This window comes from Cuculus canorus, chromosome 2, assembly GCF_017976375.1.
Source record: "Cuculus canorus isolate bCucCan1 chromosome 2, bCucCan1.pri, whole genome shotgun sequence".
Classification (NCBI taxonomy): Eukaryota; Metazoa; Chordata; class Aves; order Cuculiformes; family Cuculidae; genus Cuculus; species Cuculus canorus.
In genome coordinates this window covers 111806878-111951056 of record NC_071402.1, presented here as the reverse complement: position 1 = coordinate 111951056, position 144179 = coordinate 111806878, and positions in this window count along the sequence as shown.

Sequence of the window (144179 nt, the reverse complement as noted above, 5' to 3'; positions counted from 1 at the left end):
ATTACTGTCTTCATATTTGCTGTCTGAACAAACTTCAAAAGATAAATTCATGCTCATATGAATTCTTGTTTACAAAGGAAGTATAGGCGCACTTGTCCATTTGGGGAGACTTTTAACTGGTCACCAAGAACTGGCATATCTGAAGAAGTAAATGCATGTAGACTACTCTTTCCAATCTCGTCATGGATTTATTTATTTAATGATTACAGTGGTCACACCATACTTAATACTTTGAATAAGGAATAGGCTTTTAGAAATAGCCATCTGCTCTTAGACATTCTGGAAGTTGGAACAGGCTATGTTATTATTTGTCCAATAAGGTATTTTTTGCAAAATATTTCTTAACTTGCAAGTTAAACGCTACCAAGAAGTCAGTTCCAAATTGTTTATTAGTGCATTCAACAATCTGTACTAGGGAATTCATACAGTACATTCTTCTCAGGAAGGGAAGGATTGGATTGAATAAGGTAAATTTTAAAATTATTTCTTGGAAGTCAGTTTGAAAGAAGTTAATTTCTATTTACCATGAACTTATGCACTGAGAAATAGCAATTTTTGCATTTGTAGTCATGCTTTAATTCTGTTTTCAGGCTTCCCAAAAAACCTTTTAGAAATTCCTGCTATTCTTGCATGTTAAAAAGAACATTTGAAATGATAGCTACATCTGTACTTTTCTTCTTATTGAGGGAGTTATTGTATTCAATGGACTCCCAGTTTCCTTTGATTTTTCAAAACATTATTGTTTTTGTGATAAAGATATTTTCTCCCAGAGAAGAGGAGAAAGGTTTTCATGGATTTCTTGAAATTAATTTTCATGAACCCTCTCATTAAGTAATTTTTAATGATCTGCTCCTTAGTCTGCCATTGTGCAAGGAGAACTATATAAGGTGGGTAGACCAATTCCATCCTTGGGCAATTCTGATAGGCTTCAGTCTTGTCAGTGCATGATTTTCCACTTTTGTTTCTTTGTCCAGATGTTATGCATAGAACAGCATACAGTATAAGTGCCCTGCATAATAGGAAGGTGTGATATGAAACTGATTCACCTTTTAATGATTGGTGTCTCACTGTTAGGCTTAAGTGTTGCAACTTAAATTTGTGTTTATACAAATTTAAGATAACTTATAAACACAAATTTAAGTAAGACAGAGCAGAATAATACTGTGAATCTTGTCATTTGCTAATTGTGTTTTACTGCATAGGTACATGTTAAAGATATCTTTTACAACTTTATTTGGTGCCATCTTCATAAGTACATAGTTATGCTAGTAGCAAAATCTCTCTAAATGTTGGATATAGCAATCCTCCAACCAGAAGTAGATGTCTCGCTAAGTCTTTCTGTAAATTATGATGGGACTGGTAGATGTGACCCTTAAGGACGTGACTTAGTGATGGATTTGGCACTGTTAGGTTTACTGCTGAGCTCAATCTCAAAGGTCTCTTCCAACCTAAATGATTCTATGATTATATCTCTTGAAAAATGAAGTACCTTCACATTTTTTTTCCTTTTGTTTTCCCTTAAGAGTTAATACCAATCATAAAGTATAATTCGAGGATTTGTGTAATTTAGGCTTGTTTCTGGTTTATTCCACTCAGCTTTGAAGTTTATAACAGTAGAGACTTGGTGTAGAACCTGAATGAAGAGGAAACAAATGAGGAAATAAAAAGAAAGGAATCAGTATCTTTATTGTGATGGAGTATGCATCTAGGACCTCTTGAATTTTATCTCATTTGTGAATTGCTGGCATAATTCAGTTTTGTATGTTTCCTGTTCTTCAAAAACATGGCTGATCTGATTAAATAAGATTAAACCTTATTAATATTTGAACAGAATGTTAATAAAGAATTAAATTCTGCTCTCATTTCTATCAACATCAGCCCAAAATAACCCTCCTGATTTTTTACTATATTTGTCCAATAAAGCAGTAGTACAAATAATCAAAGGTAATTTATGGTGCACTGCTTTTGAGCTCTTCAGATGTATTTTCTTGTAAGATTAGATTACGTTGTTTCTATGTCACTATCCAGTTGTTAACTGCACTTCAGTTTACACAAAAGTGTTTTATGAACCACGATTAGATTGAGCTTTCAACCAGAATGGATCTTCCTAGTTTCATGTTTAGCAACTGTGGCTGAATTTAGAAATTAGCCCAAGTCTGCAGAATGGCAATTTAGTATCTACTGAGATATTCTTCCTGCTTCTCTGCAAAAAGAGGATAATTTTTCATTTGCACGCTATGTGTAAACCTGCCCTGGTAACAGATAAGCTTGGATCTTTTATGTTACTTTCCTGTTGGCATTAAGCTGCTCTTATACTTTTATAAGAGCAGTAAAAATCTCCCAGTAAAAACAAAGCAACCCCCCCCCCCCCCCCCAAACCAAGCAAAACCCATGGAGAGACATCTTTCCTAGGTTTTTTGCTTTTCATTTTTCTTGTATTTGTTATCAGAAGCAAGGCATTCTACCTCATTAGTCAACTGCACCGGTTGCTTCCAAGTGCATACGTTACGCATGAAATTCCACTAATTTCACTCTGTTTCAGTTTAGTAGGTCTCAGGGCTTTTTCCCTAAGGTTACTCATTCTGCAAGGCTCACTTATACGTTAGAGCTGAAAAATTACTTACAACAAATGACTTTTTAGAGTTGGACTTATTTTCCAAGTAAGAAAGTTAACATGTGCTGTAGCCTGATGCTGAAAGCTCTGAGAAACACTGGCTTTTTGCACAACTGTTGGTTGGCGTCTGTTGCGACTGAGCTTAATAACATTAACAACAGACTACGGAGTCAGCATTGTATGATTCAGGGAATCTCTGTCTTAGTATACAAGTTGCGAGCAGTATGCCCTCATAAAGGTAAATGTGCGTTCACAGGTTATTTTACAGCATCTGCAGAATTGCCCACTTGTCTTCACTGAGGATCAAAGGTGTTTTTAGAATATAAATACTAAATACGTAGTTAACAATAAAACATTAGCTTAAGCAAACTAAAAGACATGAACTGAATTTTTGGTATCATGAGTGATTGACATCACTTAAAGTTGGACAGGGCCACCATGACAAACCAGACTACTCTGTTTAGTGATTAGAGGCAGAATTATTGTCTTCAGTAAAAGATAATGGTATTAAGTATCATTAGTGTAGAGCCGATTTTCAGTAAGAAATCCTAGTGTAGGGAGTTTGTGATATTTGCATATGACCTTCACCAAAATTTGCTGACAAAGTCACCTGCTACTTCTAGCTATTAAATTTAAAATAATGATAAATATGAATTGTAACATGTTTCTGACATATTCGAGCTATCTGTCATTGTTATACATTGGATTGAAATGCATTGATCTCTGATCTGGTCTCTATGCTGCTACCTGAGCCTGATTTTGAAACTAGGTGATGACTTAGTAAAGTTTCTCTTGATTAGCAGAAGTAAATTTCGTCCCCAAAATAGTCAGTAAAATGGTTTTTGCTGCTTATTCTAGCTTGTCCTAGTAGTTAACTTCTTGGGGCTTTGCCTGAGGCTGAAGTGGTCTCTAACAATCCATCATTAACTTCTATGACAACCACAGGTAGGCTGTGATTGCCAGAATTAGTCATGACATACTGCAGACCTCCTACTATCATTCTAGGAAAGGTGATTACACTAAACTTTGCATTCGTAAGTGACTGGGAACAAGACTGAATGTGGAACTAATTTATTTTACATACTCCTGAAGACAAATTTACACTGTATTTATTCAAGCCCCTCTTAATATCTTAAATGTCTACCCATGGAAGCATCCATTTCTCAATGTGAATGTTGCATTGTCTTGCACGTATCATAAATGTTCCCATTTTTGCTTGCAGCCATGTGAAAATCACTAGAGGGGAGTCAGAACCTGCAAACAAACCTGATGAACTAGAAACAATCATAAGTATAGGAAAAATTGTTGAACTCCTATTGAGAAGACAATATAGATATGCAGACTTAGCTTCTCAAACTTAAAATAAATTTTTAAGCATATGCTGCTAATATGATGTTTCATCGAAGTTGCTCCTGCTGCTAGCAACTCATGTATTGACTGCTCTATACATAGATAGAGGTTTAGCATTGTATACCTGAAAACTCCCTAGATCTGGAACGAATTCATTCGAAAACTCCAGTGCCCTTCTTTCCATACCTTCCTCCAAACACAATATGTTTGGTAATCCAGATGTTTATATTACCAGTAGGAAACTATGTCTCCAGTGCAGTAAATTACATCATGTCACATCAAAAATACAGATCTGGTGTCAATCATTTGAATGGGAATCTTGCCTGAGAAAGTGTTTTCATAATTTTATTTATACTGTGACTTACGATGTTTTTCTACTTTGTTGCACAGAAGGGAAACCTATACTTTTGAAGACTGACTTCATTATGAAGTAAGCAGAAAGTTCACAAACAATTTTGAAAAAAAAAATTCTGTGAATAAATGTTGATATTTCAACATTTCATTTGAAATTAAGAATTCCCTACTGGTGGAAAACTTATAACTTTTCTTTCTGTATTTAGTCCTGATTGATAGGAAGGTGATAATTTTCTATTCTGCTAGGATATGAAAATTTGTAGTTATTAATTTTTTTTGGCCAGTAATGTATGCTGAATGGAAAATACCTGAATGATAAAGATGTTCTCATATTATAAACTGAAGGACAAAGCAGGGTTTTGAGGAAAATAGAAGTAACACTTCAAGGGCAAACTCAAATAAAACTTCAAGTGAGGTGCAGCTGTTGTCAATTATCTAGAAATTATAAAAGAGTAAACAGATTTTGATGGTATATAGCAGTATAAATCAGAATGACTCTTTCTGGGAAGATCTGATGAGCTAATGCTTCTCTAAAGAGACGACTTGAAAGCAGCCAACAGTTCAACAGGCACAATTTTCCTGTCTGTGTACAAAACAAGTGTTGAAAAATCAACTGTTTATCGGCTAGAATTTTTAGCCATACTTGTAATTGTAGTACATGAAATTGTCTGTTGTGAATCACCTTAGATTTCGAAAAGAAACACAACAATAATGTGAGGAACCAAAGGACTGAAAGACCCTTGAGATGTCATCTAATTCATCTTTTTTCCCCCAAAGAAGATCAAGATAACTTAAAATCATTCCTGAATGATGTTCAATCTTTTTTAAGACCAATCCCTCTCCACTTAGAGATCCTATAAATTCTTAGACAATCTCTACAATATGTAACCATCCTTACTGCTACAAAGAGTTTTGCTCCCCCCACCTACTCCACTGTAATTTAAGTTCTTCACTTACCCTATCTGTAATTGGGACAAGGAGACAACTTATTCTCATTCCTTTCAGCTGTGCTTATTGCAATATGCCTATCTTCAGCCTTCTCTTGTCTAGGTTAAGTAGCTTCTACTCCTTCCCCTTTTTCATATAGATCATGTTTTCCAGACCTCTTGCTTTCTCATAAATGGCTTCTGGACTTTGTCCAACTGTAATATGTAATACTCAGCTGAGATTTTACCAGCTTCACAATAAGTGAGATATGACTTGCCAAAGATATTCTTATTTATGCATCTCAATATAGTGTTTGGCTTTTTCTTAAAAGCACAACGTTCTTGCCTTATGCTAGCTTTTATTCCATAATCACTGACATCCTCTCTGTTCCTTCTGCAAAACAGTTACTAAACCACTTTTCCTTTCCTGTATTTGCAGTTTGATTATTTTTATAAACAGTTGTCTTTATTGATTAGTATCTTGCATTTTTATGTAACTTCTCCAGCTCGCCCAGAATTTTGAACAACAGCCATGCTTTAAATATGTTTAGATCTCCTCTAGACTCATGTAATTTGCATGTTTAATGAGGATACTTCTTATTGCATTAGACAAATTTGATTAGTGGTAATCTTCACTAGTTTGGGACCAAGACTAGTCTCTTGTGGAGTTTCATCTTGCTAAGCTTTCCAGTTTAAGGCTGAACTACTGATAAGTATTCAGAGCATGGTTTTCTGTTGTATGTACATCTGGTTTTAAAGGTTTCATTTAACCCAGATTTTTTAGCCACATAATATAAAAATATTGTGTGAGAAAGTGTTAAAAAACCTTGTAAAGGCCAAATGATGTTTGGCAGTTCTCCACATCTTGCCCTATATTCAGACATTTCTATCTACTTGCATGCATATACAATACGATGGTATTATACATTTACACAGAAATAGCATAAAACAGGGAAAGTGGTATTCCAAGCAGAATTTTCTGCTCAAAGAGGATTTCTGGAATTGCTTTGTTGGTGGGAAAACAGTTTTGTAAGCATATCAGAAATGTTTTTTTATTTTTCCAAGAAGTAAGATGAGGTTGTTGAAGTTCATGTAGCACTGCTGTGTGAAGGGGGACAGCAATATGATACATAACAACATTGCACTTCCATGAGAGATCTTGCTCTCTCTTTGGTTTTCTGCTAGCGTCTGGAACTCCTGATCAAAGAAAAGAGTGAAAAATGGAGTGGATCTAGAAACAATATCCTTTCCAACGACTGCAATGAAAGATACATAACTGAAAAAAATTAAAAAGCTCTGTTGTTTTTAAGCTTGGAACAATTCTAACAAATATGCAGTAAAATAGCTGGCTGTGCAGAAAGAAAGAATCTGAGAGATGCGGTATGATAGTTTAGAGATTTTTCACTTTTATACTTTTAGAAATAGTACAGCTTACATCCTGTGCATATTGATCGTGTGGTGTCATAGGCTTCCAGAAGCACTAGATGGATGTGATTGCATGTGTGCAGGTGCTCAGAAGTGGCCCCAGGGAGGGGACGTTTGGCCATGTTTGCTGTCTGCTTATGGCTGCTGATCTACACAGGGATTGCTTCTTGGCTTCTCTGGGAGTACTTGAAGGGAACACACACAGAATCCACCTCACGCCTGCCAGGTGCTTGTAAACTTGCTACAAGTGCATGTATTTCCCTTTGTCTGCATCCTAAAGTCTGATCTTCATCTGGGAGCCGCTACCGATGCCCTCTGTATTTATAATGCTATATCTCCAAAGCTGGGCAGAGGAGGTTTCCTGAGGCATTTTGCAAGGAAAGATGGGGCTTGTAAGTTCACACTACACAGATTATATTAATAAATGTTGGAAAAGTGGAAGTATAACTATAGAAGTATGCCTTCTCTAAGCCTCTTAATATGGATCTAAATGTAGGTACCATCTTTATAGCAATCTATTCTTCACTAGAATTTCTGTTCAAATGTGCTGCAGTTTGTATGGATTTCTATTAAATCAACATACAATGTATGAAAAGAACAACAGTTTGAAAAGTCCATAAAATCTCTGCAATATTTTTGTGAAATATAGAGTGACATTATAGATGACTGTAGTTATGAAATCCATTATTCCTATCCATTTTCATTCAAGAAGCACTTAACCAGGCACCAAATATTTATAAGTTTTTCTAATCTAGTGCTACCATGCCCTTTTGAATTGAATGTCATAGCAGGGTATGTGTCCAATGATCAATATTAAGTTGGGAGAAATATTTCCAAAAGTACAAAATGACTTATAACAACTGTGATCAAGATAAAGAGTGCTTTTGCTTATGTAGGGCTACCTAATTTTAAAAATTAGATACAAGAATTATAAACCTTAAATCTTTCTAGATGCAGAATATTATTTTGCTGCTGTTATAAAGAGCCATAGCAAATACAGTAACACGAGCTGAGTTCCCTGTTAGAAGTAGTACAGTATAAGTAATGTAAATACTTGGCTGTTGTCTGGCTTCATGCAATATGCAGCTGGGTAGATCAGGTTGTTTATAAGATATTTTTTATACGGAGCATTATTTCCCTTCTTCTACAGACAGGAACATAATTTGGTAGAAGTAACTTGGCTCTATCATCTGAGGGGTACAGGCATGAGGGGAGGGTTATTCTTAGGATATATTGAGATGTCATTGGACAAATCTGCTCCTGTTTGTCTTCATTAATGTACTCTTTTTGAAGAGGAGGTTATCAATGGGCAGGGGGATCGTATGCTTAACGGGTGTGTTCATTTTTTTTGTTTTCCTAGTCATATAAAAATGTCTTGTGCATATTCTAGTCAAGTGCACATTACTTGTTTTAGATTTGCTGTGTAAAAAATTTGCAGGGAAACTCAGCCTGGCACTTTGGGCTGATATCATCCATTATCATAGTGAAGTTGTAGCATAGGATCATATTTCTTAAACTGGCAATACAGCTGAAACAGTTAGTGTGGGGTTAAATCTTCATGTTTAAACCCTAATATTGTGAGAAGGAAGTGATTCTGTTGGTCTGTGGCTGTTGAGGACCCCATCTCAAATTATATTATTTCTGACTGGCTGAACCCCTGACTTGACTCTACCTTGTCTTTACTATTATCAGTTATCATTATTTTTGTTTTAAGTATAATTTTTTCCATGCTAAAGCAAAAACAAATTTTGAGACCTCGACACTTCTTCCAAAGTAGAAGTGAGTAGAATTTCCCTCTACACAATTCACTATGAAGTTGCACAGGGATCTATATTTGGCAGGAACTAGCCTTTACATGATGTTTAAAAGAAAGCTTTTTTTGCCTTTGATGCATGTCTGTATTCCCCAGACTCACCCACAAGGGGGACATAATTCTAAACAAATATGTAGTACGTAGCTCATGGTTATTTTTGAATATGTGCTTTCCAACCTCTCTTAATTTAAATTATTCTCTTGGAATGTCATGGGGCCACCTCAAAACTGTTCAGATTGTCACTGAGGAAGCTCTTTGACAGGAAAACAGAAAAAATACACTATTTTCTTTCCTTCTGCTTTTGGGGAACTTTCTTTTTTTTGATTACAGATGAAGATCTAAGCCCTAAGCGAAAATACTTTGCTCACCTGAATATGACCATTGTCTCCAGATTACTAATGTATATACATGTGCTGAAGAGATAATGATGATTTTTTTTTTATTAAAAAATATTACTTCAGACTTCTTGAGAGTGGATTGATTTTTCTCCAAGGGCTTCAGACATAGCTGTGGCTATCTGGTAATTAGTCTAGAGACTGTGGGAATAAACGTTGCCCCCTCCCTGTGTCTGTCTGTCTTCTTTCACAGTAATTAGTACTGTGTGAATCAAGGATCTGAATTCGAGGAAAACAATATATAGGTTTATTTAAGAACTTGGCTGGACTTCTGTACTCTAGAAATAGTTTTCGTTTGTCTTACAACTGTGTTCTAAGGCTCCTAGAAAAATGAGATGAGTAACTGGGGTCAAGTTCACTGTACGTTCCATGATTCTTTCTAAACTTCTGTTATTAAAACTCTATCTTACACTCAAACAGGTCCTCCTGAAAGGGAGGGAAGGCGAGCTGAGTACAGCATTCCATTTTATGGCAAATTTTGACCCTTCACTTCCCATTGTCTAGTTAAGTTTGAATCTGGGGATCTGGTAGCTGATCTGGAGCTACCTACATGATATTTTTTCATGCATGGTATTTAGAGTGTAATTCTGCTTATATAGGTATCCAGTATCAGAAATGAGTTAGCAAGATATCATCTTTCTTTTCACCTAGCTGTAAATATTATATTGATGAACATTATTTTCCAGAATAAATTGCTGCGAGTTTACCTAAAATTACTCCCCAAGCCCACTCAGATGACTCAGACATCATATCATTCACGGGAGACCAAATTAGATTGTTATAAATAATGTGCTTCACATTATGTTTATTTCTCAGCATCTTATTTGAGATTGTGCTTGTGAATGAGTGACATTTTTTCTGTGTCTATTTGAAGCTTGCTTTATTAGTTCATTTTCTACTTAAAAATCCCAAATATCTAGAGACTTTCCTGTCTTCCTCAGCAGGGAAAAGATGATATTTAGAGATTTCTAGCCACACGAGTTTTCATGAGATTATATAGCTCAATGCTCAAGTTCTGGAAGTACCAAGCATGTTTAGAACTGACACCACCTTGGCAAAGATTTTAAACCTATTCCCAAAAATCTGTGTGGGTGAAAATCCATAGAGGCTCAAATATATCTTTTTTAATCCTTTGTAACCCTTGCAATTGAAAAGCTTTTCCCATTAGCTAACCTAAATCTTATCCGCTTGAAATTTATGTAATCTTCTATTGTCCTGTCTATCCAATAGACATGGAAATGAGTGGCTACTTTTCTCTTCAAAACAAGTCTTTGCATTCTTGCACTCTGGCATTGTATCTCTTCTCCCGTGATCCTCTTAAGTTTTTCTTCTTCTTCACAGATCTTATGTTAGTTGTATCTCCCCTCTGTGCTCTCATTTGGCTTCACCCTTCTCAAATCTGAACACAGCATTGCAACTGAAATCTCAGCTGTACTGAACAGAATAAATAATTACTATCCTTATCTTTCATAGGGTGTTTCTGTTAATACATATCAAAGTGATATCTGCCTTTATGTAGCATACTAGAAATGAGTCAATGATCTGTAATTCTCTAATGCTTCAAATCCTTTTCTTTAGAACAGTTGCCTACCCTCGCTTCTCAGTTTTGCACTTGATTTAGCCTTAATAAATGCAGTACTTTACATTTGTCTTCACAGATTTTATTTTTCCTTGCTGACATTAGATTATTTTTTTCTTTTTTTTCCAAGGCAATAGCAAACCATTCCAGCTTGCTGTCATCTGTACATTTTGTGTGTACTCTTTACTCCATGACCTAACTTCTTGATGAAAATAATTAATAGAGCTAGGCTTCTGCAGGGTCTGAGCTGAAATGCTCTCTCAGTTTGACAGAGAATTGCTCTCAAATAATCTGTGTTTTAATTTTGGCATTTTATTACCAACTGTAAGTGCTCTGCACATAAACAATTTCAAGCTGTCAGCAGCAAATCTTCAGTTTATGTCATATGTAACACCTGGTGCAATCTTTCAAGACGGCGTTCTATGTGAAGGTACATTTTATACTCAAACAGAATGACTCGACCAGGATCTCCACTATCAACAGTTTGTTTGTTTTGAAAAAGCAACCCTGGCAATCTGACGACAATAAGCCAACCTAGATGTTCCTCAAGGGATGTTTGCCACATGCCTGTGTAAAGTGGAGATTTGGCTTATTCAAATCCTTGTCTTATCCCATGTTCTAAAGAGACTTTCAACACTTCTGTGTTGTAGCTGGATGATGGAGGCACTTATAACATGAAGAACGTAAGAACTCTGCTGTGTCAGGTGAGGTAATGTGCCCCTTTAGCCCACTGTCTTGTCTCTGAGTGGTCAGTACTAGTGCCTTAGTAAAAGCACAGAATAAGTCAAGCATACAGTATTGGTTGTTCTTTCTCACCTCTTTTCTCCAGGTAATTTCTCAGCTTCCTGTAGTTTATGGTTTCAAGCGCTATTCTAAGTAGAGGCAATATCTTTGTACAAAAAAGTATTCTTGCTTTTGTGCAGCTGATTTGCTTGATTCAAATGCACAGTCTTGCATTTATCTGGATTAATCTTTGCTCATTTTGCTTTGGTCTTTGCTAGACTGATCACAACAAAAGTTAGGGTGTAGAAGTTGGACATTCCCAAAGCAGGCAGAGTCAAAAATCTTTCCTCCTTATGAATCTCTGTACTACATACTGCATTCTCAAACTTTGCCTATTGATCTGGCCTGGCTTGTTTAATCTAATGCATGGACAGCAATATTGATGAGAATGTGAACTATTTCTGCCATATATGGCAGCTGCACTAGTAATTACATTTGCTTTCATCAAAATACATCTGAATGCTGTCACTGTAAATCCTGATTCATTGTCAAATGACTTCCTTGTTACTGTCACTGCTTTCCTCCCACCTTTTAGCAACAGCTATAAAGGGAGTGGTTTTTATTAGACTAATTTTAGATACTCCTTTGAACTTGTTTTTCCTCAATTCCAGACTTATTTGAACAGAATGTGTCATGTATTTTATACTGAACTTAGTATGCAAGCTTGGACTGTCTGTGGAGAGATGTTTAATTCCCTGGGGAATTAGAAACAAAACAGGGTGGCAAAGGGTTGTCTCTCTCTCCCACCATTACAACCACATTGGCAGAATCCTCCTAGCAGAGCTATCACTCAGACTGGGAATCAGACTGTCTTCTAGCATAGCTATATGCCATCTCTGACTGACATAGACTGAACTAAATCCTAACATTTTGCAGGTATTGCTTTGATGGTGCAGATGAGGGGGATTGGTTTTGTTTTGGTTTTCTTTTTTTTCCCCCTCCGGTTTGGGTTTTTTTCCCTGCAGACTTATAGGTCATAAAGCTATACTAGCAAAAGTGTATGACCAGGACCTGGTATAAAACTCCCCATGTTGACTACAAAATTACTCTCGGGTTATTGCATCTAATCACATTTTTTGCTTGTTAGTTTTCTGCTGGATTAGCTAGTTGAACAGGCCCACTGAGGTGTCAGAGAAGTGGTAGAGTCAGAGCAAAAGAAAGAGAAGCAAAACAAAATGTGACATGGGAGAAAAGGAGGGAGCTGCCTGCTCCCATACCTGCTTGTGGTAGCAATAAAACTAAATGGGCTTTGCAATCTTGTCAAACTGCACCCTAAAATATGCTGATTTACATGATGGTTTTCCCAGTCACTGGAAATAACGATCTTCTAGGGAATATTAAGCCACAGTGAACTTTAAGCCAATTTGCTTCTGAATGAGAGCATTCCCATAGGAATGTAATGTGCTTTAGCTTCTGCACGCTAATTTCATGCCTTTAAACTCATAACTTCTCAGTGGTCCCCCATGTAGATCTGTCCCAGCTATGTTATTGCTTTCATTATTTTGAATTTAAAAATAAAGTGGAATCTGCAAAATGTGAATGTAGCTAGCAAAGTGCTTGCAGCACTTAATGCATCTCATATTCCTTGGTGTCTAGGTGCTATATCTAAGCTGAACTCTTAACACAGCAGTGGCAGATCACTGCCACCACACTTTCTCTAGATGAATGTAGATATCTGCTCAGACACAGAAGTGCATTACAGTATCTACATAGGTTATTTTGACTTGATGCCATGCACCCTCTTTTGCAATAGCATTCCAAGGCAAGTTAATCTCAGGATAACATGACAACGGCACTCAAAAGGCAATGCTCACCAGAGATATGGATAGTGCTTCTGCTCTGCTTCTCTGCAGTGTACCCAAGAGGGTGGGGGTAGTGGCAGTGGGTACTGAACCATGGTGACAGATTTGACAGGTGCAGATGCAAGAAGCTTAAGTTTTGAGACAAAGATCCACGTCTCGGCCATCTGGGAGGCAGCTTCTTTTCCCTGGCTTTGCTGGTGGGTGTTGCCACTCAGACTGCTAGGGCATGGTCTGCTGCCTGTGCGAGTGTGCAGGCTCTTCATCTGCTATTAGGTTGTGAGTATCTACTTGCTACCATATGGCTGCATTAAAAAGAGATGGGGAGGAGAATAAGCTGTAAAGCAACTGTAAAAATTCTATTCAGTGCTGCTCCATGGTGAGAGGGCTCCTGGCTCAACCTCCTCTTCCCTCAAGTCCTTACAGTTATGGGTTTAAATAGATACACCTGCATCCATTCAGCCCCTATGATTTCCCCACTGAGATGTTCGAAGCAGAGAGACACTTCTCTGCCTAATGCTCTGAAATACTGTATAATTCAGGGCGCTCAGATAAAGGCCCAGTTTTTTGTTTATTTGTTTTAGTTCCCCCCCCCCCCCTTCCCCCCCGCTATATGGAAAAGGAGGATAAGGTAGAATTCAGTGAGATGGGATTTGCTTTGATGGAGATGTTTTGGAAAAGTTGCCAATCTTGCTGGATTGATCTGGTAAGGAAAAGGGGGCCATTCTTTCCTCTGCAAAAGTTTAATTCCATTATACCACAGTAGGAGAATATCATGTAGTAGCACCACCAACAATGGAAAGGATATTTTGCAATATAATAATTGTCTGTAAGGCCAAAGAAGAACAAATGCTTTCGTGGCTCCCCATGGAACTAATAAAGAAAGGCAGGTTGAGGAGCCTGAAATAATTATTTAGTCATCTCAAATATTTATGAGCTACAGAATGTGCTACATGCAATTTAAGAGGGACTTGACAATTGTAGCATACATCATCTTGTTTCACAGGGGCTAAAAATACTTAATCTTACTCCTTTTAAATAAAAGCATTAATCCTAAGCACATCTTAATTTAATAACGAAGCTGTAAATTGCAAGGAGAAGGAGAAGTTGTTTTTTTTCCAGTTGTAGAGGTGCAGGTTGTGTTAAAGACTGCAGGAATAAAAGTTTTATCGAGAGGATTTTGTGAGCTTTCTGGGAGTGATTAAGGTGTTAGGGGGTGCTGTTCTTGATACTAAACAATTTGCCATTTTCTTCACCAAGAACTGGGGAATTTTGCTAATTTTGGAATCTAAGTAAGTGCTTGAACTGACTCTCTGAATTTGGGATATTGTTAATTTCTGTCTGCATCTGAATCTCCAAATTAGTAGTAGTAGTAATAACAAAACATCAGTTACATGGTCTTATATTAGGTAGAATCACACTGTTCAGTTCATTTTGCTGAGAGCAACACTGTTGTGGAAGAGTTGCATAAGTTCATTGTTTCTAATTTCTTCACAAATTGTACAGCAGATGAGTTCACAAGCATGAATGTATTTGGACTTATGTATTTTTCCCTGTTTGCAACTGCGTAATCAGTGTGCTTGAAAGTGTTTCATTAACACTTTTGTCAGCCTACTTAAATTTTGGCTCTTAATTTTGGCAATCATCTTTATCCATTGTGATAGCTCAAGACTGGCCAGGATTGGAGCTACCAGGCATTTGGGTTTCCTTAGACGTATCTTACTTTTCTGCCAGGAAGTTCTGTCAAGGAGGAATTTGAATGCTTTGGCATTAGGAAAGGATACATTTCTACGTGTCCACCCACAGTAAATCCACTCGCTTTATGATACATGGGATTCAGTGTGCACATGCAGATTAAATGCACAGAGGCATATCCAGGAAGCCAAACACTTTCAGACCATCTTTGCTGAGCAGATGCCTTTGCTACTCAGTGTCACAGGACATGTGCAAGCCACGTGTGCAGCAGGAGTGCTAAAGAGCTGCCTGGAACTAGAATTCCCTCGCTGTCTGCACAGTTAGCACATGCATGGATTTATGCTCAGAAATCCATGGTCATGTTCTGAAGACAGTCTTTGTATCACATCAGATATAGCTTATACATACTGAACAATTTGAGTTGAAAGTGATCAAGGAAAACAAATGTTCTCCTCCCTAGCATCTAAAATACTTGATATCTTTCATGCATAATGTAAAGTGTCAGATGCAATAGCAGAAACTTAAGGGTTTTAATTTATTGGAATGAAAATGTAGACAGCATACTGTAAAGGGAAAGATGTTGATTTTGATCCAGTGTAAATTGTATAAGTGGGTTAAATGTATTGTAGACTGAACATCTTGGAGCAGGGAGCCTGGGAGGTTGCTTATGTTGCAGATCACTTTTCATTGCTGCAAACTGGAAGGTTTCAAATAAGACACGAGCTTAGGATTATGCCTGCTGCATGCCATGGTACATGCTTTTGTCTTTCTGGCTCAGTGGCAGCAGCAGCAGTGAAATCTGGAGCTTGCTGCAAAAAAGAGAGAGAGGAAATAGATGAGGGAAAGGGAAACCTGCTTTCCAATTAGATAATAACAAACACCATACTTTGTAGAAGGTCAGAAAGGTAACACTTGAAGGAGTCAAATAATAGACAAATTCATGACAGTAACTAAGAAAATATTAAAGGGACCCAATCTCTCTCTTACTGATAAAGCTGTCTGAGGTGCGGTAGATCAATTTAGCCATGGCTGTTGTTAGGAAATTGCTCTTGTTTGATGTTCCACAAACAGATCATGCAGTTTCCTAGGAAACATCTTTTTCCACTTAAAATCTAATTTTCTTACATTGCGAGAACTGATGAGTCACTCTGCTTGACTTTTCCTTACTTCCCCTTACCTATTAAAATATACTTGCCAGGTGGAAATCCAGATATTTATTAGTCCTTATCACCTGGCTGTTCTGTTAACTCTTTTGGTTTCTCCCTCTTATCAGACAGTATGCTTAAGATGACAAGACAGAAGTCATAGAATAGAAGTTGGATCAGAATTTGACAGAAATCATGTATCACTTGATGGGACATGCCTCCTAAATTTAGAAGCACTCCCATACAGAATAATTCTTCCATAATGTCCTACTATGAAATGATCTGAATTCCATTGACAATAATATACCACCATGTTATTATCACTGTTTTGAAAATTATTACCTTATTCAGCTGATTTATAGACGAACTTAAATTGATGGTTCTAACCAGTTGCTGCAAGAACATAGGTGGATTTTGTTACAAATTACAAACCATGGCCAAAATCTGAAAGTCACTGTTCTTGGTAGTGATACTGAATTTTAGGTTCATGTAATGAAAGACACTTGTGCTGAATGGAAAGTTGCCAGAGAAAGAGGTAAGTCTTAGTCATGGCTATTGTCAAAGAGACAGAGGTCAAAGAACAAGTCGGCAGCTGGAGTTTTCAGTGACTGGTGGAGTTAACTCCAGCTCCCTGATAAAAAGGAAAATATAATTTACAGCTACTGCTGTTTGAGCTATATATAAAATCCTCATAGTATGCAGATGCCTAATGAGCCCCCATGGCTACATCATTAATAAAACGTTAGTCCAGCAGAATACAGGTTCCATGAAAATTCTCTGTGGGCTAAATTTCTTATTCATTTTTCCATATGCAGTTGTGCCAGAATCAATATTCCTGCTACTTCCCAGTGCTTCTGATGCCTCAGTTGTCAGCATACCACTGATGTGCCAAAAACTAGTTACTAACACTATGAAGCTTTAGCACTGACAAACAACTTCATGTTTAAAGGGCAATATCTCTGCATGATTAAGAACATGGCTAAAAACACAGCTTGGTGTGACTCTGCTATCCAGTAAGAACATAGGTAAATGTCACAGTTTAGCCTCACACGGTTAAATTTCAGCAGCCAAAACCATGTTGCAATCCCAAATCCCTTCTCCCTCTACCCGCAGGAGAAGGGGAGACGGAAATGAGAGGAAAAAGATTTGCAGGCTAGAAGCTAAAACTATGGCAATAATGGAATGACAATAATAATTAAAATAATGGAAAGTAATAAAACATATGAAAATATAAGATAGTGGCCCCACCCCACCTCTTGATGACTGTATGTCACCACAAATACTGTAGAGCAGACGTGAGGGAATGGGTCCATGACTAGGAGGGAGCTGGAGTCAGGAGCTGGATTCAGGACCTGGGATCAGGAATAACCAGGCTGATGAGGTCCTCACTAAACATCAGCAATCGCAGAAGAGAGAGAGAGACCCTTGTGATCTCCCAGTTTTATAGCAAGTATGACATATATGGCATGGAATACTCTGTTGGTCGCCTGCCTTATTCTTCCCTACTCACAAGCACGGCCCTCTTCCACTAGCTTGAGGATGACCTTGGTTAAATATAAGCATTGGCGTTTTTGCATACCAATACCATGTGTCATTGCTTTTAGAGAAGAACACTCTTTCAAAAACATGCAGTTAGCCTTCAGAAAAACGAAATTCCTTACAGTAACTGAGTTAATCACAAAACTGACTCTAATTTAGCTCAAACCACAACAGTAAAATAATTCCCCATCCTCACTTTATTATTTAGCTCACAATACTTTTTGTTTTAAGATATTGGTGTATTTACTTACCATTTGATTATGTACTTGTATCTTATTGTATATCTATTTGCACTCTGCTAGCACATGGTTTATTCAGCTGCAGCTGGTGAGTGGGTGGCCTTATCACATAAAGCTATGCAAAATGCTTAAAAAATGTGGTAGGTTTTTCGCTTACATTCGCTTGCACTGTTTTTTTGTTTATATTTCCTAAATACTAAAAGCTAGAAGGAATGGCCATGAGTTTCCAACAGTGAAGTCTCGAAGCAGTTTCACTGAGGCTTTGAGCAACCTGATTTAGAGGAAGGTGACTGTGCCTGTCGCAGGGGCATTGGAACTTGATGATCGTTAAGGTCCTTTCCAACCCAAACCATTCTATGATTTTATGAATAAAATCTATTGAAATGATACTTACATGTCTGTGATCTTGTAGACCCTTTAGAGCTGTGCGTAAATAATGAGCCTTTTAATGAAGAAGCTATACAGCTCTTCAGTTTCATTTCTTTGTAATTTTCTTCATTTATTATTTAAATTGTTCAATTAAAATAGATCTTTCAAGTTATATTTCAAGTTATTGATAACTTTGAAGATTTCAGGGGAGAGACTGAGAATGAATTTCAGCAGAACATAGGCTACAGAACTTCACCTGGCAAAATTATGTTTCAAGCCATAAGCTTCTGGTTTGACTGCTGTGTTTGAACCTGAAAGACATGCAATATCGACAGAAAGATGCTATGTGACTTAGACTTCACTAAGAGTAAGTTGTTCTGGTATAATAGAGCTGTATGGATTACAGGTTCTCTTTGAAACTTGCAAATATGAAAGCTAACCTTCATTCAGAGTTTAGGTCTTGGAAAGTTTTGTCTGGAAATGTGTTGGTGGTTTTGACTTTTTTAAAATTTGTTACTGCCAAGGAAAGACCAGAGAGGCAGGGGAATAATAGAAAGGACATGCTTTAATATTATCATTGCTAAATGAAATATTTGCCAAACATATGTATTTGTCTAGGCTCAGGGATTCCATCTTGATGAGGTATACACATTTAGCTATATTAAAACCATTAATTGCAGGTAGATGCTGAGGCCTTTTTCCATGGATTAGTGTGGTGGGTTTTGTGGTTTTTTTTTTTGGTTTTTTTTTTTTTGTGTATGTGCTATGCTACAATAAACTTAGCGTAACCCTACTTTTTTGAACAAGAAAACAGGATGGATCAAAACTCTGGCAACAAAGTCCACTGAAACTAATGAGTATTTAGAAAGAACTGGCTGCTGCCCTTCCTTTGAATTCTGCTGGTGATTTGTAAGTACGCTTCTGCCTTTTTCATTCCTGTCTCTAGCCCTCTGTCCTTGTTTAATATATGTCGTGTACCACTGTATGCTGCCTATGTGGCATCTGGCTCAGGTGTGTGCCACTTCAGAGGCTGACTGCATTTGGGCACAACATAAAATGCCAGTCTGATGTCTTTTATCCTGGTCAATGGCTCTTCACAGTCTAAAAGTGAAGTGAGTTAAATTATAGAATTTATTTACTTATTGCTAGAAGTGTGCTGAATGGCTAGGTAGAACATTCCTAGCAGACATCAAAGGCTTTTACTGACCAGTGAGTCACCGGAGTAATTGACAGTCAAAACTACTGCAGAAGCTTGATTCCCCAGATCACAATGTGTTATCAAGGAATAGAGCACTGAAAGGAAGGTAATTTACAAAACTTGTGGAAAACTCAGCACTTCTTGGTTCTCCAGTTCACACAGACTTTTTCCTTGTTTTGGTTCACTTTGTTTATCCTTGTGTGTTTAAAAAAAAAAAATAAACCCCAATACAAAACAGCTGAATTTCTCCTGGTTCATGAGACAACCAGAAGAGAAAAATTTGTTTGCTTCATTTGTTACCAAACCATTTCATGAGCTTCAGATTTGTTGTTGCAAGACATGCAGAAGCCTCTAGCTTCTGCAAGTTTGGGAATATACATACAATTGTTGACTGGTAACACATACCATGATTTTGTGGGTGTAATTTACATGTATAGAACATCTAAATCCTGTTAAGCCCATGCAGTCTATTCATGCAAATTCTCACCATTCATTCCTGTCTTTTTCTCTACTCTTTTGGCAGGAAATCATTTAACCTAACACTGATGCATCTCATGCCATCTGTGTATAATCTTTACCTATCTCACATTTGTGTAGCAAGAAGTAATTTGTGTCCAGGGACACTTTGAGATTCTCAGAGTAAAACCACACTTTGCTCTTATGTATGCAGTATTGCTCTCGGAGAAAAATGGAACTATACTCGGCGTGCTAATGATATAATTATGGGGTCTCTCTTCCAGGAGTAGAAGGAAGACATTAGTTATCATAATGTGCATGGACTTGTACTTCAATGAAAAATTTATAAAGATGAAACAAATGGATAATTTCCACTAAATAGGGTAGGTCTTAGTGACCTAATAGCATGAAAAAATATGTTGAATAAATGCAAACTTTACACTCATGGAAGTGTTCATTTTTGGAGGAAGATTGCAGCCTCTTTAATTTTCTGATTTTGTTTGTTTGTAAAGTCTTTTGCTGTATTGCTGATTTTAAGTATTTGAAAGGTAGTTATAGAAATTTGATCTGTAGTTAGGGCTAGCAACAAATCACTTACTGTTGTTTCTGCTTCCTATCAGGAGAGTCCTTATAATCAGTGAGATACTTTAGGCATCTTACTGGGAGTTTCAATCTGTTCTTCTGGATAACAGAAAGAATAGAGGTTTTGAAAAAAATGTCAACCACTTGGTTCTGAGTGGCCAGGCATCTCCCGAAGCATTACACCTAGAATATTTTGTCTCCTTTCCAATATATTAGTTGTACACAGAGTTTAAATTTTACCTTATCATCATATTTGCAAAAAAATATTACAGTCCTAATTGAGATAGATATTTTCCTACCTTTTAAATTAGCTCTCTAAAGGTCTTTAAAGGAGATTACCAACTTAGATTATGCTTTGTCCCAGTTGCATAAAATCTATTGCTTGCCTTTTATTCATACGGTTGCTTAAGATTACTTGTCCTTGTGTGCATATGAGAATAGGTATTGATTTCTTGACAGACCATGTTAAGCAAACAAAAACCCAAAGGAAATAAGTTTTCAAGCCTTTGTGACAGGTTTTGCAGCATTTTCTGTGTTTAGAGATGAATGAATTGAGATGAAATGGAAGAACCTCAAAGAATTACTGAGATATCATAAATTCGCACCAAGGTGAAAAAGTTCAGTTATGTTTCTAGGTTTGTCCTGGAAGCAAACATTTTGAGTCTGCATAACTGAATGACAGATGTTCCAGTTTAAAATAGGTCCATTCAAGGCTTTCTGCTTTTTGAACAGAGTAACAATATATATATATATCAGCATTATTTTTCAAAATTTTGCTCATCTTTTTTCACATTTCTTCCAGCCCTAGCAAGTGTAATGTAGCATGGGGTATGATTTCATGGGAGCAAACGCGCACAGGCAGCATAAAGAGCTAACACTACCATAAGGGTACATTAAGGTGGATCTATCAAAACAACATTCAGAGTTGGAAATCACCAAAATTAAGGATTTCCTAGCTTACAAGGACTGACTTTTTAACCTCAATAATGCTTAGATAAAGGAATTATATAATGTCCTTCTGACCTAGGAAGTGATTTTAAGCTTCTTACAATAGCAAATAAATTATCTTTCCTTATTTTTGTCATACTGGCAGCCATCAAAACCATGAACAGAGATGGGCTCTTCAGTCTGACTGCTGCAAAACCTGGTACCAAAACAAAGGGGCACAAGTGTCAGATCATCATTCATTATGTGAATAAGTACCCAAAAGCGGAGGTGAAGAGGTCTCAGTGGAGTGGAGATCTGCTGATGGCTGAGGGTGGTGAGCCTTAGGGCTCTTTGTTTCTGATCCAAGCCCAGGAGGAACATGCCACTTGCCCTTCTGCTAATTTTTTCCAGATTATCTCTCTGCTGTCTGTTGTCCTTCCAGGTTGTCTGTGCTTGTTTTTATTCCTATGGCCAGCTCTATGTGAGAAGATCCATTTTCATCTCTTCAGTAGACAGTTTTTGCTGCTTAATAGCTTTCTTTCTAGTCTTGCCTTGTTCCTACAAGTCTTGAGTTTTCTCTTCTGATCACCCATGTGTTGTTCCCCTTTGCCTTCAGCAAGATCGTCCTCCCAGTTCCCTCCACTCTTTCCTCTTTAAAGATGCATCCCTTCCTTGATAATTCCACTTACCACACTTATGTTTCAGATTCCCAGTTCTGTTATCAGACTCCTTCTCTGCTCTCCTTCAATTACCTTATCTAAGGAGACTCCACAGGTATGATCACCAGTTCTGTGTGTGATTAATATTTATTCATTTACTGCCTTAGATGATTTGGTCTGAATTTATTGAATTTGGAGGTGATCAAAATGAGCGACAAAACTTGAACGAATTATTATCCAAACCTGCCTATTTGCTGCTGCTAACAAGCTGCTTGCAATTTCTTTTTTTTTCTTTTTTTTTTGTTTTGTCAGAGATTTCTCCAGCTGTATCATTCTCAGATCTAATTTTATGTGGAGGCTGTTCTCAGTGCCACCTCCTGTCTTGTCAGTAGTTTTATTTCCCAGCCTAGATAGGATGTCTAGCAAATGACCTTTCCCTAAGGGTCTTTACATTTTTGCTGAAGAAGCCAGAGCTGGAATTAGAGTCAACGTAACTGTCAGGACAATGCTGCACCCAATTTAACAGTGACCTATTAGGTAATGTGGCTATATAGCTATTTTTTCTCTATACAGCATTGCAGTGAATGGATATTCCAGGTGGTACAGGATCCTTGCCCTTTGCTATGCTACAGCATGTTGCAAAGTGTGGATCATGAAAATTTCTTATGGGTTCTTCACTATTATCTGACTTTAGAGTGAGTCCGATAGGTACATACTGAGTGTCCGGTATTAACAAATAATTTATAGTCAACAAATGAATTGACAACAAAATGCCCCAGATCTCAGGTGCTAACTGTGCAGCACAGACAAATATAGTCAAAATCTCCAGGGCCTTCTTACTTCCTTCCTGCCAACTTTGTAAAGTGGAGACCTTATCATATATAGCGTGACAATGTATGTCTTTCCCCTGAGCCTCCTTCCAGGCATTGGGACTTCGGACATCCTTTTGCACAGGAGGCTTTGTAAGCTTGACACCTTAGTTGGAGGCAGAGCATATGGAAATGAACTGCAATGCAGCATGTGGTATGAAAATGATTTTAAATTCTGTCATTATCACAGTTTAGCATTGTGGTGGGAGCTTTCCCTTAATTACTCCCTAGAGGGGAAAACCTGCTGATACTGATTAAGCTGAGGCCGTCTGGTAGACCCAGTGCCCTTTTTAAATTCTAAAAATTAAATATTTATTGTTCACAGGAGCATTTTGTTAAAAAAAAAAAAAAAAGAGAGAAAGAAGAAAGTTCGTGTGGATTTAGTACACTGTCTCATGAGTGTCCATAGCAGATATGGATGCGCATTTCTTCAGAAGGCCAGACTTCCTGTTGGCAACAGCAATTGGAGATCTGGCTCCAGGCAGGTTGAGAGGGTTTCAGGTGAAGCCGAGCAGCAGTCATTTGAATATTCATCTCTACTCTTTCACTTTGAAGAGACTGTAACTTTTCAAGCCTCAACTGCTTAAGACATTGCATACTAACTCCATGGACTTCAGAGCGTTAAATTCACTCTGAATGTCTTTGTGAGGACTTAGGCCAGTATCTTCTAGCCTTTATTTTAACCTCTGCTTTAATGTTTCTTCCTATACAATGACGAAAAGTTTTCCTGACTTTTCTGTGCTGCTCCCCTCACGTCTTCCATTGCTCTGTAATGCAACAGACCCCCTTTCTCCCTCTCCTTTAAATAGTAATGCAATGAATAACCATTTTAACAAGGTGCATGTACTTTCCAAGTGAGAGCTGTCCTGCGGTCATTAGCGCTCAGTCTAGACGATGACAGATGAGATTCTAGAAGTGAGGAGATTTTGATATTACTCCAAATTTTTCTTCTGACTAGGTGTACAATTTTGGGCAAATATCTTCTGTTTTCCAGTGAAGGGGAAATTCCAGTTGTAACTGCCCAGTAATGGTAGTTTGTGACTGAGTCCATCTGGCATGGAGGACAAGGCCTAAACACAAGAAAGGATTACACAGGCTGAAAGCATGAATGCCAGAGACAGAACAGATTCCTTGCAAGGCAGGAAAGTTTCCCTAGATGATAAGCTAAGAAACAGCCTCAACGTTGTCTTGTAGCCTTAATGGAATGGGAACCTTTTTCTTTGCTGCCTGGCTTCATCAGGTTATCTCTGGTACAGAGGGGAGACAGCCAAAATGACAGGTTTCTGGGCTGCAGGACTGGCTTCTGCCTTGGTCTGAGAGGAAAGTGTGAGCATGAGGTTTGTCATTGGGAGCCCAGTGGCAGAGGAGGCATCAGGGACATCCAGCAACTACACCCAGTGTGTGGCCACCATGGGCCAGAACAGCCCCCTGGGACTCTTAGGCACAGGGGCTACCTCAGGGCCAGCACCCCGTAGGTCTTCCTTTGACGAAGGAGGCCCAGTGGAAGGATGGAGAGTGGGTGGGGCTGTGCATGGGAAGCCTGACACCCCCATGTCACAAGGCCATCACCCAGCAACACAGCTGTTCCAATGCCCTCTGGCAAGAGAAAGGGGCACCTTCCTGTGTTCTACTGCCAGACCTGGCCAGGCAGGCAGCCTGAAGACATCCAAGAAGAAATCCTAAAACAACTAGTGGAAGTACTTGGAGGAGACTGAGGGAAGATGACCAGAGGCTGGACATAGAGACAAGAAGAACCCCAACCTCCTGGAGGTGTCTGAGGCTATCGGGCTTTTTCAGTTGGATAGCAGCGAAGATCAAGTGAACGTCCTCTTGAGGAGCTTTGCAGAGCTTGCCATCCTGTTCTTCTGTAGTGCCAGGGGCAGCAGCTGTAAGAAACCTGATGCAGAGATGTTGCAAGGTGTCCCAGTGCTTTGGAGCACCCACTGGTATTCTGTCAGGCACAGGAAGGTTTCTTGACCCCAAGGACCACCAGGCCAGGGGCATGTGACCGTTGTCAGAAGGCTCCAGGTTGAGGGAGGATTAGGCTTGTGCATATCCTGGGAGGTGTGACCAGCCTGTGGGACAGGCAAGGCAGGTTTTGCTCACATGTCTAGGGAATAGCTCTGTGGCTTGCCTTTACCAGACCGCAAGGGGTGTTTGTTCAAGCTGAACCAAACTATGCATCAGCCTGCTCCTGGCTACACATGTAGCCAATGACCACCAATGACCTCTAGTACAGCTGCCTGACCACTTCAGGGCTCAACAAAAGCTAAAACATGGTATTGAGGACATCGTCCAAATGCCTCTTAAAACACTGAAAGACAAAAGGCATTGACCACCACTCCAGGAAGCCTATTCCAGGCTTTGACCACCATCTCAGCAAAGAAATGTTTTCCTCAGGTCCTTCCCTGATGGACACAGCTTTCAGCCTGTCCCATAAGTACCAAGGAGAAGATCTCAGCACCTTCCTCTTCGCTTTCCTTCCCCAGGAAGCTGTAGAGAGCAATGAGGTTCATCCTCAGACTCCTTCTCTCCAAACTAGACAAACACCATGTCTCAGCCATTCCTCAGAGGATGTGCCTTCCAGCTCCTTCCTCAGCTTTGGTGCCTTCCTTTGGATGCACTCAAGGACCTTCACATCCTTTTTAAGTTGTGGGGCCAAATTTACAGGATTGCATTCTGACAGGGAGGCCAGGGACAGGACAGAATGCTGACTCCTTGTAAAGAAGTGAATTTTCCCATGGTGATGAGAGAAGAAACAGCCTTAGCATTTTCTTGTAGCCATTCTGGAGTGAGAGTGCTCTGCAGCTGCCTTTGGGCAGCAGAGCTTGAGCTGGGCTGAGGTGACCCATGCAATTGCTCTTGGGATTGGTGCTGGTGCAAGATGATGTAAAGAATGTACTTGTAACCCATCTTTACAGTCCTTATCTAGGAGTGTGTATTGTGGTAGGACATTGCCCAATGCATTCATTGTTCATTATATTTTTCTTCTATGTTTAAGCACAACCATGCTTTTAATTCCCCTTGAGGAGTACCATAAAAATTTCCTGACATCTTTCTGATGTTTATCTCTCTTCCATGTATGGCATGCATTTTTCAGTATGAAGGACTTTTTTACCATATGATTTGGATGTAGTTTTATACAAGGAAAATGCATACTTGTCTGGTGTTTAGTGCTGATCGTAAAGGACAAGTTGAGCAAAACAGATTAAAATGAGCAGGATTCATAGCATGAAGTCAGCTTTTTGCAAGTTAAACTAAACTCTCAGTTCACTTGGCAATTTTTTTCCTGGAATTCAAATGTTTCTGCAGATCTTTTTAAGCAATGTAACGCTTAGCAAGCCCTTGCATGGAGAATAGACTTTTCTCCTGTCCCTGTAGACTTAGCCTATACATCTGCTTATGGTTTTAGCTTTGCTGTCTGAATAACAAGTCCTATGTAGATAAATCAGTTTTGTTCAAGTTTTGCAAGACTACAGTTTGGGGCTTAACCCAAATATAGGAGGACTCAGGCAAAATGAAATTTTCAGAGTCTTTGAAGAACTACTGCAAAAGGGAAGGTGGGCAATGAAAGTAGGGATGTCAGCTTTGCCTCCACAAAAAGAAAGGGCTATAATTTATATAGCTATAGTTACGTATTGCGAGTTGCAATCCGAAGGAAGATGAAGGTATACATAATTTTTATTTTACGTTGTTAGGCTTTTTCTCAAAATCCTTCCTTCAGGGTTTACTTTTAGGTAGGAGATATACAAAGCACCTTGTCCGTTTCAAGGCCTTTCTGCCACAAAGGCGATGTTGTTTTAAATAGCCCTAGACCTACAGATCTTGTCACTTTCAAGAACCAGTGCTTGTGTGCTGAGCTTAATAGGCATTTCTGGAAGTAAAGATAGGAAAGCTAAATGTAATTGCTTCATTTTATTTGCAGAAAGCTTGGTAATTTTCAGTGAGTGTCTTTATGCAAGCTCTCAAGCCAATTTTTAATTATTCAGCAAAATGTTTAAGTGCATACTTTTATCCACTCTATTCAGCAAAGCAGGTAAGCACCTGCTTATGTGCCTCTTAAACAGGTTGAAAGAGATGCTTAAGTGTCTGCTGAATAGGGAAAGATTACTGCATCGGGACCTTTACAGGGACATGTTCGAGTATAGTGATCAGAGATACAGGTATTAGCAGTGTCCAACCCTGACTGCATTGCAAAGACCTGAGAACAAGTGTTGATTACTTGACAGTGTGAATGGTTTCCCTGTCACTTCCCTTTGGGCAGATTTTGCACACAGCTTTCAGCTGGTTTTACCCATGGATTGATTATACCCGTGTATGTATAATTCCAGTGTCACCAGCCTGGCATGCCTGACACTGCAGTCTTTTTGAGAAGCAATAAGCCATGCAGTCTGATGAAGAAACAAGTCTCCATGGAGCTAATCAGCTTTGTTTTTTTTGCTCTGAGTATTTGCTGTTATTTTTTTCTTGAAGCACTGGGTTAACTCTAACAGAACTATTGATTGACCAACCAATGTCACGAATTTATCTTATAAGCTATACTATGGAAGTAATTTAGATCTTACTGTGTCAGAGGGACAAAAGAAAAACAAGCTCAGATAGTGGTTAGAATAATTTTTAGAATAATAGTAGCTTAGTTGTTTCAATGTTTACACACTAAATGATTTTAGGAATTCTGGCCCAGGTATCGAACTGGAAGCATATCTCTGCCTTTGTGCTATGCTTTTAATCAGCAGTTCAAGCCTAATTCTTTTATGCTGTCCTGGAATTCAGTATGTATTTTTATCAAGTCACTGAGCTGGTTGCAGCAAGTCAGTATGAGCCATGCTACGGTGATACTGAACTTGCCTATGCACTTTTCTATGCTTTTTTTCTGTGTGCACCCCCAGTAGCCAAAAGATATCTCCAGAGAGCAGAACAACAAAAAAAAAAAGCCTCTGCTTGTTGCTTTATCTTTAGCATTTTCTTCTTTTTTTTTTTTATAATTTTTTTTATTGTGATGTCTGTTGGAGAATCAGGGTTTTGTCTCTGTGTAATGGAGTTAAAATTCCACAGACATGAAGAAACTTTATCAATCAGGACTGCAATGACAAAATTCACCTCACCAAGAAAGCCAAGAGGTCAGTGAGGCTTTGAGCATGTGTGAACATCATATATGACCAGGCAGGAGTTGTGGGTGATTTAGTGAGAAAAGGTGCATATTTTAAAGCAAACTGGAGCATCTATACAGACTTGAAGAAGAAATAATACTGGAACCTAGTTTCAACAGCTTTTTTCACAATAGGATCAAAATTCCTCAAAATAAAAAGGGAGGAGGGACCAGGAAGGTGGTTTCCAGCATAGCAAAGGAGACGTGGCAGTCCATTAGGTGGAAAACTAAATTAGCTGACAGGCTGAGAGACTGCTTAAAAATCCCCAGCACACCTGCTAACGTGGAGCCACCTGTCATAGGAGTGAAATATATGTCCTGAGTTATAGAACCGCAAACTCAGCAACACTTCTGCAAGTGATCAGAGGAGTGAAATGGCCCTCATTTAAGTTTTTGCTGCCAGAAGGTTTCCCACCAAAGGACAAAAATAATACTCAGAAAATAATTTTGTCATTTTTTTATAGTACGAGAATGCATATTACCATAGTAATAGAAAATGTCCATGCCTAAATGATTACAAATAGTGTATTTATTTAAAGTTGAATTTGGTGAGTTAGGTAGAAATGCTCTCATTTATATACTGCCTTGCATCCACCTCAGGATAATAAAGGGCAAGATGCAGCATAGAAAGAATGCAGAACAAGAGAAGCAAAGCTTGCAAAGAAGCCCATGAAGATTCATTCCATACTCAGTACTTATTGCCTGCAGCAAATGCTTCTGAGCTCTCAAACTAATATCATGAGTGTAATATGCTGCAGAAGAGATCAAGGCCACGATCCAGGGCCTGAATCTGAATGGGAAACCTACTGGATAAAATCCTTAGATGATCTTAGGAAACTGAGGGTACCCCAGTGATTGTGAAAACTATACTTATTGATCCAAGTAATATGACTACAGGGAAATTCTCTTCTAAACTGATTTCTAGCTAATTTCTGAGTTTATGAATGCCACAGTTTGCCTAAAGGAATTTAGTATAACTGGTGCACCAGCGTGTGCAGCCTGATGTTTTCTGTCTAGCTGTGAGAAACGCCAGTGCTGCAGTAAGAAGTGAAATAGAATCAGCAGAAACCATTTGTGAAAGGGGGATTTTCTAGGCAATCGGTAGAAGGTTCAAACATAATTGCCTGTAAAAATCAAAAGATGATTGAATCTCCTCTCAGAGGCATGCAAGCTATCTACACATCAGGTACCAAGATCTCAAATTAGAAGTTTAATTTCTTGTTCCTGGGATTTGTCTAACAGCCGTTTCCATAAATTCAGTAATCCTGCATCTTTAAATCACGTAGATGTTTTTTTCCTGATGACTTTTTTCATTTCATTGCTCTCCTGGTGATTAGAAGTTATCTCATTTACCTCTACTATAGCCTTGTCGCTACCCTTCAGTTTACACTGTGCTGCCATCTTCATACTTACCCCGGTGTATTAATAAGAAATTGCCATATAATATTTCAGCATTTGGTTTAAACTTGAGAGTGGGCTTATGTAATTTCATATCAGACATTCTGTTTGACCGCTATTCCCATGGTGAGGCATTAGGTGTTTTCTTTACCAGTTCCAGTGCAAATGTGCTTTTGTAACCATAGCTGGTCATAACTAATGTCCCCAGAGAAGTCAACATACAATTTCTGTCTTTAAAAATATATTGCCTTATAAAAACCCAGCTGTATTGCTGAAGAAAATGGTGAGTGTTTGCCAGTTACCAGAACCACCAGATCTTAATTTCCTTAAAGCCTCCAGCTGATGAGACCAGTCCCAGATTTATATCTTCAAGCATTTAGGTGCAAAGCACATATAAATCTTTTCATCCTTGAATGGATATATTTGTACTTTGGGCATAGAGCCTTCACATTTTTGGTTGTGTTGTGTGCTGGAAGGGAAAGGATTTGTGATATTGCTCCACTTTGTAGTGATGTTTCACAAAAAGGAAAATAGTGGTACGAGAAAGATACAGGAAAGTGGGCACTTTTCATTTTTAAATGTTTTATTTATTGAAAAGTACCGATCTAGGCCAGCTGAAGCTGTTTATGAACTCACTTTTACTTTGCCCTGCATATCCAGTGTATAACCTGAAAAATAGTTTATAGAGCTGGAATGCTTAATAGTTCAAAAGCGCTTCAATTTCCATTCTGTTTTTAAATACAGCTCTTTTATTTTGAAAAAGAGGGATGCTTCCCAAACTTGGAAACAAAATGGGATGATTTGAGAGTTTTGATGCAACCTCAAATGTTTGTTTAACAATGTTCTCATTTTTACAAGAAAACCACACATTTTTTTCCTTTTGAGTAACCTGAAACTAAACCCAGACAGCAAGTAGAAAACAATGGTATTTTTACAGCTTTACTTGATATTAAACTGCTCCTATTTCTTGTGGTGATTGCTGTGCAGAATGTTCATAGAAATCTCACCCCTTGTGCCATATGTTTCTTTTTGTATCTTGGTCTTTGCTAAGTAGAAATAAATTTCATTCATTCTTTGAAATTTCCTGGTTGGTAATTTTCCATGGAAACCCAAATGTTTGTCAGAAACTGTGGAACCACTAAATATAAAATGTTCCTTTACTCTCCATTTTCAATCAACTTCAGCCTAAGGCTTCTTTCTGCAGGAGTGGCACTTACCTTGTTGTGGTTGCTTAATATTACAGCACATTATACTTAAACAGAAAGTCTTTCTCGGAAAAAACGATATGTAAGCCATGACCAGCTACAAGCTTTATTCTTTCATCTATTGCTTTGCTGTTGAGATGAAAAATGCAGAATATTTTCAGTATTTGTAGATTCAGAACCTAAGTGTCTTGATAGTTATAAAGAATAAAGAACGTGAGTTAAATTTAGGTTTTTTTGAACAGAGGAAATCCACTTTCAGTTCTTGTCTGTAACACTGATATGTAGTGTGACTTTGGCCGACTCAGTAAATGATTCTGACCTTGGTTCCAGTCATCTGTAATGCCAAGTGAATAGTGTTTATTTTCTTGTACCTGTAGTGTAATTTATTACAAACACTTTGAAAACTGATTATTTTTCTATGCTTTTGTATGATGCTTAGTCCAAACTTTGTGGAAATAAATAATTTTTCAATTTGTGGTCATTCCAAGAAGTAAAAAAAAAAAATTAAGTTTGTGGGTTAAATGAACAACTTTCACCTCCAAGATATTTTATTGCATTAAAATGTTGAAAAAAATTCATATGGGTTGAATGAATTGAAAAGCATTTTTTTCCAAATTAAATATTTACGTTCAAATAAATTGCAAGGAAATAGGAATACAAGCAACATTTGAATTAAATATGGACACTATTTTAAGCCTTAAAGTTTGAATTAAAAGAGGAAGAAAATTTTCTGACTGAAGAGAGAGATTTTTCAGTTTTTTTTTTTTTCTGGCATGAATGTCTATATGAAACATTAGCATTTTAGTTGTCATATAATAGCATTTTTCTGGCAGTGATTTTGAGCCCAAAATTTGATCAAGCTGTCTCCACCACGGTCAGATTCTGATTTTTTGAAGGGAACCGGAGGTGTTCTGTATCGGTATGAAATACTGACCACTTCTTAACCTCAGTCCTTCTGCTTACAGATGTAATGGGGACTGAGGGTCTTTCCTGCTGATGAGATAAACGAGTTCAGAAACCATTTCTTCAGCCTTTCTGGAAAATTGCCCTTAATTTGCTAGTGATTTCCTGTGTGTATACATACTCGTGTCCTGGCATGGCTCAGACTCTGAAATAATAAGCGGATATTGACTTCCACCAAGATGTCCGCTTCACTGAGCCAGTGTTTGTCAATGGATCGATGTGGTATTAACAAGCTTCTGATTCTGTTAGGGGTAGGCTGCTTGCTGGTAGTGACTCTTCACTGCCAGCTGCAGGTATTTCATTGCCAAAGGTACATGTTTGGGGTAGAGGAGGGATGCATACATGATTGTTGAATATCAGAAGGATTTCTGTTTAAACATTTAAAAGATATTTTAAAACACACATCAGTTTTAGCATTTTAATTAATTTTGGTGGATTCTGTGTGTCCTTAGTTTAGGATGTATTGCCTTTTAACCTGTTAATGTATCCTTTTAAGTCAGAAACACAATAAGATACTTGCACTATTGATACCAAAACTGAAGTCAAGGGATGCTAAAGCTAATACTGCAGTAGTAACATCATCTCTGCTGCCCTACACAAGTCAGTGTGGTTGAAGTTCAGCCAAAGACACAATTAAACCACTCAACTTAGAGTGAAAGTAAGATCCAATTAAAGTAAAGGGACCATGATTTCAGCTACTTTGAATCTGCGTAATTCCACACAAAAAGTGCTGGCATTGTGTCAGTTTATACATGTTGACAGACTTGGTTCTGTTGAAATCTGCAGTTGAAGTATGGATGTGGACACTTTCAGGGAACAGCCCTGTAGCATGCTCGGCAAGTGAGTAGATAGATAATACCCCGATACAGAAATAATTCATAGGCATATGCTTAAATTGTGTTACTAATGAAAGTAATTAGATGTTTACATCTATGGGAGACAATCTCTGCCTGAGCCCCCACACTCACTTCTGAGCATGGATTGGGGTTTTACTTAGCTTAAATTTTATTACTGCTTTGAGGGAGGTGTGTTTCCAAATGCATATTTTCTCTGTAGTTTCTGAGACTTTTATTTGTGCATGCGTATTCCTTGCTCTGAAATGATGTTTCATGGCCTCGTATGACTCTTCCAGTGCATCTGTTAATGGTTGCTGACATACCACAGTCTCACACGCCCATCTGCTAATGAAATTGTTCATCGTTTATGTGCAGACACAGGTTAGAGAGCAGTGCCTGCCTTCTAATGTGTCAAAAAAACACAAACCAAACCCTTTCAGAAACAGTTCAGTGGCAAAGCCACAATTTAGAATTGTTTATCATTGTCAACAGACTGAATTAATGGCTTTTGTCATGAGAAATGTTAAGATTAAATAAGAAGGTGTAGGGGAGGAATGATTGTTACAGTTGGTATTACTTGTATGTAAAGCAGGCAGGTTAGATAGCATATCTTTTCATATAGTATGAGATCTGGGTATCAGGATTACCTTAAAGACTTGTTAATATCACTAGTCTGGAGTCTGCAGGAATCAGTATGGTTGGAAGGGGAAACAGATATCGCTGAAATGCACCATAATCTAAACTTCTTCAGGTTGTTTTAAAAGCAGGCTCTGATTACATGCAGTCTGTGAAGATTTCAGTCCATCCTGTGTAGAAATTGAGTGTGTTAGACCATTGTTTGGAGAAATCCCAACTAGGTCATTGTATTTCTTAAGTTCGTCTGAGTTCTCTCTACAGTTTCATGGAGGATATCCTGTTTCAGTTACATACGGAATTTTTCAGGCTCAGTTTTGGTCTGTTAGATTATGGTTCTGTGTTTCCTGGTGCCATGGGTAAGGTTGTAGAGCAGTGATATATGATGTATAAATTATTTACTATGTGGGTACGATATGAGATAAAATGTGAACCTGAGAAGAAATAGATCAATTGTAATCCTTTGACTGCTTCATTTATCTTTTGTTATTGACTCTACTTTTTTTGATATATTTCAAAACATTCTGTTCAACTTTCAGGAATAGCCAGTCTTGCAATATATATAATAAAAATTTACTTTTCAGGACTCATGCATATATACCCATACATCCACCCTTTGTTTGAAAAACTCTGGAAATACAGCTGTGCTGTTAGGTATGTGCTCCGTACAGTTTGCTCCGTACAGCTGTGATAAGACTGATTTTATCGTTTGTCAGTGGTGCAGCACACTACAACATGCTCAAGTGAATAAGATGTTCAGGAGATACCAGCCTGAATTATTTTTCTTTATTTTCCTTTCTTCATCTGTGCTAGCATAGCACTCAAGTATGCCCTAGCTGTAGCTTCAGTAGGAGTTTTGCAATGTGCTGTGGGATCCAGTTTGGCTCCTCATTGTGAAGTGGTAGGTCTTCCAGAAGACTTGAAAGTGTTATTGGTGGTTGTCTCATCTTCTGCTGAAATATCCTGTGACTCTGTCATCATGTATGGGTAGACAGAAGGAATTTAATTCCTTTCAGTAGCTTGGAGCAAATCCTACTGAAGCCTTTTTTATTTTTCAAAATGAGCACACAGTTTTTGCTGCTGCTTTGTTGATGGCTGGGTTTTTCCAAACCTATTTAAAGCCTTATTGTTTTTTTTCGGGTCTCCTTAAACCCCTTACAATAAGTAGTTCTGCACAAAAGGCAAGTGTATTTTGGACTCATCTTTTAACCAAAACACTACAGAGGAAAGAAGAGTAGTGGTACTTGAACAATGATTATTCTAGACTCAAGGTCATAAATCTGTGCTGCTAGACTGGTGCTGACACTTCCTTCTAGCAACAGTAGTCAGGCCAAGAAGAACTCTACTAATACTTTGTGTCCTAGTCAGTGAATTCCCTGCTCCTACACAGAAAAAAAGTTGGCAAGGCTTAATCTATGCTGTATTGAGTCCTAAGCAGATGAACTTGTTATGGAAGGCAACAGAACAATTTGCTCTGTGGTGCCTCCTATCTTCTTTCTACTTTAACCCTCATACTAGTATCTTTCAGAAACTTGTATTTCTTCTGACAGTTCCCCTGGTGCAACTTCTGTGGTCAGAGGGGTGTGGATTCACTTGGGAACACATAAGACTGCCTCACTGTCTTTAGACCAGATATGTTGTTACTGGATGCAAGTTCCTACCATCTTCATGAATAAGAGAAAGAACCAAAGATTTAGAAATTTGAGATGCCAAATGAAACTGCCTGAAACCAAGATAAAACCAAAAGCAGCACACATCAAGAAACAGAGGAATTTGGTCCTGTTCTGGAAAAAAAGAAAATCAACACAGCTGTGTCTTGTAGCTGACCCCCTATGGACTGGTTTGCCATTTTGATTTTTTTCCATGAGATGTCACTACAATTACTTTCTCTCTTTTTTTTCTTTTCTTTTTTTTTTTTTTTTTAATTTAAATGTAGTATTCCTTTTTCCTCATACTTCGTGGAAGCCAGAATAATGTTGTATTTGCTGCAAATTGTTTTTATTACAGCCAGCTGAATTCTCGCTTTAACTTTAGTTCATAAAGCAAATATTTTTTCTTGCCATAAGTAGAGAGAAATCCTCCAGGTTTATTTTTTTTTCTTGTGTGAAACTTCTGAAAGAGAAGCTGGGCCCTGCGGTGGGCCCTTGTCACTTACCACAGGCCACATCCATCTGTGCTCAGCACATCCTCTACACAAGTGTACCCAGGTGTTGCAACCGTACACACGTTGGACTGGTTTCCAGTCATAAATATCAGAAATAAACAAATGATCGGAGTGAATTTTAAACATAGTGTGGTCACTGCGTCTTTACAGATATAAAGTCATATCCAGCAAAGTTAACGAGGATAAAGTTGAACTGATTCTGCTGGTTAACTTAAGTGCAAATTGGTTTTACTTGAAGCCTGTATAGAGAATGACTGGGTTTTGTATTTAGCTATGTTTAGGTTCTTTGAAACTTTCATCAGATACTCTTAATTGCGATGCTATAAAGGGACTGAATGTCCAGCAGAGGGAGCAAAGGCTTGTGAACAATAAACCTATTGGCAAGAACCGTGTGACTGACCTTAGAGATCTCTGTGATCAGGAAGAAAGCAAACCTGCTCTGTGCAACTTTTGTGTTCCTCAGGAATACTAAAAGAGGGAAGAGATGGAGGGTTTGCAGACGTAGAAAAGAAAGAGTTGTGTATTTGTATGTTACTTTTAGACTTGATTTTAGAGCAGACAGTGTCAAAATATTGGAAATTAAACCCCATAAATAAAAAGCCAGTCCCCCTGGGAAAAACAAAACAAAAAAAAACCCCAAACAACAAACCAAACCAAAACATAGAAATATATTTTTTTCTTACTGGTTCATGGTATTAATTCCAGTAACAATTTAATCTGGTGGCTGTGGAGTTTTATGAAATGTATCTCGGCTGGTTTGTGATCAGCGTTCCGAAAACAACAGACTAGGTAGTAACATTTAATCTCAGAGAAGTTTATAGTGAATATAGAAGGGAAGGAAACCATGTCAAAGTGTTCACACTCAATGGGGGATTTATAATTGTTGGATGTTAAGATTTCTGTGGGGTGTGAAAATAAGTGAGGAAACATTTGTGGTTTGTTTCTGTCCCCCAGTGAATTCTCCTCTTTGGTTAGCTTTGCTTGCAACAGTTGAAAGCTAAAAACTTATAAAGAACAAAAGTGTTTATATCTGTGTGCACATATAGGCATCTCAGGAGTCATGTAAATACAGGCATTCAGTGATCTCTCTAGTTTCCATATGTATCTAGTTGTTTTCTGTGTGCTATCCTGTGTGTTTGTGGTATTGGCCACTGACACAAAATTCTGCCATAGAAGGCTGTGTAATGACAATTTGCTGTTAATTGCTATCTAAAATTATCCATTATTATAATTTCAGTATGGCCTTATTCATAGGTCACCATGAGTCACCTTAGCAAACACTAAACATTTTAAAAAAAATCAACTCAACAAACAACAAATAAAGAAAAGGAGGAAGAAAATTACTGTTGTTTCATGTGCCTTCTCCCCTAGCTTTTTAATTTTCTCCTTCCAACTGCAGTCCTTTTGGTTTGCATGCAGATGATGGTGGTCTTATAAATAAAACCAACAGTTTCAGATCTGGCTAATCCCTATCCTAAGCCTACCTCATCATTTCTGGAACAGCTGCAGATTTTTGTTGCCGAGTGGTTGAACAGATAGCACCAAAGAGTGCATTTGGGATACTTTCAAAGGGCTACGCACACTCATACCCAACACATTGAGCCAGGAAGGAGGGAAGAGGCAAAAACATTCGAGAAAGGAGAAGGCCTGCTGATGTGTATCAGGATTTAATGAGCTGACCACCTGCTCTTGAAATCCTCATCTGCAAGATATTTGAGCATATGAATTCAGACATGACACACAGAGGCTTTCAGTTAATCTTGCTGTCTGGCAGCACAGTCACAAAGGATGGGACTTTGGAATAGAGAAGATACGTCCTGGATATCTTGACATAGCATGTTAATAAACACTTTTAACATCAGTGGCGCCTGCTCAGCAGGCTGCAGGCTGAGAGGCACATAAGATTAATTTTTATCTCTAATATTTATTAGGAGTAGGAGCACTTAAAATTCATGTTTCGTGTTCACTTGAATTCTCAGTTTTAGTTGGTGATTCGTGATGTAAGGGAAAACAGGGAGCTGTGTACCATGACAAGATCTGCAGGATCATGCATGCAAGTATGGTACAGGCTTTTGCAAAAGAAGAGAAAAAGCCGTCAAGGAGTGTCTCTTACTGCTCTGGTTTGACCTTTCTATATCTGTCTTCCTCTAAATATGTCAGAAGTGAATGTCTCTGCATCCAAAGTAACTGTGTGGCCCAGGGGTCCCCTCTACCCTATTATCAATGCTCCTTGTGGTGCCTTCATTCTAATGCAGCATATTCTCAATTCAAATAACTTAAGAGAAGCTCCAGATTACATCAAGTGTCTGCTATACTTAGGGAGTAATGCACCAGCTAAGCAGTGCTAAAGAAGAGTCCTGGAGTGCCTTGTCCAAAAAGCAGTAGTGTTGCTTCATGCTTGTGGAAGGCTTCACTGTAGTGTGCTGCACACTGTTTTCTTTGTAGTGAAGCCATCAATATGGAAAGCGTGGCTCTATTTGCTCATCTCACCTGCAGAAAATGTTGCTTTCAAAAGAGAATTTTTTCCAGGAGAAATATAAAGTCTTTGTGAGGATGGATGGAATGCACCATTCAGAGCAAGGCCTGAGTTTTTTCCCACAGCATGCATCTGCAGAGAAGGTTATATTATCTTAGGTATAATTTCCATTATTCAGGAATACAAGTCATAATTTTACCCATTACATGATGTTTATAAATTGAGCTGGCAACAATTGCATTTTCTTATTGAATGGTAAAGCTAGCTGTATGATTTCATTCCAGGGTCTGATAGCCTTGATCCATTCTTGAATTCCGAATGTTGCAGTGTCAGCGAGCTTTTTTTGCCTATGATTTCTGACAGTCTTCTGCATTGGCATGATTGTCTGTTCTTGCATTGTCCTCATTGTTCTGTTCAAGAGTACAGAAATACAGATATGCCACTAATATGTAACTTCTGTTTCTTGCAAGTGAAAACAATCTGAAAGTAAAACAAGAAGAAATCTCAAAGGTGAAGGAGGAAAAGAAGCTGGCTTTTCAGCTACCCCAGAGACACCTTCTGTTACCTGAGATATAATGCTTGGAAGAACATCCTCTGTACCATTTAGGTGCCTAAGTTGTGGGTTTCAGAGCCTCACAGGCTGCTCTGTCATCTAATGCTATACAGAAATCTCTAAAACTCCTTTTAAAAACTGGTTAGTTACTTTTCCTTCATTACTATTTAAAAATCTCTTAGCTCCAGTGAGTTGGACGTATTCTTCTAGTCACCAGTCTAAAACTATTTTGGCAAGTTTATACCTAATTAGTTCTTGTATCAATGTGGTTATTCTGATTAATTCTTTTCATTTCCTACTGTCCATTCTCTCACTCGCTGATTTATTCATAGATAGCAATTGTATCCCACTTACCTTTCCCCTGGCTAGGCTGGGCCAGCCAAGTTTTTTTAGTTTCCTCTTGTAAAAAGAGCATGCCTCATTGCTCTGATTGTGCTAGAAACCTTGAACTGCACCTGTACTGATAACAGATTCATCTTTCTGGGCATGGGTGATGCAGGCAGTATGCAATATTTCAGGTAAAGTTTCATTAGTTTTCTGTGCAGTAATGTTCACCATTTCTGTTGGAAAGCTCTCTTACGATCACATTTATTTCCTTAAGACAATTCAAATAGTATAACATTTATATTACTTCTGTATTATCACTGAAACTGTTCCTACTGCGTATGTACTTGTGGTACAGTATGGTTGTTCTAAGTATGTCCAGCTTCAGAATAAAACAAGTTAGGGAACTTGTCACTGACATGTTTTGTTTCGTTAATATCTTTCCTACCATGCACTCTGAATGAAAAGTTCAAAGTAGAGGGAGATCATGTAAAGAAAAGCTATGTCACAGCACATGTATACCAGGGAGCTAAATTAAATCCAGCATTTTTGCATGCTGTGTTTTGCAGGCAAAACATATTCCTTGAACCATCATGTAAGCTACTGCAGGTCATGGTAGTGCCAGGAGAATGTTGGTATACAGTTGTAGCATTTGCTTTACTCATGATTGAAGGGCCTATTTTCAAATTATTCTGCTCACACAAATTATTGCCAATGAGGTCTTTAACACTGACCATCGTGACTTTTAAATATCTCTCTCTGATCTATTTAACTCATTTTGTCTATCCCGTTGAAACACTGTGGTACTAAGGTCTCAGTTTAGCAGTGGTAGTATTGCGGAAGACTGTAGACTCTAAACCTGAGATGGTGGATAAAGGCAGATCTCCTGTGTAGAGCTGAGAAAAGTCTGTTTGGTTTTGCTTATTTATTCATTCATTTTAAATGGAAACTGGTTTGTATTACTCAAAGCCACAAAATGGTAAAAAAAGTACAATCTAATCATTAACCAAATATAGAAAAGAACTTTCAAACACCTTTTAAACTTTGAGACAACTATGGAGAAAATATAAGTCAAGTCCTCCCATTCTCATTTTACATTGCTATTATGTGCCCTAATTGACAGCACTGCAGCCTCCTGGGCTAAGGTCCTCAACTTCTGCATATTGTTTTAGCTCAGCTGATGTCATGAAATAGTGGTGATTTATATGAGCTGAGGACTTGGCTTCTCAAGTTCAGAGGAGCTATTGCAGAATATCGGGCCCAAAGTGTTTTCTACAGTATTTTTAGTTAAGCTAATGACTAAAGCAAGATTCCAGCTAATTAAGAAAAGTTTTCTTTATGTATCTAACTTCTTTTTCTTGAGATGCTCTGTAAGCATGGTATCTTGACTCTAACAGAAATATGAAAAGATGACAGATGAGTGTTTATTGATTTCACTTACTGTATAGCAGAGCAGACATATTGGCAACACCTATGAGTTTGGCTGATGTGATCTTGGGAGCAGAAAAATGTTTTAATAGAAGTAAAGTATAACCTGAACTTTATTACAGATGTCAAGTTTATTGAAGAGTGACACAAAGAAGGTTCTTGGGGTGTCACAGTATATTCACAATGTATAAAACAAAGTAAGGCTGTTTTTCAGTCTCCTTTGTTTGTCAGACTCTTTTCCAAGAAGAAAGGATACTAAAAGCACTACTGGCTTCTTTTATCAAGCATGTTTAAATTCAGGACGTCCATTTGGATGAAATCTATTCAAAAGGGTAACTGGTTATTTCTTTGTTGTTTTGGGTTTTTTTCTTTTTTTTCTTTTACAAAACAAAGCAGACTGGTTTGTGTTTTATCTTTTCTTAACGTATATTTACTTTTATTGGAAGGCAGAAAACCTACTGAATCTTGAAGCAAGGGACTAGACTTTCAGTTTGATCCACAGCTTTAATGGGAGCTAGCCATGAAATTTAAACCTGGATTCAGATCCTACATTTCACACTCATATCCAGTGCTTTTCCTTTAATTATTGTTTATAAAATAACGTGTTCTATAATTTATCAAGCCCAGACAGTAAAATGCAAAGTATGAGCTATGTTTTGGTGCAGTCTTTTATAATAGCATGTTAGGGCGATTGTCCTGCTTGTTATCATTGAAACAATTAAGAAGGATATTCTGGCAATGATTAAACTTACCTGGAACGTAAAATGATCTTTTATACCATTTCGGAGGAATAAAACTAGAGGTTATATTGGTAATCTCAAAATACGCCTGAGCTGCTGATCCCACAGCATGCTGTGATTGTATGAGGTTCTTTAATTGGATATGCTGATCTGAGTTCACTGTTTACATGCACACAGCTGTTTTGGAAAGGGTGCTTGTTAATGAAAGTAGAAGAAAAACTTTAAAGAAAAAGCACATTTGGCACTTAACTAGCAAAAGATTTGCTTTCCTCATTAAAGTCATTATAACTGAGCTCAGGAATTGCACATGCACCAGGGAATTGCTTGAATTAAGTTAATAAAGTTGTACTTTATTAGGTGTGAGAGGCCTGATTATTCCATTAGTAGCACGATACAGCCCGAGTCCAGATCTCTGGATTAGAACAAGCAGATTATGGGCATGGAATTGTGATGCTCCTGTTCTGTGTGCATCTGCATGTGGTTGAAGAGGAAGATTTTTGTTTATTTCTTTTCTTTTTTTTTTTTTTTTTTAATTGAGACAGGATGAAATAAATGGGTGCTGTACAGGCTAAACCATTAATCAGTAGTGTTTGGTCTTAGGGAATCTACAAGAGAGCTGTTCAATTAGTTGATAGAAACACTGCATATTTCTTAATTCTCAACACACCAGGCCTTGGGAAGACAGAGCAGAGTTTAGGAGGGGTACTGCACGTTCTTTTCAGTGCAATTGGCTTTTGTTTGTTACTCGATTTCTTCAAGTTGCAAAATTTAGTTTTATCTGTACAGCTGCAGAACACAGTGGGCACTGGTAATGAGCTGCTTTCAAGAATAAAATGTTATCTGTAAGGTGAACCGTTAAAGGGTACCAGCTACTGACTATGTAAATATTGTGTTTGATAACACTTCCTGAATAATCAGGTTACCTGCACATGCCCTTTTGATCTGGAGAATGCTCTTAAAATGTTACCAGTTTGGGTTTAAACTGATTTGATCAGTGACAGAGATTAATCAGTCTTGGAGCCTGGTAAACATTAATATCACACAACAGTGAAGAAGTTGCCTGAAATATTGAGTCTGAATGATAGAATTAGAAATCTCCAAACCCTCTTCTTGAAAAATTTTGAGAACAGACATTTTAAATCATGCATCTCCATTCAGTTGTGATGGTACTGGAGTCCAAATACACCAAAGCAGATGTATTAAGAATGGAGCAGAAAGCAAATAATTTTTTTGGTTGTGAATCACATGGGAAGGTGATTGGCAATCACGCACTTTGAGCAGTAGGTCCCACTTCTGAGTGTAGCACAGTAAAATCCTTGCCTTAAGCAACTGCTTCCCCTATCATTTGCAACTGAACAGGAAACTTACTGGGAACTGAGTGGATAAGCACAGGCAGAGCACTCTCCTGTCTGCTGAACACTGCACTGTTCTATTAGACATGTCCTACCGGCTTTATAACAGAAAACCTCTGCTTCCTGAATAAGTTTTGAAACATGTAGGTTAGAGAGGGCCTTTCAACTGTCTTCACAAGATTGATAAAATGAAAGAAAATGTTAACATTATTACTATTAATATTTTAATATAGCAAGCTTTTCTCAATGAAGACAAAATCCACTTGCGTTTTCACTACAAATATATCACAGTCCAAAAAGTTTGCCTTCAGTGAAGATGATGGACATTTTGCCACAGATTTGATCCTATATTCCCTACTGAATGGACAAAATTATTTAGCCTGGTGTGTTGTTGGAGTTAGCAAAGAAGTTATCTTATTAGGCAGATTGTCTTTTCTAGAGTGCACCATTCTTTACCAAGTATTCACATCGGTAGGCCAGCAAAGAGTTAATAATCAATTGCTACTTAATGAACCTATAATCACCTTATTAAATCCACTTGAATGTGTAGTTAAGTGTACTCAAAGTATTTTAATTTTAAATGTTACCATAAAAACTGCAAGTGGAATTAGTGTAGTGCTTCTGAGATTACATTAGCAGCAAAACAGGGGGTGGATAGTTATTGTTAATTGAACCGTACAGACAACATCCAGTGGAATCCTAACAGCATGTAAGATGTGTCTATTTATTTAAAATGTTAGAGTTTCAAGAATCTATGCCCTCCAACTGTTTTTTTCCACCCTCTCTTTTAATTACTAGGGGAATTTTTTTGGATTGGTTTTGTTATTCTGCAAGGTAGAATGTAGAACCATAGAAGTGAACCTTTCAGCTGCCTCTGTAGCGGGCTTCACATTAGTATGGTCCATGGAATGATGGAACAATATTATTTCACTGGGAGTTTGTTTATTAAACCATAAATTCATTAGGTGTCCTTAAGTGCCACGTCTATATGTCTGATTTTTTTTTCTCCCACCCAACCCATTTCTGAAGAAAGTTATTGATTTTAATTTCTCTAACAAAATTGTACCCCTTCTTATATTCATGGCCACATGGTCACGAAGTTCCATATTTTTTTTTGCACTTCCCTGGTTAGGTCAAATATCACAGAGCCACCATATTCTCCAATCATTGACCTTTCTTTTCCTCTTTTTAACACATCTGTGTTCGCAGTACATGAGATTAAAAACACCATTTGTGTGGAATATTTTTTGTAAGGGGAATCTGCTTTGTGACAGACTTGCCATTTAATCTGTGCTATAGTTGCCTCTGCCTTTTGAAGTAACAGAACTTCACCTCTATCTGACCACCTTCAGCGTCACACTCCTCTTTCAGACTTGTTTTCAATACCTGCCAAGCACAGACATGTCTGTTGTCTTTAGCTGATTTGTTCCATCGTTTGGGTTAAAGACTGCAGGACTTCCCCAGACCTGCCTGCCTGGTTGTTGCCTCTGCTGCTGCCATGGGATGAGTATTCCTGTGCTATGCACGCTTCTTCTTGTCTAAAAATAAGAGTCTTGCCCTAACAAACCTTTACTAATATAATAAACTCTGGTTGAGGCAAGGTCACAGTGGTTTTACATCTTGTCCCCATGATCCTTTACTGCTGTTACCTGGCCCTTAGTGTGTCTCCTGCTCTCTAGCCCTGACACTTCAGTAGTTCTATGCCCTTACTGGTAGCTTCTGTTTTGACTTTTCTCCTTATGTATGAATGCTTCACCAAAGACCTTATGTGGCTTTGTCCCTCCTCCTAAATATTATGTGCCATAGATTGCCCCTTGTCTCCCAAATCCTTTTTCCACAGCCGGTTCCTTTCATACTCTTTATACAGGTATCACTTGAAGACAGGTGAGGAAAGTGATTATTTTCCTTTACTACTTTTTGAGACACAAAGCTGCTCGAATAAGAGTATTTGCAGAAAGATTTTTTTATGTTAGCCTTCTCATCTGAGATGCCAAAATCATACTTTCTTGTTCTGATCCATCGTTGTTGAGAGTTTAATTTAGACCCTCTCATCGCCCAGTATTGTTTTTACCTTTCTGTAAGGGACCATGCAGCTCCTAGGCAGTGTAAGAATATGATACAGTAATAAAAAACATGAGACTATCCTTTGGCTTTTAAACAGGCCTTTTCACACCCAGTCATACAAATTTATGTGGTTTTTCATTTTGAAAAAAGCAGCTAAGCAACCCTTCTAACCAAAACCAGTATACAGTGTGAAGTGGTTTTTCCCAAACACCTTAAGATGCTATCGATTTTGATTCATTTGTTGCTTTATTTCAATCGCATTGCTCTAATTTTGGCTCTTTTCCCTATGTGAAGAAAGGGCATTGCAGCTCTGCTTGCTGAAGGTCATAACCTGGAAATCTGAAAGTTAAATCAAGCCCCTGGCCCCTGTGTTGTTGTCAGGACCTCATACATTATTTGATAATCCTTTCCATTCACCCTCTGTGTGTAGTAATACATGTGTGTACAGGCCACAAGTAAGGATTTGCAGAATGGAGCCCTTGCTTTGTTTATAATTGAAAACCATTGTTGGAGAAACAATGATTCAATAACCTTTTCAGAGCCTGGCCTAATGTCTCTCTCCAGAGACCCTGATGAGTACAGTGGTAAATTGATTTTAAAGGGAGTACAGCATTTCTAACTCTTTGTGTAAGACTGACTACATTTCATGCTTCTACTTAATAGCTCTGGATAATGCCGGGCTCCAAACATCGGTGTGGAGTGTGTGCATGTGTAGCACGGGCAGACTGCATTATCATCTTTCTTCAGATTCTTCTTACTGCAAAAGAAAAATATCATTATTAGGATGAGTGAACAGACCATTTAAATGAAAAAAAATGGTAGTAATTTGATTACCTGTTGTACACAATGATTATATATATAGTTTGCAGGCAGTTGCCATTTCTACGTCTCTTGAGGGAGTTTCTTTCCATTTTCCCTTTACCACTAGGCTGACCAAAGACGAAGTTGAAGAAGGATGGAAAGAACTAAGAAGCTTTTATATGAGTGGATGTGTGTGTGGGTGAGCTTTCCTTCAACTTTGTGAGCAAAACAAAGAAAATCCATCCTTTCTTGAACTAACAGAACTTACACTCTGATTTAAACAGTTGCGTATCCTTTAGTCTCAAAATAAAAAAGATCCTGATGTATTCTGATGGAATAGGATTAGTTGGAGATGAAACTAGCAAGGATTGTGGAGGGTGATAAGAAATTCTCCAGAACATCAGTGCTGAAAGAAAAGCTAAGGAAAAATGTGAGCCAGATGAAAGGAAAGAAGGTGACTGAAGATGGCTGGAATGGATTTACAAGTCCAAATTATATCTTACTAACCTGGCAGCCTTCTATGATGAGGTGAATGGCTTTGTAGATAAGATGTATGCTCTGTACCTTGATTGTAGGTCTTTCAATATGGTCTGCTAATATCCAAATAGACAAAATGATGGCATGGAGAGTAGATAAGCAGATAATTAGATGGGTAGAAAATTGTCTGGGCTATCAGGTTCGAAGCGTCATGATCAGCAGCACAAAGTCTAAGCTGCAAGCTGATTGTCAGTAGAGTCCCTCAAGGATCACCATTGGGGCCAGTATTACTTAGTGCTTTTATTAATGATCAGAGAGGATGGTATCTCATCAACTTTCTGGACAATACCAGACTTCTGGGAGCAGTCAATATTTTGACAGGGAGAGCTGCTATTCACAGGGAACTGGACAGGTTGGAGAAGTGAGGTGGCAGGATGTTCAACAAAGGAAAATCCTGCACCTGGGACAAAATAATCCCATGGCACAGCAGAGGCTAAGGTCCAGCTGCATAGGAAACAGCTTTGAAGGAAAAAAGGAGTTCTGGTGGGTGAGCTGAGCTAGAAGCAGCAGTACATCCTTCCAGCCAAGAAGGCCAGCCATTTGAAAGAGTGCAGACAGCAGGTCTAGAGGAAGTGATTCTGTTCAGTGCAGATGCGAGTTAGTTACCTTGATGTACGTGGTCTAAATCTTATTCATGAAGACTAGCTAAGTTGATCCTGATGCTGATGTAGATTGGTGCAGTTCAAAATCACAAGTTGTTAAATAGAAACAACATTTTTTGGGGTGTTTAGGGTTTTTTAAGAGATTGATTTTAGCGTCACAATATGTCACATGTTTCAGAGGAACACGAGATTGTTAATCTCAAGGTCATTCTCCTCCTTTCCTTGCCAAAGTTGGATCTGTAGCTTCCAACGTAAATTAGTTAATCTTATAAGAGTATATTCTCTCCTGGTGATCAGGCAATAGATGTGATTGCTAAAAGATGAAAGAGAGGCAAATTTGTAAGAACAAACATTCTTCAGAACTATATCTACTAGTCTAAGAACATATGCTTTCAGATTCAGAAGATGATGGTGTCTGTTTACTTAGAAGCCATTCCTAATTGAGATGCAAGTTATATTTACAGCTGTGTGGGCTGGAATTCACTGAGGACAAACAAACCAGCCAAGACTGTAGCAAGGTTAGGCAACAGTCTAAAGTCTGAAGGAAAGCTGAAGAAGCTTAAAAAAGTTGTTAAATTTATCCATCTCAGTCAGTAGGTCCAGTAAAAGAGCTCACCACTCTTCACAGACTGGGATTCTTTGAATAATTATAGGGAAGATGGGTCACTTGTCAGCTGGCATTAAAAATATTTTTGTTCCATTAAATACGTGAGGCTAAGTCAGCTCGTGCCAGTTGAAGATCTTTTGACCACAACATATATTAAATGTGCCATTCACTGGGCAGTTTGCTCCTCCCATGTTGCAACTTTAGTTTAAGCAGAGAATGAGTGACAAGGCAAGGAGGGTGAGGACATCCATCACATTTAGTGTTTGCTGTTAGAAGTAAGAAAAACACAACCTGCCAAGGAGGTAGGAGGAAGGGATGGGTTAAAAACTGACAGGAGCTTGTGGGCAGTCAACAGCATCTTTTAGCATTATGTGACTAATAAAGGTCATTGTTAATAGCTTGCAAATCAGTCTATGGCAGTTTTCTCTGATATGCTAGGACAACATGCAAGATACTGATATGTGCTTTTATCTCATTTGGAGGTGTTTAGAAAGCAAATTGATATGTTTTTCACCCCTCCACCCCTTCTTTCTTTTCCTTTGAAGAGATACATAGGCTCTTATGCATATTTAAACTTATGTAAATATTTGAAATATACTTAATAGTGCATTTTCAGTGTATTTTCAACTCCAAGACTAAACTACGATTTGGAAGATGTAAATTACAAGAAATCATACTGTATTTTTTTTGATGGCCTGTATTCTGTAACAATTTTATCTGTGTTTTGAAAAAGCATTCTGCAACAGATGTACTCTGATGGTTCAATGAGTCCATTCAGAAGCACTTTCCACTTTGCAAGGGTAATTATCTTTATTAGTTCTGTACCTTGATAGTGTTTCAGCAGAGCATTTAGGAGTGTCAAATTCTATTAAGCATAAACTAGCTCTTGGAGAAAATAATTTGGAACTGTATGCAAATGGTGATACCTTAAGAGGTTTAAGTCAGTGTTGTGCTTATTAAAAAAAAAAAAAGAGAGAGACACAATATAATATTTTTGGGGGGGTGAGGAGGAAGATAGGGGCCTTGTGTCTTTGGAATAACAGCCTTCCCCTCAAATGAATGTGGAAAATCTTAGAGCTTCTACATGCAAACAACTAATTAGCAAGGTAAGAAGTTGCTACTGATTTTTAATCAGCACAGCTCAAAAGTGTCATTTTGATGGTATACTGAAATTGGAGTACTAAAGGAGTGCTACCATGACGCTTTCCTGAAGTGCTGCTCCTTTTCAGGAACTGAAATGCAGAGATTAGGCAGGAAATAAGCACAGTCAGTACTTGCATGGCAATCCAGCAAAAGATGTTTCTAAGTCATACTCTGCCATGTACTGTTAATGAAAGCAGAAGTAGCTGTGGAGTTTCCATAGAGCTACACCCACATGCATTGAGGAGGTCCCTGGGATAAATTTCAAAATGATCTATCTCACCTGGGCTGCAGGAGAAATTATGTGAGAAATCCAAGGGAAAGTGCTGAGACCCAGGGAAAGGATTTTGTTAGTGGTAAACAGGAAAATTAAACTCTAGAGAAAGGCTGCGATGGTGCGAATTGTGTCCTACTTGATTTCCCTAGACAGCTTAATTTCATTGCATGCCATTAGTGCTTACATTCAAGACTGTGCATACATTAATCATGCTGGAACTGCTGTCTTCAGCTCTCAGGAAGTTTGGCTTTCCTCCTTCCACAGACTCTTTAGCAACTCCAACTTGCTCTTTCTCTTGTTTTGTCACTGGTTGATATTTGCCCTGTGGTTAAGGGGGACAGATATGGAATAGATAAGTTCTCTGTACTATCAGAAAGGACATACCAATTATTGTGAGATAGAGAGTGTTTTCTTTTGCTTGAGGTGCTGCCTTTCCCACTGCTTCTCTTCTTCTGGTAAGTAACTGTTCTGGTTTGGGGCATAGAGTAATAAGGAGCAAAGCAAGATGTTTGTGAAAAGAGTCCTGCAGTGGGGGTGGAAAAAGTCCCTGCAGCAGCCCAGGGCAGGGGCCAATCATGTGGCTGAAGAGCAGCTTTGTGGCCAATTACCTGGGGTTCCTGGTGGACCAGACGCAGAGTGTAAGTCAGCAGTACATCTTGACTTCCTACAACACTACCTCAGTAGGGCTGTAGCCAGCATGTTGAAGGTCACCTCTGTTTTGTGCTTGTGAAACTGTACCTGGAGACTTGGATCCAGTTTTGGGCTTCCCTGTTACTAGAAAAGACACTGATGAGATGGCACTTGCTGTCATTCTAAAGCCACCTTACCCTGCTGCAAATTAAGACTCGTGACTACTTCTGCGAAGAGAAATGAGGTTGTAAAATGAAGAAGTACAGAGTGCAGTTGAATATCGTAACAGAGAGGAAGACCAGAGGCAAAGCTCTATAAGGAAGCATTTCTGGCTTTAGAGTGTTTGCCTTGGAGTAGTATTATACTATCTGTCTTGAAATCAGAATGAGTGAAATGATGTGGGGACAAAAAAGCAGATGGTTTTGGCCACCAGAAAAACAGTGGGCAGACACAGCTGGCAGAAGCTCTTAACTTCATTGTGGGAGAGGAAAAGGCAGAAGGAGAGAAGCGGTTGGGAGAAGTACGTCTGTCTAGGTCCACCGAAGTATACATAGATCTGTAATGGGCCTTTGTGAATAGGTATCTGTTGGACACTTGTTTGTTCATAAAAAGGTAGTTTCTGTGGATGTTTCTTGGACAACCCAAAAACACTTGTTCAACTCAATATGTAATTTTTAGTCTATTTCTAGCTTATCCTTGCTTGGCTGGTCTGTGTTCTGGTGTTCTGTTCCAGCTGTCACTGGTCATGTGAAGACATTATTCCCTCCAGCCTCCAGTGATTAACCTCCAGTTACTGTTGAGTTCTTCTGCTGTAATTTAATTCAGTCAGGATAACCTGGACTGGAAAAGGCTGTTACACTATGGACTGGTAGGTCTGACAAAATTTTCGCTTCTCTAACACAGGTCAACGATAACTGAAGGTAGTCTGGTAGCAGAAGGGAGTTGCGCTTTCTTCATCTGAGCACAGGACATGGTTAGAATAATGTTAGCATCATTCTTGTCTCACAAATCTTTGCCCTTTATCATCCACTTCCTCAAAAGCCTTAAGCTATTTTTCATGTCACATATTTGTTTTGTCCTGTCTGGCTGTGTGCTCTGCTGAGTCCCATGGTCCTGGTGGAAGGATTTCTGTCCAAAGGCTCTTGCCTCTTCTTCCTTACAGGAGGTTTGTGGAAATGTGCCCTAATCTGCTTTGGGCAAAATCAGCTGTACTAACTAAACTGTGTGATTTAAAAATATCAAATAACTAGCTTAAAGGCCGAATTTGCCTGAAGCAGGCTAAATACCTTCTAAACAGACAGACAGTAAGTTCTGTCAGATGTCGGGGACTCCCATGCTGCCTGGGAGAAGGTAACCTCCAATTGGAGCAATTACTACTCTGACCATCCAGCTTCGGCTTGAAAGAGGACATCTGCATGTGAACTAATTGATGATGCAAACTGAAGCACCATGGATCAACTTTAGAAGATGAGAGTGCATACATTAAGTTTCACTAGTGTGACTGTTTCGGTTTAATTAATGCAATGTTGTGGAGGCCTATTCATGTGTTAATGGAACTGCTCCATCTTGCTTTAGAGCACTTGCTCTACAAAGCAATATTGATATCTTGTTTTCTTGATGGAAATTCTGTTTTATGCTCCTTTAGAGCACCCATTGTACAAATTCTTTTATTTTCCTCATGCTTTTGCTTTATGTAAACACTTAAACTAGTGTCTAACTTCAGGTATGCAAGCAATAATAATGAACTTTAGCAGAATTACCACCATGGTGCATGCATTTAAAATCAGCTGCTTATATTGTGCTAGTTAGTTGTTGATTCAGTGAAACCTGAGTTTTGAGCTTATCTTCTCTGGGAAATTAATCTAGGCTACTGAACATAAATAAAATTAATTAATCCAGATTAAAGTCATACAAGGTCTTTCTCATTTTGAATAAAAGCTGACTTACTTAAGTTTTTGTTTTATTCACTTTCAAATCAGAGGAAGTATTCTGATTTGAAATAATTTTATTTTTGCACCAGCAATTCAGTATACTCCCTATGTAGACAGGTCATTGTCTTTGTGCACATGTGTGTGTGCATGTATGGAGGAACATCAGCTTGTCTAGAACTGGATGGAGACCAGTCTATTCATTTTTGCAGCTGAACCACTACAGCATTTAACTACCATTTTATACCCGTATGACTGAAGTTTTCTCAGTGGTACCAGCTTTGAAGGTTGAAAGCAAGGAAGACTCTAGTTCAGGGATTTAACGCTGGGTCAGAGTGAAAAACTTTGCATCGCTTGACAGTTGCTAAGTTTGTTCTTTAGTCTGTTTCCATCAAACATGGTAGAGCTCTCGTGTTCTCACAATGATTTCCAGTGCATAATATTACAAATAAATAATCAGCCCTTCCAACCAGGGCTGAACGCAGAAGGTGGCAGCAAATAATGCAAACAGGATTGAAATTGGTAGTTTGCTGGACATCTGATTTGATAGCTAAAGAGCCTGGAATGTCAAAAGCACTCTGTTAGTGAATATATGCAAGATGGTGATTTAGTGCTTAAGAGTCTGTGAAATCTTCATCACTGGAACTTACTGAACGTATTAAAAAGTTTTTCGGGGGAATGGCTTAATTATTGTTGACACTACCTTTTTATAATCCTGGGTTTTTTTCTGTAAATTGTCAACATTATTTTGTTAGAATAAATTTCTTCAGATTCAAAAAGAAAGAATCTTTCACATCTTCCAAATGGTTGAGTTTATTTGTCCACCTCTGTATTTGCAATTGTGACAGGAAGAATTGAGTTAAGCAGAAATAGTGGTTCACTTATGATTTTAAAAAATAAAAAAATGGTAAATATCCAAAGAAACTTTAGGAATTGTGAAAGCCTATCCTAAATTCTTGATCAATTTTCTGTGTCAAGAAAGTTCAAAATAGTTGAAATAGTTTGAGTAGGAGCAAAATAAGTATCCAGAAGTAAAAAATACAGAGGTAAGCACAAAATTTTCTTTGCTGTCAGTTATCTTGATTCAGACAGTATAGGAAAATAAATAGAGTAGGATTTTATATTACTCTTCATATCTCAGAGACTGGTCTAATACATGGTTTGTGGACAATTAAGATAAGTGCTTTCTAACTTAAGGTAGCATCAATGTATGCATTTGAGTTTTCGGTACTCAGAGGAATGAAATTTTGCCAAGTGGAAAGGTCAGTATTTATTTGAGATTTTGTTCTATGCAGAGGTTTGTCTTTTTAGATTTTGTTTACATTCTTAACAGTTTTTTTTTAAAGGCCAAACCAGTACTGAAATAGAAGTTGCACAGAGCATTTAAAAATATTTCATTTAACATGTTAATATTTAACAATTAATTCAGAGTTGAAACTTGTGTGGTGAGTTACCATTCTACCTCCTGGAAATGCCATTTCTCATCTTAAGGATGAAGTTCCACTACTAGGCTGCAGACACCTTATCTGTGCTTTCACTTAAAGACATCGTGCGAAACACTTTACCTTGGTTAGAGCAAAGTGGTCTAACCAGTGGGACTGAACTAAGGTAAGGAAAGACAGTTGAGGGTCTCTGACAGCTCATGTCAGTTTGCTTTAATTTTTGAGTATTTGATTCTTAGAGTCAAAATAATTCAGCCAAAAAAAATATTTCCTGGTGAAAATGGGGGAAACATTGCAGAAACTGGGGTTTTTTTTGATAGGAATTTGCTGGCTGGTTAAGCTTATGCTTAAGGATCTGCCTGTACAGAAATGCCTTTCTGCATCAGGTTGTCAACTGTGTGCAAAAATCTCATGATTCCCAAGAGTGGTACCAACAGCATAATAGATATCCTTAAATGTCTCTGCTGCATTAAAAGTTACACAATTTTCTTGTCATCTTGACAGGTAGAAACTTTAAGCTGTTGTACATTTTCCCCTTTCAGTGCTGCTTCTTGCCCTGTTGCAATGCTGACTATCATCCCTCTTATCCACCCTCTTTTTCTTTGACTGGTGCCTTGATGAGTCTTGCAAACATCACGTGCCTGTTCTAGACCAGTATTACAAATTAGCCCTATTCAACCCCTTGTGTTACACTGGTGGGCTCCCATGACGACAAGAGGAGGTAACACTGCCTAAATAAAAATAAATCCCTATAGATTTTTTTATTTTAACTGGTTTTGAATGCAGTGTTTAGTGATGGGTTTGAGGGACTGATTTTGCTAATTTTGGTTTTTTTCTAATTTTGACAGCTATATGAAAAAAATAATATTAATGTCATCTCACCAAGACCCCTGATAAATTATCTTTAAAAAATAATATAAAGCATATACATTTGAGTGTCAGAGCTGTCTGTAAAACAAGAGACAAGAACCCACAGAATACTATGACAAGTGAGGCAAATGCCCAGCTATCACGTAGGTACATAGTAAGAAACATCCTTTGAGTGCTTTACATCCAAAAAATGTGTAAAAGCAGGAAAAGGAAAAATTATTGTCCCTATTGCACAGATAAGCTGGAAAGCTGGAGTGGACTACTTATAAAACTGTTACAGAAGCTGCAAAGGACGGAACAATTCAGGAAAGACACTAATGAAATAAATTGTCTGTCTCTTTTTTTTTCTTCCTGAATTTTGTATAAATTGTTATTTATGTGATCAATAATGCAAATTGTCAAAAATCAACTAGAAAATGTGACCTCTTGAGGGAGATAAATCTGCTCATGAAAGCTACCAGAGCCCAAAGTAGCAGCTGTTATCCTGGTTTTCTGGAGAATATCCTCCCAGGCTGTACCTGACTTTAGCCAGTGTGAAGATGCTTTTCCCTCGACTCCTCTGCTGCAGTGAAGCATTTAGAACCTCTCACACTGCTTTTGTTTTACTTGCCTTTTTATAGTACCATTCAATCTGCTTTCCCAGTAATATAATTAACTGTCTTTTAATGTTAAAAAAAAATACTGCAATAGGGGTATTTTATAAACTCTAAGAGGAAAAAAGATTGATCCTTTCATAGAATTGAGGAAATTATTGCTTTCAAAAGTGGATTATAAAACTACTTTGATTGAGTGACAGTTGTGCATTGTATGGATGAATCTTTGAGCCTTGTAGTCGAAGAAGCTGTTCAGCAGTTAGAATAATCAGTCTCTATCAGAATTTTAAGCAGTTTTTTTCAGCTCAACATACAGGCAATTTACCTTTTAGATTTTTAGTGTGTTGCAATATATAACGCTGTACATAATACACAAGGAAACAACCTCTTTCTCTGTACTCTGTTTGCGCTTTACCCAAAAGCGCAAACCCGATCTGTCAGGCAATTTCTGATTTTTACTTTGTTTTTCAATGTGTTGCTTGGTTTTAGGGTCAAATTAACCTAGCTTATGAAGGCTGTGTAATGTGCAATGAGTGAAGAACCTGCTTATTGCTATTTTATTCTTTTAAAATGCAGTTTTAGATTAATAGGATGATAACAAATAATGGATAGATACTTCTTACGGTGACACAAAGGTCTTACTTTTCAGAACAGGAAGCTTACAGCTTGTTCCTTTTTAACTTCTACCATCCATCTCAGGTGCTCAGTTTAGGAAGCTGAAATCCCTGGGCTCTCCTCAAATAAAAAAAGGAAGGGTGCCTTCAGACTAGGGGCCAAACTGGAAATAAGTCACTCATGAAGAGGAAAGCATCCCGCTGGTGTTTGTAGCTGTCTGTCTCAGCTGTTCTTAGTGTATATAGGTGCTGCTCTTGGAATTTGTTTTAAAGTTAACAGCACCATTATGCCAAAGAGTATGAAACACAGGCTACAGAAATCCTGATACATGCTACTTCTCTGATGATGCGCCTTGCCCATCCTTTATTGAAAGAAGTTGTTTTATCTTAACAAATGAAGGGTTGACTCAGAGTTGTTCATATTACACAAAACAAATAGCTTAGGGCCTGGGCTTCTGAGAATGCCATAAAATAAACACGTGTCTCCTAATTAATGGTATATATGAACTGTCTGTAGGATTATCAAGTCCTGAAGTAATTATTTCTCCCAGAAGTAGCCCTGCTGGGCTGTTAGTGTTGGTCAACATGGGATGGTTAAAATTTCATGACAGTGTACAAAAAAAAATCATGTTTGATGCTATTTTACCACAAGAACAAACTACAGAGCTCTTAAAAATTGTCTGATCTCCTCTTTGGGCAGGTTTTCATTCATATAGCTACCCAAAGAAAACAAGTGCATGTACTTCCACTGTAAAGACTAATAAAGGAATGTATATGCTTATCCAATGTTTCTTTCCATTGCCTCTTCTGGATTACTCTTGTATCCTACTATGGCAGGCATTATGCAGATATAATAAAAAGCTTAACCTAAACAGACAGAGAAATGAAAAATCAGGATTTCAGGCAGTATCTGTCCCTTTCAAATTCCATTATAATAAAAGCTCATTCCCATAGAATAAATGTATTTAACCTCCGAAGAGTTATCAGTGCATTACCTCCCTACCGCTTATGAGAAAGAGATTCAACTGGCTCATGAGTTATCTGTCTTTTCTGCTCATGACAGAACGATAATCATCCTCAGGGGTGATATGCGCTAAATACTGCATAACTATGCCAAACTGGCAGCAGATGCTCCATCCTTTATAGGGCTGCCATTTGCTCCCACCCACATGGTACAGTCTCTGGGCAACTATTGCTTTTCCTTTTGAAACCTATTTTACTGTATTTAAAACTGTCGTTAAAAGTTCATCTCCCTGAAGATTTCTGCAAATTGGGCCACTGTTTGTAAACATAGTGATTCGGAATTAGTTCTTTAATTTCCCTGTAGTCTGCTAGAATGTGGGACGATTTTATTTTACTTCCCCCCACAAATGGACTGAATGACATTGCACTACAAAAGCAGCAGCTGCAGCAAAGGATCAAGTGAGAGGGGCACCTGATGGGGCCAAATATGCTGCAGAGCCTCTGATTGCTGTCACCAGCATCCCTGAAGGGCGGTTTTGGGTCCATGGATGTAGCTGCAGGGAGCCTTAGGGGTAAGCTAAAATGCTCCCTGAGAGTCTGTTTCCCTTTATTTGTGTTCTTAGGCTAAAAGCACAGTTTCTGGGGAGAAGTGCCTTTTTATTTCTGTTTCGGTGTCTACCTCCTGGTAATGTGGGTTGGTAAATGGTACTCTCAGTCATCTTCTTGATTGTCCAATTAGTAATTATAAGGTTTTGTAGTTGTGTGACATGTTCTAGTAGAATCTAATCAACAGTAATACCACATGCTGAGCAGACAATTTTTTTACCTGCCTATTGTGAACAGACGTGATTGTTTTGGTTTATTTCTGACAGGTGTCATTAAAGAAATGCAAGATTATAAATATTAAAGCAAAACTACATGAATGAGGTATAATGATAGAGCTGATTCTTCTCAGGCCATTCTTTAGGTTAACCTACCAATGTGCTGCCTTCTCACAATATATTCGGCATATTCACCTTCTTCTCGACAAAATCTGACAAGTTTTATGGATGTAGGAAAACTCCTAAACTTCCAGTTTTTTTCTGTTTGTTTTTAAATCTCTTTTAAGTATTAAAAAATGTGTTTCTGATCTCAATACCTTCTTAAATATCCTTACTGGATTTACAAGTACCAGCTGAATGCAAAGGGCAAGGGAGACTGTGGGAGGGAGGGTAGGTTTCTAAATGGAAACCGCATTATGAAACTGCTGCTGAGGCAGTTTTGAACTTAGGTGGACCCTAGTAGAGAATGAAAAATTATTTGTTGCTCCAATAGCATGATCTTCTTCCTCACTTTGTGAGAGGCTGCTTTTTTCTTACAAACCCTGTGCTGGGAACACAAAGGTAATCAAATATTTGACAAACCCTGTGCTGTCTGATAAGAGAGTTTGTATTAATTGTGCCAGTCTTGCAGGCTACCCGTCTGTGCTTATGCCAAATTTATCTAATTTGCATTCTTGTCCTCTTGTTTCCTGTTCTTGCCCCACCATGGTGTAGGATACGTTACACTGAATGAGTCAATATAATTTAATTTTCTTTTTATAAGAGAATTTTTTCAGTCTAATGGTGACCTTCCTAGTCGTTCTTGCTAGACTTCTTAAACATGCTTGCCCACAGCAGTATTTCAGGTGATGTTTCAGCAGAACCATTATAATTTTCTTAACTCCTGTGGAAGTGCCTTGTTTTAGGCATCTTAAGATTGCAATTTCCACAACAGCAATATAGTGGTGGCTTGTAGATCATCCTGAAATAAACAGCTGTGCATGCTTCTTTTTGCATTTTTTTCATCTTCATAAGATGAACACCAAGCCTTAAATGAAATTATTGATATTAGTCCTTAAATGTGTGGGTTTGCACCTAAAAGTATTAACTTTTGACCCATACTTACATCTGTTTCTCAGTCATCCAACTTTTCCAAGACAAAGCTAGGGTCATAGAATCATAAAATTATAGAATAGTTTGGGGTGGAAGAACCCATAAAGATTGTCCAGTTCCTAACACCTTCCACTCAATCAGATTGCTCATAGTCTTATCCAATCTGGCCTTAAACACCTCCAGGGATGGGGCATCCACAACTACTCTGGGCAACCTGTTCCAGTGCCTCATCACCCTCACAGTAAAACATTTCCTCCTAATATCTAATCTAAATCTCTTTCAGCTTAAAACTGTTACCCCATGTCCTATCACTACTCTCTATGATAATAAAGAGCCCATCCTCTGCTTTCCTGTAGGCCTCTCTTAAGAATTAGAAGGCCGCTATAAGGCTTCCCCAGAGCCTTTTCTCTTACTAAACAAGTCTAAGTCCTTACCATTTTGAGATACTTCTCAGCAGCACAGCATTACTGGATTTAATCACTATGCTCTTACTTATTATGGGTAAGTTGTTAATGAAAATGTGAAATAGGGTTGGCCAAAGACTCATCTCTCCTTTGTGATATTCTTGCCTTCCCTATAAACAGTCTTTCATAGGCTTTATAATATTTTTACTACTATTAATCTTCTCTAGTTTAATAATTTCCCATGTGTCCCTGTGAGATGCTTTAATTAAGTCCAAATAAATGAGACCTATAGCATTCCCTTTCTGTGCAAAATTAGGTTCTCGAGCAAAAAAATATTAGTTTGATGCAATATGCACCCATGTACCGCTCCATTTCTTTTTTTATTTAGCACATCTTTTAATTGTTTTTACCTTTAGAATTTGTATCAAAGTCTCTTCTATCTTTGAAGTCAGGCTACAGGACCCAAAAATTTTTTCCTCGTTAACTAAGAGAGACTAAATGTGCTGTTTTCCATCTACTAACACAGACTTTGATGGGTATAAAATATTTGCTGCTGGATTTGTAATTCAGGTTCTTAATTTCTACGATGGCAATTATCTGGTCACTCCAATTTTAACTGTATTTTCTAATATCTTGTTTTTGGCAATTTCCACTCCTATAGAGTTTTCATTTTCCTTAATATTTCTCTTCCTGCCTTCCAATAGTCTTGTATTACTGTAGTTTTGTCTACCTCATTTTTTTTTCCATACACTTAAACTAGCTGCAAAGTTTACAGGTTGAATTTATTTTGTTCTTGTCATCTCTCCTCTAAACTTAACTCTTGTGTTATCAGTCATGCTAAGTTTGATTCCTAAAGGTCAGATACACCTTAGACTCAGGGAATTATCCATCTGTCAGGAAGGGTTCAGTGCCTATGAATACTTTCTAGGGACTGGACATCTGAAATCTTTCTTCTAAGGCCATTTCTTGAGTCTCATGTTGATCTTCAGTAACTTGTCCTGTTTTCATCCTCCTTCTCTAGGGATAAGTTGTACTTTTTCTTGTTGGAAGCTGTTTACCATGAGAGTGGTGCTTATGACAGAAATGTGCTGTTGAGTGGAAAAGATTAGGGCTTCCCATTTTTTATCTCCTCTGAAATAGGTAGCCCATGACTACAGGAGTTCTTTCTTGAAGGGTGGTTCTTCCACACTCAAAAAGAGGATTGCCACTGGATGGATTTCTTTCAGGGGCTTCTCTGAGTATGCCTGCATTTATGAAGTACCAGCAGCTGTATTAGCCAAGAGAGAGCATTTGTTTTGAGTCTGACAGAGGAACATGAGCATTTTTTTTTTTGTATAATTGATAAATATAACCTTGACTCAGTGATGTAGTAGAACACACCAATTTTGCAAGTGCCCCAAAAGTTGTCTGCGTTTATAAGTTATTGGCATTTACAATATATGCATAATTTAATAGGAAGTAGTTGAAAGCAGTGCTTTTCTTGGCTTTTAGCACTGTGTGGTCTGTGATGTATTAAAAAGCTGGAGGGCAGCTTGCATTATAACAACAGGATCTTACAGCATCTAGATAAATCAGAACAACTTAATCTATGAAGTGAGGAAAACTTTGATATTAGTCCTCTTGCATATTAAAGACTCAGTTTTACTTGCTTCCTCTGGACAGAAGAATATAGACAGGGAAAGTGTTTTCAGCCTAGTTATGTTTTTTATTACCCTAAGGAGGAAGGAATGTAAGTGTACATGTTATAAGTGTACATGTTTCCTCCTTAGACAGCAGGAGGACCTTTCCTGACTAACTTCAAGTAGCTCCCTAACTTTAAGAAGTCACGGGAGATGAATTGTAGCCTGTGAATATCAGTGCAACATGCTTTTTTCCCTTTTTTTTTCCAATAGTACAGAAAGAAGTGTGCAGTACAGTAAATTAAAGGATATATCAGTCTGAAAATGCTGTAAAGATATGTAGCATCTATTAAGCCTGTAGAATTAGGTTATATGGTTGTGAGGTGAAAGTCTAGATGGGTCCAAGAGTTAGACACATGAAACAAAAAAGAAAACATCACTTGTGCATACAAATGGTCACTTTAAAAATATCTACTGAAGACTAGCTATTCTATCTTAGTATACAATCTCCCACAGCTAGGGTTTCATGGAGAAAGAAGCTTCCTTAAAATTTGCCAGGAAAATTGTTCTAGGTTTGCTGACTGACTGAACATGTATAGTTGAACTAGGCATCCTAGCAGGTAGAGCCAGATCCCAGATATCTTGGCATTTACTGATCTTATGTCATGCCACTAAATTCCTGAATGTGACGTCTCTCAAAACAACTACATATTTCCTTGTTTTTAATTGGAGTAGGTCAGCCTGTTCTATCCCATAAAAAAAAAATCACCCTGGAACTACTGCTATAGTGAAAAGACCTGCTTCAGTGACATTTAGAAAATAAAAAGTGCTTTAAATAATATCTACTTGAGATTAGTTTTCATGTATTATCACTGAGGCTTCCTAAGTGCAATTGTAGAGTTAGAATTCACTATTGCCTGTCATGTATTATTTCTTTTGTTGTGTGAATTGTCATCAAAGTTATCCAGCTTCCAGTTCTTGAAGTTACATTCTTGAAGTTAAAGATTACAGCTTTAAAACTGATTACAGGAGCCAGTGTTGCCATTTCAGGTAATGGTCCATTAATGCTTCATTTGGAGAAAAAGCATTTTTTGGCTGGTGGAGCCAATGTGCTCTCAGCCAGAGGACCTTGAACTGAACACGTTTCCTTTCCTGGGTGTCACTTACACTACACTTAACAACCCAAAGGAGTAAAATTGCATCCAAAGTTCATGAAACAATGAATATCTAGAAAAATTAGAATTCCCCTGAACAAAAAATATTAACGGAGTTTGGAAAGAGTAAGTGCTAAAACTGTGGCAGGTATGAAAAGACACCGGGATGAAGAGCTTGAAATTAGTTTTAAGGTGGACAGTCTATATACACTGCAGACAAAGATGAGACATTTATTGTGCAGCCAGCAGCTAGCTTTAAAAGGGCTACTAATAGTATTAATGGCAGTGTGGCTACAGCAATGCAGAGCAAGGTATAGATGTAATCATTTATGTATTTACCCAGGTTTTGCTAGGTTTCTATTGACAATGGGGGGCTCAGTGATGTTGCAAAATGGGCAAAACTATTAATAAGCTTTTTGTGTCAACTTGAGGAAAAGCAGCATCACAACCACAACAAAATCTGAGAAATTGTGGCTGTGGATAGTGTTTCTTAGCTTTTGTTATTTAATGGCAGTTTAACATCTGCTATTGTTCATTGGGAGGATGGAACAGTAACTGGGAAGGACTTCTTGAGTTTTTGGGTTTTGGTTCCTTCTCCTCCCCAAGATACAAGCACAGAGTTACTCAGCTGGAGAGCCTTCATAATTCTATCAATTAATATTTTACCTTTTAGGGGATTTGTGCTATCAGGGTCAAATGGGTGCCACCAAATGCAGATGTCCAGCATCTCAGCACTCCTCATGTCTTTCAAATGGCAAAAATACTTTAATGCCATGTGTATCCCTCTGCAATATTGTTCTCATTTTTTTAAAACTTTTGAAAATGCTAATAATATGTTTAATATTTTTAGACCTGTTCATTGTTGAGACTTACAAATCATCCCTTCTGTTTTAGATCTTGTTTGGTTTTCTATTTCCTTTTGCTAGATGTATAGAAAGAATAATGGGAAAGAATATAATACAATTAATAAACAAAAGAAAAACTACAAGCATGCATTAGTCACAGTGAACCTTCCAGACTTGCACAAAAAATGCTTTAGTACATTGCTGTTATACAGAACACATTTTTTTTCCTAAAACAGTAGTACAGATACCATAACCCTCTTTTTTTTTTTCTTTTCACATATGTCACCATTTTTTTAATTTCTTTGTCAACAAAGATAAGTCAATAGCCACACAGATTTTGGTAAGAAAGACAAAAGCATAGAGTTATGGGTTTTCTGAAGCATGAGTTGTTCTTACATCTACATGACCATTGTAATCTGTTGCCTTGGAAAATTTTAGGGATCCCCAAGTTCTCTGGATGCTGAACAGGATGGCTTTGCAGAAAGTGTCAAGAGAACAGCACCCTATATTTTCCATTATGTTAGAAGAGTTGATGCTTCTTTGACAGACTCTAGCAGCAATAGTCTAGAAGGAACTGAAGGAAATACCCCTTCACACCTGAAATATTTATCCTTTACCATGTAGTATAGCTCCTGGAAAACTGTAGATTTGGAGATTTAAAAAAAGTAAACATGCAAGATATACTACTTTTTGTCTTTAACTCACAGCAGTGTACACTTTTTTTTGTACAAAGAAAAGCCTATGCTATGGGAAAACTTGGATGTATGTTGGGTGGTGGGGCTGTTTGGTTTTGGTTTTTTTTTACCTTACACAGGAAGACATTGGATGGAAAGAGGGTAGAAAGCAGGTTGAACTCTATTTTTTATTACTTTCAGTAAATACCCATATGTGTGATGGCACATTAGTTATCAAAATAGCATTTTACCATGTATTTTCTTTGTGCAGTATGAATGTGAGCAAGGTCAGGACCAATGAGGAAATACTGTACTATACAGGACCCTACCACTAACCATTGTATCTCCATCAGCCACACAAGAAACCTCTACCCAAGGAGGGTCCTGTCTCTTGCAGTGCGTTAGCTATGAGGAAATTACCACAGGACAAATGGCTTTCTTCACCGCCCTGGTGGGACCTCAGGCAGTGATGACAGTAGCTGTCTTGCATGAGGTACAGACCTGCTTTGTCAGTGCACCAACCTGTGAAAAGGGTTGAGTCACTCTTAACAGACTAAGGTGGGAGAAGACTTTGTGTTGTCTCCTGCTATACCTCTCCACAGAACTGGAACTACTTCATCGGTTACTGAAACACCACTCTACACTTGAGCTGCTTATTTTAATCCAGTGAGGTTTATGATAAAGCTCCAATTTTCCTAACAAAAATAATGTTAGCTTGGACATGCTATATTATTAAATTATTCCCCCCCTCCTAGTTCCTACCAAATACATCAAATAAACTGTTATGAGCAGTTTGTTGAAGCCAAATAATTCCTAAGTGGTTGGCATCAATCACGAGCAGATTGTTCTCTCAGACACCCGGTGGAATGTGTGCCGATGTCCATCAGAGATGATTCAAGTCCTCCATGACATATTGAAGAGGTGGCAGAGTGGCAGTGTGTAGCACACATGGGTACTACTGTCAGGATTCAGGGAAGCAGAAAGGCAAACAAGCTTTCTTTTTTTTTTTTTTTTTGGAGGGAACATGTGCCTGTCAGTAGTTTGTCCCTGCTTACTGTGCATCATTTGTGAAAACCCACATTCTACATTTCTCAGAATTCAGGGCTGGACACAGCTGAGATTTTGCTCATACTGGTGATTCTCTCCCTGGAGGATTGCAACCAGATGTCAGGGGACCATTTTTAAAGACATTAGAGATATTTCTGACAATCTAGGCTCCCAGTGGAAAATCAGACCATTAAAATGATTTATTTTTTTCCTATAGGAGTGTCCTTAGAGCTGCTTGTAAGGAGTTCCTTTCAGATTGAAGTATGGAGATGGGAAAGTTGTGAATGAAAAGGGTGTATGGGAGAGAAAAAAAGATCATAGGCATATACAGAATATGCACATGTTTTTTTACTTCCTATAAGAAGCCATGCTATTATTGGGACAGGAGACTAGAAACACTTGCCTACATTCCACTGGATATAAATATTCAACATTTTCTACAGAGTGAAAAGAGCTCCGTCAAGAGAGAATAACAGAGATCAATCATAGAATTGTGAACAGCCTGGTGTTTGGTTTTCATGGTGGGTTCTGAAGTTCAGACTTCCGTCTGGACACTGGAAAAAACAAGCTCAGGCATATGTCTACGTTTAACTCTGTTTTCCATGACAAACCATGTAAAGATTTTTCTGAAGCACTATGAGAACGTGTTTTTTTTAAATTTTTTAAAATTTTGGTGGGGTTGAATTCTGTTTTCCTTTTATTTTAATAAATATCATGACCACTTGTCTTGAAGAGGAGTTCAGAGTTAGTCCTGTTGTAAGAGAGGAAAGTCACAGCACAGGAAAAGTGGCAATGTGATGGTCTGTCTCTAGAGAACACTTTTACATTCCAATGCTTCTGAAATGAAAATACATGTGGAAACATTAATTTTCTGCTTGCTTTTATGAGATTAAGAGAACAAACACTTGGGGTCATTTACAACTGTCTGCAGTCGCATCAGAATCTTATTTTTCTTTCCTGTAGAAGAAATGTTTCAGTGGAGTTCAGCCTGTCTTCTTGGCACATCTTAGTAGGGTTTTTTTTTCACATTACTAAGAAGTGAAAACGCCTGTTCTCTAAAAGAGCTTCAGCAACAGGACAAGGTGCAATAGGCACAAACTGGAGCACAGGAAGTTCCACCTCAACATGAGGGAAAACTTCTGTACTGTGAGGGTGACTGAACACTAGAACAGGCTGCCCAGAGAGGTTGGGGAGTCTCCTTCTCTGGAGATAGTCAAAACTTGCCTGGATGCACTCCTGTGCAGCCTATTCTAGGTGAACCTGCTTTAGCACGGGGATTGGACTGGACAGTCTCTAGAGGTCTCTTCCAACCTTGACCACTCCGTGATTTAAATGTAATGACCAGATAATGTCAAATGAGAACAAAGTGGATCAAGAGCTTATCTAGTTCCACTAGACTGGAGGCAGTTCCACTAGACTGGAGGTAGTTCCACTAGACTGGAGGCTGGCTGATGTTGTGCCCATACACAAGAAGGGTTGCAGAGAGGATCTGGGGAACTACAGGCCTGTCAGTCTCACCTCAGTGCCAGGGAAAGTCATGGAACAGGTAATCTTGAGTGCTATCATGAAGCACAGGCAAGAGAACCAGGTGATCAGGCCCAGTCAACATGGGTTTACAAAAGGCAGATCTTGCCAAACTAACCTGATCACCTTCTATGACAAAATCACTCAACTACTGGATGGGGAAAAGGCTGTGGATGTAGTCTTCTTGGACTTCAGTAAAGCCTTTGACACAGTTTCTCACAGCATTCTGCTTCAGAAACTGTCAGCCTCTGGCCTGGACAGGCGCAAACTCTCCTGGGTTGAAAACTGGTTGGATGGCCGGGCCCAGAGAGTGGTGGTCAATGGAGTTAACTCCAGCTGGAAGCCAGTCACAAGTGGAGTTCCTCAGGGCTCAGTACTGGGTCCAGCTCTGTTCAATGTCTTTATCAATAACCTGGATGAAGGCATTGAGTACACCCTTAGCAAGTTTGCAGATGACACTAAGCTGGGAGGAAGTGTCGACCTGCTGGAGGGTAGGGAGGCTCTGCAAAGGGATCTGAACAGGCTGGACTGCTGGGCCGAGACCAATGGGATGAGGTGTAACAAGGCCAAATGCCGGGTCCTGCACTTGGGGCACAACAACCCTATGCAGCGCTACAGACTGGGGGAAGAATGGCTGGAGAGCTGCACGGAAGAGAAGGACCTGGGGGTGCTGGTTGACAGCCGACTGAACATGAGCCAGCAGTGTGCCCAGGTGGCCAAGAAGGCCAACGGCATCTTGGCTTGTATCAGAAATGGGGTCACCAGCAGGTCCAGGGAGGTTATTCTCCCTCTGTACTCAGCACTGGTGAGACCACACCTCGAGTACTGTGTTCAGTTCTGGGCCCCTCACCACAAGAAGGATGTTGAGGCTCTGGAGCGTGTCCAGAGAAGAGCAACAAAGCTGGTGAGGGGGCTGGAGAACAAGTCTTATGAGGAGCGGCTGAGAGAGCTGGGGTTGTTTAGCCTGGAGAAGAGGAGGCTGAGGGGAGACCTTATTACTCTCTACAACTACCTGAAAGGAGGTTGTGGAGAGGAGGGAGCTGGCCTCTTCTCCCAAGTGTCAGGGGACAGGACTAGAGGGAATGGCCTGAAGCTCCGTCAGGGGAGGTTCAGGTTGGATATCAGAAAAAAATTCTTCACAGTAAGAGTCATTGGGTACTGGAACAGGCTGCCCAGGGAGGTGGTCGAGTCGCCTTCCCTGGAGGTGTTTAAGGAACGGGTGGATGAAGTGCTTAGGGACATGGTTTAGGGAGTGTTAGGAATGGTTGGACTCGATGATCCAATGGGTCCTTTCCAACCTTGTGATTCTGTGATTCTGTGAAAAGGTGGTCAGTGAAGAACTTGTAAAGCTAATACTGAACTTTCCTTCTGAAGCCTATTTCTCAGTCTTTTATGCTGTCTTCTCTAGTTCTCTGTAGCCCCCAAATGGCATGGTTACTTTCTGTGCTCATTTCAAATTATTAGTGTCTTCTAGATAGATGCTAATTAACAGCTACCTCAGAGTTTTCTTGGACTCCTCTTTATATAGCCAATGCATTTTACAGACTGTCGGAACTAATCTTCTACTATGCAGTTAGTCTTCACTTCCAAAAGAATTTATTAATGTTATGAACCAAATTCTGCCTCCAGATATGTCCCTGAGTTCGCATCCTTGAGGGCCGTTCTGTCTAGGCTTTCACTTTTCGTGGTCATTCCCACTCTTCCCTCCAATGACTTGCTTGCATCAGTGAGTCAGCAGGATTCACTTACCTCTCCTAGGAAGATCAGCGCTTGCTTAACACAGTGAGTTCACAGGCTAAAACAGCCATTTGTGTCATTATAGATTAACCTCAGAAATAGATTCAATTGTGTTGTGCCATAAGTAGTTTATTTCCAAGGACAGACTTTCTGTGTGAGCAGGAGATTATCAGCTACTGTTCACGCACAGGCTGCTGGGAGCTAGTGGTGATAGTGCTGGCTGTGGGATACTGGACAACCATCTCTTCTATGAAAATATTTAAAGTCCAACTTACTTTCCTTAATACGTTCAAAATTTGAGAGTAGATCAGGACTGAGCAATGATCTGAGGGTTTTCTCTAATGTCCTTGGAAATGCTCAGAGTAAAGCCTAGGTTTTATGATATTTGCGTGACTGCAAATATTGATCCTGCAGTGTTTTGCATTTGATAACTTCAGAGACTATCACGAACTTCTGAATTAAATATTTAAGAAAAAAAAAGTCCTATCTGAGAGTTAAATAAAATTTGTTAAAATGAAACAAAACAATTTTTCTTCTGTTCTTCACTGTTTATATTCTAGTTTATTTGTTAATGTTTAATGTGCAGAATGAAAAGTTAATGACCCCAGCATGTAGCGTTTCACTTTGTCTTGAACTGTTCCTTGTCTTTTTTTTCCTCTTTCACTTCTTGGGCAGAACTTAACAATCAGAAAACATCTTCAATTTGCCAATATCTGAAAACCTTGGGAATGACTGAGCAGTAATCCGTGGCAACAAATAATTTTCTGTCTGTCTTAATGAATGTCACTGCAGAGATAATGACCATTGCTCATATATCACTGGATTTTTTCCCTGAATACTTTGCTGTCTCATGCAATTATTCTGTATTAGTGTACAGAAGTGCAAGGTAATCAATAGGTTTCATGTTTTATGAGAAAAACTGTTCACCTTCTTATGGTGTCATTTGATAATTTGCCCTGCATCTGACTAGCATGCCAAAGTGGTTGGCTGCTTGCATACGTTATAGCTGTAATTTCATAATAATTATATTTTTTTATACAATTTAACACTGACCCTCAGTGAGCAGATGAAAAACTATGGGGAGCTCTGGCTATCTGAGTTTGAGATTTTAGTTTAGGACTATTCCTTGTTTTACCTCTCACAGATAGTGAGAAAAAATAGATAATATTCCAGGTAACAGGAAGAACTAATTGTATCAGCTTTAAAAGAATAGAAGTTATTCATGTATCTCTACTTTTATCCCTGTTCCTTTTTGGTGGTAGACCTTGATTGACTTTATGCAAGTTTGTCCCATGTCTTGTTACTTGAGGAAAAGTGATAAACCCAGTTTGTTTATATTCATGACAAAAGCAATATACTCTGTGCAGCAGAGAAGCAGAACCTGAATGATATCAAAGAAAGGGAAGATGGCTGGTGTTTAGATCTCTTCATACAGAAGAACAAACTATCCCAGTGAGACTGGGAACACTTCTGAAAAATCCAAATATATTGGCTAATTTTTATGTCAGTTACATGTGGAAATCTCACGTATGCCTCAGATATTGTATTGCCATGCCAAATGAAAACACGAGTTCCCAGAAAAGCTTGTAGCACAGCCAGGAGAGGACACGGCAACACAGGTGGGTGAAGTCCTCCAAAAGCAAAGGATATCTGAGGTACGGCTAAGAACTGAACATTGTTGTTCAATCCAAATCTGTTGTCATAAACTAAAGATGCTACAGATTTTCAAAACACTGACTAAAAAGAATAGAAGGTAGTATCACTGAAATAATAGCAGCCTGATCCAAAGAATATTGATATCAAAGCGTTTGTTGTGCAGTTCAGGCCTCACTGATAACCCATATTCCGAAAGATTTATTTCATAGTGAGCCTTTCCAGCCTTTTGGTCTATTCACTGAAGAAACTGAGAACAAAACCAGCTTACTATGTGATACAGCTCAGGGGAGGAACTTTGGAACAGGTATGGTGAAAGACAGATTTCTTGTGTTAATTTTCTGAATGCTTGTCTGAACAGACTCCTTCCCCATGCTCCTGGTCCTTCAGTGGTGACTGTGGAGATGAGTGAAGAAGTATGAAGGAATTTTGTTCAGGTGTGACTATTGCTGACAGGTCACAGTGGAAACAAGTTTTTACTCTCAGGTTCTCAATATTCATAGATAAAAAGTCTCTCTTAACTGGTTTGAATCCATCAGTTCTCTTTGATACGGTGGATCATGCAGTATTCCATTGGGGAACATCTGCTAATGCATTATCCCCTATTCTTCTTTGAAGAAGAGCCAGTCATTGTTCTTTGCCCAGCAAAGCCTTCCTCTTTGGACTTCCACTGGACTCTAGTTGTGTCCTTATTTTGCACAGGATGCTTTTTGAAGAAATCGTACACCTCGTTTAGTGCTTTCAATTTGCAAATGGCATGTTAATTTACACTTACTCTTCTGCAAAAACAAAGGACTTAGTTTTCCTGTTGGAACGGTATATGAATGATAAACTTTTGATAAGGCAGAAGCAAAAACGCCTGCTGGATAGACAGAACCCAATATTATATGTGTTCAAACTCAGCATCTATAATGGTTGTCTCTGACCGCTCATCAAAATTATACATGCAGCATCCTCTCTTCCTTCAGGAGGGACCTGAAATTGTTGCTTTTTACTTTTCAGTGAGGGTATAATTAAAAGGTTAGGTGGCAAAATGGACTTAGGTGTTTCTGGGGTTTTCTACATGATCTTCTCTAGTGGTAAATTCCACTTTTACCATGTAACTTCAGTTTTCTTCTCACCCACATTTCCTTCTCGAGCTTGACATTCACTTCTATCACTTGTCAGTGTATCCGATTCCAAATGCAACTCAGCAACACATTAACAAGTAAAAAGAAGCCATTTTTACCTCATCTTACTTTGGATATTGTTAAAAATAATTTCTCATTCCCTTGTGTCTTTCCAGCATTGGCTCTCAAGAGAATGCAGGATAAGGAAATGATACCGTGTTCTTTGATGCCTACTTGGCTTAAGTGGAAAGGGGAGCTTTAGTGAGGCTTTTAATTTGATTTTTTTTTAAAGATAGGTATGAGGCCCTCCAAAATTGTTCATTGCTGGATACTGCTGATAGCTGTCACATCCTCCTGCTGACTTCTTTGAAACAATAAGATAATTTTTATCATTGTGTAATTTATCTACTAATTTTGTTAGAATGCCATGAAAATGAAGCAGTGTTCTTCTTCACTTTCCCTGCAGACACATACACATGCTTCCCCCCCCCCCCCAGCAACTACTTTGAGCTTGATGAATAAGTATTTTTTGAACTTAATTCCAAGAAAATATTTGGGAAAAGTACTACAAATAATAGTACCTGCAAATGTAGCTTTAACAATGCCTGAACTTTTCTAGGTCAGAGTTTTTGCTGTTGCTTCCACACTAAAGTCTGAAAAACAAAAACGTAAACCGCAGAAAGAAAAGAAGGTACACAGGTGCAATAGTTGCTATTGAACTGAAAATGTGGTATGGTTTTTGTGGTAGTTGCCATAACAACAAGGCAATTTACAGAATATAATACCATTAGAAGAAAACATTTTTAAACTGAGTTAATTGTACATGAGTTTATATTGCCTCACAACTGTTTTTGGAAGATTTCATTTTTAGGATACTAATAAAAGACTGATTAAAATCATTACACATTGTCCTAAATTGCCTACAGGAAGAGAGGAGATAGAAATTATGTAAATTATTGCAGGTATCCTTAGATTGAACCAGTATGATCAAGTAAATTAATTCATGTTCTCATTTCTATATTAAAAATTGGAAGGTAGCAGCTGTAACTATATTATATTATCAGCTTGGTCAAATTCTGTTCTTTACCAAAGTATCCCTCCAATGATCCTTTCCCTTAGAGACCCTGTTCATTCTTTTAGAGTTCCACATGTGTCCATTTTTTAGAAACTTTGATAAGATTTCCTCTGCACTGACTTGGACACTAAGAGGTGTAGAACGTCGATTGATAATAGACTGAAAGCAAGCTAACAGATTGTAAAAAGAGAATGAATAAATCTATGATGAAATGTATCACCTGTGGGAAGGGAAAGTCAAATTTACCAAAAAAAATGGAAAGTACAAAGGAGTGCTGAGATCTGCGGGTGCTATGAGGAACCAGGGATTTCCAGCTAAATATTCTAAGAAGTCATGTTCTGTCCTTTGTATTTGAGTCTTGCTTCAGAGAAATGTTGCCACCACATACTTTTATAATAGAAATAGAGATGCTGTTAATGGTTAAACAGCAGGAATGCAGCTATTGAATTATATCCGATAGGAGTATTCTGCTTAGTAACGCTTCTGGCCATCAGCCACATTTTCATTCAAGAAGTGATCTGTAGAATTCATTGGCACTGCAAGGCAGGGAGGTCAAGAACTCAGGAAGTTTCAAAAGGGATTTGGATATCTGTATTGCAGCTAAAAATACCTGCAGTTACACAACATTGGTGATTTTCCCTCTTTGTCTCCTCTCCCTTTTCCCGTGCCTCTGCTCCGCATGCAGCTATCTTCAATTTAGGTCCTTTTTACACCTGAAGCAAATAGGATCAGCGCTGTGGGGGTCGCAGCATGGTCTACAAGGGCAGAAACTCTCGTGCAGTACAGCAATTGTATATATTCTTGTGGGCAGCAAACCCCACAACTTTGGAGGCCAGGCTGGCTCTGGGTATGTAGGTATACAGCTTTATAGAAGGATGCACTGATTTCTGTGGGAGCTTCTCCAATTTATAGAGATGCTTAAGAAACTGTCTATTAAAGGCACAAGGAAGCTGCAAAATGCATTAACCTTCAGTGTGCAAGGAGGCAGTGAGCTCAGAGACAAATCCATCTCAGTCAGGAATGCATCAGAGGCTGTTGTCTGGAATTGAAGTGTCTGTAAGAAGAGGTTGTAGAACAAATTGTCAAAGTAAGCAGTGATAAGAAGCCAGGACCAGGTGGTGACCTAAAAAGGGCTAATGGAAGTCAGGGATAAAACAACAGAATTGTGATCTTGCAGTATGTAGGCTCTTGTCAAAAACTACCAGAGTCCTGGAAGTTATGCCATTCTTTAAGAGTTTTTAAGGGCTTTGAATGGGTTCCAGAAGAGATCATGGGAACTACGGGATGGTAAGCATGATGTCGTAATGAATACAATTTGGAGATCCATGGTTCACTTGGGAGCTGTGAACTTGGCTTTTCCTTAAAATGTAAATAATTAAAAAGCAGATCTGCCTCAGAAACTTTCACACCAACTGCCATATGGACAGGGAGCTCCAGCTGATGAATTTCACTTGGAATACACAAATTGGATTTTCAAGAGACAGTTATTAAGGTCCATGACAAAAAAAAAATAAAAAAAAAATTTAGAAATTAAGAAGCTGTGAGATAACAAGGATTTTTTCCCCCCCTTTATATAAATTGCCAAGAGATGGGAAACAAATTAGTTGCAATTCACTGCTGCTTGTGGTAGAGAAGTTACCAGTGAGGTTCTGCAGTGTGCTATTAAGCATCTAAGTGACTCAGAAAAGGTATTGAACAGTGTTCTGATTAATTTTGCTTATTATACTAAAGCATACCAGGCAGCAAAAAAAGAAATCTTACTGGGAAGAATTGCAGGAAGGTCTTATGAGACTGTAACTAGATTAAAATGGTAGCTGAAATTCAATCTAATTGTAAAGTGATGTGCAGAGAAAACACAATCCTAGCTTTACATATAAAATGACTTCTTATGAGATGATCTTCAGAAATCAGAGTGAGATTTTTGGGTTATATCTGCAAAGATTAAAAAGCTAAGCAGAAGAAAACAGAAATCATGGTCTTTAAATGAGTCCAAGCCGGGAGAGTATTTCACTTACGTGTATCTGTGCTTTATAGTCTTTCTTGGGCAACTGCTTTTTCTTGGAGACAGGACATGGATCAAGATGCAGCCTTGATCTGTTCCCTTTAGCCGTCATTAGTCTAGTTTCTGACTGGCCTTTTCTTCTTGATTTCAAAGTGTACATATAGATTATATTTTCAACATTTTCTGTAGTCATTAAGTTCTTCAGAATGGAAAAATCCCCTTATGACTGGTTTTTAATTTAGGGAAGTAACTTTATGAAGTTTATTGTTCTTTTCTCCCTCTCACAAAACACACAGTATACTAGTAGGTGGCAGTACTTCCACAAATAGCAAAGAGAGTAATTGCCGTACTGATAAGACTCAAATATTTGGCCTCTCTAAGTGGAAAATATGTCCTCTCTAAGCATGGAAAATATAAAGTCAGAAGATCTTTCTTTTTTTCTCTTCACAGGAATGTTGTGGAAGAGGGAGAGCAGCTAAAAAATTAGTCTAATACAGATGAATTTGCAGAAGACTAATCCAAATAATAAGTGGTAATATATTTTTGCAAGTTCATTAAATAATAGAACATAAAAGACTCTCTATGTCTTGTTTAGAAGTTTTTTATGTAGTCAGTGTGATATCAGCAATTGTGGTAGCACGTCTTATTTTTGTCATGATCTACTAAAAATTTCCTCAAAAATTCTTCAGCTATATTTCTTATATTTAAAAAATAACCTTTTTTTTCAGCTGTAACTCTACAAAAGAGTAACTTTGCTCTAACAAAAATTTCCTTCTTTCTTTTAAAAAAAATAATTTGTTTTTAGGTTGCTGAAGTGTCACCCATGATGTTTTTGAAATTAAAAATGAGGTGACAAGTCTATGGAAAGGAAGAAATAGGAGTCTGTAAAACCTTTTGCCTTTAAATTGTTTTACAATAAAAACTGACAGTTCTAAATGTAAATACATGAAAGTAGCAAAATGGAATGTTTTAATTGATCCAAAACAAAGGCAAAAGACCATTAGATATATTGGATATATTCACTGTCTACCTTCTTTAATCTTGAAAATTATCATACTTTTACCTACTTCTACTAGCTACTGAGTAGTATTTTGGACAAAACTGAATGTTTTCATGTCGTTGTTCACTGCACTTCATTAATCTGGTTCTTTAAGGCAAAAACATAAGTGACTCTCTCTCTCTTCATTCTTTTTGCTTCTCCTTTTCTAAATCAACTAAAACCTCTAAACCCTGAGGGTAGCTATTATGCCTGCAGTAGAAAAAATGCATTGCTCGCAAAACAACTTTGATTCTTGTTTCCATGGGATTTTTTTATTCAGGTTTAACATTTCTGCCAAATCATGTAATGCTGACCTGTATGGTACTTAATTGATTTTACTAGGTCATTAAAAAAAATCTTTAAACAAAATAATTGTGTTTTACAGCCTTTCCAGACCATGATGCTCAGTCTGATTGTTGATTAAAATAACATTTTACACAGAAATGAAACAAGAATTAGGATAACAGAGTGGTATTAACCCATGAACTGCATATTTTTAAGTCTTAAGAGAACATATTAGTGTCAGTTTAATTTTGAAAGCCGGTCTGGGTCTTCTGTGCTACCATTTAAATCTGACAAACAGTAAAATACATACGAGAGTGCTGCCCACTTTCCACAGAAAGTTATGAATTGACTGTGGGAGAGCCTGTATTTTGTTTCCCCGTGTCATCTCAAACACCTAAATTGCTTCAGCTTGCCTAGGGCATTAAGCTGCCCAAGTACCAAAATGTTTCCCAAGAGGCAGCATGGCCTTGTGGGAATTTATTTGAGCCCTTCAGTTTTTACCTTTAGAGCTATTTCACGATGCTGTTGTTTCCTGCCACGCTTAAGCAATTGTTCTAAAGTTTATCACTTCAAAGCACTGATGCTGCGAACATTAAAGTCGATGGATTCATCATGTAAATTCTTATTAAGCATGAGGGATCTTCATCTGTACTTTACAGACTGGCCTATATTCCTAAATGGTGAACCAAAGAGAAGCTCTTTGTTCAAGGTTATGGTAATCTGTGCCATTCACTCAGCACCTGCTCTAACGGGGTCTCATTCAAATGCTAAAATAAGAAAAAAAAATATTTCATTCATCTTAGCTTTTTGTAATCCATGCCCTTCAGTTGAAGATTTTTGCAGGCAGAGAATTACTGCTAATGTTCTCTCTTTCTCTCTCTCTCTCTTTTATTTTCCCAGTCCAACTACAACTGAGTAAATCCTACCGACAGTTTCGGACACAGAGGTCCATTCTCTAAGACAGGAAGTTTGTGAAGTCAGAGGCATGGAACCAATCTTTTTCACTAACTTCAGGGAACGGTTTCTAAACATCCGCTGTGGTTTCCTCACTGACAGGAGCCTCTTTCAACTTTGGTGACTGGAGTCACCTGAGCGGCCCTGTACTATTTCATATGAACCAGCTAACACAAGGTCCAGGAGGCAAAATCACCCCTGAAAAGAAATAAACTGGGCTGATTAGCTTCGTATACTTTTAAAGCAACATTTAGTAAACATAATTGTGTTAGGTTAAGATGGTTGTTGATGTTTTATAACCTTGCAACCCACCTGCAGCACCCATCCCTTGCTAAGTGGATTCTAGCATTTCTTCAATCATTTCCATATCATAGCTGTAGTATTTTCTGTGTTAAAGATCTATGTACTGATTCTTTTAATGCCTGATGCTGACTTTGCAGAACTCCACTGGTTTTGTTATTCATGAGTAGTTTATGAATTTACAAAGCATCTGTGTTTTCCCATCAAGATTTTAGATGGCTCACTAGTATCTCTTTGAAAGAATGTGTTGTAGTTTAGCTGCATGTATCATGCAGCGTTCATCACAGTAGTTTGGGGTTTTTTTTAAGTACAATATGATCTGTTCCTCAATTGTCTCTCTGTAGTCCTAGAGGGGGGGAAATAAAGCTTACTTGTATGACCCTTCCCATCTACAAGAAGGGAGGATCCGTGGAACTACAGGCCTGTCAGTCTGACCTCAGTGCCGGGGAAAGTCATGGAACAGGTGATCTTGAGTGCTATCATGAAGCACAGGCAAGAGAACCGGGTGATCAGGCCCAGTCAACATGGTTTTACGAAAGGCAGATCTTGCCAAACTAACCTGATCCCCTTCTATGACAAAATGACTCGACTATTGGATGGGGAAAAGGCTGTGGATGTAGTCTTCTTGGACTTCAGTAAAGCCTTTGCCACAGTTTCTCACAGCACTCTGCTTCAGAAACTGTCAGCCTCTGGCCTGGACAGGCGCACACTCTCCTGGGTGGAAAACTGGCTAGATGACTGGGCCCAGAGAGTGGTGGTAAATGGAGTTAACTCCAGCTGGAAGCCAGTTACAAGCGGGATTCCACAGGGCTCAGTACTGGGTCCAGCCCCGTTCAATGTCTTTATCAACGACCTGGATGAAGGCATTGAGTGCACCCTTAGCAAGTTTGCGGATGACACTAAGCTGTGTGGAAGTGTGGATCTGCTGGAGGGTAGGGAGGCTCTGCAAAGGGGTCTTAGCAGACTGGACTGCTGGGCTGACGCCAATGGCATGAGGTTCAACAAGGCCAAATGCCGTGTCCTGCACGTGGGGCACAACAACCCTGTGCAGTGCTACAGACTGGGGAAAAAGTGGCTGGAGAGCTGCACAGAGGAGAAGGACCTGGGGGTAATGGTTGACAGCTGACTGAACGTGAGCCAGCAGTGTGCCCAAGTGGCCAAGAAGGCCAATGGCACCTTGGCTTGTATCAGAAATGGCGTGACCAGCAGGTCCAGGGAGGTTATTCTCCCTCTGTACTCGGCACTGGTGAGACCGCACCTTGAGTACTGTGTTCAGTTCTGGGCCTCTCACCACAAGAAGGATGTTGATGCTCTGGAGCATGTCCAGAGAAGAGCAACGAAGCTGGTGAGGGGGCTGGAGAACAAGTCTTAAGTGGAGCGCCTGAAAGAGCTGGGGTTGTGTAGCCTGGAGAAGAGGAGGCTGAGGGGAGACCTTATTACTCTCTACAACTACCTGAAAGGAAGTTGTGGAGAGGAGGGAGCTGGCCTCTTCTCCCAAGTGACTGAGGACAGGACAAGGGGGAATGGCCTGAAGCTCCGCCAGGGGAAATTCAGGCTGGATATCAGAAAAAAATTCTTCACAGAAAGAGACATCAGGCACTGGCAGAGGCTGCCCAGGGAGGTGGTCGAGTCACCTTCCCTGGAGGTGTTTAAGGAACGGGTGGATGAAGTGCTTAGGGACATGGTTTAAGGGAGTGTTAGGAATGGTTGGACTTGATGATCCAGTGAGTCCTTTCCAACCTGGTGATTCTATGATTCTATAACCCCTGAATTTTTTTTTCAGAAAAATGCTTGAATCATACACTTCTCAGGATTGTGAAATGTTCTTTTTACATGTTTTCCTTGTGCATTTCTGTCTCAGCTTTGTTTTTCTTATTTCATTTGAGATTGGCAGTAGAAGCCTCATGAACTGGAAAGCCTCTCTCACAAGATTTCAGGTCTAGTTCTGCATTTTAAGGTAAAAAGAGTAAACCTTAAAACTGAATGATTTTAATTGTCCAAACCAAATCCAGGCCCCAAGACTTATATGGTTCCCCTATCAGTTTATTATAATATTTTAGTTTCTACATTTAGTCAGGCAACTGTAAGCAAGGGTCACTAGGAATTAGAAATAATTTTCATATCTGTGTTTGACATTCCTCTGTGCTGCCATTAAAAATCTGTATTAAGTTCCTTTTTTGTGACTACTTTTCTGTGCTGATTTTTTTCAGCGCTGTGTATCATGCAAAGCACTAGATATGGATTCTGAGAGTAAATTAAATTTCATCCTTTTGCCTTCCATTTTATTGTGCTAGCGGTGAGCAAAGCTATACAGAAAAAGGCACTGCTTATGTGCCCAAAGGTTAAGTATGAAAAGAGTGCTTGGGTAGTTCTCTTCGTTTTGGCTGGGCAGTTTCTTCCTGTGCAATGCAGCAAAGTATCCAAACCTCTCCATTAGGCCACTTCTTTTAGAGGGTGTCTGCAGACAAGGCACTTCTGCAACACTGTAGGACAGGGGATAAGAGATCATAGAATCATAGAATCATAGGATCATAAAATCATAGAATCAGTAATAGAATTGTTTGGGTTGAAAGGGACCTTAAAGATCATATTGTTCTAACCCCCCTACCATGGGCAGGGACATCCCACTAGACCAGGCTGCCCAAGGCCCTATCCAACCTGGCCTTGAACACCTCCAGGGATGGGGCATCCACAACTTCTCTGGGCAACCTGTTCCAGTGCCTCACCACTCTCATAGTGAAGTAATTCTTCCTCATGTCCAGCCTAAATCTGCCCTTCTCCAGTTTATACCTGTTACCCCTCATCCTATCACTATAAGATGACGATGAGATGCTGAGTCTCTGATACACCTGGAAGCACAAAGAAGAGAAGGACACAGTGGGCAGATGAAAAAGTAGATAGAGCAAGAGTGATGTTATGAAGGGCTGGGAATGGAGAAACTCAGTCATCAAATGAGCTGGAGGTGGATGGGAACTCTATGCTTGAAAGTATCTGCCTGAATTTAAATTTGATCCCTGTTCTAGTTCTGAGGGTTTGTATATGGCCTAAACCAAAGACCACAGGGTGGAAACGTACTTAGACTCCAGCAGAGTACTAATACAAAGATGATCTTTCGTTCTTCTTCTCTCATGAGCAGAGACATCTCAATATCTTACTTTCTGTTTTTAAAACTAACCCCTTTTGTTTCACCACTCTTCATTAATTTTCATGCCACAACATTTTCTTTCTGTCAATTCTTATGGATTCTTATCATGGTAGGAACCATGATAAACTGATTTCCAGGGAAAGGGAGACTACTAGGCAGATACTACAATATTACAATAAGTAAAGCCTGTGGGTTTAATTGTGTGATACTTTGCAGAGAGGAAAAAAAAAAGAGTTACATTTTGAGGCTACTACATGCTCCAGTCTTCCAGCAAATGACAGGTGTCCCTTTTTGTGCCAGACACTGAAGTTTCTTATTTATCCAAAAGAAATCTAAGAGACTTCAGATATCCCTGGCTGTTTGTGAAGCAGTAATTTTAAAGATCTGATTACCGAAGTCTAACATGACTTGTATTACTCATCTTGAATGCTATGACACCCCCCCCAACACTAATGAACAGGATCCAACGTGACGTAATTATTCAATCCCTGTATTGTGAATCTGAAGGCTCAGCTTCTTTACCCTTAAATTATTGAAAAGATACAAATGGTGGAAAAAAGTATTTCCTCTTTGCTTGAAGTTTAAAAAGCTCCTATCTGGGTGCCTCAGAGCTCCCATTAATGAGTGTTTTTGAAAATACGCCAGGAAATGAACTTGCACTTTGAAGGAGATAAAAAAGACTAGGAGCTCTAAACTACATTTTATAGAACAAGCATCCTTCTACAGAACAGACTGTGTACAATAATAAGCTGCAATATGGATGTACCTGAAAACATAATAAGCATTTTTTATCAAGGTCAAATCTGTCTGACTTTTTCCTTGTATTTTAAGAAGGTTCTTGTGGGAGGAATTGGTAATGACTTTGCAAATGCTTAAGGAAGTGAATATCACAACTGAGAATATCCATTCTAAAGGTAAATATGTTATACATCCACATTTGTATGTAGTTCAGTAGGTAAACTCTTGTAGTAACATATTAGGAGAAAGGTGTCCAAAGTGAATAGGTCTTTTCCAAAAATCCAGAAAAAACTACTCTCAAGCAGAACCTTTGGACTTGACTGTGTTCAAAGGAAGAATATTTTGGAAAGATTCATCTAAGAAATTTCCTTACTCTTTTGAGTGATAATTATGCATGTGTTTTTATAGTTGCTCTTTAGAGTCTCAGGGACAGATCAGCACACGCTTGTTTATGAACTCTGTTAAATATGGTGCTCTCAACCCCAAGAGAGAAAAAAGGAATAAAAGTAACTTGTGTATATAACTGTGTAACCTAAATACTGAAAATAAGCTTGTGGTAACCCAGGAACCCCAACTTACTTGATTGTGGCAATCTAAACGAGAGGTTATGTGCCAAACTAACACATTGGGACTCTGAGGGTTATCAGACAGGATGATCGATGGTGAACATAGGTATTCTTGGGATAGAATGGACAGTGTTGTTTGAAACAGTGTTGAAATAGTTCTCTCTTGGAATAATGAAAGGGAGCAACACAATGTGGAGAGTCAGTTAATCACATTGTCTATCACTAAATATAAGTCTTAGCTGCCTCAGATCTTTGCAGTGCCTCCTCGGGGCATTTGCACCAAAGCTTCTGTTTTTAATAACTGCTGGGATAGTTATATCTCTATTTTTTTTTGTAAAGGTAATGAAACTTTGCTTCTAATTAAGTAGTCCTACTGATGGCAGCTGACAAAAATCTCTGTATGTATGGAAAGAAAACAGGGTGGAGAAAGAAAGAGCTTTGATATCTTGCCAAGGGCAGAGAGCTTTTGGCATTTTTTAGAGGATGCTTGGCTCTGAATTTTCTAAATCCAGAAAATAGACACAAAAACAAGTAACATAATCAGTTTGTCCACTAATATTGCCCTATTGGTGTATGTTACCCTAAGATCCTGTCTCTAGCAGCTGAGACCAAAGACAAATTATTATTTTGAGATTATGCTGGGGAAATATCACTCCCTAATGGTTTTAGTTTCTGTATTTTCACCTGTTCATGCATTACTAGCAATGTCAGTGCATGGTCAAGACACGTATTTTATCTGACTGAGTATGGCTATTTTTATGTTACAGTTTTTGCTGAAATCAAAACATGCAGTTGAATTTTTATTATTTTTATTTTAACATAGACAACTCTGTCATAACAGAAAAGAAGAAAATAATATAATAATATCCCAGTAACAGAACTTGTAAGGCTAGGCAGTAAAGAATAGACAACTTTATGCCTTTGGCTCCTCAGATTTTTGGCTGCTCTGAGGATCTTTCTCAATTGGTTGGTATTTCTGTGATTTTCTGCTCAACCACTTAGCTTTATAGATACCATTTTGACTTGACATTTTTGGTAGCTGTGACAAAAATGTACAAAATTGCTAAAGAAGAGATTAACTTCATATGTTTGCAAGAGTATAAAATACCATTTCCGTTGTTTCTCTTTCTTATTTAATGGTAAACCATGGGCATAGAATATTTTTATTTAAGACCACATAAGTAGTCCTGTCTGTCTTGCAGTGCCTGCCAGACATTGAAATTAATGTGTTAACTACTCCAGAATATTTCTGGAAAACCACTTAGGACATACTCTTTGAAAGTTCGGTTCCATTCTGAAAAGTGACAATACAGAAGTGCCACCTTTTAACTTATCAGATCTGCTCCTTATGCATTCAGAGTTTTATTTCCTGACCTCAGTGGCAAGAATATCTCTCTGCTGCTTATTTTACTCTTGTTCATCCTCCATAAGTGGCACAGCTCCATAAAGAGATCTTGATTCTACTTCGTTCTGTGTCTCTTCATTATTAGAAGTGTTTATTCAGTTTTAATTAAAAGGATACATCAGATAGTCTCAAGAGACAGTATCCAAATCTCTGATGTTGTGCTAGTTCTATATATACATTGATGATAGCCAAGCTACTAAGATATGATAACAGGCCTAATTAGCTCTGCACAAATGTTATTTACATTGGTCATGTAGCAGAGACCGAGGGTCTAGGCTGGCTTCAGATGCACCGTAATGTTTTTTAGAATGGCTGCTGGGAGAGGAAGTGGGAAGCAAAAAAGCCCATCTCTAAAACTAATAGTTTTAATCTCATATTTCTGTAAGACATCAACTTTTGAACTCCGTGTTGCTGTTTTTACTGGGCTGCTTTTCTTAGAATAATTCTTTGGATCCCCAAACAGTGTAAAGAATACCTAAGGGTAATACCAAAAAGGGCATTCAGATAGTTTTGAGGTTTTTCTTTTGGCTTAATACCTGAGTAAGGGTAAAGTAATCCTGCAGTTCAAATTTCTGTTCAGAATTTTGACAGAATGTTACTTTTAGCTTGCTAGTGAGGCTACATTGTGTGTATGACTCATGTATGCCATGCTACTGAGTACTTTCATTTATTATTTATAGAGCTATGTATATTCCATTAAATGGATATTTCTTTGTCACCTTCATTGATGTCTGAAGTTGTATGGAGAAAAAAGCTCGCTCTAAAAAACAATTCCTTATTGAAGATGGACATGAAGAGTTCAAAATACAAGCTTCTCTTTCCCTAGATCCAAGTTTCATGAAAATCCTCAAATTGTCTTATGGTGTGGAACTAAAATTCTGTCATTTACAATAAGTTAACCTTTGAAGGGTTACTCTCTATCCAAATTTCCTGAATTGAACCCAGTAGCAATTTTTTACTAGGTAAAAAAAAAAAAGAGATGGCTAATCAATAACACATCCTTGTGATGCTCACATACTTAGAAACTATGGTAATTCACCTCTCCCTCAAAGCCATTCAGCCCCACAGAGTAGTACCTTTAGATTTTTAAAGGAATTAAACAAATAGCAATTAAATTGGAAGGTTCATAGGATTATACTTATGACATATTATTGAATTATTATTATTATACTTGAATATAGTTTTAGGAATTAGGCATTGCAAGGTTTTCATGTTTTCTGCTTGCCTTGCTTTTATATACCACTTAATTGCGAAGCGTTATCTAGTCCTTCTTAGTAAAGTTTTCACCTAGCAGAGGTCTACAAGCTTTCATGGATAGCTCTATTCCACTCTCCTAGATGATCACTTATTTTAATGAGGGAAATAAACATAGTAGAAAAGGCTCTTAAGCAGGTTATTTCTATCTTAAAATACTTTTCTACATTCATATCACTCTCATTGCGGCAAAACTGAATAACCTTTCATAGTTGCTCTGATATACTACTTTTAATAGCCTAGTAAAAGAAAGAAAGAATAAAATTTAAATACTAGCTCTTGGGACTGAAAGGATAACAAAACAGCAATGGTGGAGCGAGAGTCGGGTGAAGCCAGATAAGTGATGTCTAAAGCAAACACCATGCTGAAGCTTGACATGAATGCTACACCCACAAAATAACTTTCCATGTAAATTGTACCCATGTTACTTTAAATCCATTTGTCTCTTGGGGGACAGCGTGCAACTCATTTGATGTTTGAAGAAATAAATGAACACTGTGTTATTTTTGGCTTAGTAGGCTGTTATAAGGCTCATTGCTTCAGGCTGTTGACTAGCTTATTGATGACATTTTTGTCCATGCATTAGGGAAAGGTGAATCAATATTGGTTATTAACAGTCCTTTTATTGATGTAAGCCTCCCTTGCATGTGGGATATCATCACAGGATCAGCTACACTGTTCCCAGCTTTGGTATTGATTCTATGCATGAAACAGAAATATCAGCAGCAGCATAAGACATCTTCTGCCTCCCTCAAACTGCTGTCTCCTGCTGTAAAATAACACGGACACTTTCTAAGGGTCTGGTTTTGGTTCATTGGCAAGAATTTCATTCTTCAGATTAAAAATTCCAGCCACGGACATTGCCATTGCTTTCGGAGTACTCAGTCATTAGTTTCTTCCTATGCCTCTGTATTCTGCTTGGATGCTCTCTCAGAAGAAATATTCCTCTCTTTCCTCCCCAGTGTTACACTCTGGCTAATCTGGTCATTTTTTTTCAGGGGCATGGGATTTATTTTACCTAACTTTAGCATTTAAATCTCAGGTGCTTTGTCAAAAAATAGCTTCTAGGCTTACCTTATTCAATACAGAACGACTCTCAATTGGTCCTCAAAGAAGTTAGCAGGCTAAGATATTGAAAATAATTTTTCCTTTTGAGTATCTCTTTCCATTGACAACAGAAGCATTCTAATCATCTAGCTGTACATGCTTACTTTTTAGACTAAAGTTTAAGCCAATCTTACTTAGCATTGTCTTCCGAGATAGCACACTGACCTAGGCAACATGCAAATGGTAACTAATTGTAAAACTAAACAAAAAAGATCACAAATGAACCATATACTCTAACAAACCGTGTGCCAAAATATATGGGTTGCATTCACTTAGACATGTAAACATATATAAATATACTGTCCTGGATTTGACTGGGATAGTTAGTTTTCTTCCTAGTAGCTCGTGTAGTGTGTTTTGGGTTTAGAATAAGAATGGTGTTGATAACACACTGTTGTTTTAGTTGTTGCTAAACAGTCAAGGACTTCTCAGATTCTTATACTAGCCTGCTGACAAGAAGAACAAGAAGATGTGAGGGGAACATAGCAAGGACACCTGAACCAAACTGGCCAAAGGAATATTCCATTCCATGCCATGCTCAGCACATAAACTTGGGGGAATTTAGCCTGGGAAATCATGTCTCAGGAAATAAATCATCATTGATCAATGGGTGGTAAACAATTGTGCTGTGTTTCTCTTCGTTTTTATATTCTATTCTCATTCTCATCATCACCACCATCTTCTTTTTCTGTCCTATTAAACTGTTTTTATCTCAACCCATGAGTTTTACCTCACCCCCCTGATTCTCAACCATTGTGCTGTGAGGGGAGTGAGCAAATGGCTGTGTGATAGTTTTAGTTGCCTGACGGGTTAAACCATAACATACCTGTATGTATGTATGTATGCATCCATCTCTCTCTCTCTCTCTCTCTCTCTCTTTATCTCCTGATTTAACATCTGAAAGGAAATTAATCCAAGGAAAATTTCTATTTTCTATTATTTTTCTGTATTTTAAATGCAATTGTTTCCTCTACTGTAGTATCTGAGAGAACATATATATTTAATATATATATGCTTATGATATAACACTGAAAGCAGTGAAGGAATATGATCCCCTTTTCAGAGCTGATACAGCATGATAGACCAGCTAATGCCTTTCTCTTTCTAATTTCTATATCTTTAGATGGTGACAAATTGAATAAACTTACAGATGGACCTGTAGTAGAGACTTGAGCTAGCTTCTACAACACAGATTCAAATATCAGATACCCTCCCTTTCCTTCCTCCTTTTTTTTTTTTTCCCCCTCTGTTGTCTGAGAAAGTCTACTGGCTCATCATTCTTAGTTTAGATACCGTGGATTTTTTTTCCTTGGAAGGATTGCGCTAGCTTATTGAACACTGCAACAGTATTTACCCACGTCTTGAACGCAACTTGAATAATCATCCAGTTTTGAGAAGAAAACTGAATAAAAATGACTAATTTTTTTGAGATGGGAGGCAGGGATATATTTTTTAAATATATTGTTTCTTTATGTTGTTCTTTTTTTTCTGGGGTATTGTCTCTCTTTTTATTTCTATCACACTTCTTTTCTATTTTCCCTCAAACATTGTTTTTTAAGGGTTTGGACAGTGTATTTTTCCTTTGCTTGTGTGTTCCCCTTTTGCTACCTCCAAATGTGTGCCAACACCTATTATTTTGTTAAATTCAGTAAGAAACTTGCTATGCAAAGTATTCTGCATAGTTTTTTCTGATTTTTCTCCCAGTTGTCTCAGTGGTTTTGAAGGAAACATTTTCAGTTGTAGCATTCTGCTCCAATCAAATAATTTCTCTTTTCTGACCTGACATCGACACAATGGCACACTTAACTAGTTTTTGATGGTATCAGCTAAGGCTTTGGTGAAGAGTACAACTGAGAGCTTAGAGGACATGAATCATGCTGCGGAGGCTCCTCTCATCTTCTTTTGACTATGGGAGGGGATCCAGCTCTTTGCTGACATGGCAAGAGTTAAGTTAGGTTTGTTGAATCTGGGCCAGTTAGTCTCTAGCCAATTAATCAGATGCTAAGAAAGAGTTATCTGCTGTAAAGAATAGTTTAACAAGTCATTCAGGTAACGAACACTCTTTTTTTTAATAACTAGACAAAAAAAAACCCCAACATACTTGCAAACATAGATACTGGAAATGCTTTGGTTTCATTCAGCTCCCAAATCAGGATTGGTTTTCCTAGATCTATCCCACTTTCAAAAAATACGTTTGTCCATTGTGTATGGCATTAATCATGCTCCTAATAACATGATCAGAAGTTACCCATTAATATCAGTGAATTTGGGGTCAAATTCTGAGGTAACAGGGATTTCATTTTTTCTTATGGTTTTTGAGAAGTCAAATGCGTTAAGGATTTCTTCTGCGTTACTTTCTTTTTTTCTGCTACCTCAGGAATGACATGGTAGAAATGAGACTCTTTAGTTTGTACAGCCCAAGGTGTGCATTACACATAGGCAAGTAGAAACAGTTTTGGGACTTCCCAAAATTTTCTACCAGTTTCTGTTTATACTTCAGACATACTAATGCAGTCCTCGCTCATGAGTGACTGGCAAGTTTCATTCTGCTGTGCCAGTTGGTAGAGGGAATAGAATCCCCTTTTTGTTTTAATCTCTTACCATTCAGCTTTTGGTAGGCACTACCAGGGAACTTCTAGAATTCCCTAAAAAGTCTGAAATATGTCAGCTCTAGAAACTCTCAGCAAGACATGCCGTCCTCTAAGACGCTGTTAAAACCCTCTCCTGAATGTCTGTTTCTTTTTTCCTAGTGAGGGTAGCAGGCTGCTGATCTCTTCAGAGCGGATCCTGTGGTCAGCAAGGTGCTTGCCTCCTCTCCAAGGATGAGTGTCTGTCAACAAGGTGGTTCATTGGCATTATGCTGTGAAGACGGAGGAAATGTGCCTGTAGAGACATAGCAATGGCAAGGTCAGTGAAACTGAGGGGAGAAAGAAAAGAGTTTGCAAGGCTTTTGCTCTCAGTGGGGAAAATTAAAGGTGGCTTGTGTTATAAAATATTAAGTAGTGATTTAATCAGCAGTGAGATATGTAAGTGAGCTTAATTAGAAATACATATTATTCTTTGACTTTAAAGCATAAAATGAAAAATTAAAGCAATCTTACAGGATATGTAATCAGCGAGGAATAATATGTTGGAAAATGAGCCTGATGTTGTAATTGGTGTATGCAATTAAAATTAATTAATTTTAGTTAGCATACATGCATGCAAATATGAAATCAATGAGTTTCGGATATTAAACTCATAATTATAGTGATACTATTGCCAGAGCTAGTGACAGAGGAATTGACTTTTCAGTGGTAAATACTTGCTCTTCAGATTTGAGGTCTGTTCTGTCTGCTATCGTGTCAAGATGAACCTTAATGATTAAAACTGTAATATCAGATCAGCCATGATTAAAAAATTTTTAGAATCCCCGTCATTTTGACTTGCACTTCCTAGCTTCTCAGGTATATCATTCATGGTCACCTAGGGGATAACTGCAAGACTTCTCTAACAAGAACAATTTGAGTTTAAGAAGTTCCCACCTACACACTTACTGTTTGATATACTGGTTGATATTCTTCTCCCCCCTCTAGGTTGCTCTCTCTGTTGCTTTGCTATAACAGACTTGCAGAACTGTGGTATAAGCCAGCTCATTAAATGATCCGGCTTTGTGAAAAGAAATCTTCCCTTTTGTTTCTATGCAGATCATATCATTCTTTAATAACTATTCACCAAACAATGTGATTTTCTTTCTTTCACCAACAAATAAAATCCACAGTGCCAGCAACAATATTGCTCCAGTGTAAGGAGATTATACAGAGTAGCAGACCTCTTAGCTCTGGTCAAAATTTTCTTCAGGTCTGTATAATTCTGTGCTTCAGAGCCTGAAATACTGTTACAAAAGGTCCTGCTTTCCTGAAAGTCATGCAAGGTAACACAGGAGCAGTTTTAACACAGAATTATCATATTGCTGCTAAAATGCATAAATAATCTAAACAACGGAAGTGTGATAACTCTAAAACTATAGCTATTATTATACATTAGATAGGGTACATTATGCTCTGACAATTTTTTGTCCAGTTTAACCTAGCAATCAGCACCACATTAATTCCCTTCGTATTATATATGCAATCCAAAACATAAAGAAGACCCCTGTTGGCTTGAAGTGTCACTAGAAAAAAAAGCCTTTAAAAGAGCTTTAAAGCAGGCTTCTCTGTTCTCCCATGGTATAAACATATAAACATACATGGAAGGAGAATTCAAGGACACTCTCTAAGAGAAATAGAAAGGAAAGATTTGCTGATGATTGAAAAGGACAGAGCTTCCTGCTTTCACCCATGCATACCTGCATACCTGGCACTCTGGATTTTACTATGCTTTTGGTTTTCATTTACTCCAATACTCTCTCCTGTTCAGCCAGCAATCTATTCATTGAAAATATGTTTCCTTACTAAAGCCTTCATCTATTTAAAACCAGCCATAACTAATCTGTGAAGGTTCACCCAGGTTACAGGAGTGAGGTGCATGGGGAGGGTGTGGGAGTCACAATTGAAAGACCTTTAGGCGGGTTGATTGCTGGCACACCTTTGTGCTCAGCACCTGTCGACTCAACAAGCAGAACTGAAGCTGCTTTTACTGTGGCATCCTTTGCCTATTTTAGATACCTGTAGTTTTTTATTTCAATGTCCTTTCCTCTGTTTTTGCACTGTTTGCATGCATGCTATATATTAAATGCAAATTAATGAATTGAAATGATGATAATTCAGTGATGTGGGTAGTTTGTGCAGAAAGATGATGTTTGTGTAAAAATGGAGCCTGAGGAGAGTTCTGCAATCACCAGGAAAATGTCTGATTTGTCTAAGCATTTACTACTTTTATCTGCTGCACACAATAGCAACGGGAATCAAAGCAGCTAACTTGCCATCATCTCAGGACAAAGGTGCCTGTTTGATTCAGCTTCAAGGGCTGCATACACAGTCAGACCCCTGGAGATCCTGAAAGGCAGGAACCAGAGAGATGCTTCAACAAAGTTCATAGGGAGGGAGATGGAAAGAAAAAGAATGAGGAGGGAGATGAAAAATGGAATGGGACATGAATATGCTCAGAGGTCACAGAAAGGTCTAAAAGGGGAAGAAGATGTTCAGAAAGACACTTAGAATGGAAATACAGTTGCTACTAAAACTAAATAGAGTCATTACTTAGGTTTAATGAAGCTGAATTTAATCAAGAAGGAACTGAACAAATTGTTTGATGATTGCACATTGTAGCGTAACAACATAATGTGACAGAACTTTTCAAAATGGTGCAAATGCTGTCACTGCCTCCACACACACGGAGGTAGGCAGGCAACATGCACAGCGGCACGGTTCCTTTCTGTCAGGAGGGGTCAGGTCTCCAGAGCTCTCTTTCCCTGGCCACTGCAAATCTCAGGTGCTGGCATGGGAGGAGGAGAGGATTGCTTTTCGGTGCAGTGTAGCAGTCTGCTAGAAGTGAGACAAGTCAAATGGGGATCAGCTGGGAGATTAAATCTCCTTTATTCACTGGGCTGCAGCTTTTCCAAAGGATCTTCTGCATGTTTTCTCTGAGATGTATGCCTCAGCTCTTCCACCCACATGTATAATGTCAAGCATGGTTGTCACACATTCTAGGTAGAGAACTGTGCCTCTGTGCATGTGCTTGTGTGCCCAATCCCTGTTGGTCTCAAGGGTACAGAGGAGCAGACATCTAACAACCTGTGTGGCACCCCAGCCACCCTGCTGTCACCTCTCACACCGGCGAGTTGCCCTAAGCAAGTGCTTGAAAAGTAGGATAGTGCAAAAGTAAATACCCAGCTACAGTCTTATGTAGTCAAAACGAGCATTTTATTTGTTCCACTTCTAACAGTGTGGTTCTTATTGTGCTGATAGAAGGTGTTAAAAATTACATCTACCAGGAGATCCACACATCCTACCTCCTGCAAGGTTATGGGAGGGTTTGCACACACCAGTACAGACAGCGGTTTAAGGAGGGGCAACAGTTCAGCCACATCAACGCTGGAGATCTTCACACTGCCTCTTCAGGGCAGGATGGGCTCAGGGCACATTAGACTTTCTTTGGGTTTCCCTTTTGCCAGAATGATGTCTCTCAGAGGAAAACAGAATATCTGAGGAAGTGCATACTTGCACCATATTTCTGTGGCACTAGCTTTTATTGATGAAAACAGTAACAGAGATTGGTGAGGCTCCATAACGTATGGCTCAGTGGCCATGAAATTTGAATGAAAGGAAGAAGAGATAAAAATTTCATTTACTGTTTTTGTATTTGGGCAACAGGCATAAAGAAGTTAGTGAATTTGTTGCCTGTGAGGCTAAATAGTCATCCTGATTTCCTGAAATTTCACTTTCACGTGGCAGAAGGTAAAAGCACAAGTAGGTTATGGTTGGTTGTGTTTTTTTTTTTTTTTTCTAGAGTAAGAGAAAACAAAGGGACTAGTCTCTGCTACTTTAGTATGCAGATGTACTACTCTCATCAAATTTTACTACCAAACGTCTAAGGGTAGAGTTTATGGCAGGCCATTATTCCACGTTAATGCCCTGGTAACTTTAACATAGTTCTTTAAGAAGGAATGCTTTTAAGTCACCTTATTTTGCCCCCTTTTCTGTCAACAACTGTTGTTGGTAGCTGCAGTAAAAACAAATTCTGATGTGTGAAAATAACATGCTCTGTTTGCTTTTCAACATAGAGAGATTAAAGGAAATAGTGTGATAATTATTAATTTTGCTCTTTTAACTGAACCTGCACATATTTAATCTGTCCCCACTCCTCATTTTGCTGCAAAAGATGTTTTCTTTTTATCTTATGTTCATCTCATAACTACATTTTAAGGTTGGAAATCCTTGTTCTATTACTCCAAACAAAGTGTAAAACAAATGCAAGAGACAGAATCTTAAATCAACATAAAGATCTGAGGAAGGAAGAAATGGGTCATTCTGAAACCTCTACCATCATAGCCTTTTGTGAGAGCACTACTGCAATTTGATCAAGAGAAATAAGCTTTGCCTGCTTTTTCTTGAGTCACCTGATCCCTCGGACAATACTACAAGCTTTTGTTCAGTATTGAAATTAAAGCTATGAACACAGAGTGTTTTATTGTTTGCATTACACTGTGATGTGAGTAGTCACGTAATGTTAGGAAGAAGAATATGTAAAAGCAAGGCATGGTGGTGTTTATTCAATGGTGTTCTAGGAATCTAGCTGCTTTGCATCCTGAACAGGTTTTGTATCTCAGACTTGTGATTAGACCCTACTGCCATAAATGGGTACAAAGCTTTGGAAGCGGTGGAAGATTGCTCCTGGAATAAATATGCATTGCATGCAGGAGCGAGGTATTGGCACAACAATATGACAGAAAGTTACATGGCTGATTGTACTCTTATTATTTGTCTAAATGAGGAAAGCTAGATGAAATATATAAGTAGAAGATGGATTTTGTGTCAGTCTGGGATCAAAACAGGACAGTATTTAATCACACTGTATTGTTGCTTCTCGGAACATGAAATAGATGTAAGGACACTTTCCAAGCACATAGGCTGCAGGAAAAATAGGCTTTATTAAGTACTCTTAAATTTTCATTTTGACCTCCGGTAATAGTGGAGAATAATGGTGATCATGGATGTTGAAAAGCTAGGCTGCTGCCAATCATGAGATATTAAAAAATTGGTTAGGTTAATGTGTTTAAATTAAAACTGAATGTATCATTTAATCAGGTGCCTCCAGGAGCAAGATGAAAATGCCATCTATTGTGTGACTAGTGAAAAAAAACTAAATTCCAACAGTCTCCGGCCTGCATTTACTTACATCCCTGGAGCAGAACTGCCTTTTGGAGAAGATGCTTCCTAAAAGGGATAAGAACTAAATAGAGAGCTGGAGATAGAGGAACACAGGTAGAAAGTAAAAGAGGGAATTAAGGATTAGCAGTGGAATTGCATTCTTATTACTGACTGACTTTTAAGTGAAATGTAGGCTGGCTAAATAGTCTTGAGTCTTATCTGTGCCAGGATCATAAATATTTCAAGCTGTTCTGCTAATAGCACCGTTGAGGAAAGGATGCATGGTTTCTTGATAGGTCTATATGCCTGACTTGGAACATATTTTTCTAGTCCGTGCTACTGGAGCCTAAGCATGCAGCTTCCCTGGGCAAGGACCGATACAGACCAGAATATTTTGCTGGTACTTCGAGGGGTACTCCAGCAGCTAAGGATTTCCAGAGATCAAGAACCTTTTCTGTGGGATGTGCATTCTAACCAAACGGGCATTGGGGTGGAGATGATGCTGGCGCTGTACCTAGGGTGCGGCACCTCTGTATGCTGCTGAGCGTCTTTGCAGGCAGGTAACAGGAGACACTAAAAGAACACCTGAAGTGCACAGTGCATCTTAAATCAAAGCTGCAGGAAGGGTGATTTTAACTGGTTAAAACAGATAGGCACACTAGATCCTCAGCTGGGCATCTATGGGTTGATCTATATGCTAATTTAACTTCTGTGCCATCCTTGGGGCTGCAACACAAAAATGACTATCTCTCACTTCGCATTCAAGGGTCTTAAAAGCTTTGGATTGATTTAATGTGCACAAAACAGTGGTAAATAATCCCTGGAGAACCAACTAAAGTGTACAAAGGACTTCCACATCTGTGACGGTTTATTTAAAATCTGTGACTATCAACCACAAAGGTGGCAACACATCCCTTCTTCCAGGTGCTTTTAATTTTGCCAAACTTACTTGGGCAAAAAAATTTCGTGAAGTGTGTGTGCCTCGGGATGATGTTTTGATAATTTTGCTGGTGCTTTCTTTCTGCTTTACATTATTTTAAAGACTTTAATATCTTTTTTTCCTTCTCCTCTTTTAATATTTCTGTTTCTGCATAAAGCTGAATATTTTCTTTTTTGTTATTTTTATTTTGTGAGGAAGAAAGGAAGGAAAACCTTTCAATGTCACTTGCAGGTTAATTGTGGTGTTCTTTGGGGCATTTGTCTTGGGATACCAATGCCCGGATGACAAAACAAAAATATGCTCCTTCCAAGGCAGTGACCTGGCAAAGCAATGGTCTTTGATTGGGCTGAGAATTTGGTCTGATTTCCTTGAAACAACGGGTGAAACCTCCAGTTGCACTGCAGATTCCTTCTCCTATGTTAGGCACACCTCAAAGATCACATGCAATTCTGCTCATACCCCTCTGCTTGTTTATCACTGCAGATCTGATCACTGCCAGCACTTGGGGTCTTTAATCTGATAAAACTGACAGGAGATGCTTATGCATACCATTAGGAAGGCAATATTCCATATGCTCTCTAATTGGTTTGAATTTATCCTATTACTTCAGCATTACAATGTTGCTGAACGTAATTTAGATGTGTCAGGCTCATAAAGTGTAGGCTCTGGTGGGAGTTTATTATTGAAAAAAGATACATCCACCAAGGCTTGTTCTGGCTCCAGGCCCAAACTCTCAGTATTTTGCTTACCTCACATGTGGCTGTTGTCCGCCAGCTATACTCCTACATCCATGCTGAAGTCACCACTGACATTCATTTTATCGCTTCCCTTTCAGTGTAACATCTTTTTTTTTATTCCATATCACAGCGTGTGTATATAATTTGTTTATTTAAGAGAGTGGTAGTTCATTGTTTAGAACGGGGAGTTGACATAACCAGAGGAAACAAAACACTTGTGTGAGGATGCTGAAAGATATGAACAGTATCTGCTGGTATAATGACTCTCCAGCTGATGCAATGAAACTTGATAATTACCATCTTCTAATCTGGGTGCTGTGACCAGTGCTAGTATCTAGTTATTGAAACCAATGAAAGATGAGATCATTCTCCCCCTCACAGGAATCCGTGGTCTGTGGACACTGCAAACACTGAGTGCTTTTCATTTGCTTTAGTCCCATATAATCTCTAATGCGACAATTTAGAAGGCAGTACAAAGTTTTGGGGCTGCATAATTTTGTGACACGTTTCTGTAAGAGTCGCCCAGAAAAATGTCTTGAGCACCATCGCAGAACAGGTGTGAAAGCATGCTTATGCCTTCGACACATGTATTCCCGTGGCATGGTGAGTAATGAATGACTCAAGCTCCAACAAATTTGCTTGCTTTCATCATTCATCTCTGCAAGACGAATTTTTATATAATTCTCTTACAAATATTAGTAAGCAGAGTTCAATCTATTGTTGCACTTTAAGGGGGACAGAGGATTTGTACCCACACAACGTAATACAGCCTTCTTCTTTTATAAGGTAGAGGCATTCTGTAATGGTTTTTGGTCTTGCTTTCATGGTGGCCTTAATCTCTGAAAGAGAAACCATTTTCCCTATTGATGATTTCCCTGGTTCCAGTAGCTTTGTGCGGCTCCTTTAGGACATCATCACAAAGCAGGCTGGCAAGTAAGGCCAATGATGTTATCTAAGGACAAATAAGTAAGAAAATGTTCGTGGGTAGAGGTATGACTTATTAGACTTGCACCAAAAAAATATAAAAATAGGCAAGTGCATGCCTGACAGCTTGCCTTGCTTATGTTGACCATCTGATTCAACAAGAAGACGCCTACAAGAGATGTGTTGTAGACACCTACAAAACAGTGACCTTGTAGGCATGCATGAATTATGATAAATGGGACTTGCAACCATATTTCATGCATTTGGATGTGGCTTCACACATTTTTCTCACATTTTTCATTGATTCAATCTGTGATGAGGGAAGGAAAGAGCTCTGTCTGGGTATTGAGAGGGAAATGTAACGTACTTTCTGCCTTAACATATACCGTCTTGGTGCCGCATTTACAAAGCAAATCACCAACCTTCCACTCCTTTTAACTCTTCCTGAATATGCACTTCGGCTATAGTCCTGAATATCTTTCGCTCACTCTTGGTGAAGCCCTGGTTTTAAGTACACTAGACTAGACTAGATTTCTTGAGGGTGAGGTAGATGGTGGAGTTCTCCGTTCCTCAAGCTGTCTGCCTGCAACACTTATAGATGCATTTTGAGTCTGAAAATCCTTGCTCTCTGGGCCAGTTGGGATTAGCAGGTAGAGAGAATAGCTGCAAAACAGGCTTCTTTTAAATAGTACAATACATTTTAATTTGTCTAGATTTTGGAAGCATATATATCAAGGAGTTATAGTAATAAAAACCATTCTGTTTGTTTCTTCTTTTCTTGAAAGGTTTGCTACATTACATAGCCTGCTCACCTCCATCTCTGGGAGGAATCAAGCAGTCTTCCTCACTAGACCTTCTTTTTCTCTCTTTTCCTGTCTCTTACAGCATGACTCACTGCTGTCATTGACATTCTTGTTGGCAATGTACTCTATTCTCTGGCTTGAGGCTCTATAATAGTTAAATAACTTCTCATCCTGAGCTTAAGAATAGAAAATCATATTCATATCCAGGTAGACAGCTTTTTCCAAACTCGTGTCGCAACCAAGAGCTTTGAAGATAAACCCCTTGAAACTGTTCCCCTAAGCTATTTTATCTTTGCCTGATTATATCTATTTGTTGTTTGTTTCCAAAGGATTTCAGTTCTTCGGTCCTTTAGTTTAACTCTGGCCACAGAGATGGCATAATATTACTAAGATAAACATGTGATATAGTGTTTCACACCAAGTTACTGTTGTTCCTCCAGCATGGGGAGAAGATTTTGTACCAGTCTCGATAAGAATTCATGGAATCATAGAATCATTAGGTTGGAAAGGAACTTTGAGATTGTCCATTCTGACCTACCTGTCTACTACTAAATCATGTCCCCAAGCACCTCAAATATCTGCCTTTTAAACATCTCCAGGGATGGTGACTCAGACACCTCACTGGGCAGCCTGTTCCAGTGCTTGATAACCTTTTCTGTGAAGCAATTTTTCCTAGTGTCGAATCTAAACTTCCCCTGCCACAGCTTCAGGCCATTCCTTCTCATTCTATCACCTATAATTTGGAAGGAGAGACCAACATCCACCTTTCTACAACCTCTTTTTAGGTAGTTGTAGAGAGCAATAAGGTCTCCCTTCAGCCTCCTCTTCTCCAGACTAAACAATCCTAGTTCCCTCAGTTGCTCCTTGTAAGACCTGATTTCCAGCCACTTCACCAGCTTTGTTGCTCTTCTCTAGACATGCTCCAGGACCTCAAAATCTTTCTTGTAGTGAGGCACCCAAAACTGAACTCAGGATTTGAGGTGCAGCCTCACCAGTGCTGAGTACATGGGCAGAATCTCATCCCTCGTCCTGCTGGCCACGCTGTTTCTGGTAGAAGCCAAGATGCTGTTGGCTTTCTTGGCCACCTGGGCACACTGGTGGTTCACATTCAGTTGGCTGTCAACCAACACCCCCAGATCTTTCTCTGCCAGGCAGCTTTCCAGCCACTCTCCTCCAAGCCTCTAGCTCCACATGTTTTTTTTTTGTGTCCCAAGCGCAGGATTCTGCACTTGACCTTGTTAAACCTCATCCCATTGGTTTCAGTCCATCTGTCCAGCCTGTTCAGATCCATTTGCAGAGCTTCCCTACCCTCCAGCAGTTCAATGCTTCCACCTAGTTTAGTGTCTTCGCAAACTTGCTAAGGGTGCACTCGATTCCCTCATCCAGGTGGTTGATAAAGACATTGAACAGGATGGGATCCACCACCAAGCCCTGGGGACACCACTTGTGACTGATCTCCAGCTGGAGTTAACTCCTTTTACCACAACTCTTTGAGCCAGGCCATCTAGCCATTTTTTTACCCAGCAGAAGGTAAGCCTGTCCAGACCAGTAGAAGCCAGTTTCTCAGGTAGGATCCTATAAGAAACTGTGTCAAAGGCTTTACTAAAGTCCAGGTATGCTACGTCTACAGCCTTTCCCTCATCCATCCCATCGGTCACTTTGTCATAGAAAGCAATCAGGTTAGTTTGGCAGAATCTGCTTTTCATAAACCCATGTTGAGTGGGCCTAATCACCCGGTTGTCCTGTGTGCACTGTGAGATGGCACTCAAGATGATGACCTCTTCCATGATATTCCTCAGCACTGAAGTTAGACTTACAGGTCTGTAGTTTCCTGGATCCTCCCTCTGGCCCTTCTTGTAAATGAGTGTAACTTCTGCTAGTCTCCAGCCCAATGGAACTTCCCCAGTCAACCAGGACTACTGGTAGATGGTGAAAAGAGGTTTGGCAAGCAAGCAGTATGTATGCCTTCCCTTTGTATACAATAACTATTAAGAAGATCATGATACGATCCCCATTTGAGAATAACTTTTGCCTCACATGTCTTTTCTTAGTGACTGTATCATTTCCTTATCTTTGACTGCCTTGTACAAACTCCTTTTCTTTCCTTTCAGTATATCAGAATGAAGTGCATCACATTTGAAATTAACACTATAGAATACCACCCTTTAAACACTGTTTTTATTAATCGTTTTCTTTCTTGTGGTTCACTTGTATTTATAATCAGGTGAGTTTTTTTAATTATTACTACTTCTGAGAGATATATGCATTGGACATTGTGCAGATGGCATCAACATGATAGGTAGTATCAGAAGCACAAGGAGATGCTGGAACAACCCATACTTTCTTCTCCTTTTAATAAAATTTCATCTCTCTAGAAGCCTCTGTATGTGAGTATATGTGAGTGGGACATGAACTTGCAAATAAGTGGACCTAATCTATGGGAAGTGAACGGTGGTAAAGATTGGTTTGTAAATAGTTATGCACAGCAGGATCTTTTAAAATCTGTTTACCTGTCGGATATGCCAACCGCTGAAGGATGAAAGTTCTTCCTTGGCCATGGATCATGTTTCATGCTGCAAACAGTGTAAACCGAATTTGACGCAAGAAAATGGCTGGAGAAACAGGCAGCCTCTTTGAATACCAACAGGTTGATCATAATATTCCAGGCTCAGCAAGGAATTTACAAGTCACTAAGATAATTAATGACTTTAAATGGGAGGAAAGGGCATTTGGATTTAGAAGGAAACACAACTTATTTTTCAGTTTAAATTAATCACTGTTATTGTTTAAATGTCTCAGTGACACCAGGGAAAAAAGTTGAACTTATTTGTCTTTGGAATTTTAATAGCAATTATGATTCTCTGTAATAAATATAACCAAAATACTCTCTCTTGTCATTCAAACTGACTAATGAGATCAGCAAAAGTGTGGATAGCCAGAGAATGACACTCACTGAACTGACAGGTACCCACAAAGTCTTTTGAGTACACAGGCAGCACAAAGATAAATTGAAATATTTTCTAATTCTTTAGGGCAAGGATTGTAAGATTGTTCTTTTTATTAATAGTAGGATGATGCAAGTGAAACTCATCTTAAACAGTGAAAGGTAAGAAAGCTTTTCCTATGGACCTCCAGGCAGTTTGACCGCTCACATATTCCAAGGATGTATTTTTGCACACCTAATCCAAATTCACCACCATAGCAGAAGCGACAGCCTCCTAAAGAACACTTACTTTCCCCATTAACTTTTACCTGTCAGGTTCAATGGCAGTAAGATATGTAGGAACATGAGTACAAAGTTGAAATACAAAGGACCCCCTAATCTTTTTGAGTGTACTGTTATTCTCAAAGTAACTGTGTTTGTGGCAAAATGCTTTTTCTAAATGTCATGAAATGGCTGTCAGAACTCTGTGGTCCCATGAGTGGCTGCACAACTCTTAGGCAGTCCTGTGTATTGCAGTACCTGTGTCTTTTCAGTTATACTGTTAAACATGTTAAACCTCACAATGCACCACAGGAAAAAAATTCCCCCAGACCGATGCATTCCAGCAGTTCTATCTTTCAATAGTTCTAAATAAAAAATGAGATTCCAAGTATTATATTTCGCTTGGCCCTATGTGTTGGGTTTGTTTATAGATACCAGTGTGCAAAGACAAGACCACTAAATCATGTTTAAATCAGATATGCTTTATTGTTCGAACACACTATTATACCATAACCTATAACACCTACATTAAAACTTATAAACTTACCAACCTGCCAGATGGTGCCGACTCACTGAGCAGGCGAAGGAGATGGAGCACGTTGCTCTGACAGTCAGGATCAATATGTACCACAATCTTGGTGTGTCCTCCAGGTCAAAGACATGCGTGTATTCCTTTTCGACCCGACCTGTCCAGCCCAGCTCCTTTTATCCTCCTCTCAGGGACTGCAAAAAGCAGCATTACCTGCCCCTCGCGTGGCCAGGGCATGAGCAGGCTGAGTGCCTGTTATTTGTCCCACAGTAACAGCAGTTTTGACACCAGGCCCCATTCTCAGCATACCATTTCTGGGTATTCATGCTCCTTCGGCTGTGCTTCAAGGTCTTGCAGATACCAGGCAGTTCCAATTGCTTTTCTACCTTTTTTATCCAATTCCCTGCCTGTTATCTGCCTACTTAAATACAGTCGCATACTTACTGCAGGCTGGTTAAGAATTGTTGCTTGAGCTAATTCACTACTCTAAAATTTGACTGTATAATACTTTAACAATATATATATTGTTTGTCTACATATATACATACCATGTCCAATAACAGACAATTATTTATTTTCTCTCAAAAACAACAAACTACAAAAACTCGCAAGTCTGCTATGACCTCTAGGCTTGTAACAAGCTGGTTCTGGAGAGTTTGAAGTGTTTAGCTATACTACTTATAGTAAAACTGAGAGTATTTGAGCTGTGTGGTTCCAGTCAAATACTATGGTTTTTAATGCAGACAGCCATAAGACCACAAAGTTAAAACTAAACAAATGTAGACTATGTGTGCTGAACCAAATCTGCGAAATGAGTACCTTTGTTTATGGGCAAAGAGATGCACATGAAGCACAGTGTAATGCCGTAGGCAGAAAGTTTGCTTTAAGTTGTTTTTTTTTTAACATTTATTTGTGATAGCATCTCTCAGATGGCGTACATGCTAGCAACACAGCCTCCAGCCCCAGATGTTCATAGTCTTCACATAAAATGTGAACACAGTCCTTTGACTGCTGAGAACAGGAGTCATGAGGAAGACCATGGAGGTGAAATTCCCTTGGTTGCATAGCATCTGTGAAATTGCTCCTGTGACCCAGTGCCAGGTTAAAAAACATAACTCCAGTTTCAGTCTCTTCCTATGTACAAAGATAGCACCAAAAATGTAGTTGCAAGTAAAGCACAAAAACATGGCAGTGAAGGTAATTAATCAGTGGGATGGATTAACAAGAAATAGACTCTCCATGCTCTAGAAATGTTTCATCAAAATTACAGACCTTCATTAATGTTATATTCTAGTTTTAATGTGAAACATTTTGCTTGATTACAGGAATTACTGGGTAAAAATCATTATGATGCAGGAGTTCAGACAAGTTGCTCTCCCAGGTAGCTTTAAAATCTCTGTGTCTAAGGATTTTCTACAATGGTAGTGTGTGCAGACCAATGTAAACTTCTTGATACTGCTTCCTGCATTCCTTTATGCTGCTCAAGAATAAACATCTGCCTCACTGAGAATTTTCCAATGCAACTAAATATGAGTTTACTTCTAAATAATTGCAAATGCAACAGCTACTGTTTGATTCCCATTGGGAAACTGTGACTGCTTCCTTTCTGCTGGAACAGGGGGTCCAGCCCTGGGGCTTGTAAAATATCCACTTAGTGGATGGTTAGTTTTTTATCTTTACAGAAGCAGAATATGGTATTATACACCAAGGTGAAGGAAAAATGTGACTTCAAGAAGTTATTTCATAGCATGTCTTGGTCTCTTGGGAAGTGTGGGCTGGGGAATGAGAATTAGTCCTGAGGCAGATGGATTTATAGCCCATCAAAGATAAAGAGAAAGAAGCAATGTATACCAGAGTTGAGGTGGCTAATTATATGGCAGTGTGATTATTGAGTCTCATTCTCTCTTGCCAGTCATTTGACATGTGTGTACCATATGCTACAATGCAAGTGCTTAATTTTGTATGTACACTGCTTGGGGGCAGAGTTAATAAACACCAATGTGTGTGCCCTCAGGTCACTGTTTGGTGTTGCACACTCATTTCACAAATGAGGACCTCATTTCACCTAAGGACACAATATGACAACTTTGGAATAAAGTTAGCCTGTAAGAGCTGCAGTATAAAGCATACTGCGAGTCAGAAATTAATTACCTTGCTGGGGTTAACGCCAGACTTAATGTTGGCAAGATAAACTAGGCCAAGGTGAGCTAGGGGCGTGATCAAGGAGGGAATACAACTGCTGTTTAACTCAGCAGTAAACCTAATAAGAGTCAATCTGCTGGTGCTGACACAACTGTCAGTATCCCACTTTCCTAATCATGCAGAAGGAGGATGCGGCAGAGAATGAGACAGCTATAAATGGGCAGATGAATTAAATATGGTCCTGGATTGAAATTGAGGTCTTCCTTTCCTGCAGGTTTAATTCTTGTTAATAATTTGCCATTTCAAAACTGTCAGGGCTTTGATGAAGGAATGCACACATGTTAATCAGGTTTCCAGAGAGTGTTTACTGTACTGAGGAAAGCTCACCGTTTCATCACCAGGCCAAAAGGCACTTGGAGAACTAGGAAGTAGAGGATTTAGGAGGATTGTTTTGGAGGATTCAATTTTCTCTTTTCTAAAATAGTTATTTTTTAAAAAATACATTTTTTTTTCCCATGTGTGTAAGCTTTTACATTTCTGAATTGCAGTTCCAAATAATATAGCAGTATTTTTGGAAATAAGTGATTTTCCTTAAGCTACAGTTTCCAGTTCTTGCCTAGCTTTAAATTTGCAGGATGTCTGTGGGTGAAAGTGAGAATTAGGAGTTGATAAAGAAGTTTCTGAGAAGTGAGTTATCTAGGGAGGACCATATTGGACTAACTGAGGTGTGGACAAAGACTTCAGCAATAAAGATATTTTTGCATGATGATACAACATGCCTGTAAACTCAATGAGATCTTAGCTAAGTGAAGCCTTTTCTCTGAAGGGACAAAGTGTTCCTCTACACTCCACCCACTCTGTCAAGCAAAACAGTTCAGTTCCTCATTCAAACATTGGATTCAGGTTCACTCCTTTTGTATGCTGACTGCTTAAGAACAATTTTGCTCCCTTCCACAGCTCTCACTAACTTTGGTAATATGAGATTATGTCCCTGCACCATGGTGTTGCTTCTAGTCTTGTGCAAATCTCACTTACTTAAGCACAAATATGTGTCGTCAGAATAATAATCATAATAACTTTTATTTTGAGCTGATTCCTAGAGAACTATTTGATTTTTACATGTAAGGAAAGAAGGATGGATAGCCAACAAAATGTGGCATGTTAATGCATGGGTACAGCACACCTGGAATGTAAAAGAATTATGTAATTGTTGGGAAATGCTTGGTTTTCAGTTGGTACCTATATTTAGATTAAATCGAATGCATCCTTTTCTATGGTACTTGTCTTAATCTGAATATTGTTCCTACCCTATGAGCAGAACTATATTGTCATAAGAAAAATCACTACATTCTTTAGCTCAAACTTTGTGAGCAAAGAAAATATCTGTGGGTTGTGCCCCAGTTCGTATACAAATGCTATTACCTGCTTGGACTGCACTGACTCGAGGGACGTGTGAAAGTAAACTGCTTGCAGCATAAATCTCAGACAGCTCAGTACCAGAGTCCCATAAGGATGTGAAAAATCTTAGCACTAGTTAGGCTAGCAGTCACAGAGTTACTGAAGTTTATTTGGCCAAACCTATGCTGAAAGCACTTTTTTTTTAATAAAAAAAAGTATTTTTCTACTTAGGCAGGTCCATTATTAATGATGTAGATTTGAAGAAATATGTTCATTGTACAGCGCTTAATAACATGACTCTTGCAATGTTTCTTTATGAGACTGCAAACTAATACAACCGTAGTAGCTTTTCACTTGCATGGCTGACAACCAAAGAAAGATGCTATTGCCCAGTATTTCATGACATTTAAAAATAAGGGCTTTTAAGAAAAAGAAAGATGGGGGTAAGAGGAAAAAAAAAAAATGCTGCTCTGTCAGGAGAAAATTTCCTTTGTGCTTAGTGCATTTCCCTGTAACAAGAAGGGCTAGCTCTGCAGTCACCAGTCTGTGCTCATGGTTCTGGAAGATACTACTCTACACTTGGCACAAATTCCCTCCTTTCCCTATTTTGCTTGGCAAAGTTGGAACTTATCTAACTCCATAAAAATTTGAGCCAGGATTCTCTCCTCCCACCCCAGTTTTGTCTCTGTGCATCAAATTATCATTTTTTAAAAGGCACTGTGAAGCAAGAAAACATTTGCTTTAGAATGCCCTTCTATGTAGCATTTTTAGCAAAGAGCATAGTATAAGCTAAAGATTTAATAAAATAAGAAAGATCTTTCTCTAAGAGTCATTCTGGATGGGGGAGAGAGACGTAGGTTTTGAATATTTTTTTTTTCTTTTAAGAAATGTAAGTCTTTGCTTCTGATGACTGCAAAAGAAGCATGCAGTCAACGTCTCTGTTTTTAGCCAAAACATTTTTGGTGCAAACTGCACATATGGTGTCAAAGAAGTATCAACTGAATAAGTGCTACTTTCATCAAGTTACAGAGCAAAATGAAGAGGAAGAGAAGGAGGTGCAGAAGGAGGGTTTGTAGGCCATGTAGCAACAGAACCAGGGGAGGTGCAAATTGTTTTGACAAAGGTTATAATTCACAAGCGTAAGCAAGAGTATATCCCGCTTCCAGTAATGTTATTAGAATCATAGAATAGTCAGACAGTGAACTTCAATTTTTTTTCTATGTAGTCATTTCTGTTGCAGTTTTCCGTGCATTAATCTTAGTGGTGTTTCACAATGGAGTAAGAAGATAACTTAGCCTTACATGATGCAATCTCAGACTCAGTAAGCACCTTCCAAGTATTGCAGTTTAATTCAGGGAAGCACTTCAGCTTTGCCTACATTAAGGACAATCAGCATTAAAAAATACCCCACAACTATAAAATTAACAGAAGAACTTGGTGTGTACAACTAAATGGCTCAACACTGCATTATTTCTGCGTCTGTAGCTTGCACCCAGAACACACTTTCACAATGCTGGTTTTGTCAGCAGCCACTCATGGGGTGAATATGTGCACTTACACTTGTGACCTATTCTCTGTCAGAGTCTGAGAACGAGCATTTCTTCATGTGATGTGAAAGTCCACATTAAATAGGTAGGAAAGAGCCGAGAAGAATACAGTTATCTGGTTCAAGAAATAATATTGCCTGTGCTTTCAGCATTCATTCAGTGTGCATTGCAAGTTCCCTGCCAGCATTTCAGAACTTGCTTATGTTTTAGAAAAAAACTGAGGTTTATGTTTTGCAGTCAGCAGCAACAACTGAAAAATCCACATTATCAGTGTTTGTTTCACCATGGCTCGGTTCACTTCACCGAAGGGGCGTATTTCAGCCAGAAAGACAAAAGCACACGCAGAGAAGCAACTCTTCCCTGATGACATCGGCTACCCGGAAGCTGGCCGGCATGTGGGGTGAGCGGGAGGTCATGTTGGCTCCCTTCAGGCTGGCTGCGGATGGCTTGGCAGGGATCAACTGGCTGCAGTTATGCTGCCACTTCTGGCCTGAGTGACAATTTGGCAGAGTGCTCAGGTGCAAGAAGCAGAGCACCAATCTGTTCCCCTACCCAGCCCTTCTGCCCAGAGCAACCTTTTTTCTTCTCACTTGAGGCTGGCACTACCAACCTTCACTTTATTTGTGTGTGTGAGTGCCTGTGTGCCTTTCCCTGTGGTAGTGGCATTTGTAAGACACCATTGTTTGCTCCATCTGGCTCCTGTATCTACTATGTTCCTTCTTGTGGCAGTAGGAATCCAGCATAGGTTTTAAAGAAAAAGGTGGTCACTACTTTTTCCTCCTGTTTTGTTCTCTGACATGTGGGTGGCTCCAGGGTCACCATCCTGGCTCCTTCCGCCTGAGACGCTCTTGCGAGGATGTAGCAGTCCTTTGAAGACTTGTAAGAAGCTTGGCCAGACTTTGTGCATTGTCATACCTCTAGCGTCCTCTCAGCCTCTGCCAGGATGTTGAACCTAGAGCTACGTGCGTACTCACTGTTGTCAGAAAATGCTGTTTTGCCAGAAATGAAACAATTTGCAGAAGTGCAGTTCAGCCTATTGTTGGCAAGGTGTTTTTCAGATGCACAGGGCAGTAAAAGGAGAATGATGAAGGGGCAGACAGGGTGATAAAAGGGTGAGAGACAAGAAGGTCTGGAGTCGGGAGATTACAGTCCTTCACCTTGCAATAGCCAGTATGTCATTATTTTTCAGGCAGGGGAATGCTTCCTCCAAATCCTTTGTCTGTCTGATTTTCAGTAAAATCTGGGCATATGTGCATTTGGACTAAGGTTTGGGAAGGGTGCAATGGAAAAAAAAATTCTGTTTTTTTTTTTACAAATATTTTTGAAAGATATCTGTTTCTCTCTGCATCACAGTAAAATATTCTGAAGACATTCTGTATTCCACAACCTTTTTCAGATCATTTCCCTGCCAGCTATCCTATACTTCACTGACCATTTACACAATAAGTACCATGAAGAAAGATCTAGCGGTGAGCAGCTAAAACCCATGATGAATAATCAGGAAGCAAACATCATTAGTCAAACACTTGGAACTGCAAATTTTTGGAGTGCAGGCTTTGCCAGTGATATTAATGTGAGAAATGACTGGTTGGTGCCCTATTCTTTGATTAGATATTGTGTTGAGATTACATTTCCTAATCTAATTTTTATCATCGAAGAGCATTTGAATTTCAGGAGCTTTTCAGGGAAGAAAATAATTTGGATTTCTTCACCCTGAGACTATTACATTCCCACTACTGCTTGATTTCACTGTGATCCAGGCCCTTTGTGCTACAACATTTTCAGAATTCAATTATTCAGGAATGTGCCTGGATTAGACCGCAAAACTGCATTGTTACTCATTATGTAATTAATAATTGAAATTTCAGTCTTATTAATATTTTCTCAAATGCATTGCAATGTTGAAAAATAATTAACACATTCAGAATCAGTCCTGTCATTTTCTTTCATACAAGCCATCAAGAGCAGAGTGACACTTCCTTTCTAATGACATATCCAGGGAAAAAAATAGGCTTACAGCATTTCAGAAGGACAGACTCTGTAGGTATTAAATGGCTAAGATAATTGGTTAGTGCCATTTTATATGTTGCATTATGCAGGAGAAGTGTGCTTTTGAATGGGATTTGCAATCAGAAAAAGAAGATGAATGCTGAGAGAAATACGTATAACATTAGAATCCTATGTATCAGAGGATAAAGCCTTTTTAGGTCATCTGGCACGTCTGTGAGATTAAGATAGTTCTCTGCCGCACCTCTTTTAATGCTTTCCCTGCTACACTTTAGGTGTTTGCAGTGAGATACCTGTAATGCTCTCCTGGGGAATTTATTTCACAACATGCTGGGCTTCTTCTAATATTCATGCTACATTTTCTGCCTTTTATTCTGTTCAGTTTAATAAAGTAGAAAGAAGGGTATGCTGATGGAGATGTAAATAATAATTGAAACGGTGGTCTTCCCACCGAAAATAATTTATGCTCTGATTGAGACCCTGAACCAAAATGTACAAAAATAAGTAAGGATATTTTTTTGCTGTGTGCTTTCTCAAAGCTTGCTGATGGTCACTGTGCAGTGAAGGCCTGGGAAAAAAGCCAGATGTGATCCATACATGATAATTCCTAAAGATACTTGATAGGTTTAAATTGTTGCAGACTTTGATGCTGGATGAAGTTTCAGGAAATAGAGTTTCAGCTCCAGGTTTTGCCAGAGATTTTGCTTTCACCTTTGGAAAATAGACATTGTTGGAATAGGTAAGAATACTTAACATTCCCTCAAGAACAACCTTGCTTTTCTGTGCCTTAAACTGAAAAGGAAAACCTGCTAATTTCAAGTGCTCTAGGCCAAGAAAAAAATATATTGGTCATAAAAATGACTGTATCTAGCTTCAAAAATAATTGGCAGTTAATTTGTTCCATGCTTTTTGTCATCTAGGTGGAGTTCAGGCAGCTGAGGCCAGACCACAGGTAAGAAATTATCAGTGTGTCTTGAAAATGCCAACACTGTTCTGTCAGAGGCCATGTGAGAAACCAGTCCAGAGCTCCACTCTGCTTTTTACTAAGTTCCACATAGAGTAGTTATAAATCTGCCCTGAAAATGAAATGGCAGTTGACCTGAGGTGTCAGAAATACACTTTCAAATGACTTGGAAACTGCTTTTATTCCTGTCTCCCTTCAAATACCACCTAAATGGCAAAGAAAGTCTATGACTAGACTCAAATAAACTCACTTTAGCAGCCTATGTGTGCGTCTTCCCAGCAACTGAAGGCACCTTGCCAGATCAATATGCAGTACCTTATTTAATAGCTCATTAAGTAAGCCCCAGATTCTTTTAACAGCTCTGTAGGTGATTTCAAGAAACCTACTACATCCACCACTGCTTTGGTAGTCCAACTGCGCCTGCTCAGCGGCAGTAAGTATGGACCTCCCAGCTATTTACAGCCTACTCTTTCAGTCTTGTTACACAGTGTGCAACAGCCCTTGTATCTCACCATCTTATTCCCCATCTTGCTTTCCATATAGCTTTCTTCCACAAAGTGCCTGGAAAAAAAGTCAGCTGGGTACTGTACCAATAAAATGCAAAACCAACCCTGACCACTTTGAGCTTCATCAGTTCTTATTCACTTTTTGAGCAAAGAAATCATTGTGTTGTCTAGCAGCATGCTTCAGGTTTTGCCAGACCTGTGATTCATTATGTCTCACCACATTTGATATACCTGCAAAGGCTAAGAATTAAATGAGACATGCTTTGCTCTACTAATAAGAAGCCAAATATTGCATCTGATTACCCATTTTGTTTATTAGCTGGCCATTTCAGGAAAAGAGGTTGATAACAAGCACAGCCAGTTCCTTCATTTAGTGTATGGATGGGAGGGCAGAGGTAACTGAGTGACCTGTGCTTGACAAGGTACTGCTTCTCATCTGTTGTGTGGTAAATGGGCATGTTTAGCTGCTGACCAGTTGCAGAATAAAACTAGTTTCTTAAACTGATTGCATGTACGCTTTTTCATCTAAGCTGTGAAACAGAATGCCTTATCCCTTGGTGTGGTTCACAGCATACTCATTATTGTGGTTTATGTGTCTCAGCTGGTAAGCAAGGGCTCAGCTACTTGCATTCACATGCAGGCTTTTCCGTCTTCCACAGAAAAACTCTGATCTCTCCCAGTTGCAGGTAATATTTCTTCTTATATTGTGCTGTGTTTTGTACTAGTGGGAGAAATATATCCATATGTATGTATGCATATATGCATGTGTACATTCACACATAAATATATAAATTTAAATATGAATATATACGAAGTGGTAAGTGAATGTGGCATCGGAAAGAATCATATGCTGGGTCAGGGACTGAAATACTGTATTTGTTGTGTGTGCTTCTCTGAGTTTCCTTTGCCTAGTCTTTCATACTGCTTTTGTCTATGTGTGAATAAAAGCTTTGTTCTCCTGAATTTGATGAATATATGGAACTTTTACTTCTTTTATCTGTGGAAGACATAATGCACAGGCAGTAACAAAGCAGGGATTCTTCCTAGACTTTTTGAATAGGCGTGGCATTGAAGCTGCAAAGGGTTAGAATATGAATTTGGTGTTATGGCTAAGAAGTTCTTACTTTCTCCCTCAGCTACTGAACTTCTTGACGCTACCCAATCCTTAAAGAGAAAGTGAGTTTCCAAAACAGTTCATTCCTTGGTTTGTTGTTGCCAACAAAACATACTGGAGACTAAATTGATTGAGACTCTTTTAAAGACAATAGAACAATGAGAAATGATGGCTCCCATTTGGGATTAGGATGCATGATTGCACAGATCTCAAGAGCAGAGCTCCCACATCTGTTTGTGCAGGTAGGAATGCTGTTTGACAAGGGCACAGAACGACATTAGTGTCTCAGGATTATTGAGTACAGCTTGAACATACTTGGCAGTATCCCATGACCTTCTGTCCTGCTCCAGGTTCTCCCTTGATAGCAGAACTGTCTCTAGCCATACATTAATTTTTCTGATGGATTCTAAAGTTTCTGGATAAAGTATTTCTATGAAGAAGCTGCAGAAACAAAAGAATAAAACAAACAAATGTTTGGTGAGCCCTGATTCACAGGCAGAAAGTTTAATTCTCTTTCCCTACTCCTATATAGGCCACTTCAACAGGAGCCCAGGGTTCTGCTTAAGTCTCCTCTTAAATGGTAAAAATGTAAAGCTGATTTCCCTTTCACTGGTATATTATGCAGCCACTCACATCAGGATAAAGCAGTTGGAAAGGTGAGGCATTCTGATTTGGTAATTTTTTTTTTTTTAATTTATGGTAGTTTTAATGAAATTATGTAAAGTTTGGGACAGTGAAGAACTGGAAATCTTGTGTCTAACTATGTCCGTGACTGCCTGCTACCATGCAGAGTAGGAACATTTTCAAAAGTCACTGTGCCTAATTAAAGCCACCAATGAAGTTGAGGCAGCAGCAGCAGCAGTCTGCTTAGCAAATTGGAGGATGACGTATGGATAGGGAGACAGGAGTATTAAGAATAAACTTTGAAATTAAGAAAAAGACCATTAACTATTGCACATTGTTCCTAATTATCTAACAAGATAAAAATGTTAAAATACCAGAAAATTAATAGTCATAATTATAGTTCTGGTGTGACTTAGTGTGCCAAGCTAACAGAGGGTGAACACAAGCAATAAGCTTTTGGAGCTTTTGCAAAGCTGAAATCTCCAGAGATCAAAAGTAGGAGAATATCGTGTGTAATGTGTGCATCTATATGGATTTTAAAATATCTGGAGGAGGCAACTGCAGTAGAAATGAGAGCTGCAGAAGCTGGAAAGTCAGCACCTCCCAGGCCTATTCACTGATTGCCCCATTGTTTTTTGTGTCACCGTTGTTGCATTTGTTTTTTTAATTGATTTATTTAAAAGTTAACAAAAAAAGGACTTTATATAGCTTGTTCTTCTAATCTTTGCCTAGGCAAAGCCATCAGCGATTTTTTAATATAAGAAGCAGGTGAGCTTTTAGTGAAAAAGGCTATATGGTGATATATACAATACTCTGTGATAAAGATATCCAAGGACATCAAATGATAGTTTTACAAAAATAGCTTCTGCTCTCCCTGAATTCCTGTGCTAGATTCTGACACCCTTGTCATAAAGAACTCCACTGTAAACTCTGGGATTGTTAATGCAGCAGGCTGTAAGGTATCTTAGTATGAAGAGAAAAAGGATAGATAGATAGATAGATAGATAGATAGACAGACAGACAGACACAGCCTTTATTTTGGCCTCATAATCTATATAAACAAAACCTTGTTTTGTTGGACAATGGTGTATCAATTCTTTAAATTCCTTTTTTTTCTTTTTCAGATCTAATCTTGTTTCCATTGTTAAGGCAACACTTTGTAGGGATTTATCAACACTCTTAAATTCCACAAACCTGGAATTCACATTGTCAGGAGTAGAATTAAAATCCTGAAAAGCCTGGAAATACATAAGCAAGTCACATAGATGAGAGTGAAATAAGTGTTTTACAGAGAATTTCTGTCTATGTCTGTTACATGTGGAATAATCTGCAGCAGATGCATTGGGTAATGTGCAAAGGAATGGGCTCTTTGGTTCAACTCCAGCCCAAATCAGTATTTGTTGCTATTTTGATAGCAGCTAAGTGGTCGTGGGGAAACAACTTAATGGTCTCACCCCAGTCTTGTGCATAGTTGTTCATTATGTGAAAACTCAAATTACCTATGAGAAGAAAATGGTAAAAGGAGTCGTGGAGACTGAACTTTCCACTCTTCAGGGCTAAAATGTAAAGGCAGAGGCAGAGAGACAGTAGAAACTGAGTGAACCAGTACAACAGATTTTATATGGGTAATTTGGGTATTTTACCCGAGAGGGCTGACTACTTGGTACATCTCACAAAAGACATTTTCAGCCTGGTGGTGTTTCTGGACAGGGATGTGACCAGTTCTGTGCAAGTCAGGACAGGGCTGCTTTGGCCACCTGCCTCTTGAGTCGTGTTCATGTCAGCAAGTGGCAGTGGGACATCGCTGGTGCAGGAGTAACATGACGGAGCCAAGCATCTAAAACCAGGGCAGCCGGAGAAAAAGAGGAATAAATGCAAAAAATAGAGGAAGAGGATAAGAACCGTGCTCCTGCTTTCACCATGGGTTGCCATGGAGCTAATTGGGCTAGTGCTTCTGTTGAGATTTTCAGATGCAACAATGTTTGGGTCATCTCGGAGGGCACCTTTCTCCCAGCTGATTACAGAGCCTTGGTCTACCAGTTTTCATCTCCTTACACATCTCAGAAGGGAGAAGGACGAGTGGTGTCTCTCAGCTGAGAACCGTGCTGCCTCCTGAGGGCAGGGGCAGCAGCAGCAGTTGCTGCTCATGCCTCTGTTCCCCCTCGGATGAAATCCTTGCAGAACTGGCTGTAACTGGCTGGTGCCAGTATCCCTTTCTGTAGGGACTAGTTTGTGTTGCTTACATCATGTGCTGGATTTAGAAGACCTTCAGGGTTACCATGGCAACAGTTTCTGCTTAAGTATAGGTGAGAATGTAAGTTAATTTTAAATAAGGTGAAATGAAGGAGGGGGTGAAAAAAGCTCTCACAAAGCATCTGAAGCCACATGGATCAGATCTATCTATCTAATCAGTTTTATAAGAAAGCTTCTAAAGTTAAATTCGCATCCCTGAGGTTACATCCTCCTGATAACAGAAAAAAATCAGTTCAGGACCTGTTTCTTTGGACTCTTGCTGCTAGTGGTGGTGGCAGACCTGGGAAGCCTTCATTTCCATCTCCTCTCCATGTTCCCCATGTACGCATTGCCAAATACTCTGATGAAGCGGAGTCAGAAGATGAATAAGACCTAGAAACAGCACATCTAGTTGAATACTCTGAGGTTTCATGAAGTATGGGATTAATGCAATTTTGCTGCTGCTGCTCACTGTTAGCAGAAGAGGCCAATATGCTGTCCTTACTGTGGGCTGAACTCAGCCCTCAGCAGTGTCCTTAAAACCTGAAGCCTATATATAAAAATATAATGCATGTATACATATCTGTATTTGTATACACACATGTACATACATTTATTGTGTTGCAGTAAAAATACAGTCTCCAAAACAGAAATATTCTGTTTGTAAAAAAATTACCTGGAGACAAAAGTGAAATTTGTATTTAATAAAGAAGTAGTATGAAAGTGCTGTTCACAGAAGCATCATGGGTTTGCCCCTTTTTGCTTTTTACCAGCCAAATCACAGCACGCTTTCTCAACCCCTTAATTGGCACTTATCACCATTTTGTGCAAGTGTCTAGTCCATTAAATAAACATCAAGGTAACAGTAAGAGATCCAGAAGCCCACTTAAATGCTCACCTAGTCATTTAATGCCCTGTGATCCATACCTTGTAAGAGTTACCTTCTTAATATGCACAATTTACAGCTTAAGAGCCAGCAACTTTAGAAAAAGTACAGGACAGTTGTTGAGAACCTGTTTGCAACACTGGTCACGCTTGTGGTGGGAGACATACTATCTCCTGAGTGATGAGACACAGCAGTGGGGGCTAACTCTTCTGTTCTCATATCTGAGTACCAAGAGAATGCAGTTTAGATTTGTCATAAATTGTTGCCTGATAACAAGTTTTTGTGAATCTTTTGGAAGCACAGGTACCACAAACATCTGTGCCAGGTGCTTGTCCCTTCTATTTGCCTGGAAGTGACAGTCGCACAAGCAGAAACAAGAGTTCTACCCAGTCATGGCCAACTGTTTACTGAGTCGTAAGATACAATAAACTAAGGTAAAATTATGGTTCTGATTAATAAACAGTGCAATATTTTAAAAATTTCATTTATTTGCCCTGATTTTCAGAACTGCTTTTTAACCTCTTATCTCAGTTTCATTTGTTTGTTTTGCCATGAGTCACTTCCCTGCTGCTTAGTGCAAGAAAAAAGGCCTCTTTTTCTGGAATCTGAAGGAGCAAATTTCTAGCGTATATGCTCTCCAGTACTACAGAGGAGCTGTGTAATGTTATGAATCACTTGTAAAGACATTTCCAACTTCCTACCCTGAATTTCTTTAGTTGTGTTTGGTGAACTGATTTATTGTTTCATTTATGTTGGTGATGAGCTGTTGTGTCCGTATGCAGATACATGATGCATGCAGCAGGTTTAATTAATTAGGGTATCATGTGATTTCAAGCCAGTCACAGTTAAAATCAGAAGGTAAGAAAGGAGGTGATTCCTGACATAATGATTATTAGATTTCCAAAGCCATCTGGATTATGCAGGGCGTTCATCGTGTGAGTTGGGCTGCTCTGAGCATGCAGCTCAAATCCAAACTGCCAGTCTACAGGGGGCAGATAGCTTATTGCACGCCTCATAAACAGATTTGCTCCTAAGCATTATATTTGTGTGGTATGTGTTTTAGGAGGTATTCTTGCAGCTTAAGCATTCAATAGACAACGGAAATATTAGATGTCAAAATCAAAGAAACGTTCTTTGTGTAGCTAATGTGTTATAAAAAAAAGGATCTGAAGGAAGGAAAGGAATTCAGTGGTGGAACAAATCAACTAGAAGCCCTAAACACAAGGCCTACTGTGAAAGAAGAAAGTGGTAAGCTGAAGGGATGGATAGCTCTGAGGGTCAAACAGAAAGGAGTAACGATGATTTTGTTTTCATTGAAGTGTAGCAACAATATCTTATTTACAGAGGCCACTGTTACATGGCACTGACAATGTGAAGTATGTTAGTGATGCTGTCTGGAAGTGCCTCACCTAGGAAGGATGTTGTAGGACTATTTCATACTACGTCCAGAATATTTCCACTTATGGTATTTCCTGAACAGGTGCATCCAGATGCAGGGCTACAGTTATACCACGACAGCTGTCCTCTAAATCACAGTAAGAGAAGCGAAACTCACCTAGGTGTGATGGAGGCCATCTGAATTTTGCCAGTCAGATAAATGGGCAAGCTCCCTATAGGAAACAATTTAGAGATTCTTCTTTACCTATGCCAAATGTGTGACAGGAAAGAAAGGCACCAGCAAGGGGTTTTGAAGGTGTGGGTGTGGATTTGTGGTGGCAACTGCCAATTACTTCCAAATGGCTGGCAAACAGAGACTAAGAAAATCAAGCCTGTCTGTAGACTCAGCTCAGTACCCAGCGGTCTACTGCTGTGACAGAAAATCTGAGTCTATTTAAAGCTGCTAACAGCTGCTGTATTTATTGCTACCCCCAAAAAGACCTCAAAGGGACTTTTCATTACATTCACAATTGCTTAAATTTAACAGTGCTTCCACTATTAGCCACCCTTACCATTTCTTATGCACAAAATATACTGTTTAAGGGATACGTAACAGTCTTAGGTAATTTTTCTCACTGTGGTGGAGTCTACATCCCCTCTAAACAAAGGCTACATAAGCTGGAAAGAAGTCAAAGTCCTTGGGTTTGTTTGTCATGAATGATCATTCACATAATAATGCAACATAAACTGAAAGCATATCTCTCCACATATGGCTATCCCAAACTACAGAAAATTAGTCTGTCTATGGATCATATTTGAGAGAGAGCAAAATTAATGGGAAAAACAAATAATCTGATGAAAAATCTTGATGGCCTTCATCCCAGGCAAGGAGCACAGACAAGAATGGCAGTTGGGAAGGAAGGAAGGAAGAATATCTGTTCTTAAAGGTGAGGGATGAATGTCTGGATTAGGAAGAGACTGGAATTGAAATAAGCATCTGAAGTAATGAGTAGAGAATAGAATGGCTTTGCAATGAAGACCACATAGAGAAAGGCTCCAGTATCATTTAGAAATATATTTCTGGTATAGGAAACACTGAAGAAAGGAAACTAAAGAGGAATATCAAATCTGCCAGGCAGGCTAGCAGAAAGAACAAGACAAAATACCCCAATCAAAAGGCTGACTCTCTGATAGATTGTCCCACTTGATGGCATTAATGTATGATTGCATTAATGTATGTTTTACTATTTGCTGGAATGTGCTATTTAAAAGTATTTTCACTGTATCATATTATAGGCAATCTTTAGGGCATGTGGTGCCTTTCCTCTGCAGTAATTTATTCCATGTGTAGGATTTTGGAAGGATACATGAGCTTATTGAATAATTTCCACACCACCTCTTTCATGATAATGTGGAGAGATGGGGGGCAGAGAGCATCTTGAATCTGTAGGAAGTGTCTGTGTAGTAAAACTAGTCACAGAGTATGGAGCAAAACATCTACTAAAATATTAATGAATGGTGGGTGATATAGTTCACCAAGAAAGCAAATAGGAACACATGAGGCCAGAAACTGCGGCCTTCCAGAACAGTATAGTTAACACTCATGGATGCAAGGCAGAATATTGATCCAAGCAATTAGAATTCATTTAGGTAATTCTTAGGAGGTAATGGAGCAGAAAAACATAAGTAAATTCTCATTCGACATTCAAAGTGGAACAGCATTAGTGTTTATGCCAATTTATACCATAAGTCTACCTAGAGAAAACGTTTTCTTAAGAAAGAGGTCTGTTTCATTTTCTGTTGATATACCTTCATTTTATTCTTGTTAGGCAATCCTGGAGAGCCCAGTTTCATCACAGCCCAGCGTTATGCAGGAGTTTGATGCCTCAGACAAACTTTTTGTAGGAATTTTGTAATATTATTTGGCAATACTAATTCATATCCAGGGTTTCCTTTAATTCTGGTAAGATTACATATTTCATCTCTTCCAGCAGCATTTCACGTCACACCAGAGAGGCAAACCAGCTCCCAGTCTGCTGGAAAACGTGGTTTGGCAATAGTGGCCGAACTGCCTTTCTGGTGAGTGTCTGTTGCATTAGAAAGAGTGGAATTATTCACCCTGTTTCATTGGATGATTCTGCTCCTCTTAGCTTTAAGGCCATGAGGAAATCCACATATACTACTGCAATACTGAGATCATTTCCATGTGTGTATGCAACATTCCCTTGCACATTTCATATGTGCTTCTTATGAAAGAATCTGCTGTAAGAATGCATATTACTCTGAAAGCTGACAGAGGTTTAAAATCCTGGAGTAATTGTAAGCCTCCTTTGCAATACTTAGTGCTGGTGGAATTACCAAATATCTCCCTATGAATCAGCAGAAATTATTCTCCAGTTTTAAGTAGGGTTATAATTCTTATCGATGGAGAGAGAAAAAGTACTTGCCCAATTGCACAAGGTCAGAGCCTTCCTTGCTCTGTGTTGCTGAGCTGTTCTCCTCAGTGGCGTTAACAGTGACTTGCACTGCTTTTGTAGTAAATGTGATCTTCCTTTCCTTCTCACTGACTTTTAGATCAACCACTCCCTTCAAATGAGTTTTTCCTTTTACTGAGCACTGCCAGATCCTTTACTCCATGCTTTCACTTCATTCACTTCTCTAAATCTGAGGTGCAGGAAAAGACTCTGATATTTTGTGTGTTAGCTCTTGGAACAGTTCACACTAGATTAATTGCATACTTACTCCCCGTGACTCAGCTTTGGTTTGCACTGCTTTGTGAGAGAGAACACTGCTGCCAGCATCATTCTAGCTTTTCTTCAGTGTTTGCTGCACATTTTCTTATTCAGGCCGCCAAAGATATTTGTCCTTCCAACTTGCAGCTTTTTATTGTATAATTTCCCTTGTCTGAGACCCTAACTGGCTTTAAGAAATGTACCTGTATTACCTGGAAAGCAAAAGGGGAGTTGAAGTATAGCTCACCAAACAGAGAGAGAAGGAAGGCATTTGTTCTCTGTCCTCACTTGCTGACACTCAAGTCTTGCAGGATCAGGGGCAAGTGTCTCAGAGAAGCAAAATCCATGGAGCTCAAATTACTGTCTGCATGATATGGTAGACTGGATACTAAATAAGGCTGTCTCCTTATGCCAGTGGCACCAGTCCTGTCATTCTATCTGCAGCAACATGCCAAAGTATCTAATGAAGCAGGTCAACTTTCTTTTCTCTTGGCCTGTTCCCTCCTTACTGGTGACCAAGCGAGGACTTTAAATACCAAAGATCAAAGAGTAAAATAAAAGCCTGAGTAAAAAATATGTATTTTGTAATTTTCTATTGAAAATTACAGCCATGAGTTGATCAAAGGCTTGCCTCAATGTGAAATCAGAATCAGAGAGCTTGGGCATCCTTCACTGATTCTTTACTCCAGTGTAGTCCCAGCTGCTTTTTATATTCCCCTTTGACATTTCCTGTCACATTCAGCAAGGGTTGCTAGAATGTCAGAAAAAAAGTGAAACCTACAGAGTTGCAAAGCCTGCCAAATCTCAGGAGCATGACACAGGGCCTGATGATGTGTGATGTATTCCAAACAAGGAACTTAAATGAAAACTGTGTTAGAGAAAATTGCAAAACTATGCAACTGTCTCTTTCATGTGATGGCATCTCTCCCATCTCATTTTAAGAGATGGGTGGGAACTGATTGTCTTTATATCCAAATGCATATAAATGCAATGTTTTTGATCTTTACTTTTGTCTTTTCTTCCTTGAATGCCCAGAGGGAATTAATGCACAAAGTTGTGAGAAGCTAAATAAATGAAATTTCTGAAGAGAGCTGGGAAGGAAGAAACTGTTCTTTCCTGATTTTTTTAATTTTTTTTCACACTATGTACCAAATAAAATAGAAGAAGTTGAGATGAAAATTTGATTTGAAAATGAATAATCAAGACTAAGCATTCCCAGAAAGCATCAAAACAAAATGTTCGCAAAATCAACATGGTTATGTGCTACACTTAGCTGTCCACAATTTGGCATTGCCTGCTAAAAAAAAAAAAAAAAAAGGGTTAGTTCTGTGATTCCGTGAGATTCCCAAAGCTGCTAGGTGAATTATCCAGCTGTTAGGTTCATGCTCGCACTCCAGCTGCATCAATATTTTGTGTTAGTATGGTACTTTGAGCACAGCACAGCACAAAACCCATTTCCCTGCCTGGTGCTCCTCAGTTTCCATGGAAGGCGACTAGAGCAGATGAACAGCTAGATCCCTGATACAATGTGAAGCATATCTATCCCACAGTGTAAAAGACGTGACAGTAAGTTCCAAGCTTCAGTGCTTATATTATCAGAAACTGCAGATTTAAGATTACAGTACCAATCTGAATAATTACAATAATGAAGGAAGGTAAATTTTGATTGTAAATGAATGGTATAGCTCATGACATCCAATTGAAAGAGAAATATTTGTGTACCATGAGATGGACAGCAACAGAGCGTGCAGGCTTGTGTTCTGGACCCAAGTGCGACAGAAGGAGGAGGAATTCATATGCCTGTTTGTGCTTTTTGAAAACCAATTATTAATCGTTTTACAGTGGAAAAAGTAGAAATACAATTCCTAAATATATATTTCTTTTTTAGTATGCAAAAACAAGAATAAATTATAGTTTGAAAGATCTTCAAAAGTCTGATAATTTCTTTCCTTTTTTGATTGACATTTTAGTATATCTCTATGCCACTATATAAAAGTCGTATCTACTGCTAGGTAGTACCACACTTCTTCCTCAGTGATCTTATGTTCTAACCAAAGGACTTCAAGGCCAGGAGGTTTAGGAAGAGATTTCAAGCAAATTTTCCACACATCTTGACTCTGATACAATGCTTATGGATAAGAACTAACTTTATAAAGTTATGAAGTTATTCTTCCAGCCCTCAGTCTCACAGAGAGAAGAACTCACACCTGCCTTCCTTTTGTCATTGTAGCTTATTTGCAAATAAGGTGTGGAATAAGTGGACTTTAAGATTATTTTACTCCTGACCTGAATTAAATTCTAACTTGAGTGCTACCACTCACTAAAGGTGTATCCACATTAAAAATCCACACAAATATCCCTTCACTGGAGTGTCAAAGAGCTTTTAACACAACCTCAGGCTAAAGCTTAGCAGATCCTAAATGTTTATACTCACAACACACATTTGAGATTTTATGTTTATACTCACAACACACATTTGAGATTTTTGTGTGGTCATCTGTTTGCCTCGTGCTGCTCATGATATATGTCACATGCGTCCACCTTCACCATGATCTACACTAACTCGTGTGAATTAACTCAGCAATGAAGGCACATCTTTAGCACTTAAAATTGTGGTGGGGAAAGACTAAACCATACTATAGGAAACACTAAGGGAGCTGAAACTAAGTAGTCAGTATTAACTCCAGATGCTTCTAGGTAAGGGCTAAGGATTAAAAGAAATAATGGCAGTAATACCTGTAAATACAGGAAGCTATAAGAAACCCAGGCTGAGCACACAGACAGAGCAGTCATTATCTGCCCAGTCTTCACATTTGTTCTCTCTGTTGTTTCCCTGCTGAACCCTGGGACATCAAAGAGAGGAAATTTATCCTTCAGCCTCTCATGAACGAAAATCCCAGTGGCAGATCACATCACGTATTTCACTGACCAAAACAGGTATTACTTCCCTCATCTTCCTTTTTCTTTTTTTTTCTTTTTTTTCTTTTTCTTTTTCTTTTTCTTTTTCTTTTTCTTTTTCTTTTTCTTTTTCTTTTTCTTTTTCTTTTTCTTTTTCTTTTTCTTTTTCTTTTTCTTTTTCTTTTTCTTTTTTTTCAATTCTCCTGTAGGATCATCTGTCTCCCCAGCCTCAAGCTTCAAATTGGAAGTTAGGCTAAAAATGCCTCAAGGAACAGCTTGTAATAGATGGCAGAAACTGATTGAAAACTGAAGTGTCATTCATTTATTATACAACAAAAAAATGAAAAATTCACTTTTACATCATATTAGTCTCCCATCTAAATTTTAGACATCAGAGAGGACTTACTGAGAGGAGAAAGGGCAAGAGATTAGAGGTGTCCATAAATGGTAGTTGCTCTGTTTTTCTTCATTAATATTGAGTGAAATTCTGATCCTATTAAAGTTAATGAAAGATTTGCTATTGACCTCAGTGGGACCAAGAGTTAAATTCTAAAACCTGGTGATGTGTTATACCTTATTTCTGTTCTTCCATTGTTGTTGTACTTATTTCTAAATATAAGCGGTGCATTATCACTTAGATCTATCAGATTCTAGATATTTTTCCCTATGATCCTCATCCTGATGTCCATTATATATATTTGCATGACCACCTGAGGAACCTGAATATATATATAAGTCTATGGGACCTCATGAGATGCATCCCAGACTTCTGAGGGAATTGGGTGGTGTGGTTGCCAAGCCACTATTCCATGATATTTGAAAAGTCATGGCAGTCGGAAGAAGTCCTTGGTGACTGGAGGAAGGGTAATATTGTCTTCATTTTTAGAAAGGGTAGAAAAGATGACCTTGGGAATGAAAGAACTATCATCCTCACCTCTGTGCCTGGGAAGATCATGGAACAGATCCTCTTAGAAGCTATATTAAAGCACATGGAGGACAGGGAGGTGATTAGTGGCAGCCAGCATGGCTTCGCCAGGGGCAACTCCTGTCTGACTCACTAGTGGCTTTCTGTGATGGGGTAACCACAGCAGTGGACGTGGGAAAACCAATGGATGTGATCTATTTGAACTTTTGTAAAGCCTTTGACATTGTCCTCCACAACACCCTTCTCTCTAAATTGGAGTGAATGTATTTGAGGGTGGACAGTTAGGTGGATAAGAAATTGGTTGGATGGTCATATTCAAAGGATAGTGGTCAACAGCTCAATGTCCAGATGGAGATCCATGACAAGTGGTGTCCCTCAGGGGTCCATACTGGAAAAACGCTGTGTCATATCTCCATCAATGATACAGACAGTGAGATGCAGTGCACCCTCAGCAAGTTTGCAGATGACACCAAGCTGAGTGGTGCAGTTGCCATACCGTAAGGATGGGATGTGATTGAGAGCAGCCCTGCAGAGAAGGACTTGGGAGTGCTGATTGATGAGAAGCTTGACATGAGCCAGCAATGTGTGCTTGCAGCCCAGAAAGGCAACCGTATTCTGGGCCCCATCAAAAGAAGTGTGGCCAGCAGGGCAAGGGAGGTGATTCTGCCGATCTATTCCTCCCTTGTGAGACCCTACCTGGAGTATTGTGTCCAGTTCTGGAATACTCAACATAAGAAGGATATGGAACTGTTGGAATGGGTCCAGAGGAAGGCTACAAAGATGATCGGAGGGCTGGAGCACCTATGCTATGAGGACAGGATGTAAGAGTTGGGGCTGTTCAGCCTGGAGAAGAGAAGGCTCTAAGGAGATCTTATAGTGACATTCCAGTATCTGAAGGGGGCCTACAAGCTGGTGAGGGACTTTGTAAAAAGGCACGTAGTGGTAGGACTAGGGAGAATGGTTATAAATTGGAGATGGGAAGACTTAGGCTAGACATAGGAACTAATTCTTCCCGATGAGCGTGGTGAGGCACTGGAACAGGTTGTACAAGGAAGGTGTGGATGCCCCCTCCCTGGAAGTGTTCAAGGCCAGGCTGGACGGGGCCTTGGGCAGCCTGGTCTAGTGGGAGGTGACCGGGAGGTGGAATTAGATGATCTTTAAGATCCCTTCCAACTCAAACCGTTCTATGATTGTATATACGGTCCTTTAATTCCACATTTTCAGACATTGATGTTGGTAGCATGAACTGTGCACATGATACAATTTCTTGTGGTTTTTGCAGAATAGATGCTCTAATAGGATTTTTCAAGATGATTGTTGCTTTTTTCTGCACTGTCTTAAACAAAGCAGATATTTCAATTAAAACATTGCAGGCAGGAAGCTCTGTGGCCTTGCTTCTGAGTATGTCATGTCAGATTTGTTTGACAGAACCAGTTGAGCATTGCATTCATTCTTGTGTTAGTTGGAACGCAATTATACATCAAACACTCTGAAATCTTCAGGGAACTTGGGGTGAACTGTGTCATACAGACACTATACTGTTTTGTTGTCCCAATTTTTGTCCAGACAGGTACACTAAGAGGTTTTTTTTTTTTTTCAGTTTTCTCTGTGTCAATTAAATGTAGCTTAAAATTTGTGATGAATTCTTTTCAGGTACCTTATTATTCGGAGAAAATACATTTGAAGACATTTCTACCTGATAATACAATCCAAAATAAAGGATGCCAAAAATACCTGCTAAAAATATATTGAAAGTAACTTTTACAGATCCCACATATATGGCTGAGTTACATCAGTGAATAGGCTTCAGGTGGTATTATATGGCCATTATACTTTTCAAAAATCAAACCTGTTGATTGAGAAAAGAAGTCAGGATATATTTTAAGTGGGATCTTGGTGCTCATTTCACTTGCCTACTTGAAAAATCACAAAAATATTGCAGTAAATGGAGTATTATTCTTTCCTTAAAACTAGATGATTGTCTAATCTCCAAACATCCGTTAGAGATCATTAAGGAAATTCAAAGTAACTAAGACCTTTACTTTCACACATTTTCCCAATTAACATTTTGCATGCATGTTTGTGCTTTTTCAAAACCAATTATTAATCGTTTTACAGTGGAAAAAGTAGAAATACAATTCCTAAATATATATTTCCTATTTAGTATGCAAAACCAAGAGTAAATTATAGTTTGAAAGATCTTCAAAACAGGGTATGATAATTTCTTTCCTTTTTTGATTGACGTTTTTGTATATCTCTATGCCATTATATAAAAGTCGTATACCTGAAACTATATTCTGCTAGGTAGTACCACACTTCTTCCTTGGTGATCTTATGCTCTTACCAAAGGACTTCAAGGCCAGGAGGTTTAGGAAGAGATTTCAAGCAAATTTTCTGGGCATCCTGACTCTGATACATTGCTTATTGATAAGAACTAACTTTCCCCTTGCTTCACCTAATTTTTGTACCTATTACTTTTGCAGAGTAACGTTTTACAGAGCTGAGGGATAATACAAGTAATTAACATGCTGGAATTGCAGAATGATCCCTTAGGTATTCTAGAAGGTTTTGGTTGCTTTTTTCTTTTTTTTATTTAATAACTTGGCATTTTTATATCAATTTTGCCAAGAAAAAAAGGATGCAGTACAATACAGCAGTAGTACAGTATTAGATGGGTGTTGAATGGTTTAGGTATTAGTTGCCCAAGCTCAGCTACTAATTCGTAACTATAATGGTATTTGTAGCTATTCACTCACCTGAGTGTTGTAGTAGACACTCTGTGGTGCCCTGTTGTTCAAAGAACATTGAGATTGTACGTAATAACAAGGCAAGATTTTGTTGTGGTTATTTCCGATCTGCACTATCTTTTAAGCCTGTAACAGTTTAGTACTCGTCGTTTGGTCAGTGAAAAAGGCAGAGAAGCATTCTCTAGTAGCTCAGGATGTCCATCTAACCATCGCTGTTTATTTCTTTTCCCCTTCATCATGCTCTGGCCCAGCATGCACCAGCACTGCCACTCTGATTTCAAAGGAGTTATGCTCAGTAGCACCAAAGGAATGCTTCACCTTATTTTCTGTGTTTTCTTTATTTCTCAGTTTGTCATTGTATTTTCTTCCCTCAATTCTTTCAAGAGGCAGAGGAACCTACACCTGACAGATGGTTGCCTTTTTCTCTTAATCATTTCAGAAAAATCCCATTCATAAGAAGTAGATTACAGACACGACACTTGTTTTCCATTGCTGGATTTGAGCTACTGAGAACTAATATAAGTGTTAAGCATCTGCCTTCTGCCTACATGCAATCAAAGTCAGTGCAAATTCCTAAGTTCAAAGAAGGATTCACATGCTCAGATACACACTTGCTGTCACGCTAATCCATAAAATGTGTTCCTAGCTTCAGTAAGTGTGTTCATTTTAGGGCAAGTGATTCATTTTAGGGCAAGTGGTTCATTTTAGGGAAATCAGAGTCTGGCCCTGAGTGTTTAATTGTTCTCTGTGTGTTGCAGTTTTTAGGGAAAAGTGTTATATCGCTCAGTTTGTAACAGAACAAGCAGGGCTCACTTTTGTGACAAAGACATCTCTCCACCTGCCATTTGAAATATGTTGATATCATGTACTGTTGCAAACCCACAATCTGGTGTGATTGGCAGTCGCTGCTAGGAGGCTGTGAGAGTGGGGATACAGGAGGTCAAACAGAGCTGCATTAGCAGAGCCATGTGAGGAAGGTGGCAAGCTCTCTCCTCACTCAAGACAGGAACCACCCTCCCTTTACTGGGCTGGGAAGCAAAGAATGCTGCAGAGCCGTGAACAAACAGATTGAGCATGTTCTTAACCTCTGTAGTGTTCCACCAGACTTTCATAAAAGACATTCACCCTCCCACTAAATGAATAAATGAAATGTTGATTGATGACTCAGAAGTGTATTTACTCAAAGTGCTATTTATCTGTAGCTACACAACAACTTTCTGAACTTACAGGAAATCAAGCAATTCAGTTCCCTGTAGTTACAAAAGCACAAGACGGCAATGTACATGCTGCAATGTGCTTATCCCTTTTAAAAGTGCAAAAGAAGAGCTTCATGGTTTAAGTTTCCTTGCTGGTGGAGTGTACAATGATTATCTTCTTGAATGATTATTACTTTTCTGCATATAGTAGCATGCAATCTCCAGCTTACTGCATGTTTGCCTTGACTAGGTTTTTTTCTCATCTTGGCTTTAACAAAACAAAGCAAGCTTGTTTTGTTAAAGCCAAGATGAAGAAAAAAACCAAATATCAAAACTATGTTGAAGTAGATTTGGATTTTGCATCCAGCCTGAAATAAAACATAATTCCTATATATCTGCTCAGCTATTTATTGGGAAAACATCTATCAAGTCTTTTGTGGTTTGAGTTAAAGTAGGATCACTTTCTAACTTTATTTAATCTTGTCTAAGTAACTTCATTTTCTGAAAGTTAACTGCATGTTTTTTAAACAGTGCTTCTGTCTAGAAGTGAGAACATTGGGCACTGATATGCAGAAAGGCCAATGCTTATACTTATTTCTATAGTAGCCAAGTCCATTCTTGAACTGATGGAGTGCTGTGTGTTAGAGGCAAAAAAAGGTCACAGCTGCAGGGAGAGGCAGACAGGATAGGTGACCCCAACATGGCCAACAGGGTATTCCATTCTCAAATACATTGTACTCATTAAAAACCAGAGAAATCATGAGGGTCTCACTCTCTTATTCGGTGGCCGACATCCAGTGAAGATCTTGTCTGTCTGTTTGACCCTGATCCTGGGTCCAGGTGTTCTGAATCCAGTTCATGACTCTGTCTCCCTCCCAGCCTCAGACCCTTTTCCTATGTCTGCTCTGCAGCATGTGCGGTGACATATATCATTGTGGTGGAGGCACAATTTCATATACTTATATGTGGTTTATTATTTTCTAATTATTTTCTTGATTACTACTATTATTATTTTAATTAAAGTTGTGGTTTTATTTTCTTTTCCCTTTCCCCTGGGGCTGTGGGGGAAGGGAATTGGGAGTCCAACTGCTTGGTTTCAGCTACCAAAATTCACCAGATCAGGGCTAGATCTTGACACAACTCCCTGAAAAATATATATATTTTTCCTTACATTGACAACATTAGTTCCTGGTATTTTTCTTGTATTAACAGTGACAAAGAAATTAATAGATCATTCCAGTTTAAAGAATAAAAATGCTGCAAATAAATTGCTGAAATACAGCTGTTTTTAATGGCTTGATGTCCAGATGGAAACCCACAACAAGTGGCATCCCTCAGGGATCCGTATTAGGGCCAGTGTTGTTAAATATTTTCATTGATGATAGAGACAGCAAGGTTGAGTTCACCCTCAGCAGGTTTGCACATGACACCAAGCTGAGTGGTGCAGTTGTCACACCAGAAGGGTAGGATGTCATCCAGAGGGATCTAGACAAACTGGAGAAGTGGGCCTGTGTGAACATCAGGAAGTTCAACAAGGCCAAGTGCAACATCCAGCAGCTGGACTGGGGCAACCCAGTTTCAATACAGGATGGGGGATGAAGTGATTGAGAGCAGCCCAGTGGAGAAGGACTTGGGAGTGCTGATTGATGAGAAGCTTGACATGAGCTCTCAGTGCGTGCTTGCAGCCCTGAAGGCCAACCATATCCTGGGCTGCATCAAAAGAAGCGTGGCCAGCAGGTCAGGGGAGGTGATTCTGCTCCTCTATTCTGCTCTTTTGAGACCTCATCTGGAGTATTGTGTCCAGTTCTGGAATCCCCAATGTAAGAAGGATATGGAACTGATGGAATGAGTCCAGAGGAGGGCCATGAAGATGATTAGAATAACGGAGAACCTCTGCTATGAGGACAGGCTCAGACAGTAGAGGTTGTTCAGCCTGGAGAAGAGCAGACTCTAAGGAGATCTTATAGCTGTCTTCCACTACCTGAAGGGGGCCTACAAGAAGGCTGAGGAATGACTTTTTTCAAGGGCATGTAGTGATAGGACAAGGAGGAATGGCTTTAAATTGGAAGGGAGAACATTTAGATTAGATGTTAGGAAGAAATTCTTCACAATGAGGGTGGTGAGGCACTGGAACAGGTTGCCCAGGGAAGTTGTGGATGCCCCAAGTGTTCAAGGCCAGGTTGGATGGGGGCTTTGAGTAACCTGGTCTAATATGAGATGTCCCTACCCATGGCAGGGGGATTGGAACTGGACGATCTTTATGGTCCCTTCCAACCCAAACCATTCTATGATGCTATGAGAAGCTACACAGGGTGATATCTTGCATAGAAACTACAATATAATCTTGGATGCAAACCTGGAGATGTGTATGTGTGCATCCATGTATGGTATGCATTTCTGTGGCCAGTTACAGCTGAAGTAAGCATCAGCTAGTGTTTACTGCTGCTTTTGCTGCCACATATATATTTTTAGTACTTCAGCTTTTCAGATCTTTGAGAAATAGGGACAGTGGTTAAACATAGTTTATATTCATATATATTTCTGATATGACTATTAAAAAGGTCCCACAAGAAAAAGAAAGAAACCAAAACGTTTGGGTTTTTATAGTCCTGACATGTGTTTTAGTATATGCAGATTGGACTGGTAGATAGAAATGTTCATTACTCATTTTTACAAAACAGCCCATCGCCTTTCCTTCGGAGGATACCCACACTGCAGCTGTAGACGGACTAAAAGGTGGTCCTTTGTGCTCTGTGTATTCTCTTTTATTCAATGTTTCCTTTCCTAATAGTGTGTTTGTGACAGTCGACTACTATGGTTTTTTATTCAGCAGTGTTATTTACACATAAATAGAAAGGTTCTTGCTTATGTCTGCTTTGACATGCTTGGTGGGGTGAGGTTGGATAGCTCACTGTTTTGTAGAGCTGCATCTACACAACCATATTCCTCACAGACCTCCAGGACAGGACTTTTCTCATCCAGAAGATCTGACTTTTTTTGCTAGTTGGTCCGTGATATGTTTGTCTTGCTCCTTCTGCTTGTTATGTGGTCCTGGAATGAATCATCACCAAATCTATCAGTGCCTCTGTGAACATTCTACCATATCTCTTCATACTAGCATATACGGTCTCTGTAGGAAAGAATGTTTCTGTTTCCTCTTATTTGCTAGCCACTGGAGACATAGTCACTATGAATCGTCCTCCCCTCCCTCTATCCCTTCCTATGAGACTTATGCTAATAACTTCTCTGGACAGTAACTGCACCTTCCTACCAAAACACAGGACCAGGAGAGAAACAAGAAATGTGCTCACTTGGAAGTGTTTATTGTAAGTGAACTGCTATTTCAAGCTGAGTGATCACAGTCAAGCTAGACTGTCCCAGCTTGGATGCTGAAACCATGAGAAAAAAGTGCAGTCAACTTAACAGTTTAGAGAGCTAATGTACATGCTCTTTTTGTTTTGCATCACTTACAATAACATTGCCTTCAGACTTGTTGCAGTACAGATGCAGTGATTAATCAGAAGAGACTATTTTTTAAATGCTTCTTCCCTACTCAGAGGAAAGAGAAGGACAGTGCAATAAGTGAGTTAGTAAATAAAAATGTTTTCTTTAAATTTGATGGAAAAGGCATTGTTCCTATAAGTCAACAGGAGTTTTGTCATGGACTTCAGTGGTAGTCCATGAGTAGTAGTGGTAGTCAAGAGGCTTCAGCATGAGGCAGACTGGTGTTCACTCAGTCATCTTACACGTGACGGGTGAATGAAACAGGGTGAGTAGAGAAATCCAAGAGCTTAAGATTGTTTTGCTTCTCCTGGCATAAATTAGTTGGTTGCTCAAGTTGGTCAGTATCTTAGCCTGTTATTACCAAGTGTAGGTTGTTGTTCTTTGGTTAAGTTAACCTGTTGCTCATTAATGGGTTCTCACTAACATATGGCTGTGGACAGGATGCATAGCAAACTTATCCCTGGGTCTATCTGTGAGTATTCAAGGTCATCCTCAGATTTCAGCAGGAATGGCATCTTGGAATCCAGGACCTAAAAATGTCCCAAAAGTTCTTCTGATCTCTCGAAGCCCTAGGATCCCATAATGAACCCTTTCATCAGGCTGATCGCATAATGCTTAGTAACCGTATCCTCAGCTGCTTCAGAGTGCTCACTCACACAGCTTTCTTTTTCACTCACTATCCCTTCCTCTGTCTCTCTCTCGTTTTTGGTTTGTTGGTTTTGGGTTTTGTTTTTTTTTTTTTTTATAGTAAGAGGCAAACAAGTCGGATAATCTTGTGTGGTCTCTGAATGGCATGTGAACATTTCTTAAAATACAGCTCAGCAGTTGTCAGCTGTTTCAGTATAGGGATACTTCCTATTAATCCCCAGGTTTTTAACTTCACTTTTGTTTTCTTGGAAAAATGAATCTTTGGAAATACTTTGAAAATATGGAGACCCCCCAAATCTCTATATTTTGGATTTTAAAAAGCATTTGCCATGTGGGAAACCTTCTCTGTCTTTTTTGTATGTCTGCCATATCCTGTCTATCTTTTCTGCATGTGTACTATAGACTTTGAGTTAGTACCAACTGTCTAGTGCAGAATACACTTGATGCCAAACTAATATCAATAGTTTGAAGATAAACTCCTCCCCGCCAAAACGCCCTCAAATCATAGGTGTTTAATAACTCACTATCCTGTGAAGCCTGAGCATACTGCTATTCAACCTGCCCAGAGATGTGGAGAGTGTCCTCCTTTCAAATTAAACTGATTTGTAGCTCCATCTCTTTCAAGAGATGATGTCAGCCTCTAGAAAGAGGGCCAAATTGGCATCAGGCTTTAGGTGCATAGCCAATCTGCTTTCCATATTGTTCTTTTGGCTTCAATACATCATGAATAATCTGTTCAAGACAGTCTGGAAATCTCAGTGCAAGCAGGATGCACTTTGTATCCCTAAAGTCACTTTTCACATTTGCATAGGCCTTGTGCCTAGTGAGGAGCCTGTATGCATGACAGAGAGAAAGGAAAAATATACCTCACAGAAAATAGTTCTTTGATTTTATTTATTTATATGATACTTCTCCAGACTATGACTGAAGACTGTGATTTTTCTACTGACATATGCATGCAATTTTTCCTGAGATGCAGGAACCAAATCTGTCAGCCTCCTGATGAGCATTACGGAGAGAAAGACACCCAGGATAATTTAATTAGACCCCAAGAAATAACCCAAACTGAAGGACATTTTCTGGCTGTCAGTGACTAAATTCATCTTTATAACAGGCAAAACCACTACCCTGATTCAGAGACTCCCCTGTTCTCTGATCACCGCTGAATTGCTTTTACACTGAAAGTTCCCTGACCCTTCCTAGAGATTTGCTTCAAGATCCTCAGCTGTCAGATTCGTAGTATGCCTGTGGATCGAACAAAAAACGTGACATCGTGCTGCAGACGTAGACGCTATTAAAAAATATGGAGGTCCAAAGAATAATTTAGAGCAGCTTCAACATATCTAAATTACCCTGATCTGCATTAACCACTGAGGAATGGATGCAATAATAAATGATGACATAGTTACTTGGGACTGGCTGATTTTTTTCCATTTTCTATATAGTTCCCAGCTCTGGAAGACGGTGTAATGCTGCTTTGGTAAGTTATGGATCTTCTTGGTATACTTTCACTTTGTTTGGTTTTTGTTTTTTTCTCCCTCCTCCACCCCACCAAGGAGATTTTCTCACCATGGGGAATTCTCAGCAGTCTGCCTTGGAAAAAAAGAGTTGAAGGAAGGGAAAGGTTGAGGAAGGAATAAATAAGAGTCATTGGAAAAATATATCTCCCTCCCTTATCATGGCTGAGCCATCATTGTTGCAAGCCAGGACTGATGGCCTGTGACCCTGAAGAATTCTCATTATGGCTTGATTCTGTGTTATGTTGTGTTGCTTGAGAGACCTGTGCTGCTGGACGTGGATGCCGGCTGAGGAACACAGGATCTGTTCTTAGCTCTGCTAACAATTCGTAGTCTGATCTTTGCCAGACTTCTGCCCCATTTAAAGCACAACTGTCTCACCTGAGAATGACAGAAATAAAACCATCTTTTAAATATTCTGTATCTTCAAGTACAAAGCTGTTGTAGAAGGAGCAAACTGGCGTTTACTACCCTTATGAGATTCTGTCTCTTCTGAATAAAGCAAAAGCTTTGCATCCCCAGAGCTGAATGTGCTCCTTTACTGAGTAAACAAGCTACGCAACTTGCCTACTCATAATATGAGTTACCATTATTAATAATTATATGTAAAATAGTTCATTAAGCCTCTATTTTACAAAAACTAATATATTAACTAACTAAAAATTATGTTCAATGACCCATCTGTTAATTGCCAAAATCAGAATTCACTCTCCATCTGCTCAGAAACATAAGCAAAACAAGGCACTTAAGTCATCAAAGAATAAATGATCCAAACAATAATGATAGATGTGGTTTTGTAAACTGCTCTGGTTTCTTGTGAGTAGTAGAATCATATCAAATAAAAGTTGTTAATTTGTGCTAGGAAAATTTGATACATAAAATGTTTCAGATATTGTTTTCTTATTATAAGCATCGTTTTCATTCCTGATGCAAGTATTTTACATTTTATGTTACGTCGGTTCTGTAATTTTAAAATTGAAGCGATTTGAGTCCTATATATTCAGAATTTCATTAATGGCGCTGCAATTCAGAGATCTGCTATTTGGGCAACTGACATGAGAGTTTTAAAATGTTTGGTATACATATAGTGTATGGAGTAAGTCAACATGTTATTCACTTGTGCAGTATAAATATAAATGGTTTCCATAGGGGAGCATTTGCTCAATCTTCTGTGTCTGGATTTGCGTCAAAGTGTTAAACTTGAATTTATGGAAGCTAGGAAACAGTTTTGAAAACAGATTTATTGATAGATCTAGGATTGAACATTTTTTAAGAGTTTAGTAGGTAACGTGAAAGGAGCTGTTGGATCTAATTCATTATTTTTTTGTGAAGGAACTGAGCAGTGGTTGGCAATGATGTCAAATGCACAGACAGGTAAAAGCTTATGGTATTTAGCACCATTTTTAAGCCTAGATACACTTTGTTTGGTATAGAGGGGGTTATACTTGGGAGGAAAGCTCTCAAAGCTAAACTTCTAAAAAAAAAATAAATTAAATTATCTTATTTACATTTGAAATAGTCTTGGAAATGAAAATAGTGGGGTTTTATCTTTTCATGTATGTCATTTCTTCAGAGTTTTTTCGGGAATGTCCACTATGTATGGCCATTTATGCTAATTTAGAGTGAGCAGAAGTCTGCTATGTGTTGAATATACGGTGTAGAAGCTGCAAGGTGACTCCTTGGCAGCTTGCAGGCATTGATGTACCATGGTTTTTAACTTCTTGAGTCAAAATTTGAAAATGATTGGCATGTGTGAAATTAAATCAGCAAAAGCTTACAAGCTTATTAAATGACAGCGCAAGCAACAGCAAAATGATCTTCTGCGAACCTGATATTTTGACAACAATTAATATCTATTTGTACGCTATTGAAAGCAAGGAAAAGAAAGAGGCTTTCTTTCTAAACCAATAGAGCGCAGCTATAGGTTAAGGTCTGAATTAGACCTAGCCCACAGAGCAAGAAGAAACAGGAAATAAATTAATGTCCTCGGAGGGTAGACACATTTTAATCTTTTTCTTCCTTAGAGAACTACTTATACTTCACCTTTGCTACTGGAAACATTGTACTTTATGTGAACCAAAGCAGTTTGCCTCTGTCAGTGCATGCCAGTCATTTGTGCTTGGCACTGGCATATCTCTGAATCTTAGCCGTTGCTTAGACACATCAGAGAAATAGGTTGGGAGAGAATTGCAGCAAACAAATATGATAGAAGTTGGAGGCAAGTTCATGGGCTTTTCAAGTAAGGAAATGATCTTAATATTTTAGGTTAAACTGAGTAATTCATTCCTTAAAGTTTAAACGAGATTACTTGTGATTATTTCTAATGTAATTTTTCTAAGAATCTCAAAAGGATAAATTTCTATGAAAAATGAAACGGAGCAGGTAAACACAGGAGAAGATTATCTATTATTTATTATTTCTGCATTACTGCTGTACATACGTGTCTATAATGTAGAAGATGCCCAGTGCATCTATTAAAAATACTTGGAAATGTAATTTATATTCTCAGGGGTATATCAGAAGCATATAAAAATGATTTTTCTTTGAAGAGTTCGTTAATGAGTGAAGATTACGCATACTTTTACTATGGTAATTTCTAGTTATTTATTAAATGGACTTTTATAAAATGGACTTGAATATGTCTAAAGTAGAGGCCATATTTCATCATGAAAACTTCAGAACAGGGCCTCTCCACATACACGAAAAGATAAAGAAAGTGAAAAAATATTACTTCTCCTCTGTAGTGTGATCTTCCAAAAAAATTAGTTCAAGAAAAATTGCTTTTAAAGACTGTTTTGATGAAAGCCTAACTAAAGTAGCCACTGCTTATTTTAATGAATTTTTATTAAAATATATAGTGGTTTTGTAATTGTTCAGCTGAAATCGTACTCTTTCCTCTAATTAACCTTCATCACAGAGTATCCCTTTCTTTGACCCAACTGTCTCTTACAAGATCAAACTTTAAACAGAAAGTGGCAGGTTTAATAATTAAAATTCAAGAAAATATTTCTGCCAAGAAAAAACTCTCATTATTTTAAATTGAGATGGTGCTGAATGGATACAAAAAATGCAAACATGGAGGACAGGTCTTGCTTAAATGTAGGTCTCAAGATTTGAAGACTATGTGGAATCAAATCAGAATTATGTGGCTCACTTGGGAAAAAAAGTCCCATGTGTATTTAATGGGAGGTGACTTTTTCCTATCTTAGTTCAGTAAGATGAGCTACACTCTACGAGCACCGGGTGTAAATACAATTGGCAATTTTAATGCACCCAGTTCATCTAATGTGTCCACCCTTCTGTTTCTGGGCACTATCTACATACCATTCAATCTGCTGTAGTGTCTGCACTACCCGGGATGGCACGGAAGGGCCTCAGAGGCGATTCCATACCCACACTATTGAACTTCTGTGGTTTTACCTCAATCCTAAAATGCCATTGTGAAGCTGTTAGAAGTTAGCCAGTGAACTACTTTTCTTCCAAATTTACTTGCTTATCTCTTTGCAGTGTAAGTGAAACAGAAATCACATCTATTCTCATACAAAGGAGTTTATTTTCATTGATCCTTTTCGTATCTATATATGAAAATATTTTATCCTACAGCTTAATTGATAGCTGACCTTTTCTCTGTCTGCTCTAAACAAGAGAAGTGCAGTTCTTCTCTTGTAATTACATTTCTGCCACAAGGTATTTTTCTTCTTTTAGGGGATCAAAACCATTATTGACAGTAGGATGTAGTCTTTTCAGTATTTTAATCTAGAATTCTACTATGTGTGTCTGATGCTTTGGCCTGCCAACAGAAGTTTAATAGTCTACTGGAGCATTAGCAGCAACTGATCATTGTTTGGAAGATCTAACTAGCCTGAAGTTATATTAACCTGGCAGACAGAACATTAGCTGTGGGCAACTCTTCATTAATTGTTTGTGCAGATGACCCCTTGGTGGAAATGTGGGCATTTTCTGATTCACCTTGGGCAGCGTAAACCAGCCTGAAAAAGCCATTGCAATTACAGGATGTTAATGAGGAAGAAAAGAGAGAGTGGGTGGCATAGAGAGTGCTACTGTGATCCCAGTGACAGCAAGGGTTTATTCTTGTTCCCACTGCAGCCAATCATTCCTGTTGATTTAAAGAGAGGAGGGAGTCGCACTCCTGGCTGAGACCCAGCATGATAGCTTCCAGTGTCTCGTATAAGGTGTTGGGGCATGACAGAATGATATTCTGTCCTGCACGGATTTGACACAGTGAATAACTGTTCTTTCTCTAATTGTTTTTGCTACAGACATTTAGGTTGCTAAAGATGCAAGGATGAGATGAACATTTCTCTGCCTTATAGTCTTTAGTCAGAGCGCTGAGAACTGAGAATATCAGTTTGTTCACAAGTTGTGAGCTGGGAAGTCTAAGACCAGTAATGGGTGGCTTTTTTCATCTGCTGGAGGAGATGGCATATACCATTACACTTGAAATCCTCTGGTGTCCACAGTTAGAGTGGCCAGATAGCCTGCAGGGAGAGCTTCAGCATTTAGCACAGCAAACTGAGGCATCTGAACATCCCCATCATGGAACTATTTTGAAGATGAATGAGGAGGATTATCAGCAAGAAAACAGATCAAGAATAAAATCACCATGGGATCAGAATGACACCTCTGTTGGCAGAACTGAAATGGTGTAAAACCTTCTTTGAAGAGCTTACTTGCTTTTATTTCACTTTATCAGATCAGAAAAGCAAAGACCTACTGTTATGAGCTCTGTTTAGGGTCAAAGTCACAACAAAGGTTAAATTTTGCTCTATTAAGTAGTGTGAATGTAACAGTATTCCTTTCTGAAAGCAAAATCAAATTTGTTTATGTTAAAGTCTGTTTTGGCACTGGAAAAGCTGGTACCATGCAGTTCTGAGAACATGTTATCAGGAAGCAAATAAATGTGGTCAGCTCAAACTCATGTCATGAAGAGTCTGTGCAATGAGATTGCTAATTACGTATTATTTATCTTTAACATGTAAAATTAGAAAACTTTTCCAGGTTGCTCAGCTTCGGTTTTCAAAAGATTTTTATTCTGTTCCTGAAATATTTCAGATTGATAGCCACAGAGATTAAAGTTTCCCAGGAAAATCATTGGCAACTCCCTGCTGTGGTCTTGTTCTAATGCACATTGTGCTACATCCAGAAAGGCCACCCTCACAAGTGAGTTTTGTGCCCTTGCAGTTGTCCCCATCTTTGGCAGGACTTTGAACTGTGATGATCCACATCCCTACTTCATCTGTTTAAATAGGCAATTTCTTTCCTGGATCCAAACAGGCAGTCCTGAGCACTTGCACTCCCTTCTATGTGTGAGCTGTCATGTGTACCTGCAGAACCTGCATCTCCAACCTGGGAAAGAAGAATTCATTTTGGCAATAAAATGTGGGGTTTAGCTCACGGTAGTTTCATTATGTTTTGTTGAACTGACTGTTAAAATCAAAACTGGGCACTGAACTAGCTGTTAAACATCACTTCTGGCAAATGGTTTACTCTACTTGGGAGTCTCTTTGCTTATGCTCTTAGACGGCAAATCCTTCCTTGGCAAGAGGGCAATCCCACCTGGCCTTTCCCCAGGCCCTGCCCAGTGCTGTCTGGCGTTGCCACTGGAACCAGCCAGCACTCAATGGGCAGCACACTGACAGATCAACAAATTGCACATTTAAGAGAAAACATAGAGAATCATTAAGACAGGTACTGAACAAAGCCTGAAACCGGAACAAGACAAAGTATTTAGTGGATATACAAAGCCTTACTGCTGAAGATGTGATGTAGGTAACTCATCCATCAGAAAAGGACATTTTCCTCCTGCTAAAGGTATCTCCCCAATTTCCCCTCAAAAGCACCTAGTTGTTTGATAAATTTTATTAATTAAAAATGTTTCTCTTTCACCTGCTAACAAGACCAGATCTCTGCATTACTGCAGCTGTGATAAGGCTTTCCTTCTGTTTGCTTTTTGTGATTCTGCATTGAACCTATCAAATAACAACTAGCTACATTGCATCTTCAGTTGCATATCCACAAAACAGGCTTAAGAGGGACAGAAAATTCCTTGTGCATAAGCCAGAAATGCTGTAGTTAGGTGTTCGGCCTGCTCAGATCATTCTTTCTGTCTGCACCCAGCTGGTACCGGGTAGGTAGGAGGAGGTGGCTAATGATGGCCAGCTAGCCTGTACTTTCAGTAAATTACTGTCAGACAAGAGCAGTGAGGAAACACGGCGGAATGGTGACTCAGCCATGTGTGTATGAGTCACAATATCTCCTGTGTCTGCTCTGCCATCATTATTTTAGTGCAGAGTTTTAGGGTCTGGGGCTTTTTTTCCTATGACTTTTTCAGGGCTGTGCCTAGAATCAGACACCAGCTCTAGTGAAAGTAGCCTCCTAATGTTTCTTTTTATCCACTTTACAAATGAGTGAGCTCAGTAAGAAGAGGTGAAGAGGTTTTTCCTTTGCATGGCAGTAGTAGTACAATTGATTTAGATATGACTGCTTGATACTGCAGACTGAGGTTAAGTGCAGTTGACTGGTTCAGTCGAACAGAAATGCAGGAATTAAAATAAATGGGCATCATAAATTGAACATGTCCTAATTTCTCATCTTTAAGGAGACAGTACATATGAGACCTATTCTCTGCCACAAGACCTTCCGAACAGTGGTCCTTAGAGAGCTGAGAAGTGGGCTCAGGTTTACCAGACACCAAAATTCCATGTATTCTCCTGTGCTGAATGTTTATTACTTCCTGTGGCTTGAAGAGCTTGGACGTGACGGTGGGAAACACTGTGCACATACTACGAGTAGGATGTAGGCCTATTGGAGATTGACTGTGGTTCTGGCTTTTCTTTTTTTCTAGCTTTATCTCTAGTCAAACCCTTTCTATTCAAGAAAGTGCCTGGGTGGATGTAAAAATCACCTGGAAACAAAAAGCGTCCTGTGTATTTTTATTCAGCTACATCTTCTGCGGAAAAGGGCAAGACTATAGATGCTGCTGCTGACACAGTTAAAATAACTGCAAAATTGTGTGTGAGTGTATAGGGTGTCTTTTGTCAGGTAACGAGGAAAAGTGTTATGGCCCATTTGTGTTAATGCTTGTATGTTCTTTGACCATTTGCATGTACAACCCCTCCAGCATCACTAGCAGCATATTTGCACAATGCAGTCTGCTCTCTTTCCTATGACCGACATGTGACTGTGTGACACATGAAATATGGATTTGAGGATACCAGTAGTGACTATGTTATAATCTCTGTTTCTTTATATTCTTCAACTTTCAATCAAAATACACAGATATTGAACTCTATAACATATCTTGAAGGCTTGGGCAGAGTTATGGTGAAGAGAAAAGCAATCATAGGTTAAGGCTAGGGTTTTCTTGTCCGTTTCCTCAGTTCCCATAACTAACAGTTTTGCACAGACTCTTCTGTTGCGCTGTGATGGTGGGATAGGGCTACAATGCTGGAAAGAGAGGAATCTTGAAAAAACTTCTGATTTAATTTCATGATTTAATTATAAATTCTTTGTATTTCTGCTGTCTGGGGTACGGCAACAGTTTGCCATTGCTTCTTGTGCGGGCTTGACTTTCGTGACTGAACAGGCTATAAAGCTGGTAACTGTCAGAATAGACTTTCCATTAAACTGATGGCTCTTTTTAATGTAGTCTGTTTTCTTTTAATGGTAGATGGTATAGCAGTGCAATGGAAAGCAAATTATTTTTTCTTTTTAGTTTAATCTTCTTAGGGAAAGAGGTAATCCTCTGCTAATTTCCTCCATCAGAGCAAGCATATGTCTCAATCACATTTGTAGCTGGAGCAGAACAGCATTCAGCACTCAAATTATGCTAATAACCTTTTAGATTACTTCTTCTCTGGCATTTGTTCATATTGGGGATCCAGCAAGTCTTTCCACTACGTGAATATACGTGTGTTAAATCCACATTATTTTTATTAATACCTCTGCAAGGTTTGGAATACAACTGTCCAGCATTTTGGTTTCTTGTCAAGCAAATGTGAAGAAGTGCTGCAGCCCTAGCCCTGTGCATCTGAACCTTTACTTCTTAGACTTTCCTGCTTTGACCTGGCAGTGACAGGTGTGGAGGGACTGCCAAGTGTTGCCTTGGTAGGGAAGATGAAGTTCAAGTCATGTGGTTATGGCACTCATGTGAGACAGTATAGTTAATATCATTCAAACTGTTAAAATAATACTCAGGATGGACTACAATATGTATATAGATGCATATAGAAAGCCACTTTGTAAAAGGTGTTATAATCTGTGTTCTACGGAATTTATTCCAATGTACGCGGAATACTAGTTCTGGAGCACTACGCTTTCATAAAATACAAACTTTTACAATTTTATTTATTCTGTGTCTAAACATAAAAAGTATCCATTCTGCCTGGTTATCTTTTCTTACTGTTTTGAAGTATGAATACTATTGCATGCATATATATAAAATACAGTATGTTAAGAGTGATTGAGGCTAAATCAATAGGATTGTCACTCATGTTTTGATGTATCCTTCCTTTTCTTGTCAACTTTCCCCTCTGAGCGCTTCTTGATGGATTGGTTCTACTGCCGCTAAACACAGCTGACTAGTAGCTGTGAGAGTGACACTAAACACAAATTTCTCTGCAGCATCTCCTTAAAACTGCAGAACAACAGATATCAGTTATTTGTAATTATGTTCTTTCAATGAAAGATATCCTTCTGCATCAAGGTACATATGAATTGCTGAACTCAGCTACAACAGTTTTAAGAATCAGTTGACATAAGCTAGACATTTTATTCCTTAGAAACTGATGGATATTGAAAAACTCAATCTGTGTTTCATGTGTTTTATGCAACTGTATATGCCTAAGAAAGGGATAACTGGAATCTAGGAAGGATTTTCCTTTACTTATACTAGGGTTCCAAAAGGTATGCTGAGGCCGGCTACAGGCTCTCTGTGGAGTGAAGAGTTCCTTGATGTAAATTTAGGTCTATGTTTGTGCACATATATTTCAGGCATTCACGTTTACAATGGAAATGGGGTAACTTCTTTAGCCAGAACCTGAAGACTGGTTCTGACCAGAGAAAAACATGCAATAATGATACCTCACCACCAAAGTTAATAGGAGGTTTGTCTGTGAAAGTAAGACAGGAATAAGTCTTTACAAACATATTTTTTTAGCTCTGTTTCATCTTTGCTACCTTTTTTTTTTTTTTCCTTTCCAGAATCAACCATTTGAAATCTTAACTGGATTATAATTTGTTGGCTTTCTTTTATTCTTAAATTTTATGTTAATTGAAATAGTTGAAAATAGTTGGGTTACTATTCTGCAAATAATTGTTGCTTAACCTTCTGTTTCCTATGTAATATTCAAAGTCAAACCTTCAGCAACATTGGGAAACATTTTCTTAATTATGCTATGGAAAAAGCATTTGATATACTTTGTTTTTAGTGTGGCTAAGTTGTGAGAACATTATGCATTTCCCCCATTGCAGCAAATATTCCTCTAAGACCCAAGATCAGCAAAACACTTAAGTAGCTGCTTATGAGATGAAATCCCATCCCAAGGCAATTTTTAAAATTACACCTCTAATCATCTTCTCTGGGATTCTCCATTACTGTTCTATTTAGGCTGCTTGGGAATTAAGGAAAACAGAGACAGATTTGTGACAATGCTGTTTACAGATGGAAAAAAATCCCAGGCAAGAAGCACACCAACATTCTTTTGTTCCATTCCAGAGCCACAAGGTTTAGATGAATGGATGTTGAAATACAGAAGTCATTTACTATACCAATTGCTCTGATCATTTTATTTTTTTTTTTCCAAATGTGCCATTGAGCCAGTTCACTAATAATTCCATCAATGGTGTTCCCCGTCTCTCAGTCACTAACTTAGTTCTTCAAAAACTGGTTTTTACAGTAGAAGAATTTGGATGAGGGAAGCATTGTCAGAGCTGATTTATATTGCTCTGGTATTGATTCAGAGTGATTATATATTTAGAAGACATTATCTTTCTCTTTCACTTGTATAGTGCACAAGGAGTCACCATCTTGCATTCTTGTGTGCTAAAAAATCATATGTATTATTTTTATGAATACCATCGTCAAGGTAGCTGAAGGCTCTGTCTAATTGGAGGGGTAGTGAGAAATGACCCTGATTCTGACGAACTTTTACGATATAATGAAAAGAAATTGGTAGAGAAAAGAACTAGAGCAATGACTTACCTAAAATCACACGTAACTGACAGAATTCAGGTTCCTGACTCATAGTGTCTTCTCAGGACACTCTTTCAGACAGTATTTGCATCTGCATACACGCTTAATCTATAATGATGTACAATCCCGTTCTTACAAATTGTTGTCTTTCTGAATATTGTAAGGATTATCACATCTTTAAGAGGATAACTGAAATACCCAAGAATCTTTTAGGGGGTGTAAATTAAAGTTTTAATGCTGTAACAGCTGTTGTCTAGTTGTAGATGATTTCTCCTAATTTTGGGATTTACTGTTAGCACATAAAATGCTTTGTTAATAAATGTGGAAGTCTCCAGGGAATTCTGTGCATTAAACTTTAATAATTGAAGAGTGCAGAGGAATAGCTGAAATAAAAATTACTGTATTATGGAGCAATTTTTAAAATGTGCCATGTCTAAAAAAGGTATAAAAATTCCCATGATGCAGCACTTATTTTGGCTTTTCCTTCTGGGGTGATCAGCTTTCAACACCCTGAAACAAGCCAGGATAGGTTATTTGGAAAAGTAAAGTTCCCCTTAAAATCAATTTGTGTCTAAAAAAGCATTCTGCTACCTCCCAGTACAGGTCTACTAGCTTCAGCAAAACTACAGCTATTCATATTATCTGAAAAAGTGGCTCACTGTATGCATAAGGTTATCTACTGTATACCATTCAACTGATGTCTTGAGCATTTTCCTTTCAAGTCTTCTTTTCTGAATTCCTTGAACTCCTCACATCAAGTCAAATTTGACACAGTGCTGGAAAATGCAGCCTAGGCAAGTGAATAGCCTGTAGATCATATGAAATATAGAATCATAGAATCATAGAATGGTTTGGGTTGGAAGGAACCTTAAAGATCATCTTGTTTCACCACCACCCCCACCCCCCGACACCCCTCTGCCATGGGCAGGGACATCCCACTAGATCAGACTGCCCAAGGCCCCATCCAACCTGTCCTTGAACACCTCCAGGGATGGGGCATCCACAACTTCCCTGTGTAACTTGTGCCAGTGCCTCACCACTCTCACAGAGAAGAAACTCTTCCTTATGTCTAGTCTAAATCTGCCCCTCTCTGGTTTATACCCATTGCCCTTAGTCCTATCAGTACAATCCTTTATGAACAGCCAATATCCAATGATGAGGATTACTGGGGCTAAAAAGTTTCCCTATTGTAAGCTGCCTGTAAGATTAAAAAGCCCAAATTTACCAATGGTGCGGGTTACCATATTTCTCTAGAAGTGTTTCTTGCATTAGGCATTTTACCAACTTCAATATTTGCACAAGCTACAGTGGTATAGGAACATGATGATGATGACAATAATAACAATGATAATAATCACAGTAGTAGTAATAACAACATTAACAATATATACTATCAGAAGAAACATAACCAGGCGACAACAACAATAAGATATTAAAAGAGGTAACAGAACCAGAATAAATGAAATCCTGTGTATTCCAGGCTAGTGTTATCTGCAGCCAATATAGGACTTTTGGGGAACTGGTCACTGTATTAGCAGATACCAACCCCATCCTCTAGTATTACTGTTCTCTTTGGGTTTTGCTGGCAAGGCTGACCATGGTATTTTTTTCCTCATAAGTTCATTCACCTTGTATTTCAGAGAAGTTAGCGGCACTAGCTTTTGCCCTTGATCGTGCACCTCTGAGCTGTTGTCAAGGGAGCTCAGTGTATTGCATGTTCAGCAGCGGCTTTGGTGTGATTTTAATTTAGACGAGTCAAACTGGTGCATATCCTTTCCACTACAGCACTCATTTGTGTACTGCATCATCTCTGTCTCTATGCTAGTCACATACATTATGTATTTAGTACATGCTGTCAAATCATTGCAAGGCCCAGAGGTAACTTCTCTCAGATTCACTAGCAGATTTAAAACCATTCGCGCTTGCATATGAGTAGTTTCTCTGTCAGGATCAGTACCCAAATGATCTCCATCCATAGTCCCTGACAGCTTTGCCCTCAGCAGACCCCCAGCAGGGCACTTGGAAGGACAAGTACTATGGGCTTCCCCAAACAGCAGGAGCAGTCGCATGGGACACTGCTGTTTTCTCCTGCTCTCTCAGCAAAAAGCAGCTCAGCAGATCTGCTGCTGCAGTTCCCAAAGGTGTGGTGCATGGTTGAGCTAAGGTGGGCTGGAGAAGACATATGTCTTCTGTCTTGTTATCAAAGACAAGCACTTGAAGAGCTGCACTGGCAGAGGTCATCCAGAGCGTGTGGCTTTCCACTGAAACATGGGGAATTTATCTCTTCAGAAGCAGTGTTTCAGGCTTTGCAAAATTCAGCCATGTACCAGTTTTCCAATTTTGCATTACAAGCACGTGTTTAGGAGTGTACTTTCTTGGTCCTAGAATGCCTTGTAGAAACAGACCAGTACCAATTAAGCATTCACAATTTCTTAGCATAATACAGGGGATATTTGTTTGGGCTGATCTCCTTGGTTTGAGCAACCATCTTCCTTCCTTTTCAAATTGCATTTAATTGTGCACTTCAAAAGCTTTTATTTGGAAAAAAAAAAAAGAATTATTAAAGAAATAACTTGATGAAGTAGGATTTATTAGACTTCTTTTCTTACAGTTAGAACAAAAACAAATCAGCACAACAGCATAATTATGAGTTAATTATTTTAATAACTTTCACTTTCATTTTTATTTTTAATCTTGATTTCTTTTTGTGTGCTGAAGAATCAGAGACAATCTAAACAATGAATTAATTAATTACTCTAAGCTCCTTGATCTCTTCCTTGTTCTTTCCACCCCCTCTTTTCAGATCATTAGAAGTACGAGATAATCAGGGCAAGATTTAACTTGCTAGCTCCTTCCTTTCTCCCAACTCTTCCATTTTTATTTTCCTTTCTGCTCTAAATCCTATTTTATCATCCTCTTTTAGGCACACCTTCTTATCTATATTTAAGTTACTTCAAGAGCAGGTACAAAAGAACGGGTATGAAAAAGACTATCCATTATTAGTTTCTCAGTGGGTGAATTTCTGCAAGTTTTTGCTGTAGCCTATTGAAGTCAATGGAGCTCTACTGAAATGTTCTTTGGGATCTCCTGTCTTCATTAGAGTTGTCAGAAACATCACTGTGCTTTGCCATTTGGAGCGGCTGCATAGGCAATACGACATTGTGTAGTACTTAGTGAAAAAAAAATCCATGCCCCCCACATGGTTCATAATTAGCAGCACTCCTTACTTCTACCTACTGTAACTTTCACCCTTGACTTCTACTCCTTGGAAGCTGGGAATTAAATCTCATAGCAGAGAGGGAATTATCTGCTGCCTGCAGGTCTGCAGTGCAGGCTTATTCAGACACATCAGATTAAAACTTCCCTTTCCCGAAAAACAGCAGTGGGGAAATGTTGCTGGTGCTGTGCAGGACTGAGAGGTCCAAACAGGATCTGGAGTGAGAGAGGCTTGCTGTGATGAAGATCTCCCAGAGCAATACATCAGACCATTGACAAGAAGAAAAAGACGACAAGCTTAATTTGCATTGCCTCTTTCAGGCAGATATAAGCATCCTCTACTAGTAGTCCAAGTAGACTAGAAGGTAATATATTTTATGTTTTGATGGACCTCTGATGCTTGCAGGGCTGACTGTAGCTACATGCTTTTATTTAATAAATAACGATTAGGGACTTGGAGTTTCTTGGGCAGAGCAAGCTCATGCCTGTGTCCATAGTAGGGATCTGAACACTAGGGAGGCTTGAAGATACCTATTCCTCAGGGTAGTGGCAGCATCAGGGTTAGTGCCTGAGCATTTCTGGTGCACAATTCAGTCACCTTGTTTCTGCCATGCACATCGTACTGATGTTTCTCAACCACTCTTTTGACATGCTGTTGTTTATTGGTACTGGTACCTCAAGACCCTTAAAAAAAATACAAGTCCTGATCCCTCTGTCATCACAGTTTCACAAACACTTTGAGCTCGAACAAACCATCATTTCAACTAAAGGAAGACATACTTCTCATAGGCAGATATCCATCCCTGAGTCCATGTTTCTCACTCTCTTTAGCAGCTTGTATATGCAGCAAGTTGAATTAGAGAACAAAATCACAATAGATACTGTCTAGCAAAAATGGTTGTGCTGACTTCTTTTGGTAGCAGCACTCATGCCATTCCAAAGTATGCATGAAAATATGGTTACAGTTTTCCTAACTAGGACAATGATTTAAGTTCAAGTAAGTCTTGCATTCCCTTTTAGTCTGTGCTCTTTTACTGGATGTATCAAAATATATGTATTTAATGTAAAAAGTTATATTCCTGTATGTTACTTAATATATGTAGTAGTACATAATGATGCAGAAATTCTGAGCCCATTACAAAGAGAGTTTTGGCATTAACTTAAATGAAGCTAGGATTTCTCATGGAATTTTGGTGTTAATGAAATACAGATGAGAATAATAACTATAAATTCTTCTAGTAAATGGTGAAATCTTCAAATCCTACTCAGCATTTACTGTAATATATTTTTTGACTGAGTCAGATTTGCAAGATTTAATTCAAAAGAGATGCATATTTTTAGCTCGCAGTGTTGTTGTTTTGATATATTTCCACGGACTTACAAAGCTGTCATTATCCAACCATATTTTTCTCAGCTCTTTAACTTGTTCATAGCATCTTTTTCATCTTTCCTCTGAGTCTATGAGAATATTCTTTCTTTTCTTTCTCTGTTCTTTTCTCCTTTTTCCTTCTTCCATATCCCTGCCCTCTCTTTTCCCCTATTCCTATCCTCACCTTACTCTTTTGCCCTCTCATCTTTTCCTGCTACTCTTAGAACACACCTAGCCTTTCCCAATAGCTGAATAACTATATTAACTCTGAGAGATGTATTTTTAAGGTACAGTTCTGATACGTTCTGTGAACAGCTACAACTATAGAAATCACACTAACACATGTATTTCTTAAACATCGACTTATCAATGTTTCTGCCTACTGATAATTATAGGTTTAGTCCTGCAAAGGGCTGAGCATCTCTTCCAAGTTGCTGAGCATTACCAAATCCCATTGATGTTGAAGAGACACAGAATATCTGAAAGTCACCCAAGCCCTGCTTTCACTCCTGATCAGGGTGGTGTATGAAATAACATGCTTATCAACTAGTAGATCTGTTGCATTTAAATTATAATACAACTGTAGGTGGCTTTCCATTTGTTTGTTTTAAGGAGGAGTCTATGAACTTTGGGGTACTCTTCATAGGAAATTAAGATGGAAGGTAATTTGGACTTCAGTCTAAAAGTATGTACTGAATAATGAGGTGAATGTTTTCTTCTCCAATTCTACATTACATTCTTCCAACACTCTTCAGTGGCGTACTTCTTCAGTTTTCCAGACTGGTTCTGTGGTGAGTAGACAGCAAGCAAAAAACATTGAAAGCAGGCTGTGATTGCTGCTTACACAAGTTACATTCAACCAAAGATTGATTTTAAAGTGAGAAAGAATCCGCTAAGATGACAGATAACTACAGCTTGGCTTCTGAGCCCTTGAG